The sequence below is a fragment of the Danio aesculapii genome, chromosome 17, assembly GCF_903798145.1.
Source record: "Danio aesculapii chromosome 17, fDanAes4.1, whole genome shotgun sequence".
Lineage (NCBI taxonomy): Eukaryota > Metazoa > Chordata > Actinopteri > Cypriniformes > Danionidae > Danio > Danio aesculapii.
The window spans coordinates 30,477,582-30,581,709 of NC_079451.1; the positions used below are offsets into that span (position 1 = coordinate 30,477,582).

General features: G+C 35.8%; 4 protein-coding genes across 4 annotated transcripts; 1 reads left to right on the forward strand and 3 right to left on the reverse strand.

Moving 5' to 3' along the window:
* Positions 1-193: 193 nt before the first annotated feature.
* malb (mal, T cell differentiation protein b) lies at positions 194-3,810 on the reverse strand. Its single transcript, XM_056476928.1, has 4 exons — positions 3,536-3,810; positions 1,562-1,729; positions 1,339-1,479; positions 194-676 (listed from the first exon to the last, which is right to left on the reverse strand). The coding sequence occupies exons 1-4, from the start codon at positions 3,623-3,625 to the stop codon at positions 602-604; spliced, it is 474 nt and encodes a 157-aa protein (XP_056332903.1). The 5' UTR covers positions 3,626-3,810; the 3' UTR covers positions 194-601.
* Positions 3,811-20,533: 16,723 nt separating this feature from the next.
* Positions 20,534-37,091, reverse strand: nphp1 (nephronophthisis 1). Its single transcript, XM_056477091.1, has 20 exons — positions 36,927-37,091; positions 36,788-36,852; positions 36,624-36,684; positions 34,398-34,516; positions 34,070-34,304; positions 33,888-33,989; positions 31,033-31,106; positions 30,852-30,894; positions 30,661-30,745; positions 30,406-30,500; positions 28,456-28,584; positions 27,511-27,585; positions 27,161-27,271; positions 26,169-26,251; positions 26,007-26,083; positions 25,827-25,929; positions 23,823-23,935; positions 23,535-23,608; positions 21,496-21,540; positions 20,534-21,404 (listed from the first exon to the last, which is right to left on the reverse strand). The coding sequence occupies exons 1-20, from the start codon at positions 36,990-36,992 to the stop codon at positions 21,156-21,158; spliced, it is 2,004 nt and encodes a 667-aa protein (XP_056333066.1). The 5' UTR covers positions 36,993-37,091; the 3' UTR covers positions 20,534-21,155.
* Positions 37,092-39,025: 1,934 nt separating this feature from the next.
* Positions 39,026-39,597, reverse strand: LOC130244692 (mitoregulin-like). The gene is made up of 2 exons (XM_056477213.1): positions 39,354-39,597; positions 39,026-39,260 (listed from the first exon to the last, which is right to left on the reverse strand). Exon 1 carries the CDS (start codon positions 39,551-39,553, stop codon positions 39,383-39,385), a length of 171 nt encoding a protein of 56 aa, XP_056333188.1. The 5' UTR covers positions 39,554-39,597; the 3' UTR covers positions 39,026-39,260; positions 39,354-39,382.
* A 2,605-nt stretch (positions 39,598-42,202) lies between these two features.
* Positions 42,203-82,120, forward strand: ttbk1b (tau tubulin kinase 1b). Its single transcript, XM_056476959.1, has 15 exons — positions 42,203-42,468; positions 47,139-47,282; positions 48,250-48,397; positions 53,071-53,144; positions 53,220-53,360; positions 53,457-53,561; positions 56,597-56,662; positions 56,807-56,899; positions 57,054-57,179; positions 59,153-59,307; positions 59,420-59,627; positions 61,791-61,966; positions 64,448-64,952; positions 75,368-76,647; positions 77,289-82,120. Exons 2-15 carry the CDS (start codon positions 47,175-47,177, stop codon positions 77,731-77,733), a joined length of 3,630 nt encoding a protein of 1,209 aa, XP_056332934.1. The 5' UTR covers positions 42,203-42,468; positions 47,139-47,174; the 3' UTR covers positions 77,734-82,120.
* The last annotated feature ends 22,008 nt before the right edge of the window (positions 82,121-104,128 follow it).

Below are 104,128 nucleotides of genomic sequence, written 5' to 3' on the forward strand. Positions count from 1 at the left end.
AGATGGTGACAACTTTATTTCAAACTAGGAAAAACATGTTTTGAATGAAAGGTGAGCTATTAAAACTACATTATAGTGAAGTAAACTGAAGAAATACAGATATTTTATAATGCAGGCTATTAGTGTAAAGCAATGATGTAACATCTTATTGCTCATCCGTGAGAGGTTACTAGGAATTATTACACAGAGAATGTTGTCTGGTTCATATTCTTTTATTAAAATATCTTGTTCATAGTGTGTAGTAGCTAAATATACAAAACTAATTTATCTCTTACAAAGGTACAAGAAGTGTACAAAACCCATGCTGTTGCTTTTTCCATATACACTGGGCATTATCACATAGGCTACAGATTTCAAAAAGTTTACCTTCCCCCAAATATAAAAAAACAGCATCATAATAAGAAAATCAGTAAGATCTGACTGATATAGCATGAAACATCTAGTGGGTTTGTTTCATACCATGATTGCTGTGGTGTGTGGTGTAGAGGGCACCCAGGACTGAATCCTGATTTTGCCTCTTTTCTCCAGTGGTTTGACAGTTTATTTGCAAATTGTTGAACAATTTACGTCAAAATGATTTCCTTTTGCCCTGAATTTTTGATTAGAAAGACTTCCACCGCACAGCAGAAAGGATGCAGTGGATGAAGTAAAGCAATGTGGCAATATGCGAGAACACCTGAGGAAGAGAAAAAGGTCAAAATTCAGTCAAACATCTGATTTTAACTTTAAAAATGGAATGTTTTTAATGAACATTAAATGGATAGCTCAACCTAAAATGAAAGATTACTCTTAATTTCTCAGTCCATCTTAAATGTCGGTGACTTTTGAAAAAAACATTTATAGGTAAAACACCAAGCGGTCCTTGGTAATACACTCCAAGTCAACAGGGCAAAATATACAGGTATACAGTCAAGACAATAGAAACTGAAAGTATCTGGTTGTGCATTTTTACAACAAATAATACCTTTGTTTATTATTCTAAAGCCTCTTGATTAAGCTAATGTTGTTAGCTTACTGTGAGAGGATGCATGTTGTATTGTTCATCAACAGGAATGTACTTATCTTGAATATTGCTACCTATAAAAAATACAATATTGATGCATGTTCCTAGTGGGGAAGATTGACTTTTTATAAACTGCCAACATCCTCTTTATTTTACTCTGAAATCTTCAAAAATCTTCTGATAAAAAAAAGTCACCTGCTTTTGGACTGCTTAATAGTAAGCAAACTTTTATTTCAGTGAGCGTTAGATGACAGGAAAGAAAATCTAAGTATACTGATGAAATGTGCATGAGCTTGTGGATGCCAATACCAACAATGTGTGCATTTTGTGCATACCACTGCTGAGATGTCGATCTGATAGTACTTGAAGGGATATATGTTTAATGCATTCCATGTTTTCATGTTGATTGTTATATAGGCTAGGATCACTGAGGCGCTCAGATAGAACACAACAGCAATCAGATGATAAATGAAGTCCTGCACACAGAAGATACAATACAATCATACATAAGCCTACATAGTGATATACATAGTCACATATAATCTGCTCTCTGCTCACCGCTGCAGCCCAGGTGCTGCTGTTTTTGTGGACTCCGCAGGCGAAGAGGATGAGCCAGAGGAAGGTCATGACAAAGCAGAAGACTGATACAAACATCACCCATCCCTGAGGATTTGCGGGGGATACAAGTGTAGATGCCACCAGTATCCAAACTAGCCCTCCGAACACCTGTATGACAAATTCACACATGCAAATTCAGTGGAGTCATTTGTACATATTATTATTATTTTCTTTTAATTTTTTTATTAGTGAAGTTATTTGTGCAGCCAAACAGAAATAAACATTTGATTTTAGCTGATTAGCCAGTTATTCTTACTAACACATCTGTTAATAATTTACAGTTCACCATAACTGGTCAGTACATAACAAAACCACCAAAAGAAGAATTACAACTCACCAGCAGAGGCAAACACATTTCAAATGTACATAGAGACAGAAGCTTCTCAACAAAAAATAATAACATATACTTATTTAAAACCAGAATACTTGATTCGGTTATTCAACTCTAATTCAATTCAATAATAATAATAAACAATACAAAAACAATAATTCAAATCAATGTTTTCACTGTTGGTCTGCTCCATTTATGTGTCTGTATCACAATATCACAGAAACCGTTAAAACAAGAAACCTATATAGAATGTTCCCATAATGTTTTTATTTGACTTAAGTTTAAGTTAAAATATAGGTGAGACTATAGAAATTTATACTCATCTAAATGTTATGTCTGTTTTTATTAAATTAACTTTTTTTTTATCTCTAGCTCAATAAGAATTCTTTTTATTAATATCTGGCTGTGCATTATCAGTTACATCATGAACACAAAGACAAACATCATCTTTCTCGTTCTATAACCCATTATTCACGCATTTCTCTCCCTCTCTCTCTCTCTCTCTCTCTCTCTCTCTCTCTCTCTCTCTCTAACACACCCATGCATGGCCATTTACTTTCACAAGAATCAAATACAACCGACCTCTATGTCATTGAAAGGTCATTATTTCAGTGACCACTAAATAAACAAGCAAAGAAAACGTAAATATCTGCCACAATCAATGTGTGCACAACTTAAATTCTTCTTTCATATTAGCTGATGACCAGAGCTCACATCCCTGTCTTTCAAATCTCCTTCTGAGCTCAAACAAGAACCAGAACTTATAAACTTCCCCTTTTCAAATAACACTGTCTGATAGTTCGTCACAGTTTAATGCATGCTCGTTGGATCTGTGGGTGAAGTATTGTATGTCCCACATTAACCTCGGTGTCAAATTGTGTTGTGGAGGTGCTGGACAGAGACCTCGCGTAAGAAAACTCGCAGCCAATTACTATAGGAAACATATAATAATAATAATAATAATAATAATAATAATAATACTATGGGAAGACAGGTGGGATTTTAAAATGAAATCCGAAGCTAATAAGGAAAAACTGTTTTAAAAAGCCTAAAAATCAATATTAGTGTATAAAATAAACTTTTTAGGATTTTAAACTAATGTAAAATGTTTTACCTTGAACTGTTGAAATATAAAAACATTTCAACCACAAACAGAATGAGCCTATTTAATAAAACAGAGCATCCATTCAAATCGATAGTGCACCCAAAGTGAACACAAAAGAGGATATTTTGAAGAATGTTCGAAAACGTATAGACATCCATAATATGGAAGTCAATGGCTGCCATGCATTTTCCAACATTCATTAAATTAATCTTAAACAGTGAAGGATGAGTAGGCTAAAGGATGGCTTTTCGCTTTTCGTTTTTGTTCTTTGATGTTTACAAAAACAAACAAACAAACAAAACACAAACAGACACACACACACACAAATTTAAAATTAGAAATTAGTCCGAAATTAAAAAGACGTAGAAAACGAGGCTAACAAAAAATATAGGCTAAAATAAATAAATAAATAAAGTCCCATATTTGACAATAAATTGATCAAACTACAATTTCAGCATCAAATGTGGAGTTCACGCACCAGTTCGGGCAGGTAGAGGATGTCCGGTGCTGTGGTGCAGATTGCGAGTCCGCTTGGCAAACTCGACATCTGCTGCGTGGCTGCTGCCATCGTCGCGCTCCCGCTATCCGCTAAAGGGAATGAATGGGCTAACGGAGTCACGGGCGCGTCTTTTCAATGTCCAGAAACCTGAAAAACCAGCCCTGCCATTACCAAAGCTTCCGTGTGGACACACCCTCCGTGAGGAGAGCAGCGGGCCGCTCCACTTTCCCCGAACGGCGGGCTGTAAGGATGAGGAACGCGGGCTTTGTGTTTGTGGGTGCAGTGTGGCAACAGGTTGAGTAATAATGAACAGGTCAGTCAGCTCAGGTGTTCACAAATACATAGACACACTCGTGTAACCATGTAGCTGTTTGCCAAGAGCATTTAAGCTGGGCTCAAACAGTTAACTGTGTAGAAAACAGCAGTTGATATGGACAAGGAGTGTCCTCTTTCTCTTCAAGGGCATAGCTTTCAACAATGTCAACATCGTAACTTTAAATAAACACGTATAAAAATATGGGTGAGGTCAATAAATCAGTATCCTAATACTTGTACGAACATGACCCTTACGTTCTTTGTGAAATAGGGGAGAGCAAGGCACAAAGTAACACTTTTTGGTTTTGACCAAATAATGAAAAAAGTAATGGGCTTAGACAAACCATATTTCGTTGCCTTGTACTTGTACATGTGTGATGACAATAAATCTAATCTAATCTAATCTAATCTAATCTAATCTAATCTAATCTAATCTAATCTAATATTTTTTTTTTTACCAGCAACACACAAGCCTCTCCTACAAATGAGCACTGAAAGATGACCGCCGGATCCATGGTTTCTGTGCAGTATTGCCAAAAGTGCCACGATTGAAAAATGTTAGTATTTACCCCACCTGTGGGGCAAGTTGTAACAGAGGTTTAGTTGTAACACGTGCTTAAAAAGTCAGATTTTCAAACAATTAATGTAAATTCTGTTTACTTTAAATAGTGTATTTCTTCAGTAGCTAATTTTTTTTCTACATAGCACAGTATGTTTATTTATATATTTATCTATTGGATAAACACATTTGGATTTATTTGCCTTATTATCCATTATTATACAATGCATTTAATTGCATTATTAGCAATAAAATTATTTTTTTCTATTAAAACATATATTCTATCAAAAAACATTTTTCCCTTAAAAAGTTCCCAACATTGCACTCGTAATTAAAAAAATATTTTGTTTATTTATTTGGTGTCCAACAGTGTGTGGCTTAATTGTAACACCCTGTTACAACTAACCCTGCCGTGTCGTGTTTTCCTCAAAACTGGCTAGAAGTCACTGTGTGTTTTTTACACCTTTCAAAATGGTTCCATCTTTTGGCCTAGAAGCTGGTAATCACAACAATATATTACGTACATACATTCACAGATTTTTTTAAATAAAAAAAAAACTTCTATGCTGCAAAAATTGTTTCTCATTTAAATTTCGCCAAACTTTTTCAATAATTGGCAGGAAGACATCTGCCGGCACTGTGGTGAAAACCTCAGAAGCACCCCATGGTTAACCCTGAGCAAATACCTTAAAACTCTGTGTTACATTTTACCCCATTTTACTTTGTGCCCCGCGCTCCCCTAACAACTTCTGATGCTGTCAGTTTTATTACCTCTTGATATTTTTGGCGATATACAATCTAATAATTTTTAAAAGAAAAAAAGCCAAGAATAGCTTGTGAGCTGAAAATGTGCATGTATAAAAACAAAAACAAAAAAAGCACAAAACTTCAGACATATAAAACACAAAGTAAAACAACACAAGCTTTACGAGTGAAGTTGGAACATGTGTAATATATTGTTTTAGGACATTTTCATGTTTATGAGAAATTCTCATTTCTCATTTCATTAAAGTTTTTTAATATAGAAATGATCAGCACAGAACATTTAGGATTATTTGGGCATACAAGTACTCTCGAAACAGCCCTCACCTCTTCAGAAATCTCTTAAAGAGGTCCTGTTATGCTCCTTTACAGTGTCTTAAATTTTGTTTTGGGGGTGTACTAGAACTTCCCCTAATGTTTGGTTGTTCAAAACATGCATTATTTTTCACATGATTTACATTATTATAATACATTTCTCCCCAGCCTGGCACAAACATCTTGATAAGTTTTGGGTTGCCTTCCAAAATGTAATGTGTTATAATTGGTTCGCTGTCCCAGTGCATTGTGATTGCCACACCCCTTGTCATAGCAGCAAGTTCCATGAGCTCTGCTGTATGAGTACTATCATACCAGTGTGATTAGTCTATAGGCTTTTCTCTGGAATACACAACCACACCGGTGTGATTACAGTGCTGGTGTCAAACTCAGTTGAGCCACAGCCTTGCACAGTTTAGCAGCAACGCTAATGAAACACACCTGATCCAGCTAATTAAATATTTCAGGCTTTTTTGAAAGCTACATGCTTTGTGTTTTGGAGCAGGGTTGGAACTGAACTCTACAGGGCTGTGGCCCTCCAGGAACTGAGTTTGACACCCCTGGTTTAGAGCATTCTGTGCGTCATGTGAAATTCAAATCTGCTTGAAATCTGCAATGGCTGGCACTAAGCCAGAGAAAGACGAGAATATGCTTGTCAAAGATCAAAACATATCAGTGTTTTCCACTAAATAATGTTTGTTTGGGGTTGCAGACATTTGAATACACATGTACTAGCAAAGCAAAGCATTTATGATTGTAAAATGCATGCTGATGTCAATGGAAGATGCAATGATAATCATTTTAGATACACACTGTAACTAAAACATTTACTCTATTCTTTACAAGAGTAAACAGCAACTTACTTTCCTGTATTTTTGAAGAAGTTGATGAATTTACGCGTTATAAATCCAGCAGCTCTAATCTCTCCACCACAGTACACACTAACATGGCAGCATCCATCACCCACCATAGATAAACAAATATGTTCATCATTAAGCTGTTTCATCGACGAATCAGAAAATCAGACGTCACAATATAATCAATTTGTGCTTATAATACTGATCAAGAGGATTGTGCAAAATATTTGAACAAGACATACTGAACAAAAGATATTGTAACACATATTACAGTGGTAACGTTATTCTTGTTTTGCGAACCCCCTAACCATTCAAATCTCCATAGGTGGGATATACTTTAATGATAATGTAATGGAAAAAGATTTGTTGTAGATCTTTAAAAGGGATTAATATATATATATATATATATATATATATATATATATATATATATATATATATATATATATATATATTTGTAAGTTTGTAGATCTGTTTTATACACACTGTACACAAGCAGGAATTCAAAAAGTGATTTTATTAAGCATTATTAAACATCAGGTTTACAGACTATGGCAACATCTTGTAAGTCTTTCAAAACAGTATCCAACAATGTCATCACAACACTGTGCATTCAGCAAAGAAACAACTGTTCTCACGTGTAAAGTAAATGAATATTTAATTAGCTGCTTGTATAGGTTGTTTGAATTTCAAATACTTCTATTAGATCAGTCTCATCACCATATGAGGATAATGATTATGGTTCAAATGCAAAAAATTGAAACATTTACAAAGGAGATTCTGCTCATCTTTGCATCCTTCATAAAAAAAAAAACAACATCTCAGTTGATCTGTAGTTATTCGCTTCTTTGTGGCTTGGCAGTGGTGGTTGCATGAATCCATCGGTGCTGTGACAATGAAAGTCACCACCTCCAGGTATATTACCTCCGTTATTATTGCATTTAGGCTTTAAACAAGACTGGCACCTGTCCACTTGTGTGTGTTCCAAACATAGTTGGACAGTTTGTCTCAGCAATAAATACACTGTAAAAAATGCAGGATTTCACACAATTCATTTATTCCCAACACAAATCAATTAACTTAACATATTTAAGTGGATTAAACATAAAAATTAAGTTGTCCCCCCAAAAAAACCCCTCAATAAATGTGCTGTTTTAGCTCATTTTAAAGAAGTAGTTTAAACAAACAGCATATTTTTTTCAATGTATGAAGAATTATAAAGTGATGAAGAACTTGCAGAATATAGGGGCACAAGCGTTTCTCAACCTTGAGGATTCTGCTAATCTACAAAACACCTTGAAAAATGCACACAAAGTCACTCATATAAATATGAATAAAAATAGATACAACTAGAACATAGACATACACAATTCAAGTAAATTTAGCAGAACACTGGCGCTCAAGGAACAGTACTACAGTAAATGCCCTCATCTAAAAAACAACCCTGCTGTCTTCAAGAACTCTTTTGCAGTGGAATCTGAGCTGACTCAACAGTTTCCATAACTGATTCGGCCGTTTTTATTACTGATAAGCTGCTTTGTTAAAAGTCTAAACACTAAAAACATTTTATTAACGGTACTGGAAAAATGTTTTTTTTCATAAATGTTGACATTAGCTAGCGGTCCGAGAATATTTCGCTTTGTGCGTTCAGAGGATTGACACTTTTTTAACAAGATTTTCTTTTAACACCACAGCTTGGAGACAGTATTTAATTCGATTGAGAATAAATTCCAATTTTTGTGCCTTCGTCATCCAGGTCCACAGGATATTTCTCTATTTCTATGTTGCCATTGTCATTCAATGGGCATGGCAGGAATATCTTATGAAACCACGTGACCTTACAGCTTCAGAATAACAATAATCAGTGGATATGTTTTGGGGGGAAAATGATCTGCTTTTACATTCACATCTGTCAACATCAATGCTGTCTACTAGTTTTTTTTTTAGTCTGGATCTAGCTGGATATTTAAAAATACATACAAAATACAGTTCATATACACAAATTATTAGTGGTATACTTGTCTGGAAAAGTAAAATAATGAAAATAAATAAAACAATTTATATGCAGAAATCCATTGAACAGTTTTACATTATTACTTCTTTTATTCAGGTCAGATTGAATGACATTAGTCATTTACATAACTCAATAAAACAAGTGGTTTCCCATTTCAAAAACTGAAGAGATTTGATATTTTTTAATACAGTCTCTGGTTTTAAAAGTGTCATGTAACCTGTCTATACTGACATGTATTAAACATGTTCGCAAATGGAAGATAATTTGCATCAATCATCATTGAAAAGCATAGTTTAATAAGTTGGTAACACTTTACAATAAGGGTTATCAGTTAATGCATTTACTGAAATGAACTAATCATGAACAACACTTGTACAGCATTTATGAATCATAATTGAACATTAACTAATGCATTATTAACATCCAAGTCCATGCTTGTTAACATTAGTTAATGCACCGTTAACATGAACTAACAATGAACAACTGTATTTTCATTTACTAACATGAAGAAATACTGTAGTAAATGTATTGTTCATTGTTTGTTCATGTTAGTAAAGGCATTAATTAACATTAACTAATGAACCTTATTGTAAAGTGTGACCTATAAGTTTTACAAACAACCAAAATACTACAAAAACGTTTTACAAAAAATGGGAAGGGTTTACCTTGTAAAAGCTGATATTCCTGTTTACATTGCTGTCAAAACTATGCAGTTGCTGTTGTGTTATTTCACATTTTCATTTACTGTAACATGATTTTCTCCTTCTATGCACCAAAAGCACTGCTAAGATGCCATTATAAAGCACAATAACCTCCATGAATAGACTCAAAAAGGAAATGATTTTACAATCATAAAACAATTCACAATTCAGTTCTTTCTCAGAGTTCACAGCTTATTTTGTTATGCTTAAACAACTCTCAAAAACAATGCCTGTCATGTCCTCTCTCAATGTTTCTTAGCAGTTATTTATACAACACAAATGCATAATTGCCAAGGTGTGTCACGATAAAGTTTGATTAACAGAGTTAATTTGAAACGTTTAAAAGAAGTAACTGCCTTGACTCATGACACACGTGAAATTAACCGTAAACTCAACAAAAACTGCAGATTCTCATAAATCATTTAAATGGGACATGATGTCTGTAATCTTTAGTGTTCCTCTTCCTTAAACCCTGAGCTTTATTCTGTCATTCGTCCAAACTCTGAGACCACCAGCAATAAAATGGCAGTTTTTTTAAAATAGTTTTTCGGACTGCCATTACATTATCCCGTTACTTCTTTTGTTTTTGGTACTCAATATTGCTTTGCCAAAGTTGTTATTGCCATCTTGTTTATTTTCATACATTTTATTCTTCATTTGAGATTATTTGCTGATATTCTTTGTTTACCCCAGGGGATTTGGAGAGGTAGATGTCACGTGACGTACATCCTTACATCACCTAGCGAACCTGTGTATAGACACATCAGGTATAGGAGTGAGCGCTGGCTTTGTATTTTTCTGTTTGGTTTAGTTTAGAGCAGGTGAGTTAGGGCGTGTAAACACCGAAGACTTGCTTTCGATGATTTTGTTTCAGTTAGGTAAAAGGGTTACTGAGTTAGTTTGATTTTTGTTTTGTCGTTATCTACTTTTCTTTAAGCGCCACTTTTGTCCTCTTCCCCTGTAGGGTTTATTGTTTTTGGATTATTATATTTGTTATTATAAATTGTATATAATTTTCCCCTTTTGTGGTTATTTGTTGTTATCTATATTCTTCTTCTTTATTATTACTATTTTCTGTTTATCTTTGATTTTTGTATAATAAATTATTCTGTTTTTGGCAGTATTTTGGTTGATGCATGGTTTTCTTCTTCTCCCACATTACACAAAATTGTCACAATATAAATGTTACTTCAGTCCCTAGTCTAACATCAAGAAGTTGTAACACAATCTCAGAAATAAAGGTACGCAATCTGTCACTGGGGTGGTACCTTTTCAAAAGGTACACATTTGTACTTGAAGGGTCCATATTGGTACCTCAAAAGTATTTATTAGTACCTAAAAAAATTAAGAGGAACACTTTTGTACTAATATGTACCATTAAGCTATTATTATGGACCTTTTAGGTACAAATTTGTACCTTTTGAAAAGGTACCACCCCAGTGACAGCTTGCGTATCTTTATTTCTGAGAGCGTAAGAACAATTAGTCTTGGGTCTTTAAACACTTTGCTTGACTTTAATCTCCCTCTTTATCCTGCTTTCTGCAATATTTGCACATCTCATTATTCAAATAGGACTTCCACAAACAATTTGGTGTTTTGAGAAGAACTGGTCAGATTAGATCTTAGGAAAAGAAATGCTTCCTCGGTGTGTTGCAAATGCTCAAAAACTCAATGTTTGAACAATGATTTACTAAAAATACTGTGATAATGCACAGTGCAGGCACTGACAAAAAAAAGGAAACAATCTATTATATTATGTACGCATAAAACAACAGCATTATGTTATGAAAATATATAGTCAAAGCCAACTTCACAGAAACAATATTGTAGATTTTTTTAGCAGTTATGATGAATAGTGGGCTTGCCTTTTGTTGTACATTCTGGAATCCATGCAGATTTAGTTTTTGCAATACTGGCACTATGATATACTTTATTATATATGCATATTAAAAAGAATTGTAGTAATTGAAAGCATAACATAAGTTTGCAAGTATAATGTAAGAGCTGTCCAGGAGTTGCAGGTTGTAATGCAAAGCCAGATTGATGATGTCATTAAGTGCAGGAAGTTAGACGAAGTTAAGACTGGATGCAGGAAGGGACCTGTGTTGGGATAAAACATGGATGCATGTTGGGAACCATGTTAGAAAAAGAAACATTGTGGATTTATGTGTTAGTACAGCTCTTGTGTAGTATATATTCTGCCTAAAATCACACAGAAATGTTCGATTTCTGTAAAGTGTATTGCATCAAGAAGTGTTTGTGTTAATATAAGTTCGATGATTTGCATATCTTTGTCTATTTGCAAATCACAAATGCATACAAGTGAGCAAAACAGAGTTCAGTTTGGGGGTATGTTCACAATATGAGACTTGTTCTTCCCTGTAATTAACGGCTTGTATCAAAACCAATTCCCCTTGAGAAACCCCCTTCCTTAAACGCACAAGCAACTCAAAGTTTAAACCTAAAACCATGTATTTTTCTACTCACTTTTACCCATTAGGCTACTCTTTTTCATACCCCATTAACACTCATTTGTTTAGTAATATGTTTTATTGTAGTACATAATGTGGACATTTGAATGCATTTGAAAATTAGTTAGTAGGTTTCATTTTTTCCTGTGATTTAAGATATGATATGTTGACTGTACAATTATTCATAGTTTCCATGTGACGTCACAAATTTGTAGAAACAGTCCCCTATAACCCAAAACAAAACTTTTTTCTATTGATCGTCATTTAGTTTTCACCATTCACCAGCAAGTGCCAATAGACAGATTTGGTGCAGTATACACCCCATTTATGATGCAAAGTGTAAACAGACAAATTTGCCCACATGTGAGCACCTTAATATAAATTGCATGTCAAAAAAATACATTATTAAGAAAAAAAACCTAATATGGCTTATATGGATAGTTCACCCAATAATCTACTCATCTTCAGTCCATCCAGATGATTTTTTGCAAGTTTTATTTATTTATTTATTTTTTTTTGTAGCTGAAAGTCAATATCTACTTTGGCGGTAAATAAATACATGCAACAAAAGTAAAATTCACAGTTTTTTGATGATTCACTGAAGAAAAATAAAGAAACTGAAAATTATTTATATTAATATTACTTTTTTTGCACAAAATATTGTGAATCATAACCATATTGTGCATCATAAGATCACATATCATTAGGAGCCTTAGGTATTCTTTGTGTTTTGCCTGTATATACAGAGTTGTCATGAAACTCTATGGGTGCACAGGCTAATACAGTAGGTCCTATCGAGTCTGATTACAACTACATGGTGCAGGTGATTGGTTGTTGTCGCCTCAGCAGCCACTGAGTTTGCTCCTCAACATTTAAATATACCTCTATGTAGTTTGCACTAGCAAATCTGCAACACATTTTCGAATATACTGGCATTAAATATACTTGGAATGAAATATGTTCACTGGCATGAATAAACTGGCAGTAAAAACTTTAATTACTTGCTTTGCACAATCACAAAAATAGCAGCAGCAGCAGCAAAGCAGATTTATGCCACCAAGCCTAAATACATCAATACTGCCATATACATAGTTATTATCATACTAAATCTCTCTGAGAGTTGTTATGACTCCCAAAGTGCTGGAAGTGAACAAGTTAATGTTCTACTGAAGAAAAGGGTCACCTATATCTAGGACGGCCTGAGGATAAAATAATCAGACACTTAGCATTTTTTGGGTGAACAATCCCTTTAATACATTAAGCATTGATGTTGTGAGCTCATCAGTTGATGATGCTTATATAGTAAACTTAATTTATCGTATTGAATTTGATCTTTTAACATCACTACTTTATTATATTAACCCACAATAAGAAAATTTGAGACTGTTCTGTTGTATTTAGTGCTTTATATATTTACTGTAACAGGTCAAGGCACTACAAATGCCTTGATACAAATACAAATAAACTTGCAGTCTGTCCACATCTTTTTTTTAGATGATTGAATTATTTGTGGATTAAGTGAAAATTTGACTGTTCTGTACGTTAGGTCATTTAATGTGACTGAATAATGTGACTGAAAGCACATATTAAAACATGCAAAAGGTTGTTTATTGTACTTTAGCTAGCCATTTAGACAGATATTGACTCATATAATGTTATATACTACAGTATGCATTGCTCAGAGGTAAACACATTAGGCACATTTGGGTGAGTCTTTAAGTGAGCTAAAAAAATGTAGAAAATTACACTGACCTCCCTTTAGATGCTTCGGTTTCAGTTAGAAAATATTTACTATGTGAAAACATTTCTTGTCAATGTTTAACCATCACATTAAAGGAGCTCAGTTAACACAAGAGCCTGATAAACATCCAGCAGCAGGCCTGTTTAAGTAAAATATAATGTGTTTCGCTGATAGTATTTTACTTGCTTTCACAATCCCAGTCTTATATCGATACACATCAGCTGACCCAGGAAAAAGTAGTCCGCAAACACTCTTTGAGGGCTGCGTATCAGACAGCAAATTCACTTTGAATGTGTTCTGGATCTGGTGTCTGATGAAGACAGACACACAAACACACACAGACCTGGTTGCTCATGGGAACACATTTAGCATTACACAGCTCCAAACAATGACTGTTTGTTGCTCTTCTGATCTGGTTACCTAAAGTAACAATGACATCAAATTTTCATGAGTGATATGTTATTCTTTTGCCTCTTCTTGTAGCCACGGTCCACCATCACTGTTTGTTAAACAATACAACTGTCAATTCATGAAAACACTGAGTCAAACTAACTACAATATGCCAACCTTAAATACAGTCAAGATTTAAAGTTTGCGCACTGTACAAAATTATCTGAAGAAAGAAATGGGTAACATGGTCCAGTTGAGTATTAGTAGACTGTCTGCTTAATATCTGTTGATACTGCTCCTTCAACAGACATTTAACTCACTATAAGAAACTCTGCAAGTACATGTCAGCTTACTAACCCTAACCCCAACCTAACAGTCTACTTTTAATCTAATGAGAATTAGTCGGCATGTAGATACAATGTAACTTAAATTCAACAAACAGACCATCAAAATGAAGTGTGACCAAGAAATGCACTTGGCAGAAAAGCACCATGATGTCTAAATTTCCTTCAATCCAGAGGAAAATGCAGTCCATAATTCAAAGTATGGGTTATTTGTGAAAAATCGACACTGCAATTTTTACGGATTTGTCAGAGAGTGCAATTTTGAGATATATGAGCACATTGTGAGGGACTCACAATCACAATAACTTAAATCACAAGTAAATTCCAATATTTATCTTATCAACTTGAGAGGTAAACAATTCTGCATTATTTATAAAGCTAAGTTAACCAAAATTAGCCAAAAGTAACAAATTTAAATTTAATTTCACAAAATGACAGCATTTTTTATAATATTGACACCTATAAAAGTAAAAAAAAAATGTTGGGGTACGATTTACATCAAAATTCACTCAAAAATAAATAGTAAGAAACATGTAAATCAATATATTGAACTCAGAAATGGCATACACTGAAAAAAATTATGTCTGCAAAAGTGTTGCAAACAATTTATGTGTTGAATTTAAACAAACAAATTAAATTTAGTAATGTTCAACTTAATTTCTTTGTTTAAATGCAGCCCAAATAAATTTATTTTTAGTAAATCCAAGGAATCATCTTTGAATAATGTTTTCAGTGTGTCTAAATAATATTTTTGGATGAAGTGTACTAAAGTAGCTAAAAAATCCTTTTTGCAGTAAAATGATGACCTTTGAACTTCATGACGTTAAACAAATTGTATTGCCCTATTGAAATTGTGCAAATAGTGCACTGATGTATGCCTTGTAATAGTGGTGAGATTTGGCATATGACAGATATGATACAGACTATAGCCATTTCTGAAAGCATGCCTAGTGTATGTTCTATATTTTTAAATGAAAGAGTATTTGATTTTACCAATGGTGTCTATCAAAACAATATAAATACAACTCATATACAGTTGAAGTCATAATTATTAGCTCCCCCCCCCCCCCCTGTTTTCATCACATTTCTAAACATAATAGTTTTAATAACTGATTTATATGATAACTGATAATGTCTAATAACTGATTTATTTTATCTTTGCCATGATGACAGTAAATAATATTTGACTAGATATTTATCAAGACACTTCTATAAAGCTTAAAGTGACATTTAAAGGCTTAACTAGGTTAGTTAAGTTAACTAGGCAGGTTAGGGTAATTAGGCAAGTTATTGTATAACCATGGTTTATTCTGTAAACTATGAAAACAAATCTAGCTTAAAGGGGCTAATAATATTGACTTTAAAATGTTTTTAAATAAATAAAAACTGCTTTTATTCTAGCCGGAATAAAACAAATAAGACTTTGTCCAGAAAAAAGAAAATGATCAGACATACTGTGAAAATTTCCTTGCGCTGTTAAACATCATTTGGGAAATATTTAAAAAAGAAAAAACAATTCAAAGCGTGGCTAATAATTCTCACTTCAACTGTACATTACAGACTGTATTATTCTGGAAGTTTGACTATATGCAAATCTTGCATTTTTGTCAGATGAACACTTCCTATAAATAGATCAAGTGCATTCATATTGTGCGCACATCAGTTGCACTTATTTAGTATACATAATACATAGAGTGTACAATTAATGTGATATTTGAACATCATGGTCTTTAGTTTTTAGTTTTCACATAATCGCATAATCCTTTTGAATATCTACATGTTCATATGCATATTTTATATTCATTTTCATTCAATTCATTCAATTTTTAGCTTTAAAGCAAATGAAAATTCGACAGGTCCGTGCTCCAGTTCTATGTTTTTGTTACTATACAATGTCAATCCAGACAGTGTGTTTGTCTATGTTTATGTGTGCTGACTTTAGACTCCAATGCTTTTCTGTCACCACAGCAGCAGGTCACCCGTGCGTGTCATCTTACTAACTCGGGTTTCCTGTGCAGTGCTGAAATATGAACAGCCTTCAGATGGGCAGCAAACAGCAAAATACTCACAATATCCCCAACAATGCTCCAATGAACTGGGACTAGGGGTCCAGAAAAGTGCATAGGCCCTTAGAATCATCCTAACTTCCCCTCCTTAGCAGCACTCCTGCTCATCCTCCCATGAAGCAAGTGTCTCGATAGGCTAAGCTTTCTCATTAAAATCATACAACAGTTGAAGAAGTTGGAGAGGGGGTAGGGAGATGTAGTGTATAGTATCTCCGGGGTCCCCAAAAGTGTATTGGCCTTTAGAATTGTCCTAACTTTTCCACCCTTTAGTGGAGCCCCTGCTCATCCTCATTCTGCTAGATCCTCTTCTCAATACTAAGCTTCTTTACTGATAGCAGAAATGCTTCCCAATCCCAAATAAGCACGTAATTAATGTTTAGGATATTTGTGTAGACAGGACAGTTCACATGAAGGTTTCAGAGTGTCGTGTTAAGCGATGATTTAGAAGGAGATTATACTATTAGGGGACTCCAAAATGCATGGGCCCTAAGAATCGTCATAATTTCCCCCCTTAGCAGCCCCCTGCTCATCATCATTCTGAACAGTCTTAAACACACAGGATGGGAAACTGAACTATTTTATTGCAGTATTTACTCTATTTATTTAAATATTGCGGTATTTACCTCTTGAGATGTCGATCTCCACCAGATGAGCTTTAAGAGAAGAAATTCTAGGGTGGAATTCTAGAAGGTTAATGCTAAAAGATGGAATGCTGTCAGACCAGTTCTCTATTATTTGTCTATAAAACACTGGGAGTGTGGAGACAGAAACCAACAGGGAAAAATACCTTCCTGCTCTTTGTTTCAACAAACACGGAAATACTGTTTATTATTACCAAATGGGTTTTTGTATATATGTTTTTATTAATTTAAAGTTATGTTTTGAATATTGGGAAACTTGCTACATGTTTGTTTTATCCTAGTATTTAATTTCAAAAGCTTTCTTTAAAAACAAAAGCAGTATAAAAATTCTAGCAAATTCTACAAATATTTTGTAATAGTTTAATAATGTTTCAGCTATTTTTGCTTAAGCTGTTACACATTAATTCAAGTTCATTGTAGTATGAAGATTAAATTATGACAGCGTTTTAATTTTTGGGTGAAATATTCCTTTATGGCACAACTATGGAGTCTGATATTTCTGATATTACTAAAATTGGAGTTATAAAGTATTATTATTAAAACGTTAATAATAATGATAGATAGATACATTTTGAACGTTTTTTTTCAGCAGTGCTCTTTGAGATTGTGAAGACCTCACAATACAGCGTGAAGCTGCAATGGAATTTGCCCAAAAAGTATGTCATAATTAAGTAAATAAAGTCTTTGCTCATGTGATGCTTTAATAAAGGTTTGCATTGGCAGCAAACTCAAATGTGAACACATTTCTATGGAACATAAAAGAAAACATTTACAATACAAAACAATAGGGGACATACCTAAGTTAATGTATTTACTAGCATGAAAATAAAAAAAATATTTTGTTTATGTTAACTCACAGTGCATTAACTAATGTTAACAAGCAAAGCATTGAATGTTGCAATGATTAATAAATGCTATACAAGCATTATTAATAAGTTTATTCATGTTTATTCAAATGTTCCATATTGTACACAATTTACTTAGCAAATGTGAGTCCTTCATAGATCTAAATTGTAAGGTTTAAGGAATATTTAAAGCGGTAGTTCTAAAAATGCTGCATGATTCACTTTTGTTCACCACTTTTGAATTAAATGATTCTTTTGAACACTAAAATTATATATACTCACCAGACACTTTATTGGGTACACCTGTCCAACTGATCGTTAATGCAAGTTTTTAATCAGCCAATCACATGGCAGCAACTCAATGCATTTAGGCATGTACACATGGTCAAGACGATCTGGTGCAGTTCAAACTGAGCATCAGAATGGGGAAGAAAGGTGATTTAAGTGACTTTGAATGGGGCATGGTTGGTGCCAAACGTGCTCCACTGAGTATTTCAGAAACTGCTGATCTACTGGGATTTTCACACACAACCATTTCTTGGATTTACAGATAATGGCTTGACAAAGAGAAAATATCCAGTGAGCGGCAGTTCTGTGGGCGCAAATGCCTTGTTAATGCCAAAGGTCAGAGGAGAATGGCCAGACTGGTTTGATCTTATAGAAAGGCAATAGTAACTCAAATAACCACTCGTTACAACGGAGGTATGCAGAAGAGCATCTCTGAACACACAACATGTCCAACCTTGAGGCGGATGGGCTACAGCAGCTGAAGACCACACCGGGTGCCACTCCTGTCAGCTGAGAACAGGAAACTGAGGCTACAATTCACACAACGCTAACGAACATTGGACAATAGAATATTGGAAAAAATGTTGCCTGGTCTGATGAGTCTTGATTTCTGCTGCAACATTTGGATGGTAGGGTCAGAATTTGGCGTCAACACAATGAAAACATGGATCCATCCTGCCTTGCATCAACGGTTCAGGCTGGTGGTAGTGTTGTAATGGTGTGGGGGATATTTTCTTGGCACACTTTGGGTCCATGAGTACCAATTGAACATCATGTCAACGCCACAGCCTACCGGAGTATTGTTGCTAACCATGTCCACCTCTTTATAACCACAGTTTACTCATCTTCTAATGGCTACATCCAGCAGGACAATGCACCATGTCATAAAGCCTGAATTATCCCAGACTGGTTTCTCGACAAGACAATGAGTTCACTGTACTCAAATTCGCATCATGGATGTGCAGCTGGCAAATCCTCAGCAACTGCACGATGCTATCATATCAATACGGACCAAAATCTCTGAGGAATATTTCCAGTACCATGAATGTATGCCATGAAGGATTAATGCAGTTCTGTAGGCAAAAGGGGGTCCAACCCATTACTAACAAGGTGTACCTAATAAAGTGGCCGGTGAGTGTGTTTAGAAACAGGTAGTCAATGACTACAAAAATCTTTTCCTATTATTAATGTTAATGGTTAACAGTGTTTAGCATTCTTCAAAGTATCTTCTTTTGTGCTCAACAGAAGAAAGATGTTAAGTTTTGAAACTACTTGAGGGTGAGTTCATTTTCTCTTTTTTCCCCTTAAATGCCCCTTTGTGGAGCTTCAGCGTAATGAACAACTTTTGTTTTGTACTGTAAAACAGTAGCTGGACTGTGATGGTGACTTACAATAAAAAACAACCTCACAGTTTTAGATTTACGCTGATTACAGCACATAAATGTGTTGTACACAATAGGGCTAGCACAATAGCGATATCGCAATGTGCGAGACCCCAATTATCACATCGCAGGGATCTGCAATGTAGTTGAGATTATAGTTGATAAGACATTTCAGTTAACAACTAAATTTTTTTATTTTTACCTGAAAGTGTATTATTTGCATGTGTTTTTAAGACCTGACTGTAAGAATTTGAAACAAATTTAAGCCATTTGGGCACAATAAATTAAATGTTTGTAGCTTAATGATTAATTGTACATTTATATGAATATTTACTAAATTAAATTGATAGTGTTATTATTGTTATTATTATAATTATACAGTGACTTTTTTATTTCTGCTCCTGAATACTTTTTGACTCATGGAAAAATCAGAAAATCAGAAATTCTTGTTTATTTGCATCTTTTCTCTGTTGCATTTAACTTTGCTTGTCATTTTTTATTGTATTTTATGCAGATATGCTCCCCTACAGAATCATCCCAATCGATCTAAAATGATGAATACTTTACAAGCTATTCAAGTAATCTGCTGAAATGTCATATACAGTCGAAGGCAGAATTATTAGCCCCCTAAATTATTAGCCCCCCTGTTTATTTTTTCTCCAATTTCTGTTTGACAGAGAGAACATTTATTTTCAACACATTTCTAAACATAATAGTTTTAATAACTCATTTCTAATAACTGATTTATTTTATCTTTGCCATGATGACAGTGTTTCCCAGAGATGGGTTGCGGCTGAAAGGGCATCCGCTGCGTAAAACATGTGCTGGATGAGTTGGCGGTCATTCCGCTGTGGCGACCCCAGATTAATAAAGGGACTAAGCCGAAAAGAAAATGAATGATGACAGTAAATAATATATTACTAGATATTTTTCAAGACACTTCTATACAGCTTAAAGTGACATTTAAAGGCTTAACTAGGTTAATTAGGTTAACTAGGCAGGTTAGGGTAATTAGGCAAGTTATTGTATAACAATGGTTTGTTCTGTAGACTATCGAAAACATATATAGCTTAAAGGGGCTAATAATTTTGACCTTAAAATGGTTCATAAAAAATTAAAAACTGCTTTTATTCTAGCCAAAGTAAAACAAATAAGACTTTCTCCAGAAGAAAAAATATTATCAGACATACTGTGAAAATTTCCTTGCTCTGTTAAACATCATTTGGGAAATATTTAAAAAACTGTATATTGAAATATATCGCACTAAATGAAAATATTGCGACGTAAGTTTTTTCCAATATCGTGCAGCCCTAGTACGCAAACAGAAAACGTACATATATAAAATGTAATTAGTTTAAACATTAAACTGACATGTGTCACACCTCTTTCCATCAGCGATACTAATGAAGATTGTTTTTCTACAAGGCAATTAATGCTGATTCATGTATTCATCTCTGTTAGCATCCAAAACCACACCTGCAGGATGGTGGGGTGAGGCGGTGTGTCAGACACACAGAAAACCAGAACAGGTTTCCTAATGTGCAAGATGTTTTAAAGGAGTGGAATATGGTTAAATAGTAGGCTTGTGTTAAAAGACGGAGGGGTGTGTGTTTAAATCATTTAGTTATGCTTATGTGTGAGAAAAAAAGGAGAGAAAGAGAGAGGGAGGAGTTGTACTCGGGAGGTGTGGTACTTAAAAATAGACCATTATTTAAGGACGAAGGCTTTACAGATCCATAGTAGAAGGAAACACGGATGCTGTAAATGTGGCATGATTTCCCCTTATAAGCATTATGATGAATAGGGTATTTTGGTAGGGTGTGAGAGATTTATTATTAACATTTAAATGCAGTTTCCTTTGATGTTGGACACTTATCTTTTGGAGGAGCTTGTGATCAGTCTCTGGATTCAGTGGCGGGCACTGCTGATGAGGTCATAGGTGACCTGTGTGATGTCAAAGGCTTGATGTGAGTTTTGGGAGGACAGCAGAGTTTCTATTGAGGTTTTTTGGGAAGGGTTGTAGATGATACGGGCGCGCTGAGACTCAGTTTCCTCATCCGCCCAGCAGGGAGTGGGCATTTCTGCAGAAAACAGCAATGGAAACACGCTGCCCATGTAGACACTCACAAACATCTGCTTTAGTACGTTTATATCCCTCTGAAATAGATAGAGGAAACACATGTTGGACTTCATTAGCACAGGTAAACACTTAAACCCTTATCTGGCATTTGAAAAAAAGTTTCTGTACCTTATCAGATCTTCTCAGATTACTCTCTGATTCGCTCCAGGATTTCTGTAAAATCAGGTTTAAGATTAGTTCTTGAACATCTGCGCCTTTTGACTAATACACATACACACATGGACACACACAAGCAAATGTACACACATACCTGTATAGTGTATGCATGTACAGTGGGTATGGAAAGTATTCAGACCCCCTTAAAGTTTTAACTCTTTGTTATTTATTCATTCATTTCTTTTATTTTCGGCTTAGTCCCTTTATTAATCCGGGGTCGCCACAGCGGAATGAACCGCCAACTTATCCAGCACATGTTTTACGCAGCAGATGCCCTTACAGCAGCAACCCATCTCTGGGAAACATCCATACATACTCACTTACATTCATACCCTACGGACAATTTAGCCTTCCCAATTCTCCTATACCACATGTCTTTGGACTGTGGGGGAAAACCGGAGCACCCGGAAGAAACCCACGCGAACGCAGGGAGAACATGCAAACTCCACACAGAAACGCCAACTGACCCAGCCGAGGCTCGAACCAGCAACCTTCTTTCTGTAAGGCGACAGCACAACCTACTGCACCACTGCATCGCCCAACTCTTTGTTATATTGCAGCTATTTGCTCAAATCATTTAAGTTTATTTTTTCCTACAATAATGTACACACAGCACCCATTATTGACAGAAAAACACAAATGGTTGACATTTTTGTAGATTTATTCAAAAAGGAAAAACTGAAATATCACATGGTCCTAAGTATTCAGAGCCTTTGCTGTGACATATATTTAACTCGGGTGCTGTCCATTTCTTCTGATCATCCTTGAAATGGTTTGAGTCCAGCTATGTTTGATTATACTGGTTGGACTATGGTCAATATAAGACCTTACAGCTCACAAGTTGTGGGTGTCACGGTGGCGCAGTGGGTAGCACTGTTGCCTCACAGCAAGAAGGTCGCTGGTTCCAGCCCCAGCTGGGTCAGCTGGCATTTCTGTGTGGAGTTTGCATGTTCTCCCCGTGTTCGTGTGGGTTTCCTTGGGTGCTCCGGTTTCCCCCACAGTCCAAACACATGCACTATAGGTTCATTGAATAAGCTAAATTGGCCGTAGTGTATGTCTGTAAATGCAAGAGTGTATGGGTGTTTCCCAGTGTTGGGTTGGGCATCCACTGTGTAAAACATATGCTGGAAAAGTTGATAATAAGTTCTTTATTTTGATATATGGTCTGAATGTTTTGAATATGGTCATTTGTTCATAGTAGAAAACATCCTGAGGGGTGTTATTTCTTAGGTGAAAATCATCAAAAATTCTGTCGGTGACTGGAAACATAAAATAAAAAAAAGAAATGAAAGAGAAGAAAAAAAAATGCTGACAGGAAATATAACAATATAACATGAATACAATTATTAAGATATATAAATCCCTTTCAAAGTAAACAAGTTTAAAGTTTTTTTAAGGGAAGGGTTGTTGTAAAAATACTTTTAGAGATGTTAATAATACAGTTAAAGTCACAATTATTAAACCTGCATTTGGATCTACACCTCCATTGTCAGCGTCCCCTCACAATACACCTGTGAATTCTTTTTCTTCTTAAAAAAAAAAAAATATCACAAATGATGCCTCAAAAGACTGATAACCCTACCCTAATGGCGTCAATAAAAGCTGCTTTTAATTAAAAAAACAAACAAACCACTGTTATACAATAACTTGCCTAATTACCCTTACTTGCCTAGTTAACCTAACTTACCTTGTTTTAAACTGTACTTTAAAGTAAATACTAGTATCTTGAAAGATATCTAGTAAAATAGTATGTACTGTCATAATGGCAAAGATAAAATAAATCAGGTATTAGAAATTAGTTTTTAAAACTATTATTTTTAGGAATGTGTTAAAAAAAATTCTTTCTGAAATTGGGGAAAATATACAGGGAAGCTTATAATCCAGGAGGGCTAATAATTCTGACTTTAACTGTATATATAGAAATATAAGTGTTAGGTGTATTCACACTTAGTAAACACCACGTAAACATGTATTTATGTGACCAGTCTCACCCTAAACGCATCCATCAGATCTGGCTGATCTAGAACAACAGGGAAGGAGGCTAGAACTGCGCTGCAGATCAGATCTAGAATGGAGAACACAAAAGCAAGCAACTTATTTACTTTGGCATTTTCATTTGCATTGCTCATTCATGTCTTATGTTTACATTAGCTTACATGACAGACCTTTTGTTACAAAGAAAGTGTATATTGAGTTGCAATGTGGCATGAGCCTCAGATAGATGCACATATTTGACACACATTAAACACTAGAAGAAAAAGTGTGTGTTTGTGCGTTACCTGCATTACACATGGTGACTCTGTCCAGTAAAAGAGCATCAGCGAGTATTTGCCTGTATGTCGCCAAGAGGTGTAATGTGGACAGACTTCCCACAATAGTGTCTGGCAGCAGACTTAAGAAATATAAAAAGAGAAACAGTGAGTTACAATAACATATATGCATTTTCAAACATATATATCAGAAAGCAGATGAAAATCAAAACCACTAAAAGTTTGGAGTCTGTAATATTTGCAGATCTGCAAGTCATTAGGGACTAATTGTGGATTAATTTGCAGATTCATTAAGTGTAATCATAACAGAGTTAAAAGATTATCATCTGCAGGTTTTTAAGTCCTTTTACTGTGTAAACATTCCAAGTGTATTAAAAGCACTCGGCTGAGAGAAATGATAATGTTTGTAGCTTAAACAAAAAATAATCCAAAGATTAATGCAGTCAAGACTGTGTTTTGGTTTGATTTAAAGATCTGGAAGATTTAAAGATCCTAACATTAAAATAATTTACATTTTGATGAGAAAAGCAGAAAAAAATTGGTCTAAAGACAAATGACGGCGACGCAGTGGTGCAGTAGGTAGTGCTGTCGCCTCACAGCAAGAAGGTTGCTACTTCGAGCCTCGGCTGGGTCAGTTGGCGTTTCTGTGTGGAGTTTGCATGCTCTCCCTGCGTTCGCGTGGGTTTCCTCCGGGTGCTCCGGTTTCCCCCACAGTCCAAAGACATGCGGCCCAGGTGAATTGGGAAGGCTAAATTGTCCGTAGTGCATGTGTGTGAATGAGTGTGTATGGATGTTTCCCAGAGATGGGTTGCAGCTGGAAGGGCTTCCGCTGCGTAAAACATGTGCTGGATAAGTTGGCGGTTCATTCCGCTGTGGCGACCCTGGATTAATAAAGGAACTAAACCGAAAAGAAATTAATGAAGACAAATGACACTAAAACTAAGTACATGCTTTTAACACTGAACCAGAATCAAAGAAGAGGAGCTTTACAAATGGACACAAGTTTGAACAAGTTAACAAATTTAATCATCTTTTAAAAAACAAATAAAAAGCAATGTTTAATTTATTTCTATTAGTGTACTATTATATTTACCTATGCTTGTAATTTGTGTTATTTTATGCATGGACTCGCCAATAAAATCACCCCAATCATTATAAACTAAGGGGCGACGCAGTGGCGCAGTAGGTAGTGCTGTCGCCTCACAGCAAGAAGGTCGCTGGTTCAAGCCTCGGCTGGGTCAGTTGGTTTGCATGTTCTCCCTGCGTTTGTGTGGGTTTTAATCCGGGTGCTCCGGTTTCCCCCACAGTCCAAAGACATGCAGTACAGGTGAATTGGGAAGGCTAAATTGTCCGTAGTGTATGAATGTGAGTGAGTGTGTATGGATGTTTCCCAGAGATGGGTTGCGGCTGGAAGGCTGGAATTTTTATCCGCTGCATAAAAATGTGTTGGATAAGTTGGCGGTTCATTCTGCTGTGACGACCCTGGATTACTAAAGGGACTAAGCCGAAAAGAAAATGAATAAATGAATTATAAACTAATTAATCCTTTACAAATAAAGCTATTAAAGCCATCTAATGAATTAAAATTCCCCCTAATATTACAGTAATAGCTACTGAAAAAATTAAGGTCACACTTTATTTTGATGGTCCGTTTGTTGAACTTAAGCTACATTGTATCTACATGCCAACTAATTCTCATTATATTATAAGTAGACTGTTAGGTTGGGGTTAGGGTTAGTGCAAGTTGACATGTACTTGCAAAGTTTCTTATAGTCAGTTAAATGTCTGTTGAAGGAACAGTATCACCAGATATTAAGCAGACAGTCAACTAATACTTAAATCGACCATCAAAATAAAGTGTCACCAAAATTAACTAAAAAATATCAAAAAGAAAGTCATAATGTAAGGAAATGGTAAAAATATTTCTCTATTTGACAGCATTTTAAAATAAATGCACCTTTAATAAGGCTGTGTACTGTAAAATGCTATATAATGTACAGTATACTCTCATACTTCAGACGCGATCTGCTGCTTGAGTTTAGTGATTTGAGCTTCACAACAAGTTTTGGCATCTTCCTGGAGAGCAACATCTGGTGAAACACACCAGTCTGATACCCTAAGGAGACAACAGAACAGATGTGTGCTGTTAGTTTGCATGTCTGAGAGTTTATTTTTGTATTTTCAGAAGATAACCTTTTTTTGTAGACATGGTATCCATATCGGAGTCTTTTTCGAATGGCGTGCCACCATGAATAGTGAGCTCTTGTGTCCTGCACACACATACAGTTCGTGAGCAAGTGTGTAATATAGAATTAATCTGCATTCATCATATTGTAACAAATAAGAAATGTGTACCGTAGAGCAATGGGGGCTCCGCTTTCATCAAACAGTTTAAGGAAAGTCCAGCCACAGCTGAGGTCACCTCTCTCTCCAGTAGACTGAAAAACACCACAAAAATACTGAGCAAAACAACCCAACCACTCCTGCACAACACAACTTTTTTGCCAAAATCTCATATTACATGAAACAAGTGAAAGATTTGTAGGAAAAAGATCACTTTAACAGTCTATTGTTATTAAAGAAATACTACTAATAATAATAATGTAAAAGTGAATTCAAACGAATTACCTCAGTTTTCAGTAAAACATTTACTTGAAAAAACTTTTTAGGTGTAACAAGTTGTAATTTACCCCAAAATCTACATTTTGTTGGTTAATAACTTTCATGTTGTTCTAAAGCTGCATTATTTCTATGAAATGTATTTACAAAAAGTATTTTGGTAGCACTTTACAATACGGTACATGTAGTTAATGTTAGTTACTATAGTTACCAACATACAACAATTGTATTTTAATTGTATTTAACTAACAAAAAACAAACAATACATTTATTACAGTGTTTATTGATGAAACAGTTGTTCATGTTAACTCACACCGCATAAACTAATGTTAACAAGCACAAATTTGGATTTTAATAATGCATCAGTAATTGTTGAACTATGATTTACAAGCATTATTCATTGTTTACTGTTAGTAAATACATTAACTACACGTATCGTATTGTAAATATTTTGACCTTGTCAGAAGGTTTTTGTGAGTATGTTATATGTAGAAGTCTGAGCTTCCTCAGAATATATTTTGAATATCTTTGTTTGGCGAAAACATTTAGATAATGACTTAATGATTTTCATTTCGTGGTCAATTCTCACCTTTATTAGAGGTCATTGTGTATGTTTATGAATAGGGCAATGTTTTTCTAACATTATTTCAAGGCTGTGTTCTTATCAGCGATTAGATCTGGGTGGTATTGCCATATGACGATCAAACGTTAAAAGAATTACTGCTTACATTTCTTATGTAGGTTACACCCAATTCAAACAGAATTCCAAGATCGGGAGATTCAGAGTCGCAACGAACGAAACAATCTCCATCCAGTAGACAGGGCAGCATCCCAGTCATCTAAAATACATGCAAAACAGGAAAATCTACAGCATTTATATGTTCTTTCTGGCCACTTTAATAGGTACACATGCTTAACTGATTGTTAATGCAAATATCTAACCAGCCAATCACATGGCAGCGACTAAATCTTACCCATGTATGGCCAGAACAATCTACCAAAGTTCACAGTGAGTATCAAAAAGGAGAGAGCGACTGAAAAGTAGTGTGTTCTGTGCAAGTGTTTATGTCAGTCTTACCCGTGGAGAAAAGCTCCAGGTCTTTGGGTTCTTGGAATTGTAAGTGGCTCTGATTGTGTGGATGTTACTCAAAACCTAACAGAGAAAATGTTAAAGTAAATTCAACGGGTGGAACAAAGCGAGTTGGATTAACAATGGCACCATACACACCGCCTAGGAGTCACACAGCATTCGTTTAAAATAAACATTTAGAAGACAAATGGGTTTTGAATGCGTGTTAGAATTGTTCTGTAGTGTTTACAAGGATTAAAGTAAAAACTATGATAGACGTTATAATATAATACTACACTTATTATCAACAAACATGCGCTAAAATACTTCCTGGTACTCTTTTAAATAAGTACAAAAAATTCAGGGTTGTGAAAGACAAACATTGTAAAGATATGGAACTAAATTAACACTCATGACTGAAATATGCTGTCAAGAGCTTGACACTCATGCTTTTGGATTGCACCTGTTTTAATTCAAGCACACTAGCTGGTAATCCAACGATGCTTTGTTTGTTTTTGGTTTTAAATGGTTCCACCCTGATTAGTGTTCCACATGAGCAACACATCATGTCAGAATCCTTGCACAACCCTTTCTTTTAATACCTCTCTGTTAACATTTTAAAGATACAATTATTCCAGTTGGATGTGCACACCAGTATGTGTGTGTTCTTAAATACATCGTTTTTAAAGATAAAAACGTGTATAATGATTCATTTACATGTCCTAAAAACATTAAACCATTCCTTGAAAATCAAAAACTACCAGAGGTTTTTTATGGTTAGCGTCAGGGGATAGAATATACAGTTAAAAAAAATAAAATAAATAAAAGATTACGTCTATGTGTGTGTGTGTGTGTGTGTGTGTGTGTGTGTGTGTGTGTGTGTGTGTGTGTGTGTGCGTGTGTGCGTGTGTGTGTGTGTGTGTGTGTGTGTGTGTGTGTGTGCGTGTGTGTTACCTGAGTTCCGTTAAATGCACAGAGCCGAACATGTCTGCTAAGCACCTGTAACCCGACCCCAGGCGATGGGATCATTCTACAGCTCCACAGGGTCAGGGTTAAACTGACTCTAGATGGCCGGCCATGAACCTGGACAAAAACAGATTCCTTATAAATGTGTGTAGATATATACTATGGTTCAAATGTTTTAGAATAGTATAACTTTTGTAAATGTTTTTTTGTTTCTTTGTTTCTTTTGCATACCAAGCCTGCATTTATTTGTTTGCTGAATGAATATGTTTTTAAAATTGAACAGCAGATTGTATTACTGCTTTTGCAATCATCAGCATCATTGCTGCATCAGGATTCTCACATGATCCTTCAAAAATCATTTAAATGAAAGTAATATGATTTGCTGCTGTACAAAAACATTATTATTTTTTATCAAGGTTGAAAACAATGTACCATGTTCTGTACATTATTCAAGGATTTTGTAAAGAACAAAACAGTTCTAAAAAACAGCCTTGATCTGTAATAGAAAGCTTCTGTAACATTATACAGTATCGTTCCAAAGTTTACAGAGTTCAATATGATTTGTTTTTTTGCTAAAAGAAATGACAAAATATTCAATACATGATGCATTAAAGTGATCAAAATCGACAGTAAAGACATTTAAAATATTACAACAGCTTTCTATTTCAGGTAAATGCTTCAAATAAATTGAACCTTTTATTTATAAAAGAATCCTAATGTTTACCTTTAAGAATGTTAAAGGCAAATAAGCATATTAAAATCCTTTCTGAATAAGACACTGAAGACAGGAGTAATGATGCAAGAATTTCATATTTGACAACAAAGAAATAACATGCATTTTAAAATATATTTAAAAATAGTTCTTTTTTTAAATTGTTCTAACATTTTTATAACATTGCTGTTATATTTTGATTCAAATAAATGCAGCCTTATTTTCAGGTTTTTACAGACAGAACCCATATTCAGAACAGCCATGGAGGTTTAGCAAAAATTAAAAAAGGATTAGTAGGTCAAAACTTGGGCAAAACCAAGCACAATCAACAGCCAGTCAGGCTTGAAAAACAAAAGACCTTATAGAAAAGGAATCTAGCAAACAAAAAAAGGACCAAAAAAGCTTGACTTGGCATGACTAACTACTTGACCAGACTAGCAACTTTTTAGACTAAGGATTTAAGTTGACTAAACTAAACTAAAGTTTTCAGCATTGATAAAAACAGCACCACAATTGAGCACTAAGTTTATAAACTAATTTCGAGAGGATCACGTGCTTATGAATGATCATGGTTGGTCCTGCATCAGCTTCACATATTGCGCCAATCAAATGAATACTAACTCACTATAAACAGTCAGTTTTCCACTTCAGTCATCTTCGTCTTGAAGAATCCCCCCGTCCACCCCTACTCCTCCCCTTTCTCCTGATAGGGCGGCACGGCTGCCCAGTGGTTAGCACTGTTGCCTCGCAGCAAGAACGCCACTGGTTCGAGCCTTTACTGGGCCAGTTGGCATTTCAGTGCAGAGTTTGCATGCTCTTCCCCGTGCTCGCGTGGGTTTTCCCTGTGTATATTGACTAATCCAAAGTGACATCATAAAACAAACTCTTAGCTATTCCTAACACATTCACAAGCAGGGGAGTTCTTGAGATCTACCTGAGCTCAAACTCCCCTCTCGCCCTTCAAATGGGAGCGAGCCCCGGGCTCGAGGATATTCTGAGCTTATTGCTTTTCTCCCGGGACAGCATGTCAAGCATGCTTTATTATCAATCATCAGCTAAGTTTGAACTCTTGAAATCAGCATATTAAAATGATTTCATGACATTAAAGGCTAAAAATATAGTAGCTAAGAATTCAGGAATAATTTTAAAACACATTAATTATAAGACAATAACTATTTTATTATATATAAAACATTGCAGCAAGTGTGTGTTTTGCAGTTAAATACCTTGCCTGTGTCTGGGTCCATGTGGAGATCTTTAAATGACAGCTGTGATTGGCTAAGCTTGGGCTGAATAAAGTGACTTGCTCTGTAAGATGTCCCTGCAAAAGGTAGAAATATAATGCAATATAATCTACCATTATAAAACTAGAATTCTTACTAAATGTTACAGCATAATGTATTATAAAATGCATTCTGGGTAATGAAAATAACCTGTCATCTACAGTATGGGTTTTGCTAAATACAGGGGCAGGTTATGACCTTCCTCCAGGAGTCTGGATAATGTTGAGGGTCTGAAGCCTGGAGGAATGGCACCCATCGCCGACAGCACATCTGTAGCATCAATCTGCAGACGCAACACAATAATTAATCAGGGTGTCAGAAGAGATGTCAGGGGGTGTAACAAATAGCATGTAGATTACTAGGGGTGCTCTTTTCTGAATAGAACGTACCTCAGTTACAGCTTTCCTTACTGTGTTCCAATTGGATGTTTTGCTAGAAAAAAAGCAGCTCTATTTAATCATTTTTAATAATATAAACTGTATTGCACTGTGTGAGTTATATTCACTGCTTTAAGAAACAGCAGAAAATGAAGGCAATGCTGCCGTCTAGTGGAGTGTGAGGAAATATCACCTGGATTCCTGTTCTTCCTCACTGTCCTCTTCATCTTCATTCTCTCTCTCACTGTCCTGTAGAGAGGAGGACATCTAAAAACACAAGGTTAAAATACATTTAAGATTGTAATTGGTTACATCTGCAATGTCTAACTGATGCAAATAATGCAGACCACAATGTAAATGTTTTAGGGGACACCAGAAAATGATGAAACCGACTGTTGCCCGTTTAGAGTCACCAGTGTCGACAGAGATGTGAGTGTTTTTTTATTCACTTTAATGTTCTGGTCTTTCTTGTTGTTTGTATATTTTTGGCCAAATATTAAAAATAAATGAATCGTTTAGCTCAAATTTGTTGTCAGGTTGAAGTAGATGGTTTTTCAATTTGTTAACGTCTATATGTGTTCTTAACTTGCAGTGCATGTGAGCTTTCTCAGACAATGTAGCTTAGTCTTTCCCCCATTTATATAAAGCTTAACTTGGATTTTTATTACAATACATGATCTGCTCTAACTGATGATCCAGGCAATGTACATTTTTAATATAAATATACTCTAATCTAAATGTATAACATGAAAATATTAATCAAACTTATAATAAAAGATTGTTTACATGAATAGTAGTTAGTAGCAAATTGTACAATAAATTGCAGACTCAATAAACTGACAAAAAAAGATGCTAAAATGTAATATTTTTCTTGTTTGTAATTATGAAAGTCGTTTACAGATTTGCGTTTCTTTTGTTTCATTTAGTTTACTGCCTTTATGTGGAAATACATTTTACAGCATTGTACAGAATAGCTATGCTTTAGAGCAGTGTTTCTCAACCACGTTTCTGGAGGACCACCAGCTCTGCACTTTTTTTATGTCTCCCTAACCAAACACACTTGATTCCGATCATCAGCTCATTTGCAGAGACTGAAAGACCTGCAATGGGTGTAACAGACAAAGGAGACATCCAAAACATGCCGTGTTGGTGGACCTCCAGGGATGTGGTTGAAAAACACTGCTTTAGAGAATACAATATACTTTGTTTTGAACACAAATCAACACATTCTGAAGAATGTTAGAAAAAGCAGCCATTGACACCCATATTAGGACCAAACTATTTTTAATTTCCTGCATACAATCATGTTTTGTGTTCAATAAACAGGTTTGGAACATGTGAGGATGAGTGAATCATGACAGAATTTCCAGTTTTTAGTTTAAAATTAAAACTCTGTCTTTAAAACAAATAACAGAATTTAAGACATTTTTAATAAAGACTGAGAAGTTTCTTTCCTTCCAATGAAAGTCTGGGTCACCAAAAAGGTAACTAATCCACAGTGGTGGAAAGAGTACTGAAAAATCATACTCAAGTAAAAGTACCATTACTTGCCTAAAAATGTAGTGCAAGTAGAGTGAAAAGTATCGGTTGTAAATATTACTCAAAGTATGAGTAAAAAGTAGCCCTTTTAAAAGTACTCAATAGTAGTGAGTATTACACTGTTAAAAACTTATGCATTTACATGTAATTTGTGGATGTGTGTAAACCGTAACATTCTGTAGTGCATTTAGTTATTGCCTAGAATGCACACAACTTCATAAGACATTAATATTAGGTTTGATTTAGGTTGTGATGTCAGGTGTCAAAATTCAATGTCTAGCCAGCATCTTAGAACAACATTATTGTGATGTCCAATAATGACGTCAAATGATGTTGATATTTGGTTGAATTCAGGTTGTGTTGAAAAGTGACCAAAATCCAACGTTGAGCCAACAGCTTAAACCAACGTCATATTGACTTCAAATACTGACATTTATTCGTCAGGTATGGTGACCAAAATCCAACATCATATAGACATCATAGTGGTAACGACAACACAATGTCAAGCTGTAACATCATTAGGTGTTGATATTTGGTTTATTTTAGGTTGGACATTGATGTCGGCAAAATGGATGCAACATGCCCATGATGTTGGGGTATAACGTCAATCTGAAATCATGTTGACATCCTGTGACTGCTGGGTGTTTAAGGCCATTTTAGACATCATACAGTAAACATCTGTTATCTTCTCATCAGTGATATGCATCTAAACCGTCTCTGGCTAATTGCGTGTAAAGATTTTGGACATCTTCTTGGATACTTTTAATGCTTCCAAACGGTTTGAGGAGTAAAAGTACAGATACTGCACTCACAGGGAAAGCAAAAGTAGACATTTTAAAAACTATTTAGTAAATTACTATTCCTGAGAAAAAACTACTCAATTACAGTAGTTTAGGTATTTGTAATTTGTTACTTTACACCACTGCTAATCCATCCACATGAATTGAGTGACAGTATGATTTGATAAACAGATAATTAACTATTCCTTTAAACCTTTTTATACATTTCTTGCCATTAAAAAAAACACTGTTTAATATGTTTACATGAAATTACATCACAGGTGTCAAATCCAGTTCCTGGAGAGCCGTAGCTCTGCAAAGTTTTGTTTCAACCCTGCTTCAACACACTTACTTGTAGGTCAGTGTTTCTCAACCACGTTGCCGAAGAACCACCAGCTCTGCACATTTTCTATCTCTCCTTAACAAAACACTTGATTCTGATCATCAGCTCATTAGCAGAGACTGAAAGACCTGTAACGGGTGTGACAGACAAAGGAGACATCCAAAACATGCAGTGTTGGTGGTCCTCCAGGAACGTGGTTGAGAAACACTGCTGTAGGTTTCAAACAAGCCTGAAAGACTCAATTAGATTGATTGGGTGTGTTAAATTAGGGTTAAAGCTAAACTGTGCAGAGCTGCGGCCCTCCAGGAACTGGATGTGACAACTTTGCTTTACATGTTATCAAGTAATAGCAGTAGAATTAAACTCGCTCACTGATATTATACACACCTTTAGGAAAGTTTTAGGCACCAGGCCTTTCTGGCCATTTGAGTTTTGTGCCAGCCACCATCCATCTTTATTCTTTGACAGAACTTTTAAAACCTCTCCTTTCTGAAATGACACAAAAAAGACACATTTTACATCTTGAATTGAAACGTTTAAGTATTAAAGTAAGATGTCAAGATAGTTACCTGAATGCTGAGATCTCCTTCCTCCTCCGCTGTAAATGAACTGAGAGCAATATAGGAGGCAGATCCCTGTTCTGCTGCATGACCCATATCTGTATCTTCATCAGAACTGTCAGCATCATCATCTTCATCGTGTACATCTCCTTTAGCATCTTCCTCTTCAGAGCTCTCATCTTCTTCATCACTATCCTCCTCGTCGCTCTCCTGTTCTGTCTGTGATGAACTAGGTCCAGCCGTCCTACATGTCCAGGAAACAAACTCATGAAAAACCTCTTTAAGTTCATGTATTTTGAGAGTGAATGTGTGTTAGAATAAATGAAGAGTGTCATACTCATCATGAGGCAGCAGCTGAAGAGCTAGAGACTGTAGATGATCATGTAAAGTCAATAAACGCTTCTCCTCTTCCCTCTTACACTGGTCATAGTTTCCAACTGGGGCTGGTTCATCTGCCTGTATACATGTAATCCAGGTTTTTATATAATAGTTGATAATAAAATAGTGTGATTTCACATCAACACCTCTTGCCTCGTTCAATGTGTAACAAGTGGCATTAAAGTTCTGTTTTTTATGCTTGTCTAGTTTGCACTTTTTCATTTAACCAACTGGTTTACTTTGCAGAAGCGTTGTGTTTGTGAAAATATTTATACAGCCAAAATCAGAATTATTAGCCCCCCTGAATAATTAGCCTCTATCTTTGCCATGATGACAGTAAATAATATTTGACTAGATATTTTTCAAAACACTTCTATACAGCTTAAAGTGAAATTTAAAGGCTTAACTAGGTTATCCAGGCAGGTTAGGGTAATTAGACAAGTTATGGTCGATGGTTTGTTCTGTAGACAGTCGAAAAAAATTTATAGCTTAAAGGGGCTAATAATTTTAACCTTAAATTTTTTTTTTTTTAATTAAAAACTGCTTTAATTCTAACTGAAATAAAGCAAATAAGACTTTCTTCAGAAGAAAAATTATCAGACATACTGTGAAAATTTCCTTGCTCTGTTAAACATCATTTGGGAAATATAAAAAAAAATAAAAGGGGGGCTAATAATTCTGACTTCAACTGTACATAAATGATTCTTTCCCTTAATATTTAATCTCTGAAAACAGAATATTTTATATTGACCTTTTTTTTTTTTACATCAGGCCTGTAGCCAGTCTGGTGAAGGCGGTGGTTATTTTTTCTCAAAAAATGAACCTTTTTGCAGCTTTTATTCTGCTTATTTTCTATTTAGCTATGATGTTTAAATACTGCATTTTAGTGACATTTTAAGCACAATTTTTAGCTGGATTAGCTTGTCGGTGGCCATTAAAATGAAAAATTAAAAACTGTAGCCTGTTGTCAGCCTCTGGTGCCTAGACTGCAGCTCCACACAGGAAGTTTGGCCAGAGGAATAATGGTCGTGCCCAACAGACCCTAGTCTCTCTCAAGGTTTTTTCCCCTTCACTTCATCAATTGGTGAAGTTTTTTTCCCCCGCAACTGTCACCACTGGCTTGCTTGGATCGAGACTTGTGGAATTGCGCTTTGGTGGATTCACTCTACAGTGTTTGAACTTTCAGCAGTGAAATTTAAACCACACTGAACTAAACTAAATTGAACTTTAACTCTGAAATTTGGACTTTACTAGAACTATGTGAAGCTGCTTTGACACAATCTACATTGTGAAAAGCGCTATAAATAAATAAATAAAATATAAATAAACATGAACTGAACTGAATTGAATTTGATGGGCAAATAGCAAACTGACCAGCATGTTCAACTTTCCTCAGTCAAAATTTGGCCATTTGAATAATAAAAAATAAAACATAATAATGTAGAGCTTCACAATTTTTCAAGCCTCAATTGAAAAAGGTATATTTAAAAAATCATGGATAACAACAATAGCGTAATTAGTATTAAAATTAACTTTCATATGCTTCAAAAGTAACTTTTGATGTTTAACACCTTTCTATTGGTCCAAGATTAAGAATAAAAGTTACTTGTAAAATGTTCTATTTAACAACACATTCAGTCAGTAGTGAAAGATGACTTCACTTATGTCAGATTTCACTTGGTCTTAAAGCTTTGTTAGTTGTTTCACAATTTATGATGGCATAGCAGTCAAAATATGACAAATGAGCTCATGTATAGGACAAATTTTGGACCTTTGTCATTGGAGGGTGGGTTTTTCGAACCATTTGAACACCCCCTGGCTACAGGCCTGTACATAAATGCTTTGAATGCAGAATATAACAGTAGCTTATGAGATAAAAACAAATGAACATTTTGTCCAAAACACATCCACATTAATGATAAATCCATCTCTCTCTCTCACTCTCTCTTTTTAAATTAAATTATACTCTGTAGTGTAGTGAGTGTTGCTGCTCACAAAACCCAAAGTCAACTCACAGAATTTGTATTTTCCAATGATTTTATTTGTTATAATAGGAAATGTATTGGTCCTGTCAGTCTTTACTAGTGACAAATTGCCTTCTTTGATGGAATTAAACCACTAAATCCTAATGGAATACTTCTCAAAACACACTATAAACCACTAAAATGTATTGGTTTTACATTACTTTAGATAACTTCTTCAGCCTCTTCATAATGTCGTCCACTAGGCGCAGTAACTCTTTGCACCTGAAACGCAAAACACCATTATAAACGTTCCTGTATATAAATAAAAACCAATGTACTTAAACAAGTGATTTAGAAAAACACAACAGATACAAGTCATCTGTACCTCTGCAAGGTCTCTGTGTTTTCTGACACATCTGTTTTAGCGGCTTGCTGCACCAAAGCATCCACCTAAAGCACAGACACACATTTTGTGTCGTATTTATCGTGCATGAACAAAAAAAAGACATTTGATTCAGTTGTACCTTTCGCTTGATGTCATCCGTTTCTCTTTGGACAATCTGAAGGGGTCCTCTTCTTTTTGGAGGCATGTTGTATTCGATAAGGATCGATCATAAACCGCAATTTGAATGTGAGATTTGTAGAAATGTCCCTGCTGCGTTCAGGTTTATTAAAAGAAGATGCATCTGCAGCGCCATGACAGGACAGACGCTCCGAACGAGGTTGCTAAGATACTTTTATGCGACGATGTTATGACCTCATCACTGCGCGCGCCAGAGAGAGCCCATTAAAGGGACAGCTGACCCAAAACTTAAAGTTCTGTCATGGTTTACTCATCCTTTACTTGTTCCATTTCTCTTTCTTTCTGCAGTAAAAAAGAAGATGTATTGAAGTAAGATAGAGACACGTTAATGTTGGCTTCGAAAGTAGGCCTTTTGTTTTTTTTTTTACTATGGAAGTTACACCTTTCAAGGTTTGGAACCAGTTGAAGGGGAGTTAATAGTGAGTAAATTTTCATTTTTTTTACCTATCTCTTTAACACACACATAAATACATCAGAATGCACTCTTTGCTAAATAGTTAAGTGTTCCTGTTTCATAATAATGAGATATTTCACCAAGACAGTCGAATTTTATGATTACAAAAATAAGCCAGTAAAAGCAAATAATTCTTATAAAGCAAATAATTATTGTACTTAACTCAGTTTTTGTGAAATATTTCATTATTATGGACCTAAACTTCTTGCAGTGTGGATTTGTTGTGATTGAACCACTACATTCTTGCTTTACTGAGGTAAAGTTGGTTTTATATTCGCACATTCGTTCAGTAAGAACTTCTGACATGCCCCATATTATTTTTTGCCATGTTACAAAATGTTCGTTCTAAAATCACACGTAAGTATGACTTAAAAACAACATTATCCATATTTATTTGACTATGAACAATGTTGTGCTTTGATAGTCATTGGCTGCTAATTTGATTCCTCTATTTAGAATTGACAAAAATACTTTTCTGAAATTATATTGTTAAGGAGAAATCAGAATGTGTGATTATAAAACCAAATTTACCCAGATCCAAGCATTCATATTTGATACACCTCAAATTCCAGGTTACTATCGATGCCCACACTTAATACATGATGCTACAAACATCACTGACACTTATATTTAGCTATAAATAAAAAAAGAACAGTATTAGATTGAGGTAAAGTTGGTTTTATATTCACACATTCCTTCATTTAACATTCCCTATATTATTTACTACGTTAATTTGAATACAAAGTCTGAAATCGCATGTAAATATGACTTGAAAACAACATTAGCACGATTTATGCGACTATGAACAATGTTGTACTTTAATAGTCATTGGCTGCTAATATGATTTCACTATTTAGAGTTTGCAAATAATACTTTTCAGAAATGATATTCAGGAGAAAGTCTCAATGTGTGAATATAAAACCAACATTACATCAGAGGCAGTCTCTACAAATAGATCATTAACAGATTTTTTATTCTAAAAACTGTGAATTCCAGCCCAAAAAGGGTTGTGTAATAAAATCTTACAAACACTAAATTCAAACACTAAATTCAGTGTTGAATTTTCATAAAGATATAGGGTCCATTAGTTATTACATGACAATAAGTGTTTATTCATCTTAGCAAAGGTTTATTAATAAAATACATTTGTTCGATGTTCGATTTTTTCGCTCAGTATCATAAAACATTTAGAAATACATTAACAAAAACATATGTTTGTTTCACACTCTGTAAAAAAGGTACAAATTTTGTCACTGGTACAGTTACTTTAAAGTACGTGCCAATGTTTTTTAATATTCAAAATGTTCAATTTCTAAGAGCCATAATGTTTAACATTAAATAAAACTACCATTATACTTAAAAATGCATTAGAAATATTGACCAACATAGATAACAAATGAAACCTGTTTGTTGTTTCACTGTCAAATATACAGATGCCAATATTTCCTATTTTATCAAGATTTTTCGTTTGTGATTGAATCATGTTGTCAGTTCTGTGAAAAAAAATGTTCCATTCAGCTTACTTCTGCTTAAACTTCACGTCTCACTTAGCATATTATTGATAATACTTTCATAGTACTCAAAAGTGTTATTAACACATTTCAGTTTATTTCGACTTCGACAAACAAGAAGAAAGCACTGATGTGGTAACAATATGGATATGGCTTGCACAAACATTAAACATATAATGTCAGAAATACATTTTTTCTCAATGTTTAAAGTCTTTGACAGGTGTGTTCATTTGCTGTAGATAGTGACTTGATCCAAAGACTGAAAGCTTGATCCTCATTGATTCACTCTACTCGTGAAGTCCACATGGCACTAAAGAAAAGAAAGAGTAGTTATACCGGTTATAGTGTAAAACGAAAGTCATTTACTCCATAGAAAACGAGTTATGAAAGACATGTGTCTTACCAGGTCGGTTACGTGATAACTTGTATCTGTCAAGACAGGTCAAGCTTCTTCTGTGTTTCCGCGAGTTTATCCTGCAACCGCTTTTTCCGCCAGTCCAAGAACTTTCTTCGCATTCTGTTTGCCTGCCAACCGGCGACAAAACCAGCCGCAAACGAGACGACTATCGCGACCTGTAACGTCCTCTCCGACACATCAGCCATGTTCACCTCCGTCCAGCCAAAACAGGTCCTCTTCTTCTTGTCTTTACTCAGTTGACAAACAGCAAAACGGTGTTTTTCCGCCACCAACTGGTGTAGAGTGTGTATTGTTAAGACGTACCCCGCCCTCCCTCGGCAGCACAGTGGCGCAGTGGGTAGCACAATCTCCTTACAGCAAGAAGGTCGCTGGTTTTAGCTCAAGCTGGGTCAGTTGGCATTTCTGTGTGGAGTTTGCATGTCCTCAAGGTGCTCCGGTTTGCCCCACAGTCCAAAGACATGCGCTGTAGGTGAATTTGAATAAGCTAAATTGCCCGTTGTGTGTGTGAATGCAAGAGTGTATGGGTGTTGCCCAGTGTTGGGTTGCGGCTGGAAGGGCATCCGCTGCTGGATAAGTTGGTGGTTCATTCCGCTGTGGCGACCCCTGATTAATAAAGGGACTAAGCCAAAAAGAAAATGAACAAATAAATTAATTGAAATGTCTCTTCTAAATTCTTACTATAGAGTCCTTATTTCATTACTGCTCACAGTTAAGAGTAACATGTTCCACTGTCTCTTCCTGCCCACAAAGGTTACTTTTTTTGCCCATTATAAAGAATGTATAGCCTTCTTTACAAGCTAACAAAATGTGAACTTGATGGACAGACAAAAACAATGGCATGAAGGGTTGATGGTTTTGCAGAATTCAAAGGAAAGAAAAGATGAGTGTAGGAAAATCTAGGACAATCCAGAGATTAAACAATATGTTGATTGTTTCACTCCTTCCAGTTCTTGATTACATTATTTTAGTTATTTTAGTTCTTACCTCCATTTTTTCTTTCTTTGTAAAAAATCTCTTTATCTTTATCTTTGCTTTGTCAACTAAGAATTAAAAACCCCATTTATGACCATTTTTCTAAATTTTCAATAGTCTCCTATAACTTTAACAATGAAATCAACATTCCTTCCTTTTTTACAAATTGCTGCATCATCAGCAAAAAGCAAGAATCCCATAGCTAATACTTTGAGTACATCATTAATCATTATGGAAAACAACAATGGGCTATTTGACACCCATAAATGGGCATGCTCTAAATGATAAGTACACTGTGAAGGCTGTACCTTATTTATTAATGTAGGCTTATGTAAGTAAGTATGTATGTATGTATGTGTGTATGTATGTATGTTTGTATGCATTTATAATTTTCATGCATTTTATAATAATTTTATGTATGACTGCTTGATTTTATTTATAAATAATACAGTAGTTGCGTATAGGAAAACACCATACATATATTTACAGGTTAAGGCAAACTCTGAGCCTCCATCCAAAGCTGCTTTTTTAACATTACAAGAAATATGGTATAAATTCAGAAACCTAGTATATCCATGAGCAGTAAAAAATAAAAAATAAATAAATAAAATCAGAATCAGAATCAGAAAGAGCTTTATTGCCAGGTATGTTCACACATACTAGGAATTTGTTTTCGTGACAGAGCTTCTACAGTGCAACAGGATTACAGAGACAGGACAAAAAACAGATATTAAATATATTTTTTAAAAAAGAGAAGTAAGTAGTGAGTGCAAATATACAGATTGACAAGTGTATGTACATGTTTATTACTATATACAACGTTATATGTGCAGCTGTTATGGGCAAATTGGCATGTAAAGTGTATTGTTAAATAAGTGTATATGTGTATAAAAGTGTATAGCAAGTAGTGATGTTGGTTCCACAATTATTATCATCAAGTGTTCATGAGATGGATTGCCTGAGGAAAGAAACTGTTTCTGTGTCTGTGTTTCTGTGTCATAGTAATAGTAATAGTAATAGTAATAAAAAAAGTTATACTATTCTATAGGAATGATAACAGTAAACAGTGACTACGTTTTTTAAATAAATTACAGTCGGGGATCATGCAGGGAAAAAAAAATCCTCCATGGTATCTAACAGCGTGTCAATCTTTTTGTTATCAGTTTGCATTGGAGACTTTTTCAAGGCGTCCATTTCTAATAAAAATAAATTAAATTTTAGTAGTCCTTTTGCAAATGTCAAATTGATGTCCCTTTCCATTTAATATCAGGAAACTTTTGCATTCCAAATAATTTTCCTCTAGGGGATGTTTAATGTTTATATTGCAAAATTTGACTTATCACAAAAATTTGTATTGAAATGGAGTAAATCTGTCGATACCATCAATTTTGAATTCTGGGAGTATCTTTTCCATGCTTCCAAAAGAAAGGTCAATTTTGCTGGAAATTGGATGTTAATTCTAACATTCCTATCAGTCTCTATCAAACAGATACAATCTGTTTAAAATGATTTGGTATGCTAAAATGAAATGTTCTTTTTGGGCACAGGGTGTTTGAAAGGTCATTACCCATCCTCAAATTCTTATTTTTATAATTTGTATAATTTTATTTGTATTTATTGATTTATGTAATGAATGTGTGAGAACTACTAATGTTAAAACTTTATAGTTCTTATCTGATTTATGTGTTATTTATTTACCCGCAACTATGTCGTACCTACATTTTAATAATAGTGCAAGAGTTAACGAAGGTACTATTGTGTTTATTTTAAACTAATTGCATAACGGTTATTTCTTTCCTAACGTTATGTATTCTTCTTTTCCTTTATGATAAGTATCAATAATAAGACGTTTCTGACGAAATTTCCTCAATGGACGAAGTCTGCAGATAAAGAGAGGGATTCACGCCTTTCTGGTTGCTACGCAACAGCCGTCCTCTGTCACGCATGTGCGCGGTGCATAGTGGGAGTATCCGAGCGATGCTGAATCAGTGCTGGAGCGGAGGAGCAGAGGAGGCTGAAAATGGTGCAGCATCAACAAGGGGAAAAGGCGCAGCGGTCGCGCCAGTGGAATAATGCGGCTCTCCTTAAACTCACACTTTGAGATTTTACTCCGACGACAGAAGAACAGGTTAGTGGGTTAGTTTTTGTTTGCCAAGTGATTTTTTTAAAGAAAGCGCTGCTGTAGCAATCGGCTCGTTCCGTGGATGTTGGCACCTTGTCAATAGTGATGCTGCGCTGGCGCGAGCCGCAGGCTTCCATATACGATGCGCGTGCAGGTGCCCAACCGGGCACGCGAAACTAAATCTGTCACGGTCTTGACAAACTATTAAGGCACTCGGGCCTGAGTCAAAAATAGAAACTCATCCTTATTTATATATATTATTTATGCTAAAGGATAATCATGAATAATTAACATTACATGCCACATAATGCAGCTGTACGTCAACAGCTCACGTGACCCGTCATTGGGAGTTGTAGTTTTTCAGAGGTGACAGTGTCCAATGCCGTTTATGTCCATTGTCTCATTGATGAACGACATATCCCAAAGTGCTTTTCGCTCCAGGCTCGAGCAGGGGAATGTTCTGCTGATTGTTAGACGTTGCCCCAATGGACGTTGATCAAACGATCGTTTGGGGGGCGGGGCTTAACCTTCATGGCTGCTGATTGGGCCAGAACGTGTTTGGGTGGGGTCCGTTCAGACGGATGCTTTTGGCACTGCGGAGAAAGCTGAAGATGTCAGAAGACTAAACCCACGCAGTCCTGTGCTCCTGACATTTAGTTCAGTCAGAATAATGAAGTGCTCTTAGCAAATGCTTTGTGCAATCTAAATCACATAATCATTTTGTCAAAGTGTACGAGTTTGCCATGCAAACAGGTGAAGAGCCAGGCAAAGAGATATGTCTTTTGGTTCTTGCACTTGATGATGATAATAATGTTTTTTCCCCCAACTAGCTCTCTGCATAAAACATACAATACATTTTCTTAAGATAATTAAGAACGTTTCCAACCATTTGATTGTATATATTATCAAATGATCTTGTTAGCTTTAATGGAATGATATACTGTAAAAATGTTACATAATAAAAAAAAACTTTATTATACAATATTTAAAAGACAATTCATACAATTCTGTTTATTGTATTGTAAAAAATATTTGGAATACTTGTTTACCTTATATATATATAGGTTTCTAAAAGTCTATTCTTTTTTATTTAATACTTTACTTTTTGCATCAGTCTTTTATTTTTAGTAAAAATGCATCAAAACAGAGCAAAGATGATTCAATAAGCTTTTCGAACGATTAAAAGCTTTCACTGTCATAACATAACATAAATATCAATATATTCCTTGTACATATGCTTTCCAAGGCTATTAAAGCACTTCCCTGTTACATTATGTATATTTTAGCAATTAAATTTCAACATTATCCACTGTAATAAAACAATAATTGTGTTAGTTTTAATTGTTAATTGCATAATTGTGAATGTTGAAATGCCATTCTGAGTCTGTGCTGGTTTTTGATGTACAATGAAATGAGGTATTCCTGCAATCTCCTGAAAAACCTACAGTACAGTACATGTCTCTACATTAACTCTCTCATGTAGCAAAAAAAAAAAAAAATGTTGAGGCGAGAGTCTTTTAATGTGTTTTGTTAATTAGGTCCATTTATAACTCATTGCATTCCTTAGAGAGCAGCTTCATTTTAGAAGGTGAATTTAATTGTGCTTTATAGCAATAAACACAAAGAAATGTTTGATATCTATTAAGGATTTAAGCACACACCGAGCCTGCGAACATAAACAAACTCAAGTGAAAAATTATATCTGATGTTTCCATTTTACAAAGGTTATTAAGAGACTGTAACATTATGAGCATGTGGATAAGGGTGTAGTCCAGTTCTGATAGAGACTGTGTGTGGATACTTGATACTCTGCAGACATTACAGAAAACTGAAAGAGCCTCAGATAATGACCTCCAGAGAAATAGGCTATTCCTTCTGCTAACTGTACATTGTATTCTTCTTTATAACAGAATGTTGTTCTTGTTGTCACTTGTCGTGGTTTGCGGATACTTAATTTTCATTTAGAAATGTAAGACTTTCTTCATTTTTCACACTAGAGTGTTTCATTATTATTATTATGATTATTATTATGAGAGGGATGTTCTCTGTTAGTCCGGTATGAGGTCTTTAAATCTGTTTTTTCTAGCACATTGTAAAAAGTTAAGAGACTCCTTTAACTTTCTCTGGCATTATTATAATTCATAGATATGTGTTTGAGTAAAATATACTACTGATGATTTTGTTTAAATTTAAAACAAAAAGGTTGTCATTTAGAGCTATATATTTGCATGATATAAAAACAAAAAGGGGGCAAACGGTGGCTCAGTGGTTAGCTCTGTTGCCTCACAGCAAAAAGGTCGCGGGTGGAGTGGAGTTTGCATGTTCTCCCTATGTTGGCGTGGGTTTCCTCTGGGTGCTCCGGTTTCCCCCACAGTCCAGACATGCGCTTTAGGTAATTTGAATAAACTAAATTGGCCATAATGTATGTGTGAATGAGTGTGTATGGATGTTTCCCAGTACGGGGTTGCAGCTAGAAGGGCATCCGCTGTGTAAAACATTCTGGATGAGTTGGCGGTTCATTCTGTTGTGGCGACCCCTGATTAATAAAGGGAAGAGGAAAATAAATGAATGAATGACAAGAAAAAGGATGCTATGCTATTTCAGACATATCAATGTTTAACATCTGCAGAGTTGAGACACCAATATTTGGTGGAATAACCCTAATTTCCAGTCACAACAAATGAAAGCATTTGTTATTTTGACAAACTGTCATTTTTATTTCTTACTTGAAGATGTTATAAGACCATAATGGGAGAAAACAAACTGACTAAATACTGATTTTAATCAAACCCATACATTAGAAACCCAGTATGCTGCAGCCAAGAAATAAGGAATATTGAAGGCATGAGGGAGTATTTTTATTTGTTTTTCAGTAGGATGCAGTTAAGTGCTTGTGGACGAATAAAAGTTTTCTGCTCTTTCTTAAATACTGTCATGGATGCGATGTTCTAGATGGGGTTGTGAATTTCATTTCACCATCAGTAAACCTAAATGTTCTGAAAAGAGATTTTAAACATCTCAGTGATTGGGTTAGGCATGGGCCGGTATAAGATTCTGGTGGTATGATAACGTTGAATAAAAATATCACGGTTTCACTGTTTAACGGTTTTGTGATTACTGATCCAAAACAAGTTCTTTTTAAATGTCTGGGTAAAAAACAACATCTTTTCCCCCATTGAATGCAATATATTTTATGAAACATTTAAAATATTTTGGACCAGTAGGTTTTGATGTACAGGTTCCTTTTCTGCTTAAGACACTGCTGCTCTAAAAAAAGAAATAAAATAGTTGTAAATAAACATGTAAAAAACCCACATATACCTTAGAAACGGTATAACAGAGATCTTTGGTGGTATTAAAACCTTGACATTTCCAAACCACAGTAAACCTTGAAACCGGTTATCGTCACATGCCTAGACTGGGTCTTTCACATTTTAACCTCAATTTATGTTTAATCTTATCTGTGATCTGTCATCATATATTCATTGTATGTAGATCCACTTAGTAGGATTTTAATGGTGCTCAAATATAGCAATGTGCAGTATTTATTTTGTCATTATTTACTCACCACTTACTTGTTTCAAACCTTTATGAGTTTCTTTCATCTGTTAAATACAAAAGAAGATATTTTGAAGAAAGCTGGAAACCTGTAACCATTGACTTCAATGATATTTGTTTTCCTTAATGTGGAAGTCAATGTTTACGAGTCTTCAGCTTTCTTCAAAACATCTTCATTTGTGTTCAGAACCACTTGAGGGAGAGTAAATGGAGAGTAAATGTACATTTTTGTGTGAACTATCCCTTTAGGCGAGACATTGCAGGCAAAATCACCATTCAGTTTTGAGATTTTGGGCTTTTTAAAATTCTTTTTTTTCAGCATAATGTAAAGAAAAAAAATCTTTCTTTTGTTCCACTTTATCAGTTTGTGTCTGCAGACCTCAATTACTAAACATATTTTTCTGAGCCAATAATCTTAATTTCAGCAGCACTTACTGTACATACACTTACTGCACATACACATATCCATCTGTCTATCTATCTATCTATCTATCTATCTATCTATCTATCTATCTATCTATCTATCTATCTATCTATCTATCTATCTATCTATCTATCTATCTATCTATCTATCTATCTATCTATCTATCTATCTATCTATCCATATAATTCCAAATACCCTTTTTAAAAACGTAATAAGTCTGATAGATTTAACAAGAACCTAAAATCTCACTTCACCCAATGTTCAGATTTTGTGTTATATATGTATGCAAATTAGAGCATATTTAAAGTGGAAGTGAAGCAGGCAGTCAAGTTTACATTGTTTTGTAAATTGGTTTTCATGCATTGGGTTAAATTAGGCTTTACATTCTTCGTGTTCAGTCCATTACTTCCATTGTATCTGTTCAGCTGAGGGAACGGAACCAACCCCGTGATGACGACAGGGCGATATTCCAAGATGGCGGCTCCCTAGCTCTAAAAACTATAGTATTTGAACAATTTAGAAAACTTGTAATACATAAAATGCCTGCAGTTCTTAATGCAATGATTCAACTTGGAATGCACAAAGATAACTATTAGGTAATTTTTGTTTTATTATGTTCACATGCAGTGTCTTGTCTTGAAATGCAATACTTTTATCAGGCAGGTTCAGCAGTTGTATGCATGTTTTTTTGCAGGTAAATGGCAGGAATTGGTAAAGTGCTGGCCAGCCGATGCAGTGCGTAGGGCCCGGAGTCCACGGTGACGAAAACATGAACGGGGCAGGAGAGCAGGTCGACATCCTGCCCTCCAACTGCTTGGTGAAAGATCGCTGGAAAGTGGTAAGTGTGTGTCTATATTTAGTAGAGAGAGAGAGAGAGAGAGAGAGAGAGTGTGTGTGTGTGTTCAATAAAGATGCTCAAAGTGGCTGCTGCCATCACAGGCCAATCACACAGGACAAAATGGACCACATATGACAGCAGATGCTTTCAAATCAACTCAATCTGGCTTTTTGCCAAAATGCGCCCAAAGCATTTGGTTGTGGGCCAGTTTGTAGCTTTTTCTCCTTCAAGCAGATGTCCTCAGAAATAATTTGTGGCTGTTTTACTGTTATAATATCTTTGATGGCAGTGTTTAAAACAGAGCCTGACTCATCATTAACTAACTTATGCTTTTTCACACGTTTAGGTTTAAGCTTGAGATGAATGAATATGTTTAGTGCATGCTACTGCGCTGCCCTGCTTGGGGAAAAGCCTATTGAAACAATCAGTTCTGATGGTTTCCTTTACAAATACCATTAAAAATATTGTAAGCCATTAAATTTTACCCATCAAAACCAATATGTTTTAATTATTATCTGTTTATTTATTACCAGTCATTATAGTTTATACCAGGCAATTACCAATAAAGACCTAAACGACCTACGTTTTCCATTAAAACCAATTAAATTTTAATTATAACAATTAAAACCATTACAAATAAGAGGTTTCTTTTTTCAGCAAGGTAGAATCGCATGAACTTCATACATTTTTTCCCAATTTAAGTCATATGCCATCAGATTGGAGCAGTTTAAGTAAATCAGCCAATCAAAGTTTGTCATACGTTTATTGCATGTAAAGTAAATTCAGTCCACACATTAATTTCTGCCAGATTAGGTTAGGAATTTGTTCGTTTTAATAGCAGAACTTCCTCAAAGCATAGTGCTTATGATATTGTGCAGGATCGACTCTGACTCTGTGTGAAACAGATCACAGGCAGGTTAAATCACTGCTTTGCCATGACTGACCTTGCTGTTGTTTGTGTATTCAGCTAAAGAAGATTGGGGGTGGAGGGTTTGGGGAGATATATGAGGCCTACGACCTGTTGACGCGGGAGAATGTGGCTCTTAAGGTGGAATCTGCCCAACAACCCAAACAAGTGCTGAAGATGGAGGTTGCTGTGCTAAAGAAACTACAAGGTGAGGAGATGGAGAGGCTATATGTGCTGTTTTTTGTTTTTAATAGCCAGGTTGAGTAATTAGTTTCTTGGAAAACAGGTCCTTGTGTCATTGCAGCATCATACTGTCACTGAGAGCAGTCAGCATCCATCTTTTATTAAAATCACACATCAGATAAAAAAATAGGAGATATGGGGATTTTGCATCTCATGTTTTTGTTTTAATGATTTAGTGCAAGAAATATTTGTCATTACAAACTCGCCAAAATATAGAAACTGTTAATAATTATTTATAAAAAATTATACTTTTATTCAGCAAGGATGCATTAAATTCATCAAAAGTTACAGTATGTTACAAAATAATTATATTTCATATAGCATGTTATAAACAATCCTAAAAAATCATTCATAGAAGTATTAAACAGCTTTATTTTCAAAACTAATAATAATAAGAAATGTTTACGAGAAGAAAATCAGCACTCTGTATGATCATATGGCACTGAGGAGTAGAAAAGAGATTCAGCTTTGAATTACAAGACAACAAAGCTGTTTTTTTTTATTTGTAATATTTTTCCATATTGATACTCTTGTCTTGAAATGTCTAGCCAATCCCATGCGTGTTCAATAAAAAAAGGTTAGAAGAGAGTTTTATTCTATGTCAAAAACATTAGTAATTTATTAGATACAAATGAATAATTCGAGGACAGAGCTCTGGGTTACGTTACCCCAATGCAATACAAGAATTACATTCAGGAGGAACTAATTTACATTTCTCTGACTCCAACATATATACAGTTGAAGTCAGAATTATTAAACCTCCTAAATTATTAGCCCCCCTGTTTATTTTTTTCCCCTAATTTTTGTTTAATTGAGAGAAGTTTTTTTTCAACACATTTCTAAACATAATAGTCTTAATAACTCATTTCTAATAACTGATTTATGTTATCTTTGCCATGATGACAGTAAATAAAATTTGACTAGATATTTTTTAAGACACTTCTATACAGCTTAATGTGACATTTAAACACTTAACTAGGTTAATTAGGTTAACTAGGCAGGTTAGGGCAATTAGGAAAGTTTTTGTATAACGATAGTTTGTTCTGTAGACCATTGAAATAAATATAGCTTAAAGGTGCTAATAATTTTGACCTTAAAATGGCTTTTAAAAAATGTAAAACTGCTTTTATTCTAGCCGAAATAAAACAAATCAGACTTTCTCCAGAGGAAAAAATATTGATCAGACACACTGTGAAAATTTCCTTGCTCTGTTAAACATCATTTGGGAAATATTTAAAAATGAAAAAAAATTTGAAGGAGGGTTTAATAATTCTGGTTTCAACTGTACACAACTGATATTAACAGGTGGAGTTTTGTATAATTCATCACTTGTCAATCATTCTACAGTCCTTTGGTGGTTGCACCCAAACATGCTTCCTCTTTCTGCAATCCTTCTCTGCATACCAGAACTGCACAGCAATTCACAACATCTACAAGCATCCATCTCGTGTGACATGTCTAGACTTCTTGTTCAAGACATGTCTAGACTTCTTGTAGTCACTATTTTTATTCTTATTCTGCTATTTTCCTTGTCAGCAGTTCCTTTTTAGAAGTATGTGACAGTAATAAAGAAGAAGTATGTTTGGTTAATATATGTTATCACACAAAAGAATTCTTCTAATAAAAAATAAAGAGACAAAAGTAAAAAAAAAAAGACATTTCTTTTTCCCCACACTTGTATTGTACTTGTAAGCAAATGGAGCCTTGGTGAAATGTTATTAACCCCAAAAATCAGTACAGTACATAGAGTATGCATAATATATAATGAGCCACGGATCAAGATGTTGTATCTGTGCAATAAGTGACAAACTATCCGCTAATATATGTCCGTCATAATGTTTTCAGATGTGCACATATGAAACGCACACAGAGACACTCTGACTTTCATGCCTGTCAAGCCATTTTGCCTCAGCTGTAGCTCAGACACACCACTGGGAGTCTGTAAGAGTAATGAGCGTGAAGAACTGAAGGAAAGTGGAATTACCACACTTTTTTTCTCTCCCTCACTCGCTCTCTCTCATAAGCTTCACAGAGGACATACTAGAATACCAAATGTCAACCCCTTTGTCTGTACCTGCTTGCTGAATGTGTTTCATGTATGTGAATGGGTGTGTTTCTATCCACCTTTTTCCTATGCCCCATGATGCTTTGTTAAACTGTAAACAATCAGTGGAATGTTTTATAATCTGGGTACAATGAGGTGTCATTATTCTCTATCCAGCTCATCTATCAAATGTAAATTACACTCAAAAAAATTACATTTGCTGTTTGTTCAAACTACTTATTTAATATGAGCTGAACCAACACAATTTTTGAGTTTTTTTTTGTGCAACAAATTAATTTTTGTGTTCAATGAACTTAAATTTGTAAAAATGTATAAATCAACTTAATTCCTTGTTTTTGAAACACAAATTGATTGTGTAGTGCCCAGCGTTTTTACAATGTATTACATTTACCATGTTATTAGTTACTTACTTACTTATTCCTGGCCTCTTCTACCTTGTGGTGTAGAGGCTGAACAAAGTTTCTGCCACCTTTTCCTCTATGCAGCCACTGTTCTGGCGCAGTTTGGGTCTATTCCTCTATTTTGAAATGCTGGGTTAAGTTAGTCCATCCATTTCATCGAGGCCTGCCTCTTCGGTGTCTTCCTTGGGTTCTTGCCTCTAGCATCTGCTTTGGAACCCTGTGGTTTTTCATCTTGACAACATGACGGAACCAGCTCATCTTATGCCTGTCAATTATTGCAGTTAGTGGTTCGACTTGTAGGTTTTACCAGATGGTCTGGTTCCTTACATGGTCTCTACGGGTTTTGGCAGCGACCCGTCTAAGGTGTTCCTGCTGCTAGTAAGTGCCCAAGACTCACACCCATAGGTAAAAGTAGGCACATAGGTGAAGTTATAGGCAGCTAGCTTTGTTCTGGTGGAGATTTCTATCTTTCTCAAAAAGGCTCTGTTTAAAGCGTTATATAATCTGCCAGATGTGGCTACCCTCGCTTTGAGATCCTTAAGCCTCATTCACTATGAGCGACTTGCAGCGGCAAAGCGACAAGCGACCATTCATTTGGCCATTCAACGGAGAGTGAGCTACTTTTAACCTCCGTGTACGCAAGTGACAGCGACTGTTGGCGACCAGGCGATGCAACAAAGTTTAGAATCCTTCAACTTTATGCAAATGAAGAGCGACTTTCTTGAGCAACAGCCAACAGGAGCACCAGTAGAGCTCACGTGATCATCTCTCTGCTCGCTCAGAGGCTGGTTGTATTCTCCGTGCTGTAGACCTACGCAGACCTGTTTGCATCACGTCACCACCCAGAGTGACAGACAGCTACAAATTCGCTGCTAGTGTGAATGAGGCAGTATCGGGTTTTCCATCCTCACTTAACACTGTTCCAAGATATTTGAACTCCTACAATTGCTTCAAGACAATGTTGTCCAGCTTTATGGAGTGTTGGACATGTTTTTTGCTTATGAGGGCTGATTATGTTCCCTTGTCTGACTCCAGATGTTGTGAGGAACTCCTCCGAGGATGAGTTTCCTGTTCTCAAGTAGTTTCTGCAGCATTTGTAGAAACTTAGCATTCTCTTTATCAGAGGTTCTTTGACATCACGCTTTCTGAAAACCTTCCACAGCTCTGCCCACTGTACACTGTCAAATGTTTTTTCTAGCTCTATAAATTTAACATGAGTTTCCTTTCCATATTCCAATGTCTTCTCAGATAGTTGTCTCATTGTAAACAAGATCTTAGGTTCCACGGTTAGTTCTGAAGCCACACTCCTTTCTAATAAATACTCCACTTGAGTGTATTTTTCTTGGCATACTCAATATGATGTACCTCTGATTTTGACATGCTCGATTGTATCCCTTTTTAAAGATAGTGATAACTGCAATTTCCCAATCTTTTGGGATTCTAGCTTTTTTCCATGCCAAGTTAATCAAGTGTACCAGAAGGTTTGTGCCATCTTCTCCCGTATATATATTCAGCATTTCCGGTGGCTACTGCATCATGTCCGGCTGCCTTTTCCAACTTCATTTTCCAGTCAGTTGTCCTTATTTCATTCAAAGTTGTTCCCTTTGTATCTTCTTCTGTTATAATCGCATCCGCAAGAGCTGTTGTAACAGCGCTATTCTTTGGCTCAACATTTAACAGGTCAAACAAAATAGTACTTTCACCAATCACCATGATTCCTTTCTCCTCTCTTAAGACTTCTCCTTTTTTTAACAATTTATTACAATTAACCAATTACAGAGCTTGATTAATCCCTAAAACTAGAAATGAGACTTTCTTTAGCAGTATTACAGATGTGTTGAATATTACTGCACTGTAATGGTGTAAAATAATGTTGAGGAATTAAACGCATCAACCAAAAGAGCTTTGGACACAGATATGTTTGTAATATAAATGCCAAGCGTAACGTTATATGTTTATGGATTATTTGGAGCACATCATTACTGTTTGAAAGGACTTGTTTCTGTTCTTATGAATGGAAGTTCCCCAAACCAGAAGTGCAACCAATAATTTAAAATGCAGCCATCATGTATGGAAAAAGGTGGATGAATTTATGCAGGAAGTGAAATGTCAGCCGTTTTTTTTAAATTATGTAATATCCATATGTCACTACTGCTTTCCTTTCTTGTACAGGAAAGAACCATGTTTGCAAATTCATTGGATGTGGAAGAAACGACAAGTTCAATTACGTTGTCATGCAGCTGCAGGTACATAATTTATTTAGTCTTCGCTCATGTTTTATGTGTGTCTGAAAGAAAGTGCAGCTCATTGTCTTTGCTTAGGGGAGGAATCTGGCTGATCTCAGAAGAAGTCAGCCTAGAGGGACGTTCAGCATGAGCACCACGCTACGGTTGGGGAAACAGATCCTGGAGTCCATTGAAGCCATTCACTCTGTGGGCTTCCTGCACCGAGACATTAAACCTGTGCGTCTCACTCTTAGGATCTTATTTGTTTTCTCATTCCAAGTCAGTTTACATTGGCGTCTGTTAGCTGATGCTGGTCTCTCTTCTTGTTCTCAGTCTAATTTCGCTATGGGTCGATTGCCGTCAACTTGTAGGAAGTGTTACATGCTGGATTTTGGTTTGGCACGACAGTACACAAATACTAATGGGGAGGTGCGGCCGGTAAGTTCACCTTTGCATCATTTTGCAGTGTAGTTGTCTTTGTATACATTTATCTAGTTAAATAAATATTATTTGGGTTTGTTTTTAAATGTTTTTTTAGTTGTAATAGCAGACAGCAACGCCTTATAAACAGCATTTTTACATTTCTGTTTCTTGCATGTGCAACTTTTATGTTTTACAGTTATGTTGCAAAGGTTATTCATATGGATGCATTAATATTACATTCATTTTCATAAAATAATACAACAAACATAAAATAATGAAACATGAAAAGAAAATTTTCCCGCTTTGTATGTTGTCACTCAATCAAATGGACATTATCAGTGGTTATCAGCTGATAGATATGGACCAGTAGGGGCCTTCTGTGCCTACTGGTAAGTTTAGAATGCTGTTATCATCTATCCACATGGTTAATCAACTATACTAATAGAGAAGACTCCAGATCCAGATCTGTTTTTATATTACTATGATCGTGGGGTTTAGGGTTGGGGTAGGAGTAGAAGTTAATGAAATGCAATTAATGGCAAATTTAATAAATAATATCAATAATTATCTTGGTTAATCAGCTATACTAATAGAGAAGACTCCAGATCCAGATCTGTTTTTACGGTTGGGTTTAGGGTTGGGGTAGGGGTAGACGTTAATAAAATACAATTAATGGGAAATTTAATAAATGATATACAGTAAATCACTCTCGTTAACTTCTGGCCACAGCCGTACAAGATCTATAGCTGATTAACCATGTGAATGGATGATAACAGCTTTCTGAGCCTACCAGGAGGCGCAGAAGACCCCTACTGGCCCATATCTATCAAGGCAAGGCAAGGCAAGTTTATATATTTAGTACATTTTCATATACAATGGTAATTTAAAGTGCTTTACGCGAACAAGAATAAAAGAAACAAGAAAATAAAAATGATTAAAAGAATTTAAAATGATTTAAACAAATAAAAACTGATTAAAATGTGTTAAAACAGGATTTAAAAGAATAAAAAAGAAAAGAAGGATATAATAGTGTGATTTGTGGATGTTGCACAGTGCTCATTCAGTAAAGGCACAGCTAAACAGATGTGTTTTCAGTCTTGATTTCAATGTACCAAATGTTTGAGCACATCTGATCATTTCTGGCAGCTGATTCTAGCTGTGGCGGGCACAGTAGCTGAAGTAGCTGATTCACCCTGCTTTGACTGAACCCTTGGAATGTCTAATTTATTTGATCCTAATGATCTATGTGATCGGTTAGGTTTATATTCAGTGATCATGTCTGAACTGTTTTGAGGTCCTGTAGGCAATTTTGTGATTTATAGACAAGTAATAATACTTATAATACCTATAATAATAACAATAAGAAGAATAATACCTATATTGAATGTAACTGGGAGCCAGTGTAAAGACCTGAGGGCAGGCGTGATGTGCTCTGATTTCCTGGTTCTGGTCAGAATCCTGGCAGCAGCATTCTGGATGAGCTGAAACTGTCTGACTGTCGTTTTGGGAAGGCCAATGAGGAGTCCATTACAGTAATAGTGTATCAGCTGATACCCACTGTAACGCCTATTCAATCGAGTGATGACATTGGAATCGGCTGTTCAAAACTTGGATTGTGGCATAGTATGAAGATTTAAAGGAACATTTATTTAGTATTTTTAGTACTTCACTGTATTATGGTGTATTAAAATTAGGTTTACATTTAACAGTGTTTTCTGTTCATTTACTATGATTTTTTTCTTTCTATGAATCATTTTTAACACTTGAAGTTTATATTACATTGATTTAAATGTAAAAATGTATCCAGTACTTACCTACACCTGTATATAAAAATATCTTTAAAATCAGCCAATAACTGATATGTTACCAAAGAGTCATGCATCCATATTTATTATTATTTCTTATGTTTCTTTCTGTATTTGTGTGTTTTGAATTCATTTTTCTGTTTCACTTTTCTCAGTTTTGTTTTGCAGTTGAGTTTTGGCTCTCATGTTGAATCGCATGCTTCCCCGCCAAAGATGTTTGTCCCTGTTACCATAGCGACAGTCATATTGTGAGTTCTCCAATATCATGGAAAAATTCCTCTTTTCTTTACCCCTTAGAAATCACCCACACTTCTCTAATAGTTATTTTACGTTAAAGGGATAGTTCACACGGTGGCGCAGTGGGTAGCACTATCGCCTCACAGCAAGAAGGTCACTTGTTCGAGCCTCGGCTGCGTCAGTTGGCATTTCTGTGTGGAGTTTGCATGTTCTTCTTGTGTTCGCGTGGGTTTCCTCCGGGTGCTCCGGTTTTCCAAGTCCAAAAACATGTGGTATAGGTGAATTGGCTAAGATAAATTGTCTGTAGTGTATGCGTGTGAATAAGCGTGTATGAATGTTTCCCAGTGATTGGTTGCAGCTGGAAGGGCATCCGCTGTGTATGCCGGATAAGTTGGCGGTTCATTACGCTGTGGTGACCCCAGATTAATAAAGGGACTAAGCTGAAAAGAAAATGAATGAATGAATGGATAGGTCACACAAAAATGAAAATGGAATATCCCTTCACTTATTCCAAACCTGTTTGAGTTTCGTTCTTCTGTTGAACTCAGATGCAAATATTTTTAATAATGTTGAATGTAGCCATTGACCTACATAGTATTTTTCTGTCCTACTTTCTTTTGTGTTCAACAGAAAAATAAACATATAAAAGCATAGTTTTCTGATGTACTTTCTCTTTAAATTTCAAACTGGGAATCCTGCAGTGTCCCAATTTAAAAAAAAACATCCCTGTTGTAGCATTAACTAAAAAATAAAATACATGTGAATATATGAAAGAGACAATTGATTGTGATTTAATCAGGCCAAGAATCCTAAAACTGGTCAAAAAGGCATTCAAAAGTAGCTGAAACATACAGAATTCCTGTCGCTTCACCCTTCCCTATATTTTCTTCCCATGGTTGCTTTGTTTTGATTATGTGCATTTTCCCAGCCTAAGTATAAAAATTATAAAACGAAAGTGATGTGAATCCTTGTAATCCTTATGAGACTCTTTTAAATGTTCTGCTTTAGCCCAGGTCAGTGGCTGGGTTCAGAGGAACAGTGCGATACGCTTCCATTAACGCTCACAAAAACAAGGTAAGTGCAGTCTAAAGTCTAGCATGCACAAAAATGACCTGCATAGACTCTATTTGCCAATCAGAATCCGCTTTAATAAATCTAAATAGGTGGCCATAATGAACTACAGTGACAAATAAATACTCTGTTCTTGGTTTTTAACAGGAAATGGGTCGTCATGATGATTTGTGGTCGTTGTTTTATATGCTGGTAGAGTTTACCGTTGGACAATTACCATGGCGTAAGATAAAAGATAAGGTAAGGCAATCAGCCAGTGACTATGAGCATAATGGGACTGAATTGAGTCAATTAACCCTTGCTGTGCTCAGTCCTAAGAGCTTTTGTGTAAAATATTTAAGGCCTTCAGAGTGTTTTTGTTGTTAATAGTGTATGTACTGTGTCTGATGAACAGGAGCAGGTGGGACAGATTAAAGAACGCTACGAGCACAGGATGCTGTTGAAACACATGCCTGCAGAGTTTCATATCTTTTATGATCACGTGCTGGATTTGGATTATTTCACCAAACCTGATTATCAGGTAAACCTATACATACAATGCAATACAATATAAATGAGTTTTTCTTTGCGTATGGCATGATGTTGTCAGAAAAGCAGTTGGATCATGTACACAGTTTACAGTTTTTCTCAGTGGCTTTGGTGCATTTCTCACAACACTATTTACATTTGCACAACAGTTCATGCATTTCTCAAAACAATTAGTCAGTTGAGCACATCATAGTAGCAGTTTCTCATTCCTTCCAACAAATTGCAAATGCTTTTGGACATGCATCAATTGCTTTCATACAACTCTCTGCTGTTTTATAACATTATCATTTGCTTATGTCATGTCAGTCAAAATTAACTAAACATGTGAATACTGAATAGTCATTCCATATAAAACTAATAGTCCTCATTTCATTACTTGAGTCATAACATACAAAAATGTTGAACTAGTTGTCAAAATCTGTCAAGCAAATTTTAAATCTTTTTTTCCTGAAAATGTCTTCTAAATTGAACAATTTTATGAATGATTTACAGAAATATGTATGTTGTAGGTTCAGTTACAATATGTACTGCTATATAGTTTACAGTTGTGCACAGCTCTACCCAAAGGAAGTTTGTTTGTTATAATAAGGGTGCATTTATTCTTCTGCACAATGCTGTGAGTAAATTAGAATTGTAAAGAGCATACGTAGTAAAAATGTGAAACATACATATTCAGTGTCTTGTACTCAGATACCTTACTAAATGCATCGATGTGTAACTTTACTGTAGTTTTCAAATGGCGGTGCAAATAGTATATAGTGCTGTCTCGAGCATTTTCAGGAAGTGTCACCAAAGTTTTTTTGCATTGGAAAAAAATGTACAGAGTAAACTGTCATAATATAAAACATTACAAAGCCGTTTAACTATATTGTTCATAAACAATGGTGTCAGGACTTTTCATCTTGATGACATTGACCCTTTCATTGACATGAATACTTGCTTTTGAGGAATGAGCTATCCATTTTGAGCAAGTGACATGCTTTTGCAGGTTATCAATTAGGTTTTGCAGTTTGCACTAACTGTTTTGAGAAATGCATTAACTGTTGTGTAATCAGAGGTAAAACTGCAGTAATTTTACAAATGATTTTAAAGTAAATGCTGTTTTTTTTTATCAAATAATCCTGCAAAATGCATCATGGTTTCCACAAAAAGCAGGCAAATATATATATATATTTTTGATCTTGGATAATCAGAAATGTTTTTTGTGCACTAAATCAGAATATTACAATGATATTTGAACAATTGTGTGACACTGAAAAGTGAAGTAATGGCTGTTGAAATTTCAGCTTTGCCACAAACACAAGAACGAATGAAGGAATAAATGAACGAACGAACATTTTAAGTTGCAATATTGACACCATTATGTTTTAAAATGTTTTCAGCTATTTTAAAAATGTAATTAATTGTTATTAAATAATTGCTGCCTTGATTAACATAAATTGGACATTCAAAAAAAGGTCAACATTTTGAATTGCTATGTACACATGTTAAATTATGCATTTAAATTAACATACTGTTCATATAAATATACTATATGTATACTAAGTTAGGCGGCACATAACTGGTTAGCAAGAAGGTCGCTGGTTCGATTGCCAGCTGAGCTAGTTGGCATTTCTGTATGGAGTTTGCATATTCTCTGTGTTTGCGTGGGTTTCCTCTGTGTGCTCCGGTTTCTCCCACAGTATTGGGTTGAATTGGATTAACTAAATTGGCCACAGTGTGTGAGTGTGAGTAAATGTGAGATGTGTATTTCCCAGTACTGGATTGTGACTGGAAGGGCATCCACTGCATAAAACATATGCTGGAATAGTTGGCGGTTCATTCCGCTGTGGTGACCCCTGATAAGTAAGGGACTAAGCTGAAGGAAAATAAATATATACTAAGTTTATGATGCTTTCATTATTTGTTCTAGCTGTTTTAAATAAAAAAATAATTTTCCTCTCTTTTCTCTTACCTCTGATCTAGTTGCTGATGTCAGTATTTGAGAACAGCATGAAAGACAGGGTGATAACAGAAAACGAGCCTTATGACTGGGAAAAATCTGGAACAGATACGGCACTCCCTACCAGCACACACACACCACCACAGCAAAACACAAGGCAAACTGCTGCCATTGTGGGGTACGTTTAGGCACACACACTTTTACAAGAATATTACACTTGAGTGGAATTCTAAAATGAAACTGGATTGACTGTTTTGTCCTCTAAAATGGCCCTGAATTGTCTCTCTCAGGGTGGTAAATGTGACTCTGGTACCCGGTGAACTACCGAGGGAAAACACTGATGATGTTCTGCAAGATGAACACCTGAGTGATCAAGAGAATGCTCCACCTGCTTTAATACCCAGCAGGCCTAGTGAACCGGCTCCAGCCGCACCTGCAGGTGAACCATGGGATGAAACTGATTTCAATCGAAACCAACTCAGGATCAGCATTAGTAAGGTACTATTGTCAGTGTTCAATGTCAAATAATTTAATAGGATCTGGGGAGGAATTTTATGTCAATTAAAGAACAATTTCACTTTCAAAATATGTATTTCCTGAATTATTATTTTTTTTTTTTTACTCAATCTCTTGTCAGTTAAAATCATTTCTTTCATTCATCAGTCAAAAAAAAAAATTAAGAAATTAAATTTTTAATGAAAAATTTCAGCATTTTTCTCCATGCAGTGAAATCTATAGTGCTCAGTGGTTTTGATCTTGGAAATTGCAGCCTTAAATGACACTATTAGGGCTTTTCCTAGCAAAAACGTTATTTTCTTTAAAAAAAAAGTACAAAATATTAAAATCTATACTTTTTAACCCCTAAAGCTCTGAGGTGCGCAGCTAAAAAAATGCATGTATTTATGTAATCCCACTAAAACAGGGGTGTCAAACTGCTGCCTTGCACAGTTTAGTTCCAACCCTGCTTCAACACAGCCGCTGAAGGGCTGTTTCTCAATTCCAAGAATGCAGAGAACGGACTTGCGTTCTTGTGAAGACTGGTCTTCCCAGGTCACCTCGGAAGAACAAACTCAGAAGACCGTGAGAACAGAGAACGCATCCTTTGAGAAATGAGATGCTGCGTTCTTCCCTGGTTCTACCTGATGGTCACATGACCTTCACGTGTTTTTGAAAAAGAAAATTATTTTAACATTACAGCATTGATACAACGATTTATTGTTTTTTTTCTTTTCAATGTACAGTTGAAGTCAGAATTATTAGCCCCCCTTTGATTTATTTATTTATTTTTTGATTTTTAAAAATATTTCCCAAATAATGTTTAACAGAGCGAGGAAATTTTCACAGTATGTCTGATAATATTTTTTCTTCTGGAGAAAGTCTTATTTGTTTTATTTCGGCTAGAATAAAAGCAGTTTTTAATTTAAAAAACATTTTAAGGAAAATTATTAGCCCCTTTAAGCTATATTTTTTTCGATAGTCTACAGAACAAACCATTGTTACACAATAACTTGCCTAATTACCCTAACCTGCCTAGTTAACCTTATTAACCTAGTTAAGCCTTTAAATGTCTGTTTAAGCTGTATAGAAGCGTCTTGAAAAATATCTAGTCAAATATTATTTACTGTCATCATGGCAAAGGTAAAATAAATCAGTTTTTAGAGATGAGTTATTAAAACTATTATGTTTAGAAATGTGTTGAAAAAAATCTTCTCTCCGCTAAACAGAAATTGAGGGAAAAAATATAAACGGGGGGTAATAATTCTGACTTCAACTGTATATAACATGCACAAAACCCTTACAAATTTACTTTGCAAAATACAAATAAAATAGATTTCAATACAAATTTCAGCAAATAAACACCCTTAAGATTTTCATGTTAGTGTTTACTTTCACTGTCTCATTTAGGGAACTTTAATAATAAATCTATATAAAATGCTGTGCTTCACACATCCTTTCTTGGGTCGCAATGACTTCTGGGACCTCAAACTGATCGGTGCTCATGTTTGCATTGGTTCGTCCTCGATGCCAAGAAAACATTCTGGAACTTTCATGCGTCCTCTGTTCTTGCGGTCTTGAGTCTTAGAACTGAACTTTGGCGGTTAATGATGACGTTACACGAGAACACAAAGATGCAAGTTTGCTGAAAAACGCATATTGATAAACGGTCAAGGACTTAATTAGTCTGACCAGGTGTGTTTATTAGGGTTGGAAATAAACTGTGCACAGCTGCGGCCCTCCAGGAATTGAGTTTGACACATTTGTACTAAAAGGTCAAGTGTGACATACAGTATACAGGATTACTGACCCAGTGTGGAGAAGAAAGACTCCTCATAAGTTGTTGCATGTGGAATAACACCAATGAGTATGTCATTCTGTCTGTTTATTGTTTAAAATGATCCTTTCTTGTGCTTTAAACAGACTGAGTCAGTTAAAAAGTTTAGCTTTCTTAGCATGGATCATAGAGTCTTTGTTGCTGCACTGAAACTGAAATTTGAAAGTTCAATGCATTGAGTACTATAGAAGTCCACTCAATTTCTTTAATGACTTAAGAAACAAATATATAAACATCTTGGATGAAAAGGGGGTGAGATTTATCATGAAATGTGTATTCTGGGAATGAAATACCTACTTTTTAGTTTTTAATTCTGTTTTTTTTCCTAGACGCAAGTAGCAACAGAGGACGGAGAGGAGCCTGCTGGAGGAGGGAGGTCTGTTTCTCCAGCCAGGGGTGGGGAAGGTGATGCTCAGGCTCGTCCTCCAAGGTACCGGAGAGTCAACAGCCCTGAATCAGAGCGTCTGTCTGGTGCAGAGGATAGAGGAGATGGTGCAGATAAACGGTGAGGAGAGCGAGAGCTTTAAAATGGATCACTCTGTTCCTCTGGCTGACATTTAGCATTTTTAAAGGTCACTCGACTGCATGTGTCTTGTTAGTGAGGAAAATACTCAATAGTGGCTTTTTTTAAAGGAAGAAAGCATGTAAAGTTTTTGTTTTGACATTTATATGATTATAATAATCAGATCGGGATTACTAGAAATAGATATTAGGATTTTAAATGGAATAAACTTTGATTGTTTTTAACAGTTTCTAAACTAATTGTTATAATGATTTATAATCATTTGCATTTCAGCTAATTGTTCCAAACAACAAATTTTGAACACATTTGAGATTACAGTACTGTATCTGACTTAATCAGAAATATTGCTGAATCACAAATACGATAAAACTATTGATATTTTACTGTAATTGTAATTTACGCACTTTGAGCTGCAGTTTGTGGACAAACATGTTATTGGAAAAATTAATATTAACATTTTTATTATGATTTTATGCTCAACAGTGCTGCACCTTTTTGAAAATACAGTAAAACAGTAATATTGTTAAATAGAAGAATTGTTTTCTTATTTAATATATGCAAAATGTACATTTTGATGGTAAATACAGTATTTTTCAGTCTTTGCTGCAGACTTCAGTTTCACACGATCATTTAAAGTCATTAAGAAGCATATTGAATTCTTGATGTTTGTTGAAAACAGCTTGTTCTGCTTTTTGTGGAGACCATTATACCATCGAACCCCTATTTTTTTCCTCAGGATTCTTTTAATAAGTAGAAAGTTCAAATTCAAAAGACAAACTTATTTCAGAGCTCCCACAGATCGTGGAATTTCTGGAATATCATAGATTTTTAAAAGTAAGGGATTTCTAAATTTTTTTCAATATGTAAATCAAAGAATATCAGGGACTTTTGTTTGTCACTTTTTAAATGTTAGTTCTCATTTAGCGAAGTGTAATGTCTAAAACATCATTTTTTAGCACACTGTTTTGCACATTTTGCCTGTTAGTTAGGCTATTTTTCATTTTATTCCTTTCCCGGTCATCAACTGGCAGTCACTTAAGTCAAATGAAATCACCAGGCTATACTTGTTAACAAAGGCAAACATGCCAGTAAAATGTAAATTTCAAGAGCTGTGGCTACAAATTGACCACTTCAAAGACTGGGAGTTGAACAGCATTCTTTTGTTTCTTTTAATTTCATTTAATTTCTTTTCAAACACAGAGGTAAATTACCCATTGTTGTGCTCATAGTGGCTATTGAATTCACAAAAAAATATATGTATTCAAGCTTGAAGAATTGTAATATTACGCAAAGCACAGCAACGCTCTGTTTTTCTCTTCATTATAAGACATGGAAATTTAGCTTTTTAGTCTGTGAAAGCCATGGAAAAGTCAAGGATTTGTACACACGACTAAGATTAGGGACCCTGTTATTTGAAATAGAAATCTTTTGTAAAATTATAAATGACTTTGCTGTCACTTTGAATTCAACTCTGAACAGTTGACACAATGTAATGCATCACTGCTGGAAAAAAAGTATGAATAATATATAGTTTGAAATCTATATGTTTATATATGAAGTACTGTGCAAAAGTTTTAGGCCAACATTAAATTTGTTATTTTACTAATGGTATAATAGATATATGTGTTCCGTTACCATATAACCAGTCGTAAGTGTACATTTTTGGTCAGTTTTTTTTTTGCGATTTATACAGGGTGAATAAATTATCATTCAGTTGATGTATTCTGTTTGTTAGGAATGGAGTTAGGTTAGATTAGAATTTGAACTATTTTGGTTTAATTGTTTAAGACGCATGAAAAACAATTAAGACGTTTAAGATGTCCTGGTTTAAGCTGCATTTTACCAGTGTTTTTTTTATGTTAGCAATATTGTCTGAATTGATGGAATAGTGAATGTAGAAAAGTGCAGATAAGTTTTAATTCATTATGCCATTCCTTCTGGAAAGGACTTCAGTGGTAATAAATTTCATTTTCAGTAAGATAACAATCCACTAATTGCAGTGAAATCCTATTTAGAGAAAGAAAACAGCTGCTGAAACACAGACAGTCATGAAATGGCCTCAACAGAGTCCAGATCTAAATATTATAGAGGCTGTATGAGATCACCTGGACAAAAAAAGAAAGATATGACACTCTAAACCTAAAGAAGAACTCTGGAAGGTGCTAAAAGAAGCCTGCCGTTACACAGCACATTGTTTCAGAAAATGTCAGGACAAATACAACAAAACAGTGCCAAGGGAAGCCACATTAAACATAGACTTTTGCTTAAAGAGGAAATGTTGTGCTGTTGTTGTTTATTTAGTACATATTTCATCTATTTTCTGTTTGTTTTTTAAAAAAAAGACGAATTGATTATTTATTGTGCAAAAGTCTTAGGCCAACAAAGCTGCTTCAGTGCTTAGGACTTTTGCACAGTACTGTACATATAAATAATAATATATATTTTGTGCATGTTTTTTATCAGCTCTCGTCTGGACATGCTGGGCTCTCCATCCAGGCATGTCTACTCTTCTCAGCCTGCTCAGATGCTGTCCTTAGAGGCTGGACAGGGAGAAAGGCTGGCCGGCGGCCGTCATGATGTCTCTGCAGACGGCGACCAGGAGGCCCACAGCAATGCCTTCATCCGCTCAGTCCCTCTGGCAGAGGAAGAGGACTTCGACAGCAGGGAGTGGGTGATGATCGATAAAGAAACTGAGCTGAAGGACTTCCTCCCCGGGGCAGAACCAACAACCTCAGGCACCACAGATGAGGAACCTGAGGAATTACGGCCCCTCGAGGACCACGAGGAGAGGAGAAGGAGAGTGCATGGAGGAGCTGAAGCTGTGGTTCGACCCAAAACGCAGCGAGGGATGATGATTGTAGCAGAGGAGGAGGGAGCGGGGCCGAGTCCTGGTCATTCATCCTGTCACACGCTGCCCCGTTCCTGCCCGAGAAGAAGAGAGTCGGAGCCGTTTGGACCTGATGGACCGGTAAGACAAACCTGAATGTGTATGTGTGTGAGCATGTGTGTTTATATGGCTCATCCTGAACTCTTTCAATGTTTGAGGATATTTGGCTCCATGATAACATGATCATGAAAGCTTAAAGGGATTGTTTACCCAAAACTACAAAAAAAAATGGTTTAACTCTTTAGACATTTACTCACGCATACAAAAAACCTGATATTAATTCCAAACCTTCTAATCCAAAGCATTTTGTTAAATCTTCGAAAGAGAAAAAAACGTAAATTATTGCTGAATTTGAGTCCCAATCTGATCATTATATTTTCTTAAGGCATTGTTTAATTTTATATTTACTCAAGTTATTAAAATAAAATTACAGTAGTAATTCAATCCAATGTTTATGTTGACAAATGCTTTGTTTATTTTTAAATATTTTTCTTAATGCATCAAACTAAATGACTGTTTCTTCTGTTAAATACCAGGGTGTGTGCAGGGTCTTAAAACGTCTTAAAATGTCTTAAATCTCAAAAACTACATTTAAGGCCTTAAAATGTCTTAAATCTACTGAAATATTGTGTTGTAGGTCTTAAATCTTTTTCAAAATGTCTCAATTTTCCTTTGTTCATGTATAACTACTAAATCTGGCCTCTATAATTTTTTATTTAAATATTTAATTGTTAACTATTTACCACAATGCTTTAATTACTTTTCTTACAATAACATTTGTTTAAAAGTTCTGCATGTATTTACTGCTGAGGATACTGACCTGACCTATATTTTTATTATTAAATTATTATTATTGTATTATTAAAAGTATTAAATTATAATCATTTTTTGATAGGGCAAGTGAAAATTTTTTTACAACTTGCATATTCAAAAAAATCCTTAGCATTTAGCCCTGTATAAGGCAAACATTTCCTTCATAATGGTCTTAAAATGTCTTAAATGTCTTGGTGAAACCCTGGAACACAAAAGTAGATATTTTGAAGAAAGCTGGAAACCATTGGCTTCCACAGTATTTATTTTTCCTACTATGGATGTCAATGGTTACAGGTTTTTTGAAATATCTTCTTTTTGTTCTTCATCAGAAGAATGAAACTATTAAAGGTTTATAACCACATGAGGGAGAGTAAAATAGTGATAATTTTCATTGCTTTGGGTGAACTATCCCTTTAAGTTCAGTTTGAATTATATTGTCTCACTTTGTCACACTGCAGTGTTCTGTGAGTAGCTTCTTAATAAAGTCAATGTGTGTTTTAGTTTAGTTCATTCTAGTTCTGTAATGTGACATGTCTGCTTAAGATAAGATATCCAAACGTTAAAATCATGAGGATTCATTTGGAAAAATATTTACATTTGGTTTTCTGATTTCATATTGACTTTAAAAGCTTTTTAGCACAAGGCTTTTAAGTACCAGCATCGTCTGATCTATGTCTGTAAACTGGCATAGATTGAATTGTTGTTCAGTTCTTATGTGTTAATGACTGAATTATTGTTTTTGTGGGCTTGTTCCATCTATGTGAATAAAAACATAGATGATATTTTCTTTTGAGTTAACATTATTAAATGGAATAGGTCTGGAATACTTTAATCAAGTTTAATATTAATACACTACTGTTCAGATGTTTGGAGTCAGTAAGATTTCTTCCCCAAAAGATTTTTGCTATTTTGAAATATCCGTCGAAGAAGAATTGTTAAACAATATATTACTACTTCAACAAAAATTATGTAGACTACTTTTTTCATTATTGATAGTAATAAATATTTATTGAGTATAAAATCAGCATATTGGCTTGATTAATAAATGATCATGCGACACTGAAAACTGAAGTGATGGCTGCTGAAAACTTAGACAGGTAAAGGTGACATAGTCGAGTAGAACAAAAGCATGTGCAGCTTCTGTGACATTAACATCTATCTCAACTCAGATTTGAATTGCAGGTCATATATTAACATTCATTTAGTCAATAGCTTTTGTAATATCTGTGTATATAGGTTGTGCTTAAGCCAGAGGTATCATGATATACTAGTATTTACTCCATGCTGCTGAATATTTGTACATCAGTACAAGTAATACTCATAAGTTTCTGTCAACTTGTATTAGCATATGTTGGTAACACTTTATTTTGATGGTCCATTTGAGTATTAGTAGACTGTCTGCTTAATATCTGCTGATACTGCTCCTTCAACAGACATTTAACTGACTATAAGAAACTTTGCAAGTACATGTCAACTTACACTAACCCTAACCCCAACCTAACAGTCTACTTATAATATAATGAGAATTAGTTGGCATGTGTAGATGCAATGTCACTTAAATTCAACAAATGAACCATCAAAATAAAGTGTGACCTATATGTTTTTGTATGTGAGGGATTGTATGCACCATTGATTTACAGTACATTGAGTAATCTTGTGTATATATTGCTGAATTGCATGTTTTAGGGTTCTATGTTTGTGTATGTGTGTGTGTGTGTCAAGCTCAACAATTCACAGCCAAGCTTAATTTGCTTTTTGCTCATTCAAGGGTCTGTGTGTACACGTTGGCTCCTTCACAACATGTAGATCATACATTCACCCAATTAAACGTAAGCTTTATCAAGCCTGTCTTTAGTACTCAGACAGATGTGGGTTGGTCTTGTCCTCTAAAACAGTCACAGCACATCTATGTGTTTGCACCAGCCATTTGATATACTGTATCGTTTACCTCCTGTTTTTATTGGTGTGTTTTTGTGTGTGCATCACACACAGTCTTAGTAAAAAAACACGCTTTTTTTAAATACATCGCGATTTAGTTTTTTCTCAGCCTGATTCCTCTTTTCCTCCGCTCTTATTGGTCTTTTTCAGTTGGAGGAGGACAGGCCACACCCACATCACTCATTCCCGAGGCCCGCCCATTTGAGAAGACTGGCGTCGTATGTGTTTTCCTCCACTACCATGGACACAGAGCCCTTCCCCCATGACCCCGCCCTTGGGGGAGCGGCCATTCAGCGCAGTCGCTCAGCTGAAAGCAGCCCCGCCCACCGCCATGCCCATCGCAGACATGCCCTGTTGCCAGGCAACCCCAGAGCCCGGCATTCTGTACTAAACCTACCACGCCTACACATTCAGCAAGTGCTGGCAAAACTTATGAACAAGACATGATTCGCCCACCATCAATGTACACTGACGCGCATGTGCGATGGCATTTTAATAGAAGGAGAGCGCGCGTGCCCACTTTTGTGCCCATGGATGAACAAAATTCAATACAGACGCTTGGGCAATAAACTTGGTCTGTGATTGTGAGATAAGTGGAGTGTGAGTGTGTGTACGTGTGTGTGTAAGCAATATTTGCTTAAAGTTATTTTAGTATCATTGAGTTGGATTGTTGGAACATTTAATTTTTGTTTGAATTATTTTAATATATTTAAGTATTAAACTTATTAAGTATGAACTTAAAGTATTAAGTTAAACTAAATGAAAATGAGATACATTTCCTTGGTGTCTAGCAATATTATATTATATTATATTATATTATATTATATTATATTATATTATATTATATTATATTATATTATATTATATATTCTTTAGTAAACTTTTATTTTATGAATCAAAATATTTCAGTTCTATGATTTATTTTAGTAATCTATAATAACCCTGGGAAATATGAGAAGTTAAACTGAATTCTAAACTGGAATTTGTTATTGGAAATTTGAATTTAAAAGGATAATTCACTCAAAAATGTCTATTTTGTCATAATTTGCTCAATTTCATGATGCTTCAATTTGTATGAATTTCGTGGAAAACAAAGAAAGATATTTTGAAAAAAGTTTGTTTTTTTCCCCTTAAAGTCAAAGTTGTTTTAGACTGTGTTAACTTTGACTAAACCATTCTTCAAAATATCTTCTTTTATCTTTCACAGAGTAATGAAAGTAATAGTTTGGAGAAAAATCATGACCTTATTGTCATTTTTGAGTGAACTATCCCTTTAAGCACTTGAGACAGAAAGAGAAATTAGTTTTCTCCTAAACAAAGCAATTCTGTACAATGCTGTAAGATGTATTTACTCATAGAGACATTGTACACTACAGTTTTTTTTTTTTTGTAAAAAAAGAAACTAGAAATACAAAAACACATTTTTATCTCTTTGGAGGATATTTCATGTAGAGCTGCTGGTGTCTGTTGGGACAGACACATTGACTAAAGTGATGGGAATATCATTATAATTGTGTTTTACTGTTGCTTTGATCCTCATGAACGCTGTCATATTCTGTGTGAAAAGACGGATGTAATGCAGGCTGGATAGTGTAATTAGGTTTTCAGGGTTGAATGTCATTGAATTGCAATGAATGTTGGCCAAAAGCAGATGGGTAAAATGGTGTGTCCTCCTGCTCTGTGTTCACAGAGGACATCAGAAGGACAGTCAGTGCTTGCTATGCTATTTTTTGCACAGTCTGTTCGCATCAATATGATCTCAGCACATATAGAACCTGTCAAACTCCACAACATGCACCTCCAGGTGGGATGAATGGCTTTCTTAAGCAAGCATGACAGAATGCGAATCTCTTTATATACATTCTTATAGATGTCTCTCTTAGCCGAGAAAAGGCATATACAATCTAACAAGAGTTGAAAAAATGATCAAGTTGATTGATCCTCTGTCATTTCAAAGAGAGTATTTTTCCCTTTGGAAAAGTAAAATAGTGAACAGAGTATTAGGTCTATGTTTAAAGGGATAGTTCACCCAAAAATGACAGTTTGCTGTTAACTTGCGCCTCAATTTATACAAGATATGTTTGTTTTGCCTGTATTTCTTTTTTCCTCACAGAAACTTCGATTTGCATTTTAAGAATCACCAAGACCACCTCAGGTTTTTTATTTTATACTGTTTGCTGTGGTCCACTTATAATATAATCAAGATTTGTACATCAAAATGCATCATAATTTAGAAGTAATCGACTATTTTCTGTACTCTTTTTGACCCTGATCATCAGAATGCTCTGTTTGAATGGGCGGAGCTGATTGTAGATACAGAAGTAAAAGCTCACTGCTGTGATTGGCTGACAGTTTTGCATATTAAACAGGGATAAACAAGCAGCAAGGTAGAAGTAAACTTCAATCTTCTTTGGAGGCGGAGCTTATCCACCCTATTACATCATAGAGTAGAATGTTTCAGAACTTGTGGTTTTGTTAGACTGCCTTCAATATAAACAAATGTTAGAGGAACCACAAAGTGTTGAGTTCTGAATCTAACAGAATGTTTTTTAGTAATATGACCTATTACATGTCAAAACAGCAAGGGAATTTTAGTTTTTCACTCTATGACCCCTTTATTGTATTACTGGAAAACAAAATGTAATCTTAAATGTCTTATATGATCTGGTGGTCAGAAAATGAACACGTTTTTGGGTGGACTGTCCCTATAAATGTTGTGCCCCTGGCTAAAACTATGTGGACGTACATTTCTTTTTAACGAATACGGCTGTTTCAGCTGGATCCTTTAGATTAATTGTGATTTCACATTTGTCTTCCGTATTAGCTATAAAAATATATATAAAGATGATTACAGAAACATATGCATACTGTTTTTAGACAAAGTGAAATTAAGATCTGTTTGAACTTAAGCTGTTTTATCTGAGGGCAAGCAAGACATAAAATTGGGATCCTACATGTCATGATATTTGACTTACAGTGAGTAGAAAAAGAACAAAGTTCTGGAAGACATCTGTTAAATATATTGAAGTGCAATAGAGCTCAAGGCAATAGGTGTGTAAAAGGAAGACTGAGCCTCTTTCTTTGGTTTTGTCACACATGCATTAGTGGTTCGATGAACATATGCAGATATTTGAACTTGACTATAATCTATCATTCAGCAAATGAATGTGCCATTTTTGTTCCTGTCCATCGACTTGACATGCTACTTCAGCGTTTGAAGTCATAGCAGTCACATAAATCAGTACATAAGCTTTTGAATGCAGAAACGCAGCATTGGTGTCATTGAAATTAGTTTGCACATTGTGTCGTAACCAGGCACACAGCGTATTAGACTTGTTGGCTGCTTCATTTTTATTTCTGGTTCAAAAATCTGCTTCACATAACTGTACTGTTGTTGACATCTTATGCTTAGAACGTTAGCATTTTATTTATAAATTTAGTTTAAATCATAGTCAATTTCTTTGTGGTTTGGTATATGATTTTTATTTTTGGATAGATATGTTAGTTTTGCCTGGCAAAGACACAATGTTAGATATTCACTTTAAAACAAAGTAGCATTAACACTTTGAAATCAGTTCAGCTGAGATATACATGGATCTTTTGGGAGGAAAACAAAAAGATTGATTGATTGTTTGTTAGTGGTTTAATGTTTCACTTGAAATTCATGCTTTAAAAAAGCTCTATGCTGGAAATCAATGCATACCTGGAGAATTTATTCTTCTTAAACTATGATTTGCCTCGTTGGGCCAACTGCAATACATTCGAAAATACAGATACAAATACAAAATACCTTCATTTCATATTTCAACTCTGTGTTCATAGCAGTTGGTTCTTGGCATATGTGGTGCTTTGGGTGTTTCAATGCAATTTACACCAACCACTGTTTATCTGGGATCACCGGTGTACTGTAATGTGTATGTGCAGAAGTGTTTTGTCTGTGTGAGACAGCTGATCCAAATGTCTTCCTAATGGAGAAGATAAGCACAGACTGAATGACATATATGTGTATAGAGATGAAAGAACTGGGAATCTGGGTTTTTGTTGGTTATGCAGGATAATAGTAGTAAGCAAATGCATTTTTTGTGTGTGTTCCAAAGATGTTTAAATAACGGCGGCAGTATCACATACACTACCATTCAAAAGTTTGGCTCTGTGAAATTTTATAATGTTTTAGAAGTAAAATATGGAAGGAATATGCTCCAAGACTGAATTTATTTGATCAAAATACACTTTAACTCATGAAGTATTATTCAAATTTAATATAACTTTTATATTTTAATATATGCTAAAATGTTTTCTGTGATGGCAAAGCTGAATCACTTCAGTCTTCAGTGTCACATGGTTCTCGAGAAATCATTTTAATATGTTGATTTGGTGCTCAAGAAACATTTCTTCAGTGTTGAAAACAGTGTTTAGTATTTTTGTAGGAACTGATGATTTATTTTGTTTAGACTTTTTGTTTGATGAATAGAAATAAGAAAAAACCCATTTATTTGAAATTGAAGAAGTTTATAACGTAACAAATGAAACTTTTCAACTTAATGAATCCTCCCTGAAAAAAAGGATTCATTACTTTCTAAAAATCTAAAAAAAAAAAAATGCAAAAAAATATCCCAAACTTTTGAAAGGTAGTAATCTTCACAAGGCCCATAATTATTGACCAGGAAATGTATTGTTTCTCCGCTGGTAAAAATGTCAAAACTGTTCACAAGGTGGAATAACAACATGTATAGATCATGAGAAATGTCTTCTCTGATTAACTGAAAGACTGGAAATAATTTTGTCCAATACTTTTGAATATCAATGATGTTCCATGTAGTACCATGCTAAAGTCATCATTCATTCAAGCCAAATGGCTTATCATCGCAGTCCTGTTTCATGCCATTCAACATTCATAACCTCTCGCATTCTCTGTCTCTAACTGGGTCAAACCCGAGCTTGTCTTAACTCCACAGAGACGACCCTTGAGCTCTGAGCAGCTTATAACAGCGTTTAGCATTTGTATAGAAAAGCATCAAATTGTATTCTTTTATCTATTTAATAATACAGTATATTCAGAAAAGCCTAAAACCGTGTAAATGGCTTCTCACAGATCAGTATTGTTATCGATCAATTTTAACCTTTTCTGAGTCTAAATTTTTACCATATGCTGAAATTTGTATTGCTAATAAATGTTATTCATAAGCTGATCCCAGACCTGCCCATTGAAGTGAATCAGGGTCAGCCCTCGACAGTCTTCGAGTCTTTCACAAAACAGCTAGCTTGTGCAATAAATTAAATAGGGACTGTATAGTAGACTTGTAATATATACAAGCATGTGTTTTAGGCTTTTGTAATATCATAACTCTTTGGACAGATAGCTGAATATGCTGCTGTACTAACACATTCCTCTGTCCCATTCGCTCTGTGTGTGTCCATTGCTGTACATACTGTTGGCTGAGCACTGTCTTTGAGTTTACACTTGAAATCACAAATGGGCTAAATCGTTAAAAACATTTAGAGAGAGAAATCTACACTGTAAAATGGACTTTTGTGCCTTTTTAAACATGTATGTCATTCTAAAAAGACAATCCTGCAAAGCTTGTATACAACCAAATCACAAGTAAATAATCTGAAAAATGACTTAAGTGGTGTGTCGTCTCACAGCGTGGTCCACGTTGTTTATTTCATGTTTGAGAAGTCCTGTTGGGCAGCCTTAAAAAGGGTTTTTCTGTTTATTGAGGTTGTTTGGTATGAGAAAAGCAGATACTTGGTTGAATATGAATGAATGGAAATGAAAAATTGGGTAACAATCTGTAGTTTTCTGAGACGTTTGATTTAGAGTGAGTTTATTAGCAGCGTGTTATCAAAGTCTGTTTAAATGCTCTGGGGAAAAATACAAGTGTGAATGTGCTGGTCCAACTGAAGGAGAAATGGCTTGAAGGAAATGAGGTGGATTATGATCAAGTGGACAGGTTGAGTGATTTAAAAAGATTACTTTTGGAGACATTAGACATACAGAATGTTGTGTTGATGTGTATGTGTTAAATTATTTTTAAAATTATACTATTTTGTATTTATTATTAATAATAATAATTCCTTATATGTATATAGCACTTTTCTGGACACTCAAAGCACTTTACACATTTTTTGGGGAAATCTCCTCATCCACCATCAGTGTGCAGCATCCACCTGAATGACACGATGGCAGCCATATTGCGCTAGACCGCACACCAGCTAAGTGGTGGAGTGGAGACAGAGTGATGAAGCCAATTATGAGATAGGGATGTTAAGGAGGCCATGATGGACAGAGCCCAGTGGGCAAATTTGGCCAGGATTCTGGGGTTAAACCCCTACTTTTTTCGAAGGACATCCTGGGATTTTTAACGACCACAGAGAGTCACGACCTCAGTTTAACATCTCATCCGAAAGAAGGTGCTCACTGAGCAGTATAGAGTCCCTGTTAATATTCTGAGGTGTTAGGACCCACACAGACCACAGGTTGAGCACCCCCTGCTGGCCTCACTAACACCAATTCCGGCAGCAATCTAGCTATCCCATGTGGTCTCCCATTCAGGTATTGACTGCTTGGCTTCAGTGGGTGACCATGTAAGAGTTGCACAGCTAGCTGCCAGCAAGAGCTTTGGAAGTTTCTAGGTGCTTTAATAAGAATTGTTTTACTACCACAATGAAAATTTCCCTATAATCGCTCATCTGTTTATTCTATCTAAAAGAAATTAAGGTTTTTGAGGAAAGCATGCAGGTTTTTTCCATTATTATGGACTTCTATGTTGGTCAGTGGTGTGAACTTACAAATTGCATTTTCAATGCAGCTTCAGAGATATCTACATGTTTCCAGCCGAGTAATAAGAGTCTTACCTAATGAAATGATTTAGTCATGTGGTCTACTATATGGAGCAGGGGTTCCCAAACTTTTCAGCCCACGACCCTCTAAATAACAATGCCGGTGACTCACGACCCCCGAACTCCTCAGAAGTGGTTATAAATATACAAATGTTGCACGCACAATAGGCCTATATAAACACGAGCATATTGACAACATAAAATGCAATAGTCTAACAACCATATCATTTTTATAGTCATTTAGTAATTTCTTTTATTTAATATTAACCTCACCTAAAGATACTGGTGGACACAATGTTTTCAGCGCAAGTCTATTCTTGGTTGAATTTTGCAGACCGTCACTCAGAGATCATTCCCAATGTTCAGTTGTGGCCTGTATTTATTTGAAATGTATTTGATTGCCATAAAGGTGTCAGAAAGTTTAACCTTATGCTATAAAATCAATGTGCTGCAGCTGACGCTAGTGCTGTGTTGTTAATCTAATGTAAACACACCAATCCTATGAAAAAAAAAATCATTTAAAGGCTGATGGCTTTTCAATTGCGTGTTGTTGTTTTTTTATGTAACTATTAACTGCTATTTTATACCTTCTGTTGGTTAAGGATAAAATATGGTTATTCTAATAGTTTAATAACATTTATTTGACATTTAGAATTCACCAAGCGACCTCCCTCATCATTTTCCCCAAACTCCAACTTTGGGAATCACTGATATGGAGAAAAACTGCATATTTTCCTCAAAAACGTGTTTTGAATGAAGAAAGAAATTAATATGTCATATGACAAGGGGAGAGTAAATTATCTGGAAATCATTAATAAAGAAGTGAACTGATCCTTTCAATGACACACAACTTTTTCCAACATGACTCCACTGAGTCCTCTTTTTTTCTTGCATTGTTACAGGAGATCGCAGTTGCTGAACCTTCGCCTTCTTCCTCTCAGACGCGTATGAAGCGAGTGGACTTTGTGTCTGGTGTTTTGATGTTTGATGATCTGAGAGAGGAGGGTGTGAAGACTGGAGGTTCAGGAAGTGATGGAAGTCCACGCAGTAGTGAGGGAAGCCCAGAGGGGGCAGCTTCTACACTACTCGCCCCTGCACATCGGGACCATGACCAGGAAGAGGGCTCACGTACACTGGTGCTTGTGTCTGCTGGGAACGGACAAGTTTCACCTGGAGATGGGCAGGGAACGCTCGCTGCTTTGACACCCCAGGGAGAGCGACCTGTGCCGGATGAATCTGAACCTGGCACTCTTTCCTCCGTCATTAAATCAGAACCCAGGCCTATCGTCATGACAACTGCGGCTGTGATCACCAGCGGTTCATCCTCGCCACCGTTCACTAAAGTGGAGCGCACTTTCATCCACATCGCTGAGACGTCACATCTTAATGTCATGACAGCCAGACACCGTCCATTTGGATTTGATGAGCCGATATCTGTTGAGCGTGAGGAAATGGGGGAAGAGAAAGAGGATCGGGCAGGGCAACTAGTGGAAAAAGAGAGGAATAGTGAAGGGACTAAGGTAGAAAGGGAAGGGGATGAGAAGAAAAAGGAAGAAAGTGAAGCTGAGAATGAAAGGCAGGAGGAAGAAAAGACTGTGTATTTAGCTGAGCAGCCAGTGTCTATAGCTATTAAAGAAAAGGTCTCAATAGAAACCAAATTGGATGACGAACAAGATGGTGTCACACAAGAAAAAGAACAGGAGCAAGAAGAGAGTCCATCTGTGTCCCCTGAACAAAACAGAGATGCTGAAATAGAGGATGAAAAGGAAATGTCTCCACCGGAGGCGGAGTCACCGGATAGAAAGCCACTCCCTCAGAGGCGGAGCCGTATTCCTGTGCTCATGTCAGAGGATGAAACAGGCTCAGACAAGTCATCGCAGACGAGTCAAGAGCAGTTGCAGCGAACTCGCAAAAGCAGACACCAACAGTTGGCCCGTCTGGTTCTGGAGCGTAAACAAACACACATGATGCGCTCTCGCTCCGCCTCCTCACACTCTCCGACACTCTCCACCACTGCATCTGAGGATGAAGCCCACCAATCTGATGACTCCGCTAGAGGAGCGGATGGAAAAATTAAGAGTAGAATCCCTCGGCCAATCACACCTATCAGGGGCTCTTACGACCTGTTAGGGGGCACAACTCAACCCCAAACCCAGAGATCTGTGTCTTTTATTCAATACAGGTGGGTGGAGCAGAATATTTTATGGTATTCATAAAAATTTTGAACAAAATTTTGAACTAAAAATGTCTGAGCCCATCCCAATGACATCGTTTCGCAACAACAACAGTCCATTTCTCAATGTATGTGTTTTTAATATATTGAAATGTGGTAAAGCTGAACAACTGAACTGTATTTTATACTATATTAATTTTCTATTTATTATAATAATAATAATAATAATTATTATTATTATTATTTATTTATTTATTTTTTTCATAAGTCATGTGTTGCGGACCTCTTGGCCAGGTCACCCTTGTAAATGAGATCTTGATCTCAGTGGGTTTTTTTATCTGATTAAATAAGTGCGTGATCCTCTCTAAATTAGTTTATAAATAAATTTCACTAAGTAACGCAACTAGTTACTTTTTTAGAGAGTAACTCAATATTTTCTTACCCCAACACTGTTTGCAAGCACATCAAATATAGTATATTTTGAAAGATTTATGATAGCAAACTGTGTGATAGCTAAGCTTACATGTAAAAAGTATACATTGGGCTTTAATATGACATGTGAAATTGTACACCCTCAACTTAAATAGAGATAATGACTGTATTATAATACCTCTGAATGATATGACTCTTTATTTCTCTCTCTCCAACAGAACCAACAGTTCTATCAATCCCAAGATTCAGAAATCTGCAAGTCTGCACACAAATATTCATCAGCAGCCGCCTAAACCTCAGCTCCGCCCATCTAAAACACTTCCACCCCGTCCTCCATCTTCAGGTCCCTCCCACACACAAGGTAGCCGGACGGCCACACGTACCATTACTCGTACCTCAGCTTCTAATGCCACCAGAAGCATCAGCACTTCCCCTCGAAGCTACGGCACCTCCCGCACCGACAGCCCCTCGCCTCAGCGCATTCGACGACAGCTTGCAGCCAATGAAACGCAACGACAGCCCCAGCAGCCCAGACCTCCTGTCCCATCCCTGTCTAAATCCAAACCTCAGGACTCCACCACCCCCAGAAAGAGCAAATCCCACCCATCGACCTCAACGAAAGCAAAGAAAGATCCAGTGGAGTCGAAAACAAAAACAAGATAATTACAGTGTGTGAAGAAGGACTCCATTGCTCTAGATTATCTTCATCCTCAGCATCAACACCACAATCACTCTCTGAATTATCAGACACGCAACCAAACAATATGAACTACACGTTTGCTATTCTGCCAAGTGACTGCAGCAGCTACTTAAATACCTCTGCTGAGGAAAACCTCTGACATTTACACACAGCGAGTGTGTGTGTGGGAGAGTTGTCATTAATGAGGTGTCTTGGACAGATAAGCACACCTCATATGCCTTAAACCTGCGAAGGAAATTATTGCTGCCATCACAACAAAGCTTCCACAGGCTCTCATGTCCACAGCGCAAACACTACTATCATGTTCAATAATAAAGCCGATCATACCGTACAAGTAAAAATTGGGTCCACCGCAGCTTTAAAGCTTTAAAATACATTGAAGTACATGCCAATTATTTAAATGAAATATCACTTTTGAAACAGGGAAAACCAACATCAGAATCAGAATCTACAAATCCTAAATAAATACAAAATTATTATTCAGTTCATTTGTGTATAAGTGAGACTTTTATATCAGTTAATGCAGTGTGCTGACCTGTATTAGGTAGTTCTGTTCAAAAATGCTGAAAAATGTGATATGATTCCTAATTGACCCTTCGCTAAGCTCCCCCCCCCCTTAGTTACTGTTGTTACGCCTGTCAAGCTTTCTATTACACCGGTGTAAGACATTCCCAGGGATATAATTAGTCATTTTTGGCAAACAGGTGAGATATCCGAGAAAGCCAGACAAAAAAGGACTGCAGTATGCATTAAAGGGGTATATTCTCGACATAATACGCAACCGATTAGAAAATAATTTAATAAAAATTGAAGCTAGGTTAGCCCAGCCACCTCATACACTGACCATTCAACAGCTTAGTTCATGCACAGCAGCTGAAATTTAAAAATACCCTAATAATAACTAATTAAACTGCGATTTCTCTTTCTTTTAGCCAAAAAGCCTAATAGATTAATTGTTGTGCAATGAAATATAGCGTTACTAACCGATGAGGAAACATGCATGGACAGTGCTTCTACATAATTCATTCATAGAAAGAGCAGCCAGAAAGGGAAAATTGATGGATTTGTGCCAATATTAGCATTATTGACCCAAAACAATGTACAGTACCAAGAACTGTCAGTATGTTTGTGTGCTTTTTATACCGTTTTTATTCTAATTTGCAGTTAAGTGGAAAAAATAAATAAATTGAAATGCAAATCAAAGTATAATTAGCAGAAGAGAACAAATAGATTTTCCCGACCAGCAAAAATTAATCAGACGCTTAATATAAAAGCAGACACCAACCTGCTATAACGTCGTCACCAATGACTAAATCTCTAAAAGATGGACGAAAACATCGGTGAATTGTAGCTCTGACATGGGCATGAGGGTTATAAATTACTGAAAAACAGCTGTGGGTGATCGCAAGTGCTTAGTTTGTGATCACATCTCGGTTTTGTTCTGTTGATATGTAGTTTCAAACATTCGTAACTTGAAGCAGATGAAAATATGACTGGATTGTACTCGCTCTTACAGCTATTACGGTGTAAACAGAGCAGAGCTCATATCGAGCAAAAAAAGAAAAAGTCAGCTGGGAAACATAACCTGCTTTGTATTGCTGTAGGAAACACAGTTTAGATCTGTTTAGGGTAAGAGATATGTGAGTTATTGCCGTCTATCTCTGAATGTGTCAGAAATATCGGAAACAAAACCAACTTAACTCCGCTCTTTTAGCGCCCCTCACAGAGCTTTGGAAAGGGAAAAAAATTCCACCTTCCCATCCAAACTTTTAGGATACCGGGTATCAGATTTGTACAATGCATATGCGTAATGCTTTAGCTTGTTTCCCTCGCTCGAAAGCTTGACAGACCTCCTGCGCATAGCTACGTTTGTTAAGCCACGATTGGTGTGTGGCGGTTTTCGGGCGTGGCTTAGCGAAGGGTCAATTCTGGTATAAAAACCTCAATTTGATTTCTACACAGAACTAAGGGTATGTTTACACAACACTGTCAACTAAAAACATTAAAACTAAACTTAAAAACAACTAATTTTAAGCGTTTTTGGTTGATGATTTACATGAGAACTTAAAATTAAGTGGCTAAAAATACAAACTGTTGAGAATGGGTTACAAAGCCTAAGTTCTGATCTCCATGTACCCTACCCTACCCTACTCCTAAATGGAGTTTTGTGTAAAATGGTGACATTATGCGCATGTATATTACAGTATATGCTCAATTTATAAGCATGTGTGACTACTTGACAACTAAAACAATTCTGACGGATTACAGGACTGTGAGGATTACGGATTGTTTACAAAATTACATCGCCATCTTCTGACCTGGCATGCATAATACAACTTTTTTAGTAGTTTTCATAGATGCGTGTGAAATGGGATCATCTCTGTGTAAAGCACAGAAATGGTTTGTAAAAATTTGAATGTTTTGAATTTGTAAAAATGGTGACATCATGCATATTACATATAACAGTCTATAGGCTTTTGTGTACCTGGAATAACCAAAATAATGACGGCTACTGAACCATATATGCACAGGTTTGTGGTGTTTCTTTACTGGTGATGTCACCATCTACTGGCCTGGCATGCATAATCTAGTCGTTTTAGCAGTTTTTTTTTTTCAAAACACCTACTTTGAATGTTATCACTCGATTGAATGTGCAGTATCAGTGGTTATCAGCTTATAGATATTGGCCAGTAGGGGCCTTCTGTGCCTACTGGTAGGCTCAGAAGGCTGTTATCATCCATCCACATGATTAATCGGCTGTACTAATAGAGAAGACTCCAGATCCAGATCTGTTTTTACATAACTGACGGGTGGGTTGGCGTTGGGTTAGGGGTAGACGTTAATAAAATACAATTAATGGGAAATTTAATAAATGATATAAATCATTCTCATTAACTTCTGGCCGCAGCCGTATGTGATCTATAGCTGATTAACCATGTGGATGGATGATAACAGCCTTCTGAGCGTACCAGTTGGCACAGAAGGACCCCACTGGCCCATATCTATCAGCTGATAACCACTGATAATGGCCATTCAATCGAGTGATAACATTTGAATCTGCTGTTCAAAATCCAAAGTAATTGTTTTGCCCATGAACTCACACTAAAACATTGTTTGGGTTCCTGAAAATGCTGAATTTTGGGTTTCAAAGTTCAAGTATTTAAAAAAATACAGTTAATGAATGTGATTTTATTATTACAGGTTTAGGTTTGTGCTCGAGTATGGATCCATGTCAAATAATAATAATAAAAAACTGCTTTTAGTACCTCATTGTTCTGTAAACATACCCTAAAGATAACTAATGTTGCTGCTACAGTTTAACATCAATCATATTATCATCTTTGTCCCGCCCCCCATCTTTGATTCTCTTCCTGATTGGGTCACCCTTGACCTGTCTGGTAAATGTATTTGTTACCAGACCCCAGACCAGTGGCTTGCATTCATAAATGCTTGTCTGCTTCTGTTTATTGTCTTTTGCAAAACTGTAGATAATGTAAGCAGTACTTAAAAAAAAATATATATATTTTTGTTCCAAAAAACAACAAAGGCTACAAAAAAGATTATTGGGTGAAAATAGGAGTAACTTCGTTGCATTTTCCTCAGTGTCAGGCTAAAAATGCACCACTCTGATCTGTATGCAACATTTAGAGTTCAAAGAATGTTTGAGGAAGCTGAACGAAGGTTGAAGAGAACACAAAAGCTCCTCAAAAATCAGGTACACCAAGGAGAAAAGCAGCAGAAATCAATAATGTGTGTTAAAAGAGCATGTGTGGGGTTTGTAAATGTACTCCGGGATGCTATTTTTATGCCGTACTGATATTCCTGAGTGTCTAGAGCATGTGTTCAAAGGCTACTAAGCTGATGTGGAAAATAATGACTAAGGTGCTATCGGAGTGTGTCTTCATGCCCGCTCTAGTCATTGGTGTTTTTTTCTGTCCTGTGCGTGGATGACAACTGAACGTCTATGAAGATTGTCAAGTCACCAGAAGAGAAAAATGTCTTTAGTGAACAGTAGCCAGTGTTATCTGTGAGTGATCTTAAAGAGAGAGAGCTTCATTTAGACCATGCCCACTTCAGAACCATTGCATGCTGTCGTTTGGATGAAATACCAGGAAAATATGTTCCAGAATGTTCCATCTGTGGAGAACCCAGAACACCCTCTCTCTGCTCTAAATACCAACAAGTTTTGAGGAAAGACGTGTCCTCCTGGTTGGTCTTCTCTCTTGAGTGTGTTGCTTTGAGAGAATTTGCATGAATGTGTTTCATGAATCATGATTGACTAACTTATACTAAGGTACAACCTTTCTGAGTTATAAAATTACAAATTATTACAAATTATCAATGATGCCGTTCAATAAACGCAAGTTCCATCATTGTTTTGGTTGATTGTTTTCTTTCTTTCTTTCCAGAAACGCTCAGTGGATGTTCTGCATAGGGAATCTGCATGTCCTCGCTGTGGTGAAAGCAGTGGTGTAAAGTAACCAATTACAAATACTCAAATTACTGTAATTAAGTAAATCTTCTCAGGAATTGTCCTTTATTAAGTAGCTTTAAATCTGTACTTTTAGCTCTGTATCTATTTTACTTAAACCTACAGTCACTACGCTGTCCGTTTGTTTTTTCTTGTCTACAGTGATTGGCTTAGTAGAATAATTAATTGCTTTATTAATTATTATTAAATTAAATTATATTATTTCAGGGTTCAAAGTGCATAACCTAAGAATTAACATATCGTCACAGCTAGTGGTGTAACGGATCACAGCTGGTCCTTGATTCATACGGATTACAACCCATAGTTCGGAACACACATGGCCTGCGGATTAATAAATTTTTTTACTGCTAGATTAATCCTAAATTTGTAACGATCACAGAGAGATCGCCTCCCGCCTTATTCAAATCACATCTATGAAAGTATTGAGGCTTTCCTGTAAAATATAATGATGACGGAAGAAGTTGTGGTGGGTTATTCAGGATGTGGGTTTCATTAAGTGAAGTTTCATAAACCAATTTCGAGAGGAGCACGTGATATGATTGAGCACGTCTGGCCACTCATCTGTAATCAGTAATAATCCAATCAGAGTGATCCTAGTTTACTATAAATGGATCATTTTCTCCCTACTGTTTTATCTTCATTTGGAAGAATCCCCCTTCCACCCCATCTCCTCCTTTTCCTCTCTTTTCTAAAGGGGGAGCTCTCGAGACCTACCTGATCTCGGATCTCCTGATATGCTTATCGACCGGGCGGGAGCCCTAGGCTTAAATATCTCCGAGCTCAGGGTTCTCTCCCGGGACAGCATGCCAAACCTGCTTTATACGCCAAGCATATCTAAGTGCGAACTCTTGAAAGGTGTTTTCTGTCACTACTTGTTTAGCCTGCATTAATGCATTCAGTGTAAGCAGCACAATTAATCATTAGAAGATCAGGATCTCAACACCCACACAACAATAAATGATGGTGATTTGCATACATTTGTTAATCCTTTGAATCACAAAAATCAAGAAAAAGATTCAGTCTTTAGTCTTTTGAGTTATGAAGTTACAAACAGTCAAATAACACAGAAGTACTGGGATAACAGTTTATAGTTTAGATACATTTCTGATGTTCGTGGTAAAGATCAAAATCACTGTCTTATGCATTTAACAGCGCTCAGAAATGAAAGTTGTAGGCAGCAATTACATTATTTATCCAATAACTAGCCATCAAAAATATGCCACTGAAAAGTGACACATCTAGCAATGAGACAAGTTTTATGAGTGAATAACTGAATCATTTATTGCAAATGAGACAAAACATAAATACAAATTATAATGTTAGATTTCTACATTTAACGTTATCAGCAACAGTAGTAGTAACAGTGAATTTTTCACAGTACTAAATATTTTACAATTTATTTTTTTTCAGCTGATTATCTCTTTATTTAATTTTTTATAAAATTACAGGTTCCAAGTTCTGTTTGTTGAAACCAAAAGTTTCTTGCAGTACTGTTTTTGTAGTAAATGGAAAGCAAATGACATTTCTCTTCTCCCCAAAAACCAAAATGTGATTTGAACTGTGGGATTTGTGATCCGTTACATCAGCTACTGTGGATTATTTCCGTCTATATCGCTCTACATGTGAATGCATCAGTCTGCTTTCTGTCAATTTATTATAGTGCATAATCGAATGTGTTCTCGTTTAAAATTTATTTCAAATCATAAATTTATAGTCAATGAATGGTAAATAATTTAACTTACACTGAATCATTCTGGCTAATACTCACTACTCTTGAGTACTCCTAGAAGGATTACGTTTTATTCATATTTGAGTATTATTTAAAACATTTACTTTTTCTCTACTTTCACTACATTATTTGGCAAGTAATGGTACTTTTACCTGACTTAAATTTTTCAGTTCTTTTTCCACCATGGGTGAAGATGAAAATGAATGATGTATCACATAATGAACCAACAATAGAGAAGCTAGAACCCTTAGATCTTAGAATAAGAATCAGAAAGAGCTTCATTGCCAAGTGTGCTTGCACACAAAAGGAATTTGTCTTTATGATAGGAGCTTCCAGTACAGAGAGTACAAAAAGTACAAACATAGTGAAGCAAAGTGCACAGTACAAACAGAGTGCAACAAAGTAGAAACATAGTGGAGACATGAATAGAAAAAAGAACATGGATAAATGGCAATAGCATTTTAAAAAAAATATAAAGAAAAAAAGTTTTTACTGTATACAGAGTGCATATGAGGTAATTAAAGGTGGTTCAGGTGGGAAAATGACCTGGTGCTCTGGAGCGCCAGCCAGAGGGCAACAGTTCAAAGAGAGAGTGGCCTCGGTGTAAGGGGTCCAGAGTGATTTTTCTGAACCATTTTCTGTGACTGTTTGCTGCCGAGTGAGACGCGGATAGGATGAGAATCAGCACCTTCAAGTCTGAGGCCATGGTGGTCCACAGGAAAAAGGTGGTTTGCCATCCTCAGGTTGGAGGAAAGTTCTTACCCCAGGTGGAGGAGTTCAAGTATCTTAGAGTTTTGTTCACAAGTAAGGGAAGGATGGAACGTTAGATTGACAGGCAGATCGGTGCAGCAGTAATACGGTCGATGTACTGGTCTGTTGTGGTAAAGAAGGAGCTGAGCTGAAAGGCAAAGCTCTCGATTTACTGGTCAATCTACGTTCCTACTCTCACCTATGCCTATGGTCATGAGCTTTGGGTCATGACCGAAAGGACATGATATCACATACAAGCGGCTGAAATGAGTTTCCTTCGCAGGATGGCAGGACGCACCCTCATTGGGTGAAGAGCTCTTTCACCCGGGAGGATCTCTGAATAGAGCTGCTGCTCCTCCACATCGAGAGAAGTTAGCAGAGGTGGCTTGGGCATCTGTTTGGGATACCTCCTGGACGCCTACCTAGGGAGGTGTTCCAGGCATGTCCCACCGGCAGGAGGCCTCGGGGAAGACCCAGGACATGCTGGAGGGACTATATCTCTCGGCTGGTCTGGGAACACCTTGGGATCCCCCCGGAGGAGTTCGAGGAAGTGTCTGGGGAGAGGGAAGTCTGGGGTTCTCTCCTAAGACGGCTGCCCCTGTGACCCGGCGCCGGAAAAGTGGATGAAAATGAAATATATATATTTTTAAATGTTTTGTGACGGCTCGTGTGGCAGGTTGAACTTTCTCAGCTGGCAGAGGAAATGGAGCCTCTGCTGGGCCTTTTTTACAGAAGAGTCAATGTGAGCATCCCAATTCAGGAGAGATGGTGGTGCTCAGGAACCTGAATGCTGTCCATGATGCTGAGTGGGGGGTGTACAGGGTTTTAAAACGTGTTGAGCTGGTTGGTGTGACTGCACCAGACAGCCAGCTACTCAACCACCAATCTGTAAGCAGACTTGTCTCCATCCTTGATTAGTCCGATAATTGTGGTGTCATCAGCGAGCTTCAGGAGAAGAGCAGTGGGGAGAGGATACAGCCCTGAGGGGCACCAGTGCTGATAGTGAGAGTTTTAGATCTGAGTTTACCCAGCCTCATTAGCTGCTGTCTGTCTGTCTGTCTGTCTGGAAGCTGGTGATCCACTGACAAGTGAAGGAGGGTACAGAGAACTGAGTCAGTTTGTCAGAGAAAAGGTCAAAAGTGTATTTTAATTAATTCACTATGTCTGTAATTTAATTAAGGTACTTAAAAACCCAATACATCTGTAATATTCATCTTTGAATTTATACGATTTATACCTTGAATAAATAAGCAAACATACTTAAACTGACCAGACAGAAAGAGTTACGCAACAGTCAAAACCAGAATCTCACCATAGCTGAAGGAGAGGGAGGAAAGATGAAGAGTTTTTGGGGAGGGGCTTCGTTTAGTCTTTGTTTATGAAGTACTGTTCATTCTTGTCCTCCAGTAACCTTCTGTCAGTCGCTGACTCTGCTTGTTGAAGCTCTTCATCATCTCGGTGCTCTGTAAAGTTCATCTGCACACTTCAACAAGCAAGCTAAAGCAGAGGTGAGTGTCTTTTCCATCCTGCATTTAAAAAAATATATATTTTGGAATTCTATCACAGTGGACACAAAGATGAACATACTATAGAAAATTCCTATAAAATTTCCAATATTGTTTGTTACTTTTCACTTTTGAATGAATGATTTGACTAGAATAAAAGTTTAATTCATGATTCACAGACGGATTTTCAAGTTATTTATTTGAATAACTTTAACTGGACAATCACGTAGTTAAAACGTGCACCTTTTCATTTATTGACATTGAATTAAAAACTGATTAAGCCTATCTGTTTCAGACTGTAAATGTGTTGGGACAGGTTGTGCTTTAGTCCAGCTTGTGTGTGTCTCTACAGCTGTGCACAGCATTCAAACAGAGAGCTGAACCCCTGTGGTCCAGTGCCTGCTATGAGGCTAATGTAGGGTGAAGGAATGGACTTAAAAAGAGTTCACGCTGCCTTACATTGTTTTCAGTTCATCAGCACAATAAGTGTCCTGCAGACTGAACCATTTACTAATTAATTTATGTTATATAATTAATATCAAACCATTCATTTTCCTCTTAATTATAGTAAATGTTCATTCATTTTAGTGTTTTCATGTTTTAGTGTTAGCTGCAACAAAACCATCGAAACAATGAGGTATAGGAAAGTGTTCCAGTCACATTTTACAATAAGGTTTCAATAGTTAATGTATTTACTAACTTAAGCTAAATATGAACAACACTTGTACAGCATTTATTAATCATAGTTCAACATTTACTAATGCATTATTAACATCCCAATGCATGTTTGATAACATTAGTTAATGCACTGTGAGTTAACATGAACTAACAATGAACAGCTGTATTTTCATTAACTAACATGAACAAATACTGTAATAAATGTATTGTTTGTTCATGTTAGTAAATACATTAACTACATGGAATTAACTAACTTTCCACATGGAAAGAACCTATATATATATATATATATATATATATATATATATATATATATATATTAATATAGGTTTTGATATAGGTTTTTAATAAATTTGGTATGTATAAAATTGTCCGTTTTCCTATATTACATGTACATATAATATCGGAAAATGGCCAATTTTCATATGTCACATATATTCAAACCCTATATTAAAGCATATATGTTTATATAGGTTCTTTTCGTGTGGGCTCTCAATTATTTGCCATAGTTAAATTCCATAACATGCCAGTTACATGTGATAACAATTTCAAGTGTTCGCACATACATAGTTTTTTGCATTTTTTTTAGTTCTTAACTATTGCCTTGATAAAAAAAAATATGAGCTAAGCATCATGTATGACAGTTGCCAAAGTGAGATATGAGCTATATAGGAGACATATCTTCCTGATTCCTCAAGTCGCTAGAGAGGCAGTTAGTCCTTGGAATATGTGACGCGCTGATGGCTGAGACAGACACGCTGAGCCCAAGATGTTATTAGCAAAACTTTATATATAGTTAAAACATGACAAACAAAACAGCTATGTGTGGGTTAAATACCTGTTGTGTATGGAGCTGAATATTGCATTGCAGTGATATAGGGTTGTTGCGTGTGCTGTGGCGGTCAACAAAAAATACGGCTACACCACTCTCATTCTCTCCTCCTAACACCGGTGTGATTGTGCACGCGCTTTATTTGCTCTAGCAGGTGCCAGGAAGGCCCACGTGACTAAAAACATAAAACGTCACTGTGAAACCCAAACTAATCAGTATACAAATAAACATTATAATTAAACTAGATATTAAAGTTTGAGGACAAACTTTATGGTGGCTTGAAAAGCCGAGTCTGAATTAGCATGTTACTAGCATGAATTAGCAAGTAACTAGCATGATTCTAACATTAATTAGCATGTAACTAGCATGATTCTAGCATGTTACTAGCATGTTTCTAGCATGAATTAGCATGATTCTAGCATGAATTAGCATGTTACTAGCATGTTTCTAGCATGAGTTAGCATGTTACTAGCATTTTTCTAGCATGAATTAGCATGTTACTAGCATGATTCTAGCATGAATTAGCATGTTACTAGCATGTTTCTAGCATGAATTAGCATGTTACTAGCATGTTTCTAGCATGTTACTAGCATGTTTCTAGCATGATTTAGCATGTTATTAGCATGATTCTAGCATGAATTAGCATGTTTCTAGCATGAATTAGGATGTTATTAGCATGATTCTAGCATGAATTAGCATGATTCCAGCATGAATTAGCATGTTAGTAGCATGTTTCTAGCATGAATTAGCATGTTACTAGCATGATTCTAGCATGAACTAGCATGTTACTAGCATGATTCTAGCATGAATTAGCATGTTATTAGCATGATTCTATCATGAATTAGCATGTTACTAGCATGGTTCTAGCATGAATTAGCATGTTACTAGCATGATTCTAGCATGAATTAGCATGTTACTAGCATGATTCTAGCATGGATTAGCATGTAACTAGCATGATTCTAGCATGAATTAGCATGTTACTAGCATGTTTCTAGCATGAATTAGCATGCTATTTGCATGATTCTAGCATGAATTAGCATGATTCTAGCATGAATTAGCATGTTACTAGCATGGTTCTAGCATGAATTAGCATGTTACTAGCATGATTCTAGCATGAATTAGCATGTTACTAGCATGTTTCTAGCATTAATTAGCATGTTACTATTATGTTTCTAGCATGAATTAGCATGTTATTAGCATGATTCTAGCATGAATTAGCATGTTTCTAGCATGAATTAGCATGTTATTAGCATGATTCTAGCATTAATTAGCATGTTTCTAGCATGATTCTAGCATGAATTAGCATGTTACTAGCATGATTCTAGCATGAATTAGCATGTTACTAGCATGTTTCTAGCATTAATTAGCATGTTACTATCATGTTTCTAGCATGAATTAGCATGTTATTAGCATGATTCTAGCATGATTCTAGCATGAATTAGCGTGTTTCTAGCATGAATTAGCATGTTATTAGCATGATTCTAGCATTAATTAGCATGTTACTAGCATGATTCTAGCATGAATTAGCATGTTACTAGCATGATTCTAGCATAAATTAGCATGTTACTAGCATGATTCTAGCATGAATTAGCATGTTACTAGCATGTTTCTAGCATGAATTAGCATGTTACTAGCATGATTCTAGCATGAATTAGCATGTTACTAGCATGATTTTAGCATGAATTAGCATGTTATTAGCATGATTCTAGCATGAATTAGCATGTTATTAGCATGATTCTAGCATGTTACTAGCATGTTTCAAGCATGAATTAGCATGTTACTAGCATGATTCTAGCATGAATTAGCATGTTTCTAGCATGAATTAGCATGTAACTAGCATGATTCTAGCATTAATTAGCATGTAACTAGCATGTTACTAGCATGATTCTAGCATGAGTCAGCTTGTTTCTAGCATGAATTAGCATGTTGTTAGCATGATTCTAGCATGAATTAGCATGTTACTAGCATGATTCTAGCATGAATTAGCATGTTAGTAGCATGATTCTAGCATAAATTAGCATGTTACTAGCATGATTCTAGCATGAATTAGCATGTTACTAGCATGTTTCTAGCATGAATTAGCATGTTTCTAGCATGATTCTAGCATGAATTAGCATGTTACTAGCATGATTCTAGCATGAATTAGCATGTTATTAGCATGATTCTAGCATGAATTAGCATGTTACTAGCATGATTCTAGCATGTTACTAGCATGTTTCTAGCATGAATTAGCATGTTACTAGCATGTTTCTAGCATGAATTAGCATGTTACTAGCATGATTCTAGCATGAATTAGCATGTTACTAGCATGTTTCTAGCATGAATTAGCATGTTACTAGCATGATTCTAGCATGAATTAGCATGTTACTAGCATGATTCTAGCATGAATTAGCATGTTATTAGCATGATTCTAGCATGAATTAGCATGTCACTAGCATGATTCTAGCATGTTACTAGCATGTTTCTAGCATGAATTAGCATGTTATTAGCATGTTTCTAGCATGAATTAGGATGTTATTAGCATGATTCTAGCATGAATTAGCATGATTCCAGCATGAATTAGCATGTTAGTAGCATGTTTCTAGCATGAATTAGCATGTTACTAGCATGATTCTAGCATGAACTAGCATGTTACTAGCATGATTCTAGCATGAATTAGCATGTTATTAGCATGATTCTATCATGAATTAGCATGTTACTAGCATGGTTCTAGCATGAATTAGCATGTTACTAGCATGATTCTAGCATGAATTAGCATGTTACTAGCATGATTCTAGCATGGATTAGCATGTAACTAGCATGATTCTAGCATGAATTAGCATGTTACTAGCATGTTTCTAGCATGAATTAGCATGCTATTTGCATGATTCTAGCATGAATTAGCATGATTCTAGCATGAATTAGCATGTTACTAGCATGGTTCTAGCATGAATTAGCATGTTACTAGCATGATTCTAGCATGAATTAGCATGTTACTAGCATGTTTCTAGCATTAATTAGCATGTTACTATTATGTTTCTAGCATGAATTAGCATGTTATTAGCATGATTCTAGCATGAATTAACATGTTTCTAGCATGAATTAGCATGTTATTAGCATGATTCTAGCATTAATTAGCATGTTTCTAGCATGATTCTAGCATGAATTAGCATGTTACTAGCATGATTCTAGCATGAATTAGCATGTTACTAGCATGTTTCTAGCATTAATTAGCATGTTACTATCATGTTTCTAGCATGAATTAGCATGTTATTAGCATGATTCTAGCATGAATTAGCGTGTTTCTAGCATGAATTAGCATGTTATTAGCATGATTCTAGCATTAATTAGCATGTTACTAGCATGATTCTAGCATGAATTAGCATGTTACTAGCATGATTCTAGCATGAATTAGCATGTTACTAGCATGTTTCTAGCATGAATTAGCATGTTACTAGCATGTTTCTAGCATGAATTAGCATGTTACTAGCATGATTCTAGCATGAATTAGCATGTTACTAGCATGATTTTAGCATGAATTAGCATGTTATTAGCATGATTCTAGCATGAATTAGCATGTTATTAGCATGATTCTAGCATGTTACTAGCATGTTTCAAGCATGAATTAGCATGTTACTAGCATGATTCTAGCATGAATTAGCATGTTTCTAGCATGAATTAGCATGTAACTAGCATGATTCTAGCATTAATTAGCATGTAACTAGCATGTTACTAGCATGATTCTAGCATGAGTCAGCTTGTTTCTAGCATGAATTAGCATGTTGTTAGCATGATTCTAGCATGAATTAGCATGTTACTAGCATGATTCTAGCATGAATTAGCATGTTACTAGCATGATTCTAGCATAAATTAGCATGTTACTAGCATGATTCTAGCATGAATTAGCATGTTACTAGCATGTTTCTAGCATGAATTAGCATGTTTCTAGCATGATTCTAGCATGAATTAGCATGTTACTAGCATGATTCTAGCATTAATTAGCATGTTATTAGCATGATTCTAGCATGAATTAGCATGTTACTAGCATGATTCTAGCATGTTACTAGCATGTTTCTAGCATGAATTAGCATGTTACTAGCATGTTTCTAGCATGAATTAGCATGTTACTAGCATGATTCTAGCATGAATTAGCATGTTACTAGCATGTTTCTAGCATGAATTAGCATGTTACTAGCATGATTCTAGCATGAATTAGCATGTTACTAGCATGATTCTAGCATGAATTAGCATGTTATTAGCATGATTCTAGCATGAATTAGCATGTCACTAGCATGATTCTAGCATGTTACTAGCATGTTTCTAGCATGAATTAGCATGTTATTAGCATGTTTCTAGCATGAATTAGCATGTTGTTAGCATGATTCTAGCATGAATTAGCATGTTTCTAGCATGAATTAGCAAGTAACTAGCATGATTCTAGCATTAATTAGCATGTAACTAGCATGTTACTAGCATGATTCTAGCATGAGTCAGCTTGTTTCTAGCATGAATTAGCATGTTGTTAGCATGATTCTAGCATGAATAAGCATGTTACTAGCATGATTCTAGCATGAATTAGCATGTTACTAGCATGATTCTAGCATAAATTAGCATGTTACTAGCATGATTCTAGCATGAATTAGCATGTTACTAGCATGTTTCTAGCATGAATTAGCATGTTACTAGCATGATTCTAGCATGAATTAGCATGTTACTAGCATGATTCTAGCATGAATTAGCATGTTACTAGCATGATTCTAGCATGAATTAGCATGTTATTAGCATGATTCTAGCATGAATTAGCATGTTACTAGCATGATTCTAGCATGTTACTAGCATGTTTCTAGCATAAATTAGCATGTTACTAGCATGATTCTAGCATGAATTAGCATGTTACTAGCATGTTTCTAGCATGAATTAGCATGTTACTAGCATGTTTCTAGCATGAATTAGCATGTTACTAGCATGATTCTAGCATGAATTAGCATGTTACTAGCATGATTCTAGCATGAATTAGCATGTTATTAGCATGATTCTAGCATGAATTAGCATGTCACTAGCATGTTTCTAGCATGAATTAGCATGTTATTAGCATGTTTCTAGCATGAATTAGCATGTTGTTAGCATGATTCTAGCATGAATTAGCATGTGTCTAGCATGAATTAGCATGTAACTAGCATGATTCTAGCATTAATAAGCATGTAACTAGCATGTTACTAGCATGATTCTAGCATGAGTCAGCTTGTTTCTAGCATGAATTGGCATGTTGTTAGCATGATTCTAGCATGAATTAGCATGTTACTAGCATGACTAGCATGTCACTATCGTGTTGCTAGCACCTTTCTAGCAAGATTAGCATGTCAGTAGGATGTTAAAACTGTTAGCGTGTGTTAGAATAGCTAGTCACAGTCTATGGGACAGTTGCTAGGGTGCTGAAATTGGTTGCTAGGGAGTGGCTAGTAAGTTTAAAGGTAATCAGTGATTGGCTGCTGGCTAGACTGAGTTGAATGAGGCCAGACTCTAGTCTGTAGGACAGTCTGATGCAGAGTTATGAGCTCACAAAGGTTGATCCAATGTTAAGTAAATGGGAGTCTTTTACAATGGAAGTCTATGAATTAGCATGTTTCTAGCATGATTCTAGCATGAATTAGCATGTTACTAGCATGATTCTAGCATGAATTAGCATGTTATTAGCATGATTCTAGCATGAATTAGCATGTTACTAGCATGATTCTAGCATGTTACTAGCATGTTTCTAGCATGAATTAGCATGTTACTAGCATGTTTCTAGCATGAATTAGCATGTTACTAGCATGATTCTAGCATGAATTAGCATGTTACTAGCATGTTTCTAGCATGAATTAGCATGTTACTAGCATGATTCTAGCATGAATTAGCATGTTACTAGCATGATTCTAGCATGAATTAGCATGTTATTAGCATGATTCTAGCATGAATTAGCATGTCACTAGCATGATTCTAGCATGTTACTAGCATGTTTCTAGCATGAATTAGCATGTTATTAGCATGTTTCTAGCATGAATTAGCATGTTGTTAGCATGATTCTAGCATGAATTAGCATGTTTCTAGCATGAATTAGCAAATAACTAGCATGATTCTAGCATTAATTAGCATGTTACTAGCATGATTCTAGCATGAATTAGCATGTTACTAGCATGATTCTAGCATGAATTAGCATGTTATTAGCATGATTCTAGCATGAATTAGCATGTTACTAGCATGATTCTAGCATGTTACTAGCATGTTTCTAGCATGAATTAGCATGTTACTAGCATGTTTCTAGCATGAATTAGCATGTTACTAGCATGATTCTAGTATGAATTAGCATGTTACTAGCATGTTTCTAGCATGAATTAGCATGTTACTAGCATGATTCTAGCATGAATTAGCATGTTACTAGCATGATTCTAGCATGAATTAGCATGTTATTAGCATGATTCTAGCATGAATTAGCATGTCACTAGCATGATTCTAGCATGTTACTAGCATGTTTCTAGCATGAATTAGCATGTTATTAGCATGTTTCTAGCATGAATTAGCATGTTGTTAGCATGATTCTAGCATGAATTAGCATGTGTCTAGCATGAATTAGCATGTAACTAGCATGATTCTAGCATTAATAAGCATGTAACTAGCATGTTACTAGCATGATTCTAGCATGAGTCAGCTTGTTTCTAGCATGAATTGGCATGTTGTTAGCATGATTCTAGCATGAATTAGCATGTTACTAGCATGACTAGCATGTCACTATCGTGTTGCTAGCACCTTTCTAGCAAGATTAGCATGTCAGTAGGATGTTAAAACTGTTAGCGTGTGTTAGAATAGCTAGTCACAGTCTATGGGACAGTTGCTAGGGTGCTGAAATTGGTTGCTAGGGAGTGGCTAGTAAGTTTAAAGGTAATCAGTGATTGGCTGCTGGCTAGACTGAGTTGAATGAGGCCAGACTCTAGTCTGTAGGACAGTCTGATGCAGAGTTATGAGCTCACAAAGGTTGATCCAATGTTAAGTAAATTGGAGTCTTTTACAATGGAAGTCTATGGGACAGTTGCTAGGGTGCTGTAAGTGGTTGCTAGGGAGTGGCTAGTAAGTTAAAAAGTCATCAGTTATTGGCTGCTGGCTAGACTGAGTTAAATGAGTCCAGTTAGAAGTCTGTAGGACAGTCTGATGCAGAGTTATGAGCTCACAAAGTTTGACCCAATGTTAAGTCAATGGGACTTTTGGGTTTTTTCTGGGTCGTTTTTCGGAAAACCCAAGGTCGGATCAGTTAGAAAAGATATAGCAACCCGAGTCAGACCAGTTTGAAGGTTTGACGAAAGTTTGAAGTATGTAGCTTGAAAGGCCTAGGAGGAGATACACTTAGAAATTAGTCTCAGAAGAATAAGAAGAAGAAGAAGAAGAAGAAGAAGAAGAAGAATAACTAAATATTAAAGTTTGAGGACAAACTTTATGGTGGCTTGAAAAGCCGAGTCTGAATTAGCATGTTACTAGCCTGAATTAGCAAGTAACTAGCATGATTCTAACATAAATTAGCATGTAACTAGCATGATTCTAGCATGAATTAGCATGTTACTAGCATGTTTCTAGCATGAATTAGCATGATTCTAGCATGAATTAGCATGTTACTAGCATGTTTCTAGCATGAGTTAGCATGTTACTAGCATGTTTCTAGCATGAATTAGCATGTTACTAGCATGATTCTAGCATGAATTAGCATGTTACTAGCATGTTTCTAGCATGAATTAGCATGTTACTAGCATGTTTCTAGCATGATTTAGCATGTTATTAGCATGCTTCTAGCATGAATTAGCATGTTTCTAGCATGAATTAGCATGTTATTAGCATGATTCTAGCATGAATTAGCATGTTACTAGCATGTTTCTAGCATGAATTAGCATGTTACTAGCATGATTCTAGCATAAATTAGCATGAATTAGCATGTTACTAGCATGATTCTAGCATGAATTAGCATGTTATTAGCATGATTCTAGCATGTTACTTGCATGATTCTAGCATGAATTAGCATGTTACTAGCATGATTCTAGCATGAATTAGCATGTTACTAGCATGTTATTAGCATGATTCTAGCATGTTACTTGCATGATTCTAGCATGAATTAGCATGTTACTAGCATGTTTCTAGCATGAATTAGCATGTTACTAGCATGATTCTAGCATGAATTAGCATATTACTAGCATGATTCTAGCATGAATTAGCATGTTACTAGCATGTTTCTAGCATGATCTAGCATGTTACTAGCATGATTCTAGCATGAATTAGCATGTTACTAGCATGTTTCTAGCATGAATTAGCATGTTACTATCATGATTCTAGCATGAATTAACATGTTATTAGCATGATTCTAGCATGAATTAGCATGTTACTAGCATGATTCTAGCATGAATTAGCATGTTACTAGCATGATTCTAGCATGAATTAGCATGTTACTAGCATGATTCTAGCATGGATTAGCATGTAACTAGCATGATTCTAGCATGAATTAGCATGTTACTAGCATGTTTCTAGCATGAATTAGCATGTAACTAGCATGATTCTAGCATGAATTAGCATGTAACTAGCATGTTTCTAGCATGAATTAGCATGTTACTAGCATGTTTCTAGCATGAATTAGCATGTTGTTAGCATGATTCTAGCATGAATTAGCATGTTTTTAGCATCATTCTAGCATGAATTAGCATGTTACTAGCATGATTCTAGCATGGATTAGCATGTTACTACCATGATTCTAGCATGAATTAGCATGTTACTAGCATGATTCTAGCATGGATTAGCATGTTACTAGCATGATTCTAGCATGAATTAGCATGTTACTAGCATGTTTCTAGCATGAATTAGCATGTAACTAGCATGATTCTAGCATTAATTAGCATGTAACTAGCATGTTACTAGCATGATTCTAGCATGAATCAGCTTGTTTCTAGCATGAATTAGCATGTTGTTAGCATGATTCTAGCATGAATTAGCATGTTACTAGCATGACTAGCATGTCACTATCGTGTTGCTAGCACCTTTCTAGCAAGATTAGCATGTCAGTAGGAAGTTTAAACTGTTAGCATGTGTTAGAAAAGCTAGTCACAGTCTCTGGGACAGTTGCTAGGGTGCTGAAATTGGTTGCTAGGGAGTGGCTAGTAAGTTTAAAGGTAATCAGTGATTGGCTGCTGGCTAGACTGAGTTGAATGAGGCCAGACTCTAGTCTGTAGGACAGTCTGATGCAGAGTTATGAGCTCACAAAGGTTGATCCAATGTTAAGTAAATGGGAGTCTTTTACAATGGAAGTCTATGGGACAGTTGCTAGGGTGCTGTAAGTGGTTGCTAGGGAGTGGCTAGTAAGTTAAAAAGTCATCAGTTATTGGCTGCTGGCTAGACTGAGTTGAATGAGGCCAGACTCTAGTCTGTAGGACAGTCTGATGCAGAGTTATGAGCTCACAAAGTTTGACCCAATGTTAAGTCAATGGGACTTTTGGGATTTTTCTGGGTCGTTTTTCGGAAAACCCAAGGTCGGATCAGTTAGAAAAGATATAGCAACCCGAGTCAGACCAGTTCGAAGGTTTGACGAAAGTTTGAAGTATGTAGCTTGAAAGGCCTAGGAGGAGATACACTTAGAAATTAGTCTCAGAAGAAGAAGAAGAAGAAGAAGAATAACTAGATATTAAAGTTTGAGGACAAACTTTATGGTGGCTTGAAAAGCCGAGTCTGAATTAGCATGTTACTAGCATGAATTAGCAAGTAACTAGCATGATTCTAACATAAATTAGCATGTAACTAGCATGATTCTAGCATGAATTAGCATGTTACTAGCATGTTTCTAGCATAAATTAGCATGATTCTAGCATGAATTAGCATGTTACTAGCATGTTTCTAGCATGAATTAGCATGTTACTAGCATGATTCTAGCATGATTTAGCATGTTATTAGCATGATTCTAGCATGAATTAGCATGTTACTAGCATGATTCTAGCATGAATTAGCATGTTACTAGCATGATTCTAGCATGAATTAGCATGTTATTAGCATGTTTCTAGCATGAATTAGCATGTTACTAGCATGATTCTAGCATGAATTAGCATGTTACTAGCATGATTCTAGCATGAATTAGCATGTTATTAGCATGATTCTAGCATGTTACTAGCATGATTCTAGCATGAATTAGCATGTTACTAGCATGATTCTAGCATGGATTAGCATGTAACTAGCATGATTCTAGCATGAATTAGCATGTTACTAGCATGTTTCTAGCATGAATTACCATGTTACTAGCATGATTCTAGCATGAATAAGCATGTTACTAGCATGTTTCTAGCATGAATTAGCATGTTACTAGCATGTTTCTAGCATGAATTAGCATGTTACTAGCATGTTTCTAGCATGAATTAGCATGTTATTAGCATGATTCTAGCATGAATTAGCATGTTTCTAGCATGAATTAGCATGTTATTAGCATGATTCTAGCATGAATTAGCATGTTACTAGCATGATTCTAGCATGAATTAGCATGTTTCTAGCATGAATTAGCATGTTACTAGCATGATTCTAGCATGAATTAGCATGTTACTAGCATGATTCTAGCATGAATTAGCATGTTATTAGCATGATTCTAGCATGAATTAGCATGTTACTAGCATGATTCTAGCATGAATTAGCATGTTACTAGCATGATTCTAGCATGGATTAGCATGTTACTAGCATGATTCTAGCATGGATTAGCATGTTACTAGCATGATTCTAGCATGAATTAGCATGTTACTAGCATGTTTCTAGCATGAATTAGCATGTTACTAGCATGATTCTAGCATGTTACTAGCATGTTTCTAGCATGAATTAGCATGTTACTAGCATGTTTCTAGCATGAATTAGCATGTTGTTAGCATGATTCTAGCATGAATTAGCATGTTTCTAGCATGAATTAGCATGTAACTAGCATGATTCTAGCATTAATTAGCATGTTACTAGCATGTTACTAGCATGATTGTAGCATGAATCAGCTTGTTTCTAGCAGGAATTAGCATGTTGTTAGCATGATTCTAGCATGAATTAGCATGTTACTAGCATGACTAGCATGTCACTATCGTGTTGCTAGCACCTTTCTAGCAAGATTAGCATGTCAGTAGGATGTTAAAACTGTTAGCGTGTGTTAGAATAGCTAGTCATAGTCTCTGGGACAGTTGCTAGGGTGCTGAAATTGGTTGCTAGGGAGTGGCTAGTAAGTTTAAAGGTAATCAGTGATTGGCTGCTGGCTAGACTGAGTTGAATGAGGCCAGACTCTAGTCTGTAGGACAGTCTGATGCAGAGTTATGAGCTCACAAAGGTTGATCCAATGTTAAGTAAATGGGAGTCTTTTACAATGGAAGTCTATGGAACAGTTGCTAGGGTGCTGTAAGTGGTTGCTAGGGAGTGGCTAGTAAGTTAAAAAGTCATCAGTTATTGGCTGCTGGCTAGACTGAGTTAAATGAGTCCAGTTAGAAGTCTGTAGGACAGTCTGATGCAGAGTTATGAACTCACAAAGTTTGACCCAATGTTAAGTCAATGGGACTTTTGGGATTTTTCTGGGTCGTTTTTCGGAAAACCCAAAGTCGGATCAGTTAGAAAAGATATAGCAACCCGAGTCAGACCAGTTTGAAGGTTTGACGAAAGTTTGAAGTATGTAGCTTGAAAGGCCTAGGAGGAGATACACTTAGAAATTAGTCTCAGAAGAATAAGAAGAAGAAGAAGAAGAAGAAGAAGAATAATAATAAGTTTAAGATAGATAACAGTATGCTGGCTTTTCAAGCCACCATAACTAGATATTAAAGTTTGAGGACAAACTTTATGGTGGCTTGAAAAGCCGAGTCTGATTTAGCATGTTACTAGCCTGAATTAGCAAGTAACTAGCATGATTCTAACATAAATTAGCATGTAACTAGCATGATTCTAGCATGAATTAGCATGTTACTAGCATGTTTCTAGCATGAATTAGCATGATTCTAGCATGAATTAGCATGTTACTAGCATGTTTCTAGCATGAGTTAGCATGTTACTAGCATGTTTCTAGCATGAATTAGCATGTTACTAGCATGATTCTAGCATGAATTAGCATGTTACTAGCATGTTTCTAGCATGAATTAGCATGTTACTAGCATGTTTCTAGCATGATTTAGCATGTTATTAGCATGCTTCTAGCATGAATTAGCATGTTTCTAGCATGAATTAGCATGTTATTAGCATGATTCTAGCATGAATTAGCATGTTACTAGCATGATTCTAGCATGAATTAGCATGTTACTAGCATGTTTCTAGCATGAATTAGCATGTTACTAGCATGATTCTAGCATGAATTAGCATGAATTAGCATGTTACTAGCATGATTCTAGCATGAATTAGCATGTTATTAGCATGATTCTAGCATGTTACTAGCATGATTCTAGCATGAATTAGCATGTTACTAGCATGATTCTAGCATGAATTAGCATGTTACTAGCATGATTCTAGCATGGATTAGCATGTAACTAGCATGATTCTAGCATGAATTAGCATGTTACTAGCATGTTTCTAGCATGAATTAGCATGTTACTAGCATGATTCTAGCATGAATTAGCATATTACTAGCATGATTCTAGCATGAATTAGCATGTTACTAGCATGTTTCTAGCATGAATTAGCATGTTGTTAGCATGATTCTAGCATGAATTAGCATGTTTTTAGCATCATTCTAGCATGAATTAGCATGTTACTAGCATGTTTCTAGCATGATCTAGCATGTTACTAGCATGATTCTAGCATGAATTCGCATGTTACTAGCATGTTTCTAGCATGAATTAGCATGTTACTAGCATGATTCTAGCATGAATTAGCATGTTATTAGCATGATTCTAGCATGAATTAGCATGTTACTAGCATGATTCTAGCATGAATTAGCATGTTACTAGCATGATTCTAGCATGAATTAGCATGTTACTAGCATGATTCTAGCATGGATTAGCATGTAACTAGCATGATTCTAGCATGAATTAGCATGTTACTAGCATGTTTCTAGCATGAATTAGCATGTTACTAGCATGATTCTAGCATGAATTAGCATGTAACTAGCATGTTTCTAGTATGAATTAGCATGTTACTAGCATGTTTCTAGCATGAATTAGCATGTTGTTAGCATGATTCTAGCATGAATTAGCATGTTTTTAGCATCATTCTAGCATGAATTAGCATGTTACTAGCATGATTCTAGCATGGATTAGCATGTTACTACCATGATTCTAGCATGAATTAGCATGTTACTAGCATGATTCTAGCATGGATTAGCATGTTACTAGCATGATTCTAGCATGAATTAGCATGTTACTAGCATGTTTCTAGCATGAATTAGCATGTAACTAGCATGATTCTAGCATTAATTAGCATGTAACTAGCATGTTACTAGCATGATTCTAGCATAATCAGCTTGTTTCTAGCATGAATTAGCATGTTGTTAGCATGATTCTAGCATGAATTAGCATGTTACTAGCATGACTAGCATGTCACTATCGTGTTGCTAGCACCTTTCTAGCAAGATTAGCATGTCAGTAGGATGTTAAAACTGTTAGCGTGTGTTAGAATAGCTAGTCACAGTCTCTGGGACAGTTGCTAGGGTGCTGAAATTGGTTGCTAGGGAGTGGCTAGTAAGTTTAAAGGTAATCAGTGATTGGCTGCTGGCTAGACTGAGTTGAATGAGGTCAGACTCTAGTCTGTAGGACAGTCTGATGCAGAGTTATGAGCTCACAAAGGTTGATCCAATGTTAAGTAAATGGGAGTCTTTTACAATGGAAGTCTATGGGACAGTTGCTAGGGTGCTGTAAGTGGTTGCTAGGGAGTGGCTAGTAAGTTAAAAAGTCATCAGTTATTGGCTGCTGGCTAGACTGAGTTAAATGAGTCCAGTTAGAAGTCTGTAGGACAGTCTGATGCAGAGTTATGAGCTCACAAAGTTTGACCCAATGTTAAGTCAATGGGACTTTTGGGATTTTTCTGGGTCGTTTTTCGGAAAACCCAAGGTCGGATCAGTTAGAAAAGATATAGCAACCCGAGTCAGACCAGTTCGAAGGTTTGACGAAAGTTTGAAGTATGTAGCTTGAAAGGCCTAGGAGGAGATACACTTAGAAATTAGTCTCAGAAGAAGAAGAAGAAGAAGAAGAATAACTAGATATTAAAGTTTGAGGACAAACTTTATGGTGGCTTGAAAAGCCGAGTCTGAATTAGCATGTTACTAGCATGTTTCTAGCATGAATTAGCATGATTCTAGCATGAATTAGCATGTTACTAGCATGGGTTAGCATGTTACTAGCATGTTTCTAGCATGAATTAGCATGTTACTAGCATGATTCTAGCATGAATTAGCATGTTACTAGTATGTTTCTAGCATTAATTAGCATGTTACTAGCATGTTTCTAGCATAATTTAGCATGTTATTAGCATGATTCTAGCATGAATTAGCATGTTTCTAGCATGAATTAGCATGTTACTAGCATGATTCTAGCATGAATTAGCATGTTACTAGCATGATTCTAGCATGGATTAGCATGTAACTAGCATGATTCTAGCATGAATTAGCATGTTACTAGCATGATTCTAGCATGAATTAGCATGTAACTAGCATGATTCTAGCATGAATTAGCATGTTACTAGCATGATTCTAGCATGAATTAGCATGTTACTAGCATGATTCTAGCATGAATTAGCATGTTACTAGCATGATTCTAGCATGAATTAGCATGTTACTAGCATGTTTCTAGCATGAATTAGCATGTTACTAGCATGATTCTAACATGAATTAGCATGTTACTAGCATGTGTCTAGCATTAATTAGCATGTTACTAGCATGTTTCTAGCATGAATTAGCATGTTATTAGCATGATTCTAGCATGATTTAGCATGTTTCTAGCATTAATTAGCATGTTGTTAGCATTATTCTAGCATGAATTAGCATGTTACTAGCATGATTCTAGCATGAATTAGCATGTTACTAGCATGTTTCTAGCATGAATTAGCATGTTACTAGCATGATTCTAGCATGAATTAGCATGTTACTAGCATGTTTCTAGCATGAATTAGCATGTTACTAGCATGGTTCTAGCATGAACTAGCATGTTACTAGCATGATTCTAGCATGAATTAGCATGTTACTAGCATGTTTCTAGCTTGAAATAGCATGTTGTTAGCATGATTCTAGCATGAATTAGCATGTTATTAGCATGATTCTACCATGAATTAGCATGTTACTAGCATGTTTCTAGCATGAGTTAGCATGTTACTAGCATGTTTCTAGCATGAATTAGCATGTTACTAGCATGATTCTAGCATGAATTAGCATGTTACTAGTATGTTTCTAGCATGAATTAGCATGTTACTAGCATGTTTCTAGCATAATTTAGCATGCTATTAGCATGATTCTAGCATGAATTAGCATGTTACTAGCATAAATTAGCATGCTATTAGCATGATTCTAGCATGAATTAGCATGTTACTAGCATGATTCTAGCATGAATTAGCATGTCACTAGCATGACTAGCATGTCACTATCGTGTTGCTAGCACCTTTCTAGCAAGATTAGCATGTCAGTAGGAAGTTTAAACTGTTAGCATGTGTTAGAAAAGCTAGTCACAGTCTCTGGGACAGTTGCTAGGGTGCTGAAATTGGTTGCTAGGGAGTGGCTAGTAAGTTTAAAGGTAATCAGTGATTGGCTGCTGGCTAGACTGAGTTGAATGAGGCCAGACTCTAGTCTGTAGGACAGTCTGATGCAGAGTTATGAGCTCACAAAGGTTGATCCAATGTTAAGTAAATGGGAGTCTTTTACAATGGAAGTCTATGGGACAGTTGCTAGGGTGCTGTAAGTGGTTGCTAGGGAGTGGCTAGTAAGTTAAAAAGTCATCAGTTATTGGCTGCTGGCTAGACTGAGTTAAATGAGTCCAGTTAGAAGTCTGTAGGACAGTCTGATGCAGAGTTATGAGCTCACAAAGTTTGACCCAATGTTAAGTCAATGGGACTTTTGGGATTTTTCTGGGTCGTTTTTCGGAAAACCCAAAGTCGGATCAGTTAGAAAAGATATAGCAACCCGAGTCAGACCAGTTTGAAGGTTTGACGAAAGTTTGAAGTATGTAGCTTGAAAGGCCTAGGAGGAGATACACTTAGAAATTAGTCTCAGAAGAATAAGAAGAAGAAGAAGAAGAAGAATAATAATAAGTTTAAGATAGATAACAGTATGCTGGCTTTTCAAGCCACCATAATAAGTTTAAGATAGATAACAGTATGCTGGCTTTTCAAGCCACCATAATAAGTTTAAGATAGATAACAGTATGCTGGCTTTTAAAGCCACCATAATGAAAGGTAATATGGCTCCTATAATGTGGAT

Bases quoted from the DNA above. Each gene is read 5' to 3' on its own strand.
- malb (XM_056476928.1), bottom strand. From the start codon at position 3,625: ATGGCAGCAGCCACGCAGCAGATGTCGAGTTTGCCAAGCGGACTCGCA. The intron at 1,480-1,561 runs GTGAGCAGAGAG...TTCTGTGTGCAG, and splicing joins GCAGCACCTGGGCTGCAGCG to GACTTCATTTATCATCTGAT. The intron at 677-1,338 runs GTATGCACAAAA...TCTCTTCCTCAG, and splicing joins AGATCGACATCTCAGCAGTG to GTGTTCTCGCATATTGCCAC.
- nphp1 (XM_056477091.1), bottom strand. From the start codon at position 36,992: ATGCCTCCAAAAAGAAGAGGACCCCTTCAGATTGTCCAAAGAGAAACG. The intron at 25,930-26,006 runs GTTATCTTCTGA...TTGTCTCCTTAG, and splicing joins TACCATGTCTACAAAAAAAG to GGTATCAGACTGGTGTGTTT. The intron at 23,936-25,826 runs GTATGAGAGTAT...ATATTTCTTAAG, and splicing joins AGCAGCAGATCGCGTCTGAA to TCTGCTGCCAGACACTATTG.
- LOC130244692 (XM_056477213.1), bottom strand. From the start codon at position 39,553: ATGGCTGATGTGTCGGAGAGGACGTTACAGGTCGCGATAGTCGTCTCG.
- ttbk1b (XM_056476959.1), top strand. From the start codon at position 47,175: ATGCAGTGCGTAGGGCCCGGAGTCCACGGTGACGAAAACATGAACGGG. The intron at 47,283-48,249 runs GTAAGTGTGTGT...TTGTGTATTCAG, and splicing joins TGAAAGATCGCTGGAAAGTG to CTAAAGAAGATTGGGGGTGG. The intron at 64,953-75,367 runs GTAAGACAAACC...GCATTGTTACAG, and splicing joins CGTTTGGACCTGATGGACCG to GAGATCGCAGTTGCTGAACC.